The sequence below is a fragment of the Podarcis cretensis genome (genome assembly GCF_951804945.1).
Source record: "Podarcis cretensis genome assembly, chromosome: 7".
NCBI classification, from domain to species: Eukaryota; Metazoa; Chordata; class Lepidosauria; order Squamata; family Lacertidae; genus Podarcis; species Podarcis cretensis.
The window spans coordinates 60,200,016-60,344,194 of NC_137176.1; the positions used below are offsets into that span (position 1 = coordinate 60,200,016).

A 144,179-nucleotide genomic window follows, 5' to 3' on the forward strand; every position below is an offset into this window, starting at 1 on the left:
TATTCTTAACCTGAAGCACTGCTTTAGCTAATGGGGCCTCCTGCTGCCGCTGCGCCGCTGCTACACGATTTCTGTTCTCATCCTGAAGCAAAGTTCTTAACCCAAGGTAATATTTCTGGGTTAGTGGAGTCTGTAACCTGAAACGTATGTAACCTGAAGCGTATGTAACCCAAGGTACCACTGTGTAGGACTTGTATTTTGTACATACTGGACTTAGTGGTCAACCGAAAAGTTATATTTTTATTATATTATGTCACGAGTTTGGTTGTGACATTATGAGAAGTGGTATCTAATTTTTGAGAAGTAGTTCTAGTAAATAACTTTGTAATTAAAACAAACAAAAAAAAATTCCTTCCAGTAGCACCTTAAAGACCAACTAAGTTAGTTCTTGGTATGAGCTTTCGTGTGCATGCACACTTCTTCAGATACGAAAGCTCATACCAAGAACTAACTTAGTTGGTCTTTAAGGTGCTACTGGAAGGAATTTTTTTTTGTTTTTTTGTTTTGACTATGGCAGACCAACACGGCTACCTATCTGTAACTGTAACTTTGTAATTGTTACTATACGGCCTATTACGTTTACATGTGTTTTCAATTGGATTTGCGTAATATAGGCATTCTGGTGGGTTATGGCTTTGTAGCTATTGCCAACTGCAGCATAGCACCATGGTGCAATACTAAGTGAAAGGAAAACAGATATTGGGGACCTTAAGTGCTCCAGAGTGGAGGTGGCACATCTTGGCATTCATTGTAAAGGCATTTTGGTCAACATGGAAATAAAAACTATTATTATTAATATTATTATTTCTTAATCCCCCTTCCTCTAACCTTTGTTGAGTTGCATTCACTACTGGGTTTGCACCACATGTGCCTCTAACCTGTTTCATAGTTTGAACTCCTCAATGTACCAAGAACTTGCACCAGATCGGAGAGCGGGGGTAGATGAGCCCTCCTCATCTTGACATAACACAACAAGACTAAGGCATCAACAGGTGTGCCAGCCAAATCATTGGAAGCTCCCCAAGAGCAGTCAGGAATACCTCCTGAGCTGGACCATATTAATAGGTCCCCCATCCCACTGGCAGGGGGGAGAGAGGGATCAGCCACAGCCAATCCAAGCCTCACCAGGGAAATGTCCATGGCAATGGTATGATAACCATCTTCCCCAAAACTGGATGCTTCCCAACCCAATACGTTGTGAAGACCAGATCAATGACAGTGAAGTTCGTCCTCAATTTCAGGAGGTTGGTACCAGTGCGGGTTGATCCACTGGGGTTAATGAGGCACAGGCCTCATGCTGAAAACTTCAAGCAATTTAGTAATAATAGTAATAATAATTTTATTATTTATACCCCTCCCATCTGGTTGGTTTGTCAGATTTAAAAAATCCCCTCCTCAAAAAATTCCCTCCTCAAAATCTCAAAGCCACACACTCTTTCCTGTCCCCTACATATTTTATATTGGACCTCATGGAGGTATTTCTTCCATTTTCCTGTTCTCTACATCACTCAGCAACAAGGCCTCTCCCATGAGTTGCTATGGAGAAAAACCATATGACTTATTGGACTGGTTGAAATTCAGCCCTACTAGAAAGGCTCCCTCTCCATCTGTTGTTAGGAGGCCTATCCCATAGAGCCACTGTAGCATATATGGGAGGACTAATTGAAGAAGGTAGCCTTAGACTATGAGAATCCTACATTGCAATTTATTACCCTTTACTATTTTGGTCACAACCATTACCTATTACGCCTAAAACAGAAGAGATGGAGTATATAAGCATATCTGTCTCCTGTTCAATTTCCAAAAACTGTCATAAATGACCAAACCCTGGTTGTATGCATAAACCATTAATTTGATGTATGCATGCTTCTTATGAGAATGTTTTATTTGCCCACAGAGAATATAATGAAAATACAGGTGGTACATAACACCAGTCAAGCTTGCAAAAATCTATCATCTGCCCGATAATAAATGTTGGAAATGCAAAGAGACTGAAGGTACATTCTTTCACCTTTGGTGGACGTGCCCAAGGATTAAGACCTTCTGGGAGATGATCTATAATGAAATGAAAAAGGTATTTAAATATACCTTTCTCAAGAAACCAGAGGCCTTTCTCCTGGGCATGGTCGGCCAATTGGTGCCAAAGAAGGACAGAACTTTCTTTATGTATGCCACAACAGCAGCAACAATGCTCATTGCAAAGTATTGGAAGACACAAGATCTACCCACCCGGGAAGAATGGCAGATGAAGGTGATGGACTACATGGAACTGGCGGAAATGACTGGCAGAATCCGAGACCAGGGAGAAGAGTTGGTGGAGAAGACTGGAGGAAATTTAAAGACTATTTACAGAAACATTGTAAAATTAATATTTGTTAGAAGGATGTTGGAATAATATTATATGATTTTAGCAGGAAGGATATAAAGGATTTGGGAATAACTGACTGTTAATTGGTGAAAGGAGGAAAAGTAAAATTACATTATATTAAGACAATTTACAGGACAAAAATTTTAAAAGAGGAAATTTGCTGAAACAGACAATCGACCTAGAACACAAAAAAAGGGAGGTGTGAAGAGGTTAAGGAAATAAGCTAATGAAAGAGCAGAAAGTAGATTTGATGGTGTGTTTTTTCTAATTTTGTTTTTTGGTTAATGGGTTTTATTTAATTTTTTCCCTTTTTTATATATTGTGGTGTGTTGCTTTGTTTTTGTTTAACGTGGTATGTTCATTTTTTTCTTTTTGTAATTCTTGAAATTTTAATAAATATCATTTAAAAAAGAGAGAGAATGTTTTATTTGCTTCTTTGAATTTCATGGTGCTGTGTACTGAAAATATTTTATGGGCTAAAATAAAATATTTATCTCATTTTGAGACACCCGAGCCAAATCACATCACTTTTAATTTCCTGTTCTATACACACATACCTCTATCCTGGTCAAACTGCCCTGACATGAGCAAAGTATTTGCTCTGAATCAGTGTGACATTTATACTTAACGCTTGCAGCTAACAAAAATATACAGATGGTTGGAATATGCAGATCATGCCTGGACTGGATGCTAAAAAGTTGGGACCAGAGCTATGCAGAGCTGGCAGGATTTGGAAAGTAACAAAGAGGTAGTAATGTGTATACAAGGGAAGGGTCAAGAAAACAATGAGGGGATATTCAAGCTCAATGGTGAGGGGCATTAGAAAAATAGGTTAAAGATCATGCCTTTGGATCTTAAGGGAACTTCTTACACCTAGGCACTTTGTGTAAGCACAGATACGTTTTGTGTGGGTATATCTCATAGTATAGGCATCAGCTAAAAAAAACCCCCTGCAAACGTCCTGTGAGGTCACTAGTCAATTTTTGCAAGGACAGGGAATGGAAAATTCTAGCTTAAGGGGAGGAGGGTGATAAAAAAAGGGGGGGTGAGAAGGTAAGCGAATGTGAACACCTGACACACTTAGGTCCAGTTGTGTCAACTGAAGGTGCAGCTTCAAAGAAGAACCCGCTGGACAACAGAGAGCAGGATGATCTGCCTGTTCCACTGATGAAGTCTTGCCTTGGGCTGATGTCATGCTATCTCCTGTTGTGGTTGAAACCTTGTGGGCATTTGTTTTGAATTGGTGTATGTAGTCTTGTAGGCATTTGCATTGCTTTCTGATTTGTGGTCTGGGGTTCCGTTTCTGATTACTTGGTACGTATAACATCGGCTAAACTCTCAAACCAACCTGTCAGTGCTTACATTGTCATTTTGTTTCATATATTCCCAATACGGATCCAGCAATGATCTTTCTTCTTTTTAAACAAACAGAAGTGAAGCTAGCTTTTTAAAATGAGCAAAAAACAGTGTGTGTGTGTGTGTGTGTGTGTGTGTGTCCTTTCAAAATGAACTACTACCAACCCTCCTCCCCACAATTTGGGTTATATACTCTGCTATCAGGACAGAAAGTTATTACCTGCTTTGAGCATATGCACTGACTGTTTCCAGGCTCAGTTCAAAATGCCGTCTTTTTCATTTAAAGTCCTAAATGACTTGGGTCCTGATTATCTCAGGGAACACCTTCTCTCATGAGTCCTGCCATCCACCACAAAAGTTCTTTTGCTGAGGCCCTGATCAAATCTCCTACTCTAAGGAGACTAGCTTAGCCCTCAACAGGCCCTTTTCTATATGGATATTGTGCAACTCTGCCAAGAGACTCACAGCAAATGCTTGGGTTGGCCTTTGTAACTCCAAGGGAAGTTGAAATAAAACAATTTTGAAGCACATAATTCTTTTGGGGACTGAATTATGAGAACGTATTTTTTCTTTGTTAATATTGTAACCTAAATTTCAGCCAGGGAACTCAAGAGCAGCATATTTTTCCTTACAAGAAAAGCTTATGCCGATAGGGTGTAGCTTAACTTAAAAAATAAGTGGATGTTTGAACTTGAATTTTCTTTCCTACATCCAGGTGCAAATCTCTGGCAACTGTAAGCAGTAGTCTGAGCAAATATGTATTAAGGGATGGGAGAAATCAAATACATCCAAGATAAAACTCTTTAATATGTCACAAATCAATTTTATTAATTTAAACACAAAATGAAGGAAGAAAAATTTCTGTACACAGTTGTGGACACAACACACTTTTTGTACAATAAGGCCCAGACAAACTTTTTTTTAGTCAGCATGTTGACTACAAAAAATTGAAACAAAGGGGGGAAAGTTCATCTCTATTTTGCTTAAAGCAAAAAAAGGGGAAAAAACTAATTACAGCCCCTGTCATTAAAAGATTTGTGTATATGTGCTAAACTTTACAGACTGTGAGTAGTCCCTGAATTGGATTGCTCTTGGTACATAAAGTTATTGAAGGCTGGGGGGGGGATATTTAAAATCAAACAATTTGAAACAATCCATAACATAATTATAAAGTGTAGCAGCAGTATGCATCTTCCACAAAAATAGGGTGTTTACCTCACAGTTACTATGTTTGCTTGTAGCTGGCTTAAAAGCTGGTTTATGTTGCAAAAAACAACAGGAACTTTAAGAAAGGACTAAAATAACTGCTGCTGAAGTCTAACAAAGACACCAATGGAAAAAAGTACCAAGGTTTAGGCAAAAAAAGAACAAGGGGGGGGGGGGAGCCATATAAACCACATGCAGCTGTATCAAAGGCCTTCCCTTAACCACATTTACAAGATATGGGGCAGGTTGCAGGATCAGGTACTCCCTTCTCCCAACCCTCTGATCTGCAAATCTCACATTACCACCTTAATAGAATCCTGTGCATGTACTCAGAAATAAATCCCACTGGGTTCAGTTGGGCTTACTCCCTGGTAAGAGTGTAGGATTGCAGCCCAGTAAACCCAACTGAGGAAACTGGTTACCCCTAACCGTAATGACATTGATGCTAATGTATTACCTTACCCCAGTTACCAGCAGGAGGGAGGAATTCTCTCTGGGGAGGGAAGAGGATGTTAACCATGGTTAAGAGAATCACATTGATAATATTTAAAGAAAGTGACTAGATTGTTCATGATCTTCATATGTTACAGAAGATGGGAACAGTTCAAATGTAATAGAAGCTAGTTACAAACAGTCTTAACAAAATTGGCAATGACTATTTTTACTATGCCCATTGCCGGCAATGGACCAATAGAAAAATCTGGTTCCTGGTTAAAATTAAGGATGCACCAGACATTTGCCAGTTTCTAATTTCATATTGTGGGCCTAAAGGTAAAAGAATTGTGTGCCAAAATTCTCACACTCAAAGTTTGAAGGTTTTACAAAATCAGTGTTTGCTTATTTTTGAGCTGCATAATAATTTCAATACTTACTGTAAGCCACTTTTTTTTTGGGGGGGGTACTCTCACAATAAAGGTAGGGGAGGCTGGGGGCATGAACTGTTTCAACAGCTAATGCAAACCAACACTCACAGCCATGCTTTGCCCCATCCACCTGATATTTTACTAGGTTATCACAGTGTTACATCAGTTTGCTTGACAGCTGCTCATTGCGAAACTAGAACTGTCATTACATTCTGCCCGTTTTTCAACAGATCTGTGTGAGGTTTAAAGCATTTTAAATATTCAAGCAAAAAATTATTACTTTTTTGAGAAGAAAGGGACTGAGACAGCAATAAGTTTCTTATGAGCCATAGTTAATTTAGTATGTACTCACTAGATCTCAGAAAGACCTCTCCCTTTGCACTTGAAAATAAAGTGGTTGCATTCAGTTTTAATTTTTCAGTGCATGAACACTTTGTTCCGATTTTTCTATAAGTCAAGATATGTTACATGACATACTTTTAAAAAACCCAGTCCTCTACCTTTTTGGGGGGTGGGGAATCAACAGATAAATTATTTACTTCTCCCACATTCAGTGTTTAGCAGTAAAGCCAATTAAACAAAAGAGATCACTTCAAGACTATACCATTTGTACTCAGGTATAATACCTGAGCAAAAAATGACATCAGTTGAAATTACACATGTGTATTTAAATTGCTGCTTCTTTTGGCAAAACACACTGAAACAGAGCCAGATCAAGCCTTCATCAAACATAGGTATTTTGTCAAGAAAACTGGCAATTTAAACACGTAAACCATTCTAACCTGATGTGAGGCCCATATATTTTGCACTTATAGGCAAGTACAAAATGTAAACAAGAAGCCCATGATGGGCATGGTGCAAGTGGGGGAGGTATGTTTAGATATTATAGATTTGCCAATGAAAAAACCAGAAGAAAGAACAGAAAGAATAAAAAGTGATTCCTTATTGACACTTGACATCCATGCTTTTGGTCTTGACAAATTGATCTAAAAAAAAAATATCAATTATCTACATATTTATACACAATACTTTCATAAGGCACAGCACAATAGTTTGTGCATACACTGCCTCATATTTCACCAAAAAGCCATTACTACCTTTCAATAGTATTTGCCTAAACAATATGTAAAACGTCATCCATTCATTACAAATTTACACCAAAACATTCTTCCTGTACACGATTGTCTCAGTGATGTACCTATTTGCTTAAATTAGACATACTTTAAACTACTTTGCAATGTGCTAAAATTCAAAATCAATTTGTTATCAGAAGGCAAACACTCATTACAGCCTTTCATTTATCATACATTTCCACATTTAGGTGATGGTGCCAAAACAGAGTCTGTTCATAAATAAGTAAAGATTTACAGAGTACCCTGGGTCTGAGAAACTAAAAGAGGGAGAGAGAAAGAGAGGGGTGGGGGTGGGGGAAAGTAAACCTTTTCAAGAAATGTATGCATGGGATTCTTAAAAAGAAAAGAAAAAGCTCAGTCTTTTGTTGTGCAATCAAGTTTGTTGTATTTAAGAAGGTGTATGTGCGCCACAATGAAGAATCTAGAAACCACAAAGCACTTCCCAGTCTCTTCACAGGTATGAACGTTTCAGTATGGTGAATGTGATAAGGACACACTGTTAAACATTCTCATCATGGCTTGTTTTCATTAGATTCACAGTACTAGAATCAACAGCTGTTTCTGAAGACGAGAGACATGCTCCTCCATTTACTGCTAGGGCAAAGGTTGAGACCAGTTGCAGCTGTACATCAACATGATGAAATCACAAATTTCTGTAGCCCAGCAATGACACAAGTTGCAGGCACACTGTCCATGGGCGCAAGGGAAGTTCTGGGGTTACAAAGTGCTACTATAAGTACTCCAGTTCCAAGGCATGATGAAGGGCCATAAGGTCAGAGTGACTTGTGATCCTCCAGAATGGCATGGCATGCTGTGAAAAATAAAAACACAATGTAAGGACGCAAAGCTATATGTTATTTTGCGAGTATAGCTGTGCTTGGCCCATTTCGTATTGGAAAGCAGGCAGATGAAAATGCGAGAATGGCTGCAAAAATGTATCGATTCAACATTAAAAATACTTCATAAGATTCAGAAGCAAAACATTAGGATGTTTATAGAGGCAGGACATATTGAAACAGACCATATAAAGCGAATGCAAAAAACCACAGTGCTTAGCTACCCTTTCTTTTTTTCTACACAGTGTTTACTACAAATGCAGACCCAAATTCTCTATTAAGAATTCTAGCTGTTGAGCTACCAGTGTACAGCTGGAGCCAGGTGCCCCCTGTGGCCAGAAGGTAAAAGCTGTAGTACAAGACAAGACATAGGGCCAAAGTCGGCAGCATCAGCACCTCCACACAGATAGCCTCATTCTGCCAATACCCAAGGAAAGAATGGGATGACTTAACAGTGTGGTGAGAAATGTACTTATGAGATCATATTGGGAAGAAGTGTGATAAAATATTCCTCGGTTTCAAAGACATACTAAGCTGCATTATGTATTCTTGCTCCATACTAATGTTCTCTGAGACTAATTTGATAGCTGGCAGTGGCTTTGTGGTCAGACATGCTAGTTTTTTCTCTGAAAGAATGCAACAAACATTGGGTAGATTAAATCAGGGCTGTTGATGGTTACTTGGCAAAGGAAACTAAGTTTACTGGGTTGTATCCAATGGTGTCCCTCCACGAATGGAAGATTTTTTAATTCAGTAGAATGAGGAGGAAGTTATAGTGAAGGCAGTGAAGGTCCTGTGTGAGTGTCTGGAAGCGGTTGGAGGATGGATGGCGGCTAACAGATTGAGGTTGAATCCTGACAAGACAGAAGTACTGTTTTGGGGGGACAGGAGGCGGGCAGGTGTGGAGGATTCCCTGGTCCTGAATGGGGTAACTGTGCCCCTGAAGGACCAGGTGCGCAGCCTGGGAGTCATTTTGGACTCACAGCTGTCCATGGAGGCACAGGTCAAATCTGTATCCAGGGCAGCTGTTTACCAGCTCCATCTGGTACGTAGGCTGAGACCCTATCTGCCTGCAGACTGTCTCGCCAGAGTGGTACATGCTCTGGTTATCTCCCGCTTGGACTACTGCAATGCGCTCTACGTGGGGCTACCTTTGAAGGTGTCCCAGAAACAACAACTAATCCAGAATGCGGCAGCTAGACTGGTGACTGGGAGCGGCCGCCGAGACCATATAACACCGGTCTTGAAAGACCTACATTGGCTCCCAGTACGTTTCCGAGCACAATTCAAAGTGTTGGTGCTGACCTTTAAAGCCCTAAATGGCCTCGGTCCAGTATATCTGAAGGAGCGTCTCCTCCCCCATCGTTCTGCCCGGACACTGAGGTCCAGCTCCGAGGGCCTTCTGGCGGTTCCCTCACTGCGAGAGGTCAAGTTACAGGGAACCAGACAGAGGGCCTTCTCGGTAGTGGCGCCCACCCTGTGGAATGCCCTCCCATCAGATGTCAAAGCGATAAACAACTACCTGACATTCAGAAGACATCTGAAGGCAGCCCTGTTCAGGGAAGTTTTTAATATGTGACATTTTAGTGTATTTTTCATCCTTGTTGGAAGCCGCCCAGAGTGGCTGGGGAAACCCAGCCAGATGGGCGGGGTACAAATAATAAATTATTATTATTATTATTATTATTATTTTCACTGATTCACCCTCTCACTGCAGTCATTTGCATCACCTGCCAAATTGCCCATAAGGTCCTCCAAGGGAACCGATGGGGACCATGATGGGGCTACATGGGAGGAGGGAATGAATATGCAAAAGTCACCTTCCTTCTTTCCCTCCCTGTTCCACTCAGAAATTCTACACTGGATTAAAGAGGTTTTTGTCAACAGAGACACACAACCTAGTTTGTTTTGGTGCACCTACATATGATATGGTGTTTAAAGACCTACAGAAGGGTAGCTTCACAAAACACAACATATTAATAGCCAACATAGCGCCGTCCAGATGTTTTCAGACTCCAACTCCCATCATCCCTGACCATTGGCTTTGCTGGCTGGAGATGTTGGGATTTGGACCCCAGCAACTTCTGGTGGCTCCCATGTTGGCTACCCAACATAAAAAAGTAATAGCAGGAATCCAAACAGCACTGCAAAAGCATGAAGTGCTGCGATTCATGGGTGTGGTGCATTAGTAGCACAATGCCAGTTTTCATTTCAAATTGCACTCCTTTGCATTATGCTTGAATTCCATTTCAGAGGGTTCTCCTAACCACCAAGAACAGATTTTCAGAGGTTAAGATAGGTATGCAGTAGAAAGGTGGACTGGAAAGACCCCACTGTTCATATGAAAATCCATAAGCTGTCCTTGAAACCCAGGTTAAAGGCTGCATTCCTAACCATGTCTACTTGGAAGTAAGTCCTATGAAATTCAATAGTGCTTATCCCTGTTAAGTGTGGTTATGACTTCAGAGGTTTCCTAAATATATAATTCTTCCTGTTTCATAATTGATATTTCTTCAGCACAGCAATCCTTTAAAATCTGTACTAAAATACATAGCTGAACAGCCTCATTAAAGAAGCAAATCTGAACTGCTTTTTCTTAGAAGGAAAGAAAGAAAGCTAGTTTCTTAAACTGGAAACCTACGGAGATAGAGAAAATCTTTTCTTTGTCCACAAGACACATATCCCAAAATGATGCAGCATTTGGTGACAACACATTTAATAATCTATTGTTTGCTGCCAAAACATGCTTGTTTAAAACTTTCTGGCAGGTGAATTAAACAGGTTATTAAAGCAAAGAATCAAAATGTATCACTGTGTTGCCCAAATCATTTTCTGGCTAACCTTCTCCCAGTGATTCGTATTATACTAGCATTGTTCATGTTGACATTGTAACAAATTTCCCAAATGAAATATCTTAAAGATGAATGTTTACGTTTCATTCTACTAGTTAAATAAAAGGAAAATTTGAATCTGGACTTACAAGTGTGTTTGCAAGACACCTGAATAAACCAAAGATATGAACAACTGGGGTGGGGGAAGGGAAATACACAAATATCATTCACAAGGGGTGAAAATGTGATTAGGAAACCATACTACCCTAAAGCTATAAAAGCAGGACTTTTGATGTCAGTGAAATATTTTATACAAATAATAAGAAAAGATAGCCATAACCTTTCAGAGAGAAAACATTCAAGCTATCCCATGGGAAAATATTTGACATTTAAAATGTAAAGGAAGTGAAGTATGTTTTGGATTCTATTATTTTAGATGTGCACAGTTCATTTTAGAGTATGCAACAAATAGCTGAATCCTTTTTTTAAATCTTAAGCTGCTATAATATGAGAGCCTGGCTTGCATGCCACATTGCGGCAAACCATGACTTAAGTGCAAACGCGTGTGCTCCTGGAGAGAAAGCTGTGGCAACTTTGCTTCTCCGTGGTCATTTTGCTGCTGTGTTGCACCAAGCAAAACCCTGGCTTGGCTTAGGGTGTCATCCACACCTAAGTTTATGGGTTAGCTTTCTCCAGACTAGCCACAATCTGTAAACCAAGAATGAATCTTTATTACAGCATGTAGTTAGAGTTAAATCGCAAGCCTGTGTTTGGATGACACACTAAGCAAGGTTATGGCATGGCTCAGCAGGGTTTAGCAGCAAAGCAATTGGGGAGGGGTGAAGCAGGCTTAATCTTATTGCATGTTCATGCTAAGGCATGGTTTGGCTTGTGAGCAAGACCAGAGAAAGAGGCAATCCTGCAGCTCTTGTATTCCATTCCTGCAGCTCTTGTATTAATAGTAGGAAGTCGGAGTCTGTCTAAGAGAAATATGGAGATTTCTGGCAAAGAAAGGAATGGACTGGTTAGGGCTGTGTTTTCCTCCTCCCAACGCCTTTTTGCTGTCCTTTGGCTCACCCAGGGCTTGGGCTCAAGCTACTCCACTTAGGAACCTAGGTTGTGGTCAGAAAGGGAAAGATGAAGCAGCCCAGCATAAGCCCTGAGTGACAGCAGAAGGGGGGAAATTGCCCAAGTTAATCCACTTCATTCTCCAGCCATATTTGTCAGTACTCCAAGGCTGGCTCCTGTTTAAGAGTCTAAGGACAAAACAAGGCTTTGCTGGGTACATCTAGTCAACAACTGCAGCTAGCCAGATGCCTCTGGGAAGTTTGAAATCAGGGCATGAGGGTAACAGCTGTTGCAGTATCTTCTGTCCCACCTACCTGGCATTGAGAGACACAGCATGCTTGGACAGCATCCATTTAGCTATCATGTCAATCCACAGCTATGATTTTTGTCTAGCTGATTTAGAAGCTGCCTTATGGTCTAGCTACACATTGCACAGAAACACATGTAACAAAACTGTGATATCAAGAAGGGGTGATTTTTCAGCAGAGAAGCAGCAGTGGGGTGCATTTGAGTTTGGGTGCTTTACCCCTGTCTCTCATCTGCCACTTTGTTAATGCAACCTCTCTTGTAGAAAGCACATTCTGTGTTGATTTCAAACCAGCGCATGTTGGTACCTTGTGTAGGAACATTAGCTGAATTCATTACAGTGTTGCTTTCAGTAAACAAATGTAAAATCAACATATTCTAGTGTGGAAAAAGCACAAAAGTGGTATCAGCTGTGCCCCAACACATCTCTGTTTCAAGTCCTAAGCAAAAACTCGGAGCGAACGAACAGACAACAATGTAACAACAGCCACAGAACGTGGCATAAACTTACTGATTCACTGATTGTTAGTAGTTTACACAGTGATCCTCTTTTCTTACCGTTCTACATAGAACAAAGCTCAATACTTCTTGCACACTTTGCTATTTGAAAAGTAAACATGCTCCAAGTTGTCCCATATCCCCCCTGTGGCAATTACTAATTTTATATTACTGCAAACTCATAAAAAGAACCTGAGCCCAAATGTATTTGAATCTGTTTGCAAATGAAGAAGCTGAAGACTGCAATTTGGGAATGGTTTAGGTTAATGACCAAATATTCCAGTAAACATCTACTGCTAGGTTCTATATGTAATTTTAATAGCATTTATGTGTAGGGATTTCCTAGCACAACAATCCCTCTCCTAGGAGGCAAATACAAAGACAGTGAACTCTATGCATCGTATCCCGAACTCCTCATAATCCCACCTGCATCAGCTGTTCTATGAACTAGTCCAGATACGTTTTCCCCATTTTTTATTACTGCTTAGTCTGAATATTTTAATTGTCTTATAAAATGACTCTGCAGGAAATAACAGCTTATGGAAAGGTGACAATGCCATGACTTATTCACTACAAGTGAAATATAAGAGTGTGTTGCATCCTGAGTGAAACATATTTCTTTTAATCAATCAAAAGGGATGCCTTAAAAATGGTGCATTTGAAAGGATGCACATTCTCTTTTTCTGACAGGTTTGGTTTAAGATTGCAAAAAAAAACCGGGCTCTCTGTTATGTACATCTAGTTTTTTCAACACACTACAACATGTATAATAATTTTTGTTATACATGGTAATATATGAAAAAAAACATCAGTTCCTCAAGCAACTGATTTTATAGTTTTGCCCACCTAAAAGTTGCTTGGTCCAGCCCATATTTTACCAGCTTCCTTGCAAAAATACTTTGTCAAAAGCCTTACTGAAATCAAGACACACTACACCCACCGCATTCCCCCGATAGATGTACACATCCTTTACATATAATGCTCCTCCTCCACCCTTCCCATTTGTTCTATTCCTACGAACAGGTTATACCTCTCAATTTCTACATTCCAGTCATGAGCCTTATCCCACCCTGTTTCAGTAACACATATTAGTAATGACTATTATTTACTACCCTGTATTACCTCAAATTTGTATTGCTTGTTTCCCATGCTCTGTGCATTAGTACAGAGACAATTGAAACCACAAGTCATTCCCTCTAGCAGCTTCCTTCTTGTAGTTTTCTGCCTTTTAGCTTGTTTCTGTAGAACCACATCAGTTTCCAGTCCATCAATGCTGCTATTATCCCTAGTGCCAGTTGTTCCCCTTTTGTCTGTAATATCTGTAAGTTTTGAGATGGTAAACTGTTTTCTGACACCATCTTAATAAACTGCACAGACAAGCCACTGTCATCAGAAACAGATCTGGAATAGAGTATTTGATTGGTTGGCCATGCAGCAACTCACACAGGGAAAATGTGTTTTCTGGTGTTACACATTAAACTCTCTAAATATTTTTTTTTAAAAAATGTACAATGGCATTTGTCAGTCTTATATACTGACAATTTTGAATGCTTGAGAATAACTGTGTGTCATACCATCACCACTTTTCCAGTTCACTTACTCCCTCACGAAGGAATACCTAAAGGTGCACTGAGTGTTTTCAGCATCAAATCTGAGCTGGCATTAGGCAATGGATGATGAGACATAGCCAGCGAAGGAACTAGACATAGCCAGTGGAGGAGGAGCTGGCTTTTGGGAGATAGCTGCTTCGTTTACTTGACTGACAGCTGGTGGTTGGGATGGGAAACTGGTTTGACCACTTGAACCAAGGAACAACTGGGACTGTGTGAAATTAGTTTGCATCGTATGGAAAAGCAGCTCACTTCAAAAGTCAATTTCTCTTTTTTATTTTAGTTTCAGCTATTTAACTATTCAGACTGAAAGCTCGGTCTACGTTAGAAAGGAAGCATGAAGTTCTTTGGTTATATAACTGCAGTGGTGTGCCATAGATGTGTTAAAAAGGGTGCAGCACTGGCTCCAGCTTGCCTCTCCCTGCAACTCTGTGCCAGCTTAGGTCAACAAAACAGAGAAAGTGCATTTGCTGTGGTGGGCAGAGAGCCAGCACAGTTTGTTCTCTCCCCAAAAGAACAGGAAAAATTGGAGGAAAATCTCCCTGCTGGCAGATATGGGACTAACAGAACCACAGGGTGTCCTTTATTATTCTGGGCTTGGGGCAAAGCCACAATTGAGACCTTTAAGTTAAAGGCATATAAATATAGCCATGGGGAGCTTGAAAAGTAGTATTTTTGAGGTGAGATAAGAATCTGAATGGATGTAGACACAGGAAGATGTTTTTCTTAGGCACAAATACATATAGTTACAAAATTCCTTGTTAATATAATCCCATTGAATTCACTGTTGCTTTGCCAGGAGAAAATCTAGATGCTTCCTTCTGTCCTAAACTGGAAATTCCTTCCGGCAACAAAGAACACATGAAAGGAATGCCTCCGGAGGATGTTTTGTACTATCTGTCCATTCCACAAATGTAAAGGTTTTGTGAAGGAAACTTCCAGAAACTGCTTATTTAGATTAGGCACTGATATAAGTGCACAGTTATTTTGGCAAAGGACTTTTTAATCACCAGCACATGGAATCCAGTACTATTCATAAAAAATAAGAGTGGGGGACCTCTGGATGCTACTGAACTACAACTTCCATTGTCCCTAACAATTGGCCGTGCTGGCTTGCACTGGTGTGAGTCAGAGTCTACCAACATTTGGAAAACCAAAGCTTCCCCACTCCTGATACAGGATATAAAAATGAATCAAAATGTAGATATTTCTCTTACTTTTAGATATTAGTTTAAAAATGTAATTCATTTAGGCAAGAAGGCTTAATAAATGTAAGTCATTTATATGGCCCAAATGCACATGGTGTTCAGATAACACTCCCCTCCTTTCCCTGAAATTTTCTTATCTGTTAATCTTCAGGATTTATTTGATCTTTCACACAATGTAAAAGGCACTACTGAAAATCCAGAGGAATCTAAGCACTCATTTCCATGTTAATTGCTTCCAGGAAAAAAACAGATTGCAATCCTGCTAACCCAGAAAATCATGAGAGTTTTGTACAGTAATTTCCCCATGATTTTCATGGGGATCACAGCACCACTGCTCATGTGATGAAATTTAGGGCGGTATTCCAGAATACAGTTCTTACCCAGTTTCCATGGGTGAACTGAAGCTCACATGCTAAAAAAGGGTGGCAAAATGTCTATAACATCAGCTGTTGTGTCACATCATGCCCATTGGTATGAATGAAATTTGGGGTGACATGGGGGCATATCAACCTAAAAACCACAGTTCTGTATAACACAGGAAAACTAATAAAATCCATGAGCATGAAATCCAGAGCTACAGCCACCCCAACAGATGACTGCTCAGTCTCTACATGATTACCTCCAGCAGCAAAGATTGTGTATTAATGAGATGCTTAGAACCTGCAATTCAAAGGAACATTGCTGTAGAAATGTAAATCTTGACTTATTACCTTCTTTGATCCTTGTTCTTCTTCCACACCATCTCCTATAACAACATATACTACTTTTCTTCCAAATCTTTGAATTATGCGCTCAAAACAGCTTTCTTTTCCTAAAAACAAAAAAGCATAAACCACCAGAGGTGGTGTAACCGAAACCATGTTGCATTTTACTTTAAGAAACCAACTAGTGCAGCTAAAAACATTTTATATTACTGTATACCAATAACCCTATCCTGGCATTAGCTTTTTTTTTTTTTTTTTTTGCATGAATGGTCACTGAAAATATCACAAGGCTCTGATGTAGCCTACACTTCAACTTATTTCCTTTCCCTGGCTTCTTACTTTTCTGGTATTTTAAGCCAATGCTGGTCCCTATTTCTCACGTTGACAATTTCTTCCAGGGAAGGGACTCAGTGGCATGGCAAGTCTACTATTTCTGCATACGCTATCAAAGTTACTGGTGTGCACCCATGTAAATATTCGGAATTATTGAATTAAAAAAACCCAGAGTTCATGGTTTTGAGAAGAGAACTTGTGTATGTATGTGAATATGAAATGGCTACTATAGGTGCACCCAGGGGCAAAATGAAGTGAAATGAAACAGCAGAGCATGAGAATCTTATTCTGAGGGTCATGGGTTCGAGCCCCACTTTGGGCAAAAAGATCCTTACATTGCAGGGTGTTGAACTAGATGACTCTCATGGTCCCTTCCAACTCTTCAATTCTATGACTCTATGAATGGAATAAGGAAGGGTAATTGCACACATAGCTTTGAAGATAATTAGTTGGAACCAGAGTGCTCCTTCATCAAACAGAAAGGCTCCTTCTATTCACAGAAAGGACTGAGATCTAGTGAAGGCTATCTCTGAAGGAAGGGATGTGAAGGCAGTTTTTGCCAATTCCCACTGGACCCTCTGTGCCATCTCTCATGCTGATCTAGAGGAACTCCCAACCTTACAAAACAGTTTTTCAGGAGACACATGACACTACAGGGGAAGGAGAACTTGGTGATAAATCACCTCACCCCCTTCCTTCAGCAGGAGCATCCTGTGAGCAGAACTCATTCATAGGAACTCTGGATCCAAGCTTATGTTTCTAGGTAGAGACTGAGCAGTGACTGGATATAAGTGCATCTCTGTCAACCTAACTTTCTTCACAGGATTGTTGTAGAGAAAGTTCAGTGGCAGAGCATCTGCTTTGCATGCAGAAGGTTCCAGGTTCAATCCCTGGCACCTCCAAGAAGGGCTCATAATGTCCCCTGTCTGAAACCCCTGCCAGTGCCTGCCAGTCAGTGTAGACAATACTGAGCTCTTAGAGAGACCAATAGACTCAGCATAAGGCGGCTTCCTGCATTCCTAAAATCAGAACGGTGAAGAACTTTGTACACAAAAAAACACTATAAAAATGAATAATATTTTAAGGACATTGCCCAGAATGATGATATCTCTGTCTATACACAATGATTAGTATCAAAAGAACTACATGATATTTCAGAATTATGTTCCTTTAATAGTAGCTCCCAAAGCCACAGGGGAAAGTTCCATTTTTTAAAGGAGGATTCACAGGGCAGTTTCTGGTATGGCAAATCAGCTTTCAAAGGGGGGGGGGAATCAACAATCTCAGTGGTGTAAACAAGTTCTTGGGCACTCCTAAGGTAGCTCAGTGGCGTAGCGTGGGTTGTCAGCACCCGGGGCAAGGCAAGTAATTTGCGCCCCCTAACCCGTGGATTTGCGCCCCCTAACCCATGGATTTGCCCTAAGCCCAGATGTTGCGCCCGGTGCGGTCGGCCCCCCCTGCACCCCCCACGCTACGCCACTGAGGTAGCTCTTTGGATACTGGCCTATATATAAAAATAGCTCATGAGAAGTAGTTCCGGAGTCTCCTTTTGACTTAGTATTTTAGTGGAATAATGTACTGTACAGTTAAACAAACAAGTAGAATGTGGAATTGTTTATAAGGTTCTCCTTAAGCATTGAACTATGAGCAGAGATAGATTAGAAGAACACATCACAATATGAGTGGCAGATGGATTAATAGGGCAGACTAAATGAGATTTTCAAAATTAACTTAATCAATGTTTCTTGTTATTAAGACTTAGTTTAATAATCAGAGCCCCAGGAAATTCTGAAAGATGCACAAGTCTGTTGCATGTGTAAACAAAGCATGTGTTTCTGTATTAGTAAAGAGACACTTCTATCTCAATCATTGTGCCATCTCATTTGAAATTATAGCTTCAAGCAAATAGGCTTTGTTCGTAAAAATAACTCACCTATTTTAGTTGCACTGTAAATATTTTCTATTGGAAATACTACACCTAAGCCATATAGCAAGACTTTTGCAAGAGCTGGAATAAGCTGAGTAGTCGTCACTAGAATATTCACACAATTTGTCCTAGAAGAAAGGGAAAGTATCTTTCATAAACCAAACAAAGACTGCCATTTTACAAGCATATTACTAGCCTCGTTTAAAACCGGGAAAGGGAAAGGTAGGAGAGACAGACTGAACCATAGTTAGAAAACGTCCACAGGCAGAGGAACAGCATTTATATAGTACACCTGTTGTTGTTGAAGCTGTTGCTCTTCTGATGAAGCATGTCAGCGCTGGGACGCTGCACTGGCAGAGCAGCATAGACAGGTGCTGCTATATTAACAAGACTAAGGGCACAATCCTAGACTGAAAATCTGCTGGCTAAAGGATTCAGTGGAAGCCGTTCTATGCCAGCAGAAATCCAGACCCTCCTCCACCATATGTACCACCTCTACCTGCAGGGCATTTCCACTGGCAAAGATATGCCAAGGAATGGTTGGTGAAATCACACTTATATAGAGTCAGAGGTGCAATTTTGTTGTCTTCTTGCCTGGGGCAAGCAGTAATTGTTCCCAAGTTAGCAGCCAAATTACAAACTGCCCCTTTCACCCCTATCTGCCTGCCTGCTCTCTCCCTTGCTGCAGACACTCCTGCTATGCCACGAGTGGGGAAACTTTGGCCTAAATGTTGCTGAACTATGTCTTTCATCAGCTTCAACCTACACGGCCAATAGCAGGGGTCAGCAACCTTTCTCAGCCGTGGGCCAGTCCACCATCCCTCAGACCATGTGGTGGGACGGACTATATTTTGAAAAAAAAATATGAACGAATTCCTATGCCCCACAAATAACCCAGAGATGCATTTTAAATAAAAACACACATTCTATTCATGTAAAAATACGCCGATTCCTGGACTGTCCGCATTGGGCCGCATCCGGCCCATGGGTCTTAGGTTGCCTACCCCTGGCCAATAGTCAAGAGTGATGGGAGTTGTAGTCCAAACACTTCCAGAAAGCCAAAGGTTCCCCATCCCTCTGCTGCACTACAATCACATCCCTATTGCAGAACAAATACTATGTTGTTGAAAGGCAAAAGTGAAACTCTTAATATGCACTTTTAGGGCAACATCACTATACAAATATAGAAACCCACCAGATCATTCCAATTTAATTTTCATATTCCAGGGACCTACAATTGGGATTAAAAGATCAGCTTCCTGCTAATTACAAGCACAAGCTTTATGGGGGGGGGGATGTATATTAGTGGTAAAGATACATGGTGTCATTAGCGGAAATGCCCTAATTTATATTTCATGTTACTATGTGTTGCTGCCCCAGCTTGAACCCACTTACCTAGAGTGAATTAGTGTGAGTGCTTTTAGTGCAAGTGTTAACCAAGAATCTGTAAGAGCTTCAATTTCTGCTCTAAGCTGCAACCATGCTTCTCTCTTTGCTGGACCCAGAAGACCTGCAGGGAGGAAAGGAGCAAGCACTGTAGTGTTTGCATTTCAGCTAAGATCACTTACCACATCTTACAGATCTATAAAGTGTGCAGCTCTAAGTAGCTGAGTAAACACAGCCATGTTGAAAAAGATTCAGAAAGCAATGAGACTATTAAGCAGCATGCAGTATGACGGGCACTTGCCTCCAACATTATTTTTGTAGGTGTTGTAGATTTCTTTTACTCGTCTGTATCGAAAGGCCAGTTTTCTCATCCAGTCCACTCCTCCACGCACACCCGTTGCTAAGCATAAATTAGCGCTGGTAGCTGCTGCAGGGAAGCCATCTGTTCCGAAGTTATAGGTGCTGATTTAGTTGCAAGAAATTAAAAAAAATAACAATAATCAGACTATTCCAGACCAAGAACAACTGAACATTACATGGGCAATTTAGTTGAGTTGCAAAAAGATCCAAAGGAACAACTGTACAAAAATTATTATTATTTATTTCAGTATTTCATTTTTAGTCGCCTTCTTATATAAATCAGTATGGATTTACCTTAAGTCCTGGCCATTGTCATCTGATGAAACATCATCGATATGAACTTGGTCACATTCCTACAATGAAAGAAGGTTGCCACTATGTTTACTTTCATTTGACAATTACAATACAAAAAAATATTTGTGCCAGAGGATTTTTTTAAAAACAAGCAAACCTGCAAAACCAACAAATTAATTTACTTTTTATGTTGCTGTATTGTAACAAGCATGCTCTATTTTTAGATGTTATACTTCAGTGGAACTGGTGGAAAATATTTGCATATTTAAAAAGGAGTGTAGCTGAAACAATTACCATGTTTAGTTCTGTACATGTTCTTATAGCCTTTCAGGTACCTTCAGACTTCAATCTACTCAAAGCTGTTTCAGGCAATGTATGTGCATAACTAAAACCAGACATTTTGGTAAATGTAACATATTAGAAAAATTAAACCTGATGCTAACCACCAATGAAATTATGACCTCTGATTGCTGTTGAGCCACACACCAACACAGCCTGAGGCCAATGTTTCAGAATACTGCAGACCAAAAAAAAATCTGTTACTTGTTTTCCATTCACTTGAGAATTGTGAGCTTCTTTCTCCTGGCTACCCAATCTCTTCTTAAAACATGGAATTAGCAAATCCAGAGTGCTGCAGGAACACTTTTAAAATCTACAAAGTAACTCTTTCCTTCCTTGAAACCTCCGCACACAAATTAAGCCCCACACCTTTATATGTAGGTTTATCTGCCTGAAAATTGCCACATGAGTGCATTCCATTTGCTTCAACATTGGGCAGGAAAACATCAGTTGCTACATAACATTTGGCACTTGATGAGTAAATAAAACACCTTCCAAAATAGCACTTTCATTTGAACCTAAGCTCTGTTTCTCAGATATTTAAACAATTGTCTGTGACCTCTCTTAAAGAAGTGAAGGCCAATAGCAAAGATGGTCCTTTTTAAAAAAAGAACTAATACATTGGAGCCACATATTTTTGTGTTGCTGGTTCCCTCTGAACAAATTTCTCTCTTTCTCTCTCTCTCTCTGGACTTGGGAGGGAGGGAGGGGAGATAGAAGTGGAAAGAAATTCAAAACAGCTGTTCCCTAACAGAATTAAAATCATGACCCTTAACCCCTGTTCTAAAACATCTATTTTCCAGCCAACCCTCTCCCAGCAAGCAGTGAGCTCCAAGGAGGAAAAGACTTTGACCTCATAACCTTCTTCTCCTCTCCTGAGGTCAACAACCTCAGATAAGAAAAAAAAGGGGGGGCGTCTATGTGGCCTCACATGATGGCTATGAGTCTGAGTCTTTTGAACACAGATTGCCTTTTGAGAATATAGCACAGAACAGTGGAACACAGCACTGGCACCAATGTGTGTGTGTGTTAGGGGGAGCATGCAGAGAAGCTGGAAGCATTAAATATTACTGTTCAATGCAAGTTTGCTGGAAGTTTAAAATGCATACTGCCAGCAGCACAGAGTTAGGTTTACACTGCAGTAAAATAATGGTTGAAAAAAGATTAATTGAATGGCAAACATTTTTCATATATAAGTTGTTTTTACAACTCTCTGAATTTATCCTTACAGTGGTACCTCGGGTTACATATGCTTCAGGTTGCATACACTTCAGGTTACAGACTCCGCTAACCCAGAAATAGTACCTCGGGTTAAGAACTTTGCTTCAGGATAAGAACAGAAATCGGACTCCGGCGGCGTGGCAGCAGCAGGAGGCCCCATTAGCTAAAGTGGTGCTTCAGGTTAAGAACAGTTTCAGGTTAAGAACGGACCTCCAGAACGAATTAAGTACTTAACCCGAGGTACCACTGTATTAACATTAAAACTGTCTTACCAAATTTATTCTAAATATGAAAATCAGGAGCAATGCATAAAGGGAAGCACAGAAAATCCATTGCTAATGGCAAATTATAGAGATATATGCCATCAACACTGTGCTGAACCAAGATTTTATTTGAGGCAGGCATTTGCAGCAGCAATAAAATTAATGTGCACCAGTCTGAGTAGAACCAATTAACATATCTTGAATAACTTTACCTGTGTGCACACCTACATATATATGTGCATGCATGTACACACATACATGTATGGAGTTTGGTTACTCATTATTTTTACATACATGTTTGCAAGCAGAATAGTTCTTCACGGCATCAAAGCAAAATAACGGCAGGGAAACAGAAAGGACAATAATGCAATATGATTTATAAAAACTCTGGGTAAGCTGAAGGAAAGGCAAGAGTTAACAAGAGCAGAGCTGCTCCCATCTGTTTCACAGTTTTTAGCTGCCTGGTGAAAAGGAATAATAGTATACCTACAAAGGGGTTAAGAGAATCTGGAACATAAGCAAAATATCGGGTTAGAGCCAAAGCTGCTTCCCTTCACTTGGAACCAGCAGCTCTTCCAAGACCCAAAACTGGATGGAGCAGATTTTGGGGTGTGATGGGGTCTCCAGGGGGAGTCAGGATCTGAGTGTGACATGTTCCGTTAGTTGCCATTCTCTTCTCTACTCCACTAACCAACTGTCACATCTAGCTAAGAGGATTAAAAAATATATGACTACCTAGGGATAATAGGATTATTATTATTACAATTTTACCTTGGAAGTCGAACGGAATGTGTTCTGGAAGTCTGTTACTTCCAAAATGTTCAAAAACCAAAGCACGACTTTGGAAGCTGCAGAAGCCCTGTCAGATGTTCGGGTTCCAAAGAACGTTCGCAAATTGGAACACTGACTTCCGGGTTCATGGTGTTTGGGAGCCAAAACGTCCAAGTACCAAGGCATTCAGAATCCAATTATTCACTATTACTATTACTATTCAAACTCTGAAGTACAATCAGAATCCTTAAATTATATGGGCTTACAATCTGAAACAAGGTAGTCATAATGATTCCCTTTTCAATCACTGGAATGAATTACTACTGGCTTGCTTATGACAGCCTATGAATTATTATTATTTTTTGCTGGGACTGATCTTCTAGGTCCTCTTGCAACACTATAGCCTCTGAACAATCGCATAAAGATAAAATGCATTTTCTAAAGTGTGGCAATAATCCACACAACTAGGCAGTAACATCTCCCAACATTTGCCACTTTGGGAAAGTGACACTTTTTAAAATTAAAAATATATATATTTGATACTTTTTCAGGCGTTGAGTAGGAAAAAGACAAGTGGGACAGATTAGAAGTGGAGTGTTCTGGATAGGAGAGAGGGAAGAATATTGAGGAACTGTAGGAAAAGCAATTCAGAACAAAAACTGTCAGAAAAGATGGAGAGAGGTAACACCAAGAAAGGAATGAAAGAGAAGTGGAGAAAATGAAAAGAGGCACCATGACCAGCTCAGTGGATGAAGGGGGAGAAAGGTAAACAAAAGATAAAAGGCTGACAGGTTCTATTTTAAATGGCCCTGCAAAGATATAAAATCAAGAGGTAAATCCCAGGTTTTCGAAAGAGAAAAATTCTTTAACTGCTGGGAGAGATGGGAAAAAAATTAAACAGCAAATTCAGCTGATAGAATCCAATTACCCTCTAATTCTTAATGAATCTATTGTGTCTATTCTCTAAACATCCTGTGTTTGTTTTTGCCTTTTGGGGATTTTTGATCTAAGAAGGAAGCATTCAAAGCATTGTTCAGTGTAGGTTAGGTATAATTAAGTGTCAACAGGTTTACAAGACTTAACTTCTGAAAGCTTTAATTTGCTGAATTGGGACAATTGGGATTTGAGTCAAATGAACTTCAGTGGAATGACTGACAGCCTGTCAATCTCTTCTCTTCATTGCTACACTTCTGAAAATTCTGATGTACTAACAACTTCAAAGGCTCACAGAAAATAAACAAGGAAGAACTGCAATGGATAACAAATGAGGTTTTAAGATATGTATCCTGCATAGGTATATACAAATAATATATGTGCTTTATTTATAATTGTAACAGGTCACTGTAACAGGTTATTACATTGTAATAATGTAAAAAAAAAAGCATTTAGTTTTAAATACAAACATTTAAATCTCTATGAAATTTCCACAAGAAATACAATTGTCTCTGATTTGTATGTACAACTTACATGTCTTCCAATCCATGCAATTTTTTTGAAGATTCTTTATCTATGAACTGATTTTAAGTAGAATAGTTGAACAATGCTTACAGTAGTTTTTAATTTCTTATTAAGTATGCTGTTTTAAATGTACAGTTTATATTGAGTTCCCTTAGTAATGTTCTCTTCTGAAATGTTGAAGATTTTTTTGTTAACTTTGCTGCGTTAAATGTGCATTCTGTTGTTGACCCCCTTTGTAATGTTGTATTTTGAAATTTTTAAGGTAATTAACAGGAAGCTAAAATACTATGTTGCTTTGAATGTATACTTTATATCTTACTTCCTTCTGTGGTGTTTTATTCTGAATTGTTTTATTTGATGTTTTAATGTAAGTTGTAAATTACTTTGAGATTTTTTTCTTAAAAATATAAAGTGGTATCAAAATAAAATGAATAGTAACAACAATAACAACAACAACAACAATATATACCACAAATGATTTAGCTTTTTAACTAGAACAAGAAACTAAGACAACAGAAATTGTATTTTAAATCCATCAATTGTATCTATTTATGGATGTTGCCTTGAAAACGTTTTAGTTGAAATGGTAAATTATGTTTTACACACGTCTATCATCTATCTATATCTATATCTATATCTATATCTATATCTATATCTATAACTATAACTATATCTATATCTATATCTATCTATCTATCATCTATCTAACTATCTATCTATCTATGGACTCAGACCAGGATCTTAGGATGTAATAATGGAAAGAACAGTTGCCTCCAGTAATATGCAAAATATCTTTCCTCCATCACAGACTAAGCACAAGCCCTACCACATTAATAAACCACTTTTTCACATGCTCACATGATTCACACAACTCATTGAATAACTTTTCATTGGACAGATCAGACAATTACATTTCCCAACTCTTGCTTTCAACCAATTGAAATAAACACTTTCAGGCAGGTGGCAAGTTGGTAGCTGGACATGAGTCTGTACGCAAACATTAAACTGAGGCTATTTTTGCCTATAATTACATTATTTTGGTTCTTTTTGTCATTTTTCAAGGTGCACAAGTGACATGATAACATAAAATACATTTTATTCTTCAGTATACTGCAGTAAAATCAAAGGGAAGAAACCTGTAACAATGGCTCTTAACTTTGCCAAAAGCATGTCAGCTGCAATGATGTAATGGCTCACTTTTATACTTCAAAAATTAAAAAAAGTAAAATCAAGTCATTCGTAGCCTCAACGAGCAGTGTGTGTAAAGGCTTTGGACAAGTTTGCACATAATGAAAAGGGACAATATGAATAACTTTATAAATATATCCTCTGAGAATGTGAAAGCATTACAGGCCAGAGTTCCAAACCTGCTGATTACAGCTAAAATACACTTCCATGTTTGCTTAATCTTCCTAATTTACCGTGAGAAAACTAACACCATGCTGTCAACTAATTGTTTCAGTGATTTGCTTTACAAAGTAAAATGAGCTGAGAGAAAAAAACAAAACAAAACTCCTTCAGAGCTAGCTCTTTTCCTTTTGCCTTTACATCAGGGTGTCCTTTGAGACTGGCTGGATGTTGGCCAACTCACAGGAAATGATCAGTGGATTCTCTGTTCCCCTTGTATCTGTCATTATGCAATTATCCCCACTGCTTCACTTTTTCCCCTACTGAACGAACAGTAGAGAAAACTGGTCCAAATATGTGTGAGAACAAGCCGTTGAAGGTTCAAACCTATATTTGTATGTGCGTGCATTTATTTTGTTGAAAAGAAAAATACAGCATGTTTGTTCCAACAATATTCTTCCCTTTACTTGCCTCTTCATATGCTGCAATTCATTAGACCAAAGAAAGCACAAACTTCAAGAAACTTGTGCACCTTGACATTCCTAACTGAAACAACACTTAAGCATGTGCTTAAACATTTATCCCTTCTCCTCCTCTTCCTCTCTGGCCCTCTCTGTTTTTTATTTCACTACTGTCAACCTTTAGATGGTGAACCCGTCAGGACAGGTATACAAATATGGCCCCATAAATAATCATAATCACAAAACGCAAACAACTTTATTTTGGAACTGTTTGAACTGTCTACATGTTTCAGTGTAGCATTTGTCTTTGATGAAGCACTTAATTTTAAAACCCATTCATGGAATATCCAAGTATCAAAGCCCTGCACCTGCACGGAATTCCTACCCAAAACTATGAAGGAAAGGATCCCATCTGCACTTGGAGAATTTCAGAGTATGTGAAGAATATTCCCTGCTTGCCCAAGGAAAACAAGGGACTTATTGCACATGTTACAGAGCCCTATCAGAGTTGTTGGAGTTGGGCTTTCACTATGATCCATGAATGAATGTGCACTTATTACCTGTGTAGTGGACCCAATCCTGATACCTTCATTGTGTTTGTGCTTCCAAGCATGGAGATGTGAGGGGGTTGTTCCTCCTCCATTTCTTGTATCTGGCAATATAATATCTTTTCCTTAGGGCATCCATTGCCATTTTGTTCAGTGCCTACTTATCATTGGCTCACAATCTCCTTCTCTTCTTCCTCCTCTCATGTAATGAGTGAAACCACACCACCTCCATGCCCAAGGTAATTTGTTAATATATAGGTATTAATTTACATAAAGAAATGAATATCCTTGGAGGATGTGCCAATGAAGAGCCTTAAGGGTATTGCCTCCTTTTCCCATTCTGTCTGCCATAAAAAGTAACTGTTTGGAAAACCTGCTGGTTAATTTCCCTTCTGGTTCTGCACTTCCCTCCCCAGAGAAGCCAGTGCTAGAATGTTTATGACAACATTTTTAAATGCTGTAGACAGCAACATGGTTAGGACCTTGGAGCAACTCCTCATCAGTGCTCACTTGCCATCTGGCATGTGGGATAGGGCATTACATATAAAATGCAGTTGTTTTATGAGAGGGAGCTATATTGAACTAATTACTAACCTGTCATGTGTCCATTAATTTCAGTTGGTCTACTTTGAGTACGAGTTAGTTGGAAATTGTAGAGTGCATTTAGTGGTGTTGGATGTAGTGCCGTAACAAAAGATGTTATTTATTAGGAAGGATGGAAGTAGTGAACCAACTGAGGACTTATTTATTAGGCAATCGCTGCATTTTGTAAATGGTTATTTGATGGTGTATGTGTGATCACACCTGTTTTGTTATTGATAACTGGAATGTATAATTTTATTGAGTTTCACAGGTACTGTACTCCTCCTCAGGATTATTTTAATTTATAACCGGATAGCAAATTTCATTAATAAACAAACCTTTTTTGACATCTGTTTAGCAAAACCAATTAGAAAAAAGTAAAATAAGGTAGCTAAAATTGACTTATTTTGCATTTAAATCTCTAGTTTTTATTAGTGCTTATGCAGCATCTATTTGCAGAAATAGGCCTTTTTATGTGCAAAAGCCATTCCAAAATAACTGGAAAATTATTTTTAATTGTACCTCCTTCGTCTCTATTCTGGACCACTGCTGACTTCCTGTTAGTTACTGACAATAGAAGCTTAAGTGCTTCTGCCTAACCCGTCATCACAAAATTCCTGTTAACATACAACATAAATCCATGTGAAAAAGGAGAGACTACAGTTCGCAGGTTCTCAATACTAGCCCTCAATTGGCAGAACCTGTCATCCCTGTCTGGTCTGCACTTTGTGACCTGGACATTTCCTCAACTTTCCCACAATAATTATTCTGTGCAAAGGGTAGGAAGAAAGGTGCAGATTACCTGTGGGACAGGCACAAGATATAGAGAACAAAGAGAGCTCTTGAAATCCATTTCATTCTGTCTGACAATTTGTGGATTAACAGTCAAGGAATTAAAACTGACCTTGAAGAGTTTCAAAATACTTCCAGTTAAATTCAGTGTAATGAACCTACACAATTTACATTCATACTACAATGCCTGTTAATGAAAGGCTAAGACAAAAATTAAATTACATGAAAAGGCCTGACTTTTTATGTAGTAAAAGGCAGGATTTTCCTTTGCAAACTGAATACATGCAGAATTTAATTTAAATTTAGGTGAGGATGGGAGAGAGTGAACGAATAAAATTTAACATAAGCAACTGTAGAAAGCAGCTATTCTCCCTGTTTTACTCTCACTCCTTCCACGGGAGGAAGCACTCCTCGCATAATAATGACCAAAAGATCTGCTACTTTTCATTGTCTGAACTAACAGTATTCTTCATTGGACAACAAACACCATATCAATGTTCCTTTTTCTGAACAAACTGGTATGGCCATGGGCATTTTCCTGACAGATTTACAGATTACACTGTACAAAAAAAATTTCTTGTGCACTCTTTCACAGCAGAAAGAGCAATCAATAATTTCCCATTGGAAGAATTGAGCAGATTTATCAGTCAAAAAAAGAGATTATAGAGAAATGTTTTTCTCCCTCTCTCACAATACTAGAATCTGGGGATATCCAATGAAGCTGTATGTTAGAAGAATCAGGACAGCGCCTAGATAAACTACAAAAAAAAGAGGCACCAACTTGGATGGCTTTAATAGAGGATCAGACAAATTTGTGCAGGTTATCAGTGACACAGTGGCTATGTTATACTGCTGGAGGCAGATTGCCTTTGAATGCCAGTTTCTGGGAACAGCATATGGGGAGAGCCTTGTTGTGCTCAGGTTATGCTTGTGGAGTCTTCTGGGCATCTGGTTAGCCATAAAGAACGAGTGACCAACTGGTTGTTCTTATCAAGGCTTGTTTTCAGGACAATTTATTAATGGACAAGCTCATCTACCTACCCCTCTAGAAACTGTCACATAAAAGTTGTTAGGGGTCATGCAAAACTTGAAATATTATATTCAGTATGGAACCCATTTTATAGTATCATTTTGCTGAACTAGTAAGAGAAATTAATTACAGCTTAAAGAATATATTTGAATATGCTTACATTGCGTAATGTTATGTTATATATGTGAAAAACTTCTGAGTTATACTGTAACCAATTAACCCAGAAGCCTGTCTCTGCTACTTTAATTTGGGCACAAGACAGTTGTGGATACCTTAGTAACAGTTGCAAAGGTAAAGGATATTTCAAGGTAACAGTCTGAAAACAGCTAGTGTGAGAAGCCACTTGTTCATATATGGACCAGGTGGATGATAAAAAGCAACTGTATTGGCTGAAGGGGTCAGTAACTTTGATTGGTGTAAAAAGGTCTGTAAAGAATCAGTGGGCAAGAATGTGATTGCTCAGAGGAGGTTCTGATGGGACGGGAGGGGGACCAGGAGAACAAAAGGCAATACACAGTCAGTTGTTGACTGGGAGAATATAGAACTTGGATTTGAGAAAAACCTAAGGCTGGCAATCTGAGACCAGAGCTTGTGGCTGCAGAGAGCAGGAACCTGTGGTGTGAAGTTGTGGTGAAGCTTCAGGTAGGCAGCAGAGTCCATCACCAGATGGCTTCAAGCAGAGGTCTGACCAAAGGGTGAATTTCAGCAAGCAGTCCATGAAGCATCTGGACTACTGTAGAAGTCAAAAGCAGCAGGAAGAACTATTGTACAGCATCTGTTCCTAGTTGTAAGCAATTGACTAGAGTGAAAGTCAGAGAAATCTGGCCAGAGGGATAGACTACTGAGAGCTTATTTGGCTTGAGAAGACTTTTAAATACCAGGCACTGTAACTAAATGTATTGAACCCTGATTAATTCAGAACTGTACACTTAAGCAATCTTATTCTGCCATCTGAAAAGCAACACATTATTTCTTTATGTAAATAATTCCTTTAACATACCAGTGTGTGTGTGTGTGTGTGTAAAAACTTGTCTTTAGGAACCAAACCACTGGGTTTCTCTTACAGAAGGAGGGGTTGTTTAGTGGCAAAAGTTAAAGGTTTTATAGACGATGCAAAAACAACAAAGAGTCTTCCGACATCTTAAAGACTAACAAATGTATTATGGCATAAACTTTTGTGGAAGCTTATGCCATATTGAATGTCTTACTCTTTAAGGTGCTGCAAGACTGCTGTTTTTCTTTTTTTGGGAAATATTTCTCTGGAAATAGTTAATGCAGCATTCCTTAACAGTGACATCTATCTGAGAACTTCATTATACACTATGGTAGGAAGTTCCATAGAGTCAGGTCTCAAAGGCATTTCAAAGGGAAAATAGGAAATCTATGATTTTCATCACATTTTGTGATTGTGCACTCTACATAATCTAATTAAATTGGCTGTATTTGTTTGTTTTATTAATTTTTTTTCCAGGCTATGTTTAGAAGTATTCACTTTACTGAAAAATTCCATATAAAAATAAGACAAAGGAAAGTATGATAAACCAAATATTTTAGGATTTCAATAAGTTTCTAACTCATTTTACATCTCACCTACTGATTATATTTATTAATTAAAAAATCTTAACACCACTTTTACATTTAAAAATGGTCTAGGTAATTGACAATATAATAAAACAACTACAATAACAATATTATCTGATTTAAAAAAGAGAAAGGAAAACAGAAGTGATTAGATCAAGTCAAATGCCTGCCAAAAAAAGGGGAGAGGAACCAGTTTGCACAGAAGTGGAAGATGATCAAAGAGTGGGTGACATGGGTATTCCTTGGTAGGAAATGCCAGAATTTAGGACAAGTCACAGAAAGGCCCTCTTCAACATTCCAACGGAACACAGTTCAGATGCTGGTTGGAGGTGAAAGAAAACCTCTGCAGAAGGTCTTAATCTGAATGGGCAAGCAGTCTTGTATAGGGGAGGATGATCCTTCAGTTATCTCAGTTCCAAAGCTGTTAAAAGGTTGAAAGGTCACACTCAGCCTTGTGGATTGGGCTTAAAAATGAATTAAAACCAAGTAAAGCTGTTGTAAAAAGGAAGTTGTATGTTCTTGATAACCAGTTCCAATCAGCAGGCTGGGTGCAGCACTGCATACCTAAAGAGGTTTCTAGACACCTTTCAAAGGCAGTTCCATGTACAACACTTTGTGGTAGTCTAATTGTGATGTGAAGAAATCGTCTGACACCATGCCAGATTTGTTTCCTCTAGTGTGCATACTAACCTAAGCTCAACAAAGGTCATCTAGGTTCAGAGTTGGATCCAGAGGCACTACCAGACAGCAAGCATGTGCACTGAGAAGAAGTGTACTCATATCACTAGATCAGCTGTTCAATTAACCACCTTTGTCTTGTCTGCATTAAGCTTTAATTTATTTGCTCCCATCCCATCTATTACCAGCATCCAACACCAGTTCAGCACCTCTACATCTTCCCTGAAATAACAATAGAAAGGATAGCGTGGGATGCCACATTACAAATTCTTGGATTATTTCCTCCAGTAGTTTCATGTATATGTTAATCATCATAGAGAAACAAGATAAAACTCTCTGGGTGTCAATAGGTGACAACATGCTTATCTCACCTCATGACCTTCTGAAATTATCCTTCCAGGAATTATCAGAACCAGCACTAAAATATGTATGTATTAGAACAGCAGATTTTGGTTAGTAACCCTTTTCTTAATTAAAAAAACCCCAAGCGGTATTCAGCTAACACATTCTGTCAAGGCCATAGCGTACATAGACTTGCTGTCTTAATTGGTTTTAAATTATTTTAGCCCATACTTATAGACTACAGCAAGTAAGCCTGATTGATAAGACATGGGATGAATTCTCTTTCTTGTCATTCTCTTTCTAGGTTTTCTGACTGAACAAAATAATCACTGAACTAAATGAAACTCACATAGAGGTTTTATTGTAGTACTCCTGAAACAGAAGAAGACTCTGGGGGCCCTGGATCTAAAGCTCATTCTGGAAGTCTGAATTATACCACTCCTCTTTATTGTTTTCAGACAACTTTGCAAATAACTCTCTCCCACTTAAATACCTAATAGCCCAACATTTCCCATTCTTTCATAAACATATATAGAAATGGAAGGTTGCCCAGAGAGTCCAATATGGTCATATTAAATTTCAAAGAGTACACTTGTCAAAAATGAGAGGTAAAGTTAAAAAGGAGAGTGAGGGGAGACACATTTATTTAACAAACTTGTCAAACTGAATCTGAACTAAGAAATGGTATAAACCTTTATTTTTTCCTGCAGACTGAACCAGCTAGTTCCTGCAGGCCTGCCAGTTACTGAATCACAACTAAACCAGAATAGTGTTATTTACAGATGAAACTAGAATTGAACAACAACAACACAAAGTAATGATCCGACTCCCTGTTTAAAATTCAGCTAGAATGTATACCACAGTTTAGAAAAGTGCAAATAAGTTTAAGATGATTTGTTTAACAAGCAAGGTTACAAGATAGAAACAGGATAATGTAGCAGGTAGACCTTTTGGCCCAATCCAGAACAGTTTTCAGTCTAAGCATGGAATGTTGCAGTAGATAGCCACACTCCAGGGTTTACTACTCTACTTCTCTAGTAGTAGGTCACAACTACTCTGTAATGCAGAACACTTCAGCCTCCAGAACTTCTTCCTCTTACAGTCACTGCAAAACACATGTAATGACTGTTCCACCCCCTCACTTGCTTCCTTCCCACAAACACACACCTATCTCATGTTTGCTTTTAATCCTCTTGAATTCTTGCTGCTCCTCATTTAGCTTCCAATTCCAAGTATGAAGACTATAAAATTCAGCAGCTGTAGCTGCTGAACAGTTCATCTGCTTGAACTGTGCACTTTTCACTCTGTTTTTGTTTTAATAACAGCTCTTCCCTTTTGTTGGGTTCTGGTCTTAAGTTAGGATATGTCTGTGGACACAGTTTTGTTTTCTCTCCACCCCCTGCTCAATGCACTTCAGGTAGTGATACTTGCAGTGCAATCCCAATCTCTTATCTGAGCTGCCACAAAGGACTAGGATTAAGGTAGGAGCAACCCTCTTTCAGGCTCCATTAGCCTCTGCCACTGCAAAAGTCCCCACTGCATCCATGGGATAAGGAAGCCGCTGCCAATGGTTCTCCCACCAGTGACAGCCTGTGGAAAATCCACAAAACAGGACCTTTCAGAGCAGGATGATGGTACAGCAAAAGAGACAAAATTATCTCCTTCTTTCTTGGAATTTAGCGATTGCTCCACGGCTCTATGGCCAGGGTTTAAAATTTTTCTGTGGGCAAGAATGGGGAATAAAGTTTTCATGCTTCTTTCTACAACCACAATGACTGAAAATACACTATCAAATGAACTCTGGTATTTTAGTCATTTAAGCTAATACAGTGGTATCTCGGGTTACATACGCTTCAGGTTACATACACTTCAGGTTACAGACTCCGCTAACCCAGAAATAGTACCTCAGGTTAAGAACTTTGCTTCAGGATGAGAACAGAAATCGTGCTCTGGCGGCGCGGCAGCAGCAGGAGGCCACATTAGCTAAAGCGGTGCTTCAGGTTAAGAACAGTTTCAGATTATGAACAGACCTCCGGAACGAATTAAGTACTTAACCCGAGGTATCACTGTAAATCTCTTCATTGCTAGTACCATTTGGCAACTTGGGCTGCCTGTTTGCAGCAAAAAATAAAATAAAAACAAATCTCAAAAACAAGTCATGCCAGATGAATCTCATTTTTTATTTTTTATTTTTTGATAGAGCTAGAAGCTTGGTGGATGAGGGGAATGCTGTGGACATAATGTATCTTGATTTCAGTAAGACCTTTGACAAAGTACTCTATGATATTCTTGCAGAGAAACTAGTAAAATGTGGGCTAGACGAGGTAATTGTTAGGTGGATTTGTTGCTGGTTGACTGGTCAAACCCAAAGAGTGCTCACAATTGGTTCCTTATCATCCTAGAAAAAAGTGGCAAGTGGGGTGCCACAGGGTTCTGTTCTGGGCCTGCTGTTGTTCAATGACTTGGATGAAAGAATTGAGAGGATGTTTGTGCAGTTTGCAGATGCAGATGCCACAGAAGACAGAATTGGGATTAAAGATGACCCGAATACCTGGCTTGCCAGTAGTACACATGAAAAGGAGAAAGAAAGAAGCTAATGCTAGTCTAGGCTGCATCAACGGAAGTACAGCATACTGATAAAATGAAGTAAGAGTTATGCTCTGTTCTGCCTTGGCCAGACTATAGCTGGCGATTCCAACTAACAATCAGTAAGAACTTTCTAATGGTAAGAGTTGTTTGACTGTGGAACAGACTTCTTTTTTTCTTTTCCTTTTCCTTCTCTTCCTGCGATGAGGCTACATTTTAATATTTTAATGTTCCATTATTTTAATATTGTATTTTATTTTTGTTTTTAAGTTGTAATCATTCATCTTGTTTTTATTATTGCTTGTAAGCCTTGGCTGGGGAGGGCGGGGTATAAATAAAAAAATATTATTATTATTATTTAAAAGATGATGAACTCTCTTTCCTTGGAGATTTTTAAAACAGAGGTTGGATGGTCATTTGTCATGGATGCATTAGCAGGGATTTCTGCATTGCAGGTGGTTGGACTAGATGACCCTCGTTGTCCTTTCCAACTCTACAATTATTTGATACATAGAAAAACAACAAGCACAGTCTTCATTGATTCTAGAATAAAATGTCATGTGTAAGAAGCCTTGAAATTTGTACTATTTTTGTTCCTTTCAGTGTCTGTTTTCACAAATTTTTAATAAGTAACTGAGGTACAGAGCTAAAAAAAAAAATTTATTTTCAAATTAAATGATCAAAACATATCTGTAAATAAAAAGCCTAAATTTCTAGCATTTGTTATGTGGACATCATGCGGAACTCCAAGCAACTATTTTACACAGACTGACAAACTACTTTGAAAATATTTTGTTAAAAAGCAGTATATCAATAACATAAAAAATAAATATCTAGTATGTATCCTACAGACTGAGCCTAGCTAAGTTGTTTCATAAGTTGTAATGATTTAAATAGGATTTACTTCCAATAAGGTTTGCTTGGAATAAGAAACTTATAGTGTCATATGCATGTTTTCTCTAAAGCAAGCTTGACTTTGTCTAATGGGGCTTACTTTCATGTAAGTGAATTTAGGATTGCAGCTTTTTTTCTTTTCTTTTTTGCTTTGTATATCTCTGCCACATCTAAATCACCTAGCTCAATTACCCCATCAAAAATGTGCACAGTATAGGTATGTTAGCAGGCATGAGTAAGTATAAATTCAGTGTGGATGTAGGTGTTTATGTGTGTAGAAATGAACAAAATATAGTTATATTGTTATGTCTATATCATTTATTTATTTATTTGATTAATTTCATAAAATGTGCACAATGAAATAGTAAATTTTATTCCTTTATAGGAAAAAAACAACTCCTCAAACTTATCTACTGGTTATAGCATTACCAAGACAAAATGTTTACAAAGTAACAGTGTAAACCACTACTGAGCAATCAGATTTGTCAAATGGCTGAAGACCGCTGTTCTCAGAAAACTTAAAGGTAAAGGTAAAGGGAACCCTGACCATTAGGGTCCAGTCGTGACCGACTCTGGGGTTGCGGCGCTCATCTCTTCTTTATTGGCCGAGGGAGCCGGCGTACAGCTTCCGGGTCATGTAGCCAGCATGACTAAGCCGCTTCTGGCAAACCAGAGCAGCACACGGAAACGCCATTTACCTTCTCGCTGGAGCGGTACCTATTTATCTACTTGCTAGGTTGGCAGGAGCAGGGACAATGGAGCAATGGGAGCTCACCCAGTTGCAGGGATTCGAACCGCAGACCTTCTGATCGGCAAGTCCTAGGCTCTGTGGTTTAACCCACAGTGCCACTTGGAAGCAAATCCCACTGAAAACAATGGGGCTTACTTTCAAGTACACTTGGTGTTAAATGGTTTGTAAATGACACCTTATCTGGTTAATTAGAAACTCAGCTAAACAGGAACATGGAATAGCACTGGTGTTTACAACAGAATGCTCAGCGTGTTGGGAAATGAGTATCATGGAAAATGTATAATATGGGTATGAAGACAGGTGGGTTAGTAAGTTGTTTTGAGAGGTAGAGTCATATTATGCAAAAGGAAAACTATACACGAGAAAGTATTTGAATTTGGTGGACGTAATCTGTGCTTCTCAGCAGCTGCACTAGAAAATGCCTCGCTGCTGCCAAGAGATTGTACAGAATTGTCTGCTCCATCATACTCCAAAATGCAAAGCTCAGTACTCAGTGTTATTTTTTCTGATGGCGGAAAGCCTAAGATATAACAAACATACCAATTGTATTCCTACTAATGCACCATGGCCACACTGTTTAGGATATTATTCCAGAAGTGTAGACATTCCAAGAGAGAAAATTAAGAAATTAAGAAAACATCTATTCATATACATTCATTGTCACTGACTGAGAGTGTTGGTGTTTATGCCCAAGAGGTTTACTTTTATCCTAAATGCTATCTCCGCAAACCCCCAGGCCACATAACAAGCCATCTGTGAAGCTCCCTCAAGTTAAAAACAGAGTTTACAACATACCAGGTGAGAGGGAAGGCAGGCAGGAAGGGTGGGTTGGGGGAAAACGAAAAACATTGCAGGGTGGGAAGAATTAGTTGCAAGGAAGCATTTCAGGTCATGCCAGACCAGTGAGAAATGACCAGTGCAGGCAACAAATTCTCCTAGCTGAAGCCAACTTGTATGTATATGGATGCTGCTCTTACACAATACAGTTGACAAACCAAAAGGTCAGATATATTGTATTGCTAGCCCATACATAATTCAGTGCTTTCAGGCAGCCTAATAAGCTGATGCTGAAAACACCCCAGCAGCCAGGGTGTTTATTCATTGTTGCTCAGTGTCTACTTTGATCTATAAAGAAAGAAACTTATATGACCTTACAACTAGTCTGTCTCCACAGTAGAACAGTGGGTGGCAGGGGGCAGGGAGGACACACAGTTAAATCCATCACTAAACTGAACTAAAGGAAGGTTCATCCAGTGGAGATTAAATCAAAAGTGACGCAAAGCTTTCCCTAGAACTCAATGCAGAGTGGAAACAAACCTGTTTAAGGGGTTTGAAAGGCTCAGATAACTTCCCTGCCATTGTTTTTCATTTTTTTTTCATGCCTCTACACTTCCTGGTTCTGCCTGAGACCAGATGTGCCAAAATACTCTAATAAAGAGTGTTGTCATAACCCAGCAAGAAGCCGGAAACACAGGTAATCTTGTAAGCAGAAAAAATGTTTTCATGTTCAAAACATCTGCACATATTTTTCATAAGGACCAAATACTTCTCAAACCCGGTCACATTGTCTATTCAACTATTTATAATGATCACATGAGGTGTAACTATTAGTATTCCTTTTCTAGAAACTCCCCCCTCCTGAAACCTATTGTGAGGTTTTGCAGTGCAGTGCACATTAAAATTTTCCACATTTTCTGAAAGAATGTTGTTTTCTGTCCTTTAGAGAGTTAAAATAAAATGTATAGTTCAAAGAATTACTGTGCAGTTGGTCTTTTTAAAGTTTCTATTCCAAAACTATTATCTAGAATATAAATGTCGACTCTACCACAATACTGCAGGGCCACAACTAACATAAAAGAATTACAGTATTAGTGGAATAATTTACTAAAGGCACAGCCACATATTATGAAAACAAGGGGTTGCCACTGAAAACAGCATCATCACCACCACTGCCATAATCATTCTTAATCACCACCATTGATTTCTTAATCAGCTTTTATACTACGTCTCAAGGTGATTTACACATAAGACAATTCAAAACAGTTAAAAACACATAAAAAGCAAATGCATGTAAAACAAGACTAAAACCCTAACAAGTCAAAACTTGTGCTAAAGACCCATTTATCCAGCCAGAAAAGCCTGTCAGAACAAAAGTTCCCACTTGTTTCTGGAAAGTGCAGATAATGGAAAGCTGTTGTATCTCAACAGGAATGCTATTCCACAGAACAAGGGAAGCACACTAAAAGTCCTGCTCTGAAAAGCATGGGTGATCCTTGGAACTTGCAGGAGGAACTTTCCTGCACTCCACATCAATATACTGGGTTCAACATCCTTTTTGATGTGCGGCAATAGAACTGCACATATTTTTTGGAATGTACAACGTGATCACAAATTCACATGCTGAAATGGACTGACTGAAACTTCTTTTGAAATGTCACCATGTTTCAAAAGCAGCTTACAGTGTGAGTTAAGAAGATGCTGCTCAGGAAACTCAACTCACAAGCCCTGTGTGGCATACAAAGTAAATTCCAAAATTCTACGTTAACGTTGCCAGCATTTTGTCATAACCACTAAACTTATAATTTCTATTGACATCAGTTGTAGTTGCAAGAAGTTACAAGGCCTTACATATGTATACATGTAGATTTATGGTTGGGTAAAACAAAAGAAAACACTATAAACTACTGGATGTAGGCTTAGGATATGATACTATTTTTTAATAGCTTGCATAAAATTGAATGCAACCAAAAATACATATACTTCCTTGGAAAGTAAGGACCCTTGTTATTTTCTTTTTTGGAAGAATAACAATCCAATACATGTCATTCAATACCAAAACAATAAATGTCTTTAACATTAAATTGCATTATTGAAAACACTTGCAAATGCATGAATTCTTGCATTTTAAATGTGAAGAAATAAATACTTCACTAAGGAATGAAAGAAAAAACAAAGCACATTTAAATAATTTTATTACATTCTTAAGTTGCTAATTCATCTGTGAGTAGTTTCTTTGCAGATGAAAAGAAATCAAAATATAGGACAGATGTTTGAGAAACCACATTTAAGGTTCCTCACACACTAGCATTTTTCAAATGATATTGGCTCATCTATTAAATAAGGTGTATTTTGCTTGATTTTTTAGAAAAGGAAACATCAGGAAATATTTAAAGGCCAATTGCTGCCAATTAACTTTGATCAGCAAAAGTTGTATTTTAATCTTTTGGATTCTTTTGCCTGTCTGGAATAACATACATTTATAAATTCTAACAAAACAACAACGTGATGATTAATGCCTGTTGGCAGCCCTGCCACAAGCTTGTTTAATGGCTGGATTTTAAATAAACAGCTGTCTTTATTATGATGGGAGCAAAACTTGACTGTTTTAATATATTCTTTTCTTTTTATGATAATAACAACAGAAATTGCCTTTCCCATTGTAAGATTAAACAGACAAGCACTTTACTGGAAGTCTATGCAGAAAGTTCCAAAAAGATGGATACAAAAGTAACAGCATCGATGACTGAAATGGCTTCCCATTTTTCTTTTTCTTTTTCCAATTCATGTAATAGTTCTACTGCTGAGATCCTTCTGATCACAGAGGTCCCTGCTAGTTCTCTGGTCACATTTCATTACTCGCATGGAAAGGTCTACTGACAAGCTGAAAACAACCACCACAATCAACTACAAATGTCTATGAATTGGTCTTCACACAAGACTTGCATGACTAATGAAAAGAAGTGGAACAAGCTCTGTGTACTATGTATGCCTGGGCAATATATCAATATATCGCCCAGGACTGGTACATGGGGCAGACTGCAATGACAGCTTCATTCAGCGGTATATCACTGGTGAAACCGTCACTGCTCTTGAATTCCTCTGCCTCCAGTACCCAGCGGGGCAGAGGGAGAAACTAACTAGCTGGGAGATGGAGGCAGAGGGACTCAAGCAGCAGCAGTTTCACTAGCAATATACGGCAATGTTGAAGACCCAACATCACCCAGCCCTAGTCCTATGCAGAAACACTGTTTTAATAAGCAGCTGAGTCTACCAATCATTCAACATTAATGATTTTCCTTGGGTTAAAAGACAGACTTCCTCCCAGTGGGTTGCAGTTGAGAAAGAGACATACACCTAGTGATCATTAAGAAGGCAGCAAGGTTTAATATTCAATTGTCTGCATAAACAATTATGTTCTGATGTTTGAACTTGCGTACTTTGATCAAAATTATAATTACTGAATAAGATATAGCCATCAACACTCCAAACAACGTTTTCAGCTACTAAATGTGGAAGTGTAACATATTACAACTGATATTTTGTGTGAGCAAATATATTCATGCAGCCCTTGTGCAGCATATTTCCAGATTATGCAACATACTGTTTTTAAGATGTTGCAGGCCTACAGCTCCTATCATCCCTGACCACTGGCTACGCTGGTTCGAGTTGATGTGAATTTGAGTACCCCTGCCATATTCAAGCAAATAAGCATTTCTGAGAGGTCAAAACAACCCTCACTCCTATGTTGATGGCTGGTGTGTGTAGGGCTAGGATGGCACATAGGTGTCACCAAGGGTAGGGCTCTGCTGCATTGGGGAGGCTCCAGCTGCATCCAAGTGAGTGGAAAGCTACAGCCAATAATTCTACTGCCATCACTAGCAAGTGGAAAGCCCAGAAATTGGATTTTTCCTGGGTAGTAAACCACCAGGTCAGGAGCAGACCTCAAACTGTCCAGATCCCCTGATCTTTGGTCCTGTCAGCTACACCAGCTTGGAGTGAAAAGTGAGGAGGAACCCTCCTCATTTTCTGCCAAGGCTGGTATGAAGCAGAAGTGACATTGTGGATCCAGTGTTATTTTCCTCCCTTGCGCCAGCTATGATTTCCCTCTACAAGCCTATAAAAAGAAACTAATAGTAAATTTTGTCTTGATAGAACTATAATTACTTACTTCTAAATCATTAAAGAATAGATGTGTGTCTGCCAAGTTGAAAATCATCTCCTCCATCCTCAGTCCCAAGGAAACAGAAGTAGGGGGGTCCTCAAAGAAAAAAATAACAATTATAGTCGGTAATGTATAGAAAGGAAGCCTAGAATTCTACAGTTCTCTGCCACCCAAACTGTTATGAGCCCAGATTCTGCATTTATTTATTTAGGTTATTTATACATTGAAGCCAGATGTGTTCAGAGGGAGGGAAGGGCTTCTTTGATCCAGCTTCCTACTCCCATTCCCCCTCCTCCTGTTCCTCCAGAGTCTGCCATCCTAGGTCTGAGCCCAAAGGTGCTCCATTGAAGAACTGTTGTCGCTGCAGTAGTTAGGATGAGGGATATTGTGGACTAGAGCAGTTTAGGCCACATGGTGTGGAGGGGTATGAAGTGATTTGCTAAAAAGGTGGGCCAGGAAAGATCCTATGCATGAGGGGTTTTTTAGGGGGGTGGAGGTCACTGTAGTCTAATTGAATAGAAATACGAAGCTTCCTTATACTTTGGCAAACCTTTGTTTCATAGGTCCTCAGGAGAGTTTCCTCAGCTCTGCTACATGAGCTCAATTCTGGAAAAATACTAGGAACTGAACCAGAACCTTCCACATATATTCTGAAATAGATCTATGGGCTCCTCCCAAAATACTACACAATAGATTTAAGGACTCTAATAAAATACTAATCATTCAGCTATAGCCCACCCATATGGAGAAGAAATCTATAGGGGTTTTTTTTTATTCATGTACAACACACTTTAATTGCTCTACAGACATTACCATAACAAGTTACTTCTTACTGATCTAATAAAATCAGAATGTGCTCAGCATTGTGGTTTGCAAATACAATACAGATGTGTGTGTTTAATATACATTATTAATCTATGAATTGCAACAGGGCCCTAGTATATACATAGGGCATGCAATTTAACAAAATTATTTTTCAAGGTCATGAACATGAAAACATAATTTTGAAAGAATGGGTTATAAATTTAAAAAAGCTAATAAATAAACTAGATTGGGATAGATATCTCCCACATTAATCAATCATTCGTCTGGCAATAACTTCCCAGAGTGCTTCAACATAAATGCTTTAAATTCATTAAAACAACAAAATACAACTATTTTGTACTTAATGTTCTGATGTGTTTAGGTAATTTTGCTACTCTGAATATATTCATAAAGAAAAATGAGGTTTGAAATCTCTAAACCTAACACGGCTGACCATCCAAGTGGGGGCAAAGAACAATGCTAAGAGCAGGACAAAATTTATAAACATAATTTATTTATAATATATGTATGTGTATGTGTATGTGTCTATATCTATTCTATATCTCAAAGGAAAGGGTAATAGATCAGAGCTAGAGCATATGCTTTGAATGAAAAAGCTTCAGGGTCTGAAAAGACTTGAGTATGAATTCCTGGAGACCTACTGCTAGCCAGTGTAGACAATGTGGAGGAAGATGGATCAATGAACTGACTCAGTATTAAGCATGTTTCTATATTATATAATATAAATTCCAGTCTGGTTTCTCATTCCAATTTTAACTACTATTTCGAGGACTACATTTCTTTGATTAGCTTATACCCTTTTCTCCTGCATCAAAGAGCAGAATCCTATGATTATGAATAACCTCACTTTCCTACCTAGAGTCTCTGGAACAGCAATATTGCAAAATCCTTTTTTTTTTTTTTTTGACACTACCAAGAATCTATAGAAATAAATTTCTCACTGCTCTCCTAGATTCTCTCTGTTCCCAAACCAAACTGCACTGACTCAAGCAATCTACAGGATAAATATTTTTTAAAAAAGAAAAAGTCTTGTGCTTGAAATCCCTGTGTACACTGAACACAAGTACAATGGTGTATAGCGTTGGTGTAATCAAATACTACAACCCAAGTCCTCTTTTGCTATTCAGAACCATTAATTTCCAAATAATTACTGGGAACTGAAAGTTAAGGAAAATTACCATCCATTGTAAGTTTATTAGGATTTGTAGTTCAATGTGAATGTCTAATAAGGTATAAAGGTGCAAATCTCAGGTGAATGTTCAGTTTAAAAGGGGAAATACCAGTGTGATAGACCACATATTCTTTTCTTGAACATGGAAGTCAGGGTACAAAAACTATCAGTATGTGATTTTAAAATGTTCACTCCCTTTGTTCTGTGGGTAAGAAGTAGTTGAAAAACAGGAAAGTTCACTTATTGTACGTGCCTTGGCTTATTTTCCAGTTAAGCTGGAAAGCCACAATTGAAGACTTCTGTGAAAGAGGGTTTTTGTTTTCCCTCCCCTCTTCACAGAACATTAAAGCACACATAAGGATCTCTTAGAATTAAATCAGGTAGGCTTCCCCGCCCCCTAGAGAAAATAACTTTTCTGATCAGGATTGCAAAAATTCAAATACCATTAAGGTGGTTCAGACATAATGTTAAACCATTATTTGGAGGTACATGAATGAGTTGTCAAGGAGCCTTGGGTTAGCACTCTTCCTCCTTTTCTACCCGTGCACATGGCAATTCCCTACCTCCTTTCATCTGAACTAGCTAACTATGGTTTTTGTTGTCCTGCAAATCAGGATTTAACACTAGGATCTGGCAGTGAAATGGGAAAAGTGGAGAGTGGACAAACCAAAATTGCTCATTCATATAGTATCAAACCATGGTTTGATGTTACACCTGAACCATTTAATTTTACAACTTTTCTTAGCGTCTTTCGTGTTATGCAGCAATTGATTTTTTAAAATAGTTTCAAATAATCATTCATGAAGCACTTGGCATTGACCACTTTGTGGTGCATGCCAGCTGTTAACGCTGCAAGAGGTGATTTGATTAGAGACACAAATCTGCAGAAGGCATCTCTCTTTGTAAACATTTGAAGAATATAGCCAGCACTTTCACACTTTCTTTTTTAGCACAGCTGTTGGTCATTTTTTTGAATGAAATCTAAACATCTTTATTTAAGATAGTACTTATATTGCAGAGAATTTGCTTTTGCCCTGCGCTCAAATGACAGTATTTTGTTAATGAGAAAATGCACACACATCCCCTCTAGCCATATCTATTGCCATTATGATTGGTGTGAGAAATGTGAAATGTGAATCTCATGAGCACCCCATGGCTAGCATCCACAACATCAGTGTAATTTTTTTTGTTACGAAACACATCAGTTTGTCAGATATATTTGTTATAACGCTATCTTTTTTTTTTTTTTTAAGTGAGCTATTTAGATCCATCTTAAAAGGTCTAAAAATATAATGCATCAAACCTGGACTTCTTCACTTCCACCCACTACTATGGCAGAATTACTGAAGAAGATAAAATGGTAATTTTGATTAGTGCCAAAATTACTATCTCTCCCCCCTTGACTTGTCACTGTAACTTCGTTGCTTTGCTTCTTTTCTTCCTCTCATTGAAACAGAGCTGTAACAGCCATATAGGGACCCCTGACCATTAGGGTCCAGTCATGGCCGACTCTGGGGTTGCGGCGCTCATCTCGCTTTATTGGCCGAGGGAGCCGGCATACAGCTTCCGGGTCATGTGGCCAGCATGACTAAGCTGCTTCTGGCGAACCAGAGCAGCACATGGAAACGCTGTTTACCTTCCTGCCGGAGCGGTACCTATTTATCTACTTGCACTTTGACGTGTTTTCGAACTGCTAGGTTGGCAGGAGCAGGGACCGAGCAACGGGAGCTCACCCCGTCGCAGGGATCGCACCTGATTTAAATGTGATGCTGGGTATATAAATGCAAATCACTCATGCAAGGTTACATGTGGCCAGCCTCTTATTTAAATCAAATGCCACTTTGTACATGTGCAGTATTAATACACTTGCACAGTGTACACCTGGGGAGCCCTGTTCACTAATGCTGCATTCACTGGTGTCTGTAATCCTAGAATTACTTTTAAAATGTACACCCGATTTTGGGCAAACTGTACAATGCACATTCATGACACTTCTGAGCAAAAAGTTGTTGTCCTGAATTGGCCAATTCCTTTTTGCTCTGAGCTGCATTCTAATGAGCACATGAGGTTTTGTTTGCTGTTGCTTCTTTCATTTGGGGATGAATCAAATTTCACTCTAACACACTAAAGTTGCTTATAGTATGAGAAACTCATGCAGCACAGCAATCTTAACCCTGGCCAGGGAGCAACAAGGTGGAGTAGAGGACTGACTGCCAAATCCCAAAACTTGCCGCATCGAACCAGCCAGGGCATTGAAGTGCCCCCCGGCTCCTGCCCCCAGTTTTTCATTATATAACTGGAATAGCAGAGAAGATCTAGGATCAAGCCCTTTCGGGGATCCCAAGCTGCCAGCATCCCACCTTATTTTGGAGAGTTCCACTGATAGGAAAACCACCAAATATGGCAGCTACAGTAGAGCCTCTCCAACTGGTGGCAAATAGAGGCCACCAAAGAGAAGACTGCACAATATCCTAATCACCAGCACCCCAGACATCAACATCAAGGAAGAGCAGGATTGCACTGTCGGCAATACAATATACAAAAAACATACACCACCCTTTTGATGAGAAAGAAAAAACTCCTCCAGCAAACACTGAAAAGTTTGATTGTGCTCTTAAACATTAATCTAGCCTTTGTAAAAACAGCACTTCATACTAAGAACAAGAGAAGCAGAGATTACATTGACTAATATTTTAAGGGTAGCGTGCAGTGCTTTATCACATCATCATTCTGAAGCATGTCAGAGATATACACATGAGCCCATTTATTTAAAAGCAGGATAGCTTTGACATACCCACATCAAAAGTTATTTATTCAATTCTCTATAGATTAAAGTGCTTGATCTATCTGAAAGTATTGGAGGCAATTTCAGTGCCTTTTTTTTCAATTAAAATATTTTTTTACACTGAGTCATACAGTGCAAGCACTCTTTTTTTTGGACATCTGCCATAGCAAACTCCCTTTCATAATCTTATACATAGTTCTTTGCTTTCACTCAACGTAAGTAATAGGGACAACACATTCATTTCTTTACTAGTATAGTATATATATTATCAATTTAATTGGGGTGGGAAAGACTTCCTCACATCCCAAAGTCCATAGCATTGTGGGAGCAGCTGCAGCACTACTCGTTCCGGTGCATTGGGATACTGTGAAAAGTCCTAGACTGTGTGGGAGGAAGCCATGCTGCAGCTGTTCCCATACCAGTATCAATCCTTGGAGAACAGGAGAAGCACTATAGCTCAGTGCTAGAGGCTCTGTTTCCATGCAGAAGGTCTCAGGTTCAGTCCATGGCATCTCCATGTAGGAATGAGTCCTGCCTGAAACCCCAGAGAGCCACATCCAGTCAGTTTGGATGATACTGAGCTAGGCAGACCACTGGTTTGACTCAGTATAAGGCAGCTTCATAGGTTGAAAATTGGACTAATGTAATGGGAAGAGCCATAGAATATGATCTTCCTGCATGATATGAGACTTCTTATGTCATAGGGCCCTTGCAATCAGGTCATTTATGTGGTTAATCCAAATAAATGTGGTTAACCCACACTTTCTAGTGCAAATAGCCCATCATTTTTCCAACTGCAGAAAGGCCAATTAAAAAGGTGATGGGAAATTAAACTGGAAATTGCAGGATAGCAACCAAGTGCTGATGATGTCTTATAACCTCTGTGTGAACGTAATAGCATGAATGTTCAGCTGGGAAACTCCCAGAGACAGTAATAAGAATCTTAAGGGTAACTCTGCAAATTAAGGCCAAAAGCCTAACTAGTCCAGCATGGTGTTTCTGACAGTGACCAAACAGATACCTATGGGAAGCAATCAAGAAGGATATGAGTGCAATAGCCATCTTCTGCTGTTGTTTCCCAGTGGCTGATACTAAAATCATGCAAATATTGGTTGGTTTGTTCGTTAATAGAATGTAATTATTTAATTCCTCACTTCTAATTTATAAACATGGTCAAATAACTCTATAGGATAAAACCTTAACCACACTGGTTGGGAAATAAGTAGTGGGACTTACTCCTGAGGAAACAAGCATGGGATTACACTGATAATTAGATCAAAGCAATGTATGATCTGACAATCTTGTATACTACTAATTTTGTTTTTGTGCCACCAGCACTGAAAACCTGGATGGGTACCATTAGACAGTTCTCCTACTTTACTTTTTACTTCACTACCACACCATACTATAGATTCTTTCTGCACAAAGACATATAGACATTGACTGTCATGGTACTTACTCTCCCATATCTGTTAGCATAGGATCCTGTAAGCAAGGAATGGAAAATGATGATTGTCTCATCCAAATCCCAAATGAATACTCTCTGTAAAAAGATAACCAAATCAATGGGTCCCTCTGTAAAGTTGATAATTAAAATAGGAAAAAAAGCTTTGATCAATGGATGTACACGTGAACAAACTATTCTGAATGTTGTACCATAACAAAGCTATTTTAGAGAAACCCATACATTTCAGAACAACAATCAATAAGTAATATAACATCTCCACATTAACACATACTTTTCTACTAAGAATTAACATTTGGAGGTGACTGGTTTCCTATTCCTGCATTAGATTTAGGTAGGTGCCCTTCCAGCAGGAAGCAGTAGAAGTGTTGCAGTAATGCCCTGGGTAGCTATTACCTCTCAGCAAGCAGAGGACACAATCTAGGGGCGAGTAATTTTGAAGGGGATGGAAACTCCCTTGTGAGAAAGGTCAAAATATAAGACTAAGTAGGAGTGGAATGGTTTATAGCTGGAGTTTATAATTTTGCTTTGCTTTTGAGGATTTTCATGTGCTGGAATTTGGTTTTATACATCTAATAGCCTAGTATGCTGTAACTCGCCCCAATGCTTCTGAAGAGTATGAGAGATAAATAAATAAAATAGCTACTTCATATACAATACCTCTAGGTCGGAGTCAGGCGGTGGTGAAGGATTATTATTCCTTCTGCCTCGACCACGTGATTTGCCATCTGAGCTGCGACGCAACCTTTCTGCATCAGAATCTTTGATGGGTGTTGCTGGGCTGTGGATTGTACTGTACTCTGCTTCAGAAGAAAAAAATGCTTATATTTTAGTTTAGTTGTAGTTCTTTGATTTTGTTTCTCTTTAAGTATGATGCACTGAAATGGCCACACAAAGTTTTGGTGTACTTTTGTAATAGATTACCATATGTATTTATGTTACCAGTGGTACACTAATTCCTGGAAGTCAGAATTCTTCCTAACCCAAATATATACAACAATGAAGTCAACTGAAAACTCTCCTTTCCAATACTTGGAGGGGTTATTTCTTAAAAAACAAAACATCCTCCAGCTTCCAAAAATTCATAGAACATAAGCCAACCAAAGTTAACCTAAAAGCTCACTGATTCCTGTAAACTTTGTTCTTTGCTCTCTCACATTCTTTGCTCTTGAATTCAGTTTGAAAATAGTTTAGAATTAGTTTAAAACTATGTCTTCTGTGGAGAACTTTCAGCTTAAATTTTGGAGTGTGGAGGAAGTAGGGCACCAACATCTCTGATAAATATTATGGGGCAAAGAGGGTCAAATGGGGTGGGATAAAACTCACTGCTGGAGCTTCTCCCATTGACTATCATCCAATGGCCACCATCCTCCCTAAGCCCTCTGGATTGATGCTTAGTAATGACTGGAACATCTGGGTATTATTATAGCTAAATATGGACTTGCAACTTGCAGTCAAGCTCTTCAGTGCAATCCAACTCAGAAGTCCCACTGCGTTCAGTGGCGTCTACTCTAAGTAAATGTACGCAGGGTTGCAGCTGGACTAAGCAAGCCTAGTGAAGTTCTTACACATCCTTTTTTTGGCTGTGCCTGTTGCAGGCTGGTCCAATTAAGATGCCCTAAAACCAGAAGTTCTTTGGGGGATCTGCAGAGCTGCCCACCAGCTACCATGGATGGTAGTTTCAGACCCACCTGGGCAACACTTCGGGTTCTTGCTGCAGTGGAGCCACTACCACCAGCAGTGCCACCAGAGAAGCTATGGTGTGCCATGCTTACCCCACCTACCAGTCATGAACACTGGGATAGTCATGATAGCAAATATTAGCTAAAGTTTGAGTAATGAGCTCAACATCTGAAAAGACTATAACACATCTTGTAATCTGTGTTTTTACTTTTTAATGCTGGTGTTTATAAATTATTTGAGGTGGTAACTATAGGAAAACCTGTATTTAAAAACTCACTGCTGTCCACTTTTCCCTTGCTGAGCCAGTTCTTTCTTAATAAGTGCCACCATACATTTAGAACTCTTCTAAAAATACATTTCAAGTACCAAATTGTGGCCTATAGGTACAATCAAATCTATGCATTTACCTGCTGTAGGATCTGCAACTGCTTGACTTGTGATGCCAGATGGTGGTTCTTGAAGCTGGTATGTCGCATTGGAAGAAGGGGTTGTTGGACTGGTGTTGCTACTTGTCATATAATGCGAAGGATATGGAGAACTGTTATAATACTGTGCGTATTGACCTTGGCCAAAGCTGGGGTAAGAAGGATACTCCTACCAGAGTTGAGAAAAAAGCTGTATTAGAGATTTTCCCATCAACATGCTGCTTACTTTTTGGTGTGCGTTCTAAAGTGGAAGTGGAAACAGATGCCTCAATTTCTCTGCCATCTTGGATTTTGCAGAGTAGGAAATCACAAACATTATTTATTTTGCATAAATAGGAAATTGAATTTTAGAAAAACTATATCAGAATTGGGTCTAAATATCATCCTGATATTTTTTTTAAGGCAATAAAGAGGGGCTGTTACAAGTAACATTAAGGTAATACTCAAAATTCTAAAGAACTTCAAGGTTTTATGTAGAATTACAGATATGAGTTGTATTATCCTTCTCAAAACACACTTTTGGCACCCTGTCATTTAATAATTTTCATATAGTTACCTGTTGCGAACTGTTAAATCCCGTAGAATTTGTAAGTGAATTGTTTCCAGCATATATTCCAGATGATGTAGTGAAACTGCTTCCTGAAACAGAACGAAAAAAGGAAGAAAGTTTATATGAATAGTCAATACAATGTCTCTAAAAAGAACAACACAACAAATCAACAGTGACAAAACAGAAATTTTCATATGCTGGTACAATAAGTAATCTACTGTGTCATAGGCAAGACTATACTGTGAATGAATGAATGATAAATCATTGCTTCCAGGGTTCTAGATTGAAAGCTAAAAAGTTATTCAAATGGAATGTATTAAGAGTAGAATCGTAAGTCAAAATCACTTTGCTCTTATGTTATACCTAACATAACAGAATGAAGCAAAGCTTGATCAGTAGAATCAGTGGCACAGTTTTTACTATGTGTCACTTTCAGTGAAGTGCCACTTCAAATTACAGGTGGAAGGTTCCTATGCTAAGAATGCTTCCTCATATAAAAGACTCCTTCCACTATTGAAAATAGTGAAAACTAACATGCTGATTTTCTATGTGAAGAGAAAAAGCAACAAGAGTGTCTGGTGGCACTTGAAAACTAACATTTATTATGGCATAAGCTTTCATAGACTAGAGTCTACTTCACAAGAAGGCTAAGGTGTTACGGATACACATACACGTGTGTGTGTGTGTGTGTGTGTGTGTGTGTGTGTGTGTGTAATTCATTTCACATTGTGGTCTCTGTTTGAAGTTACCTGTATTTTGTTCAAGGGAGGTGACCATCTATTTTTCCTGGCTTATCAATTTCCAGGGTGTTTGTTATCATGTTTTGTGACTGGCCCTTATTAATGACATAATTATCATCTCCTGTACATTCTATATTTCACCCCCCCCACACACACACCTGTTTACTACACCCCCTCCCAAACTATGTGTATCCGGATAACACGTCAAGCACTGATTAAGTAAACTCTAGTCCATGTCATAATAAATAGGTTAATATTATCTGATTTTACTGAAACAGACGAACACAGCTACTCCTTGGAAATATGTGGAGGAAGCTTTTTATTTGGATAAGCATTCAAATATGAGATCTCCCCCTACTGTCTTAAATAGTAATCCAGAGCAATATCTGCTTATGTAGTTATTCTGCTTATGTACCCTTGTAAGTTTCAAATCAGTACAAAACTACATAGATATTGTGGTCCTAAAAAAATTACTTGGAAACTCCACTGATTTATTTGTTTATAAATAAATATTATTAAAATATGTCTCAATGTCACATTGTTGTTGTTCTTTTTGGGGGGGAATGACACATATCCTGGAAGATACTGGGAACTCCAAACTTCTATTGCTGTTAACAAGACTTATACTTTGTAGTCCTTAAAAATGAAACTTTTTATTATTGCTATAATGTTTTCTTCCATGCTATAGAAACACAAAAGAAGTTTTCACCACAATCTATTAACCTTATGGGCTTCTCAATAATGGCACAGATAATTATAGTTCATTAAATGTTCTTTATATAGCCTTGGGCAGCAGTTTTCTCTTTCCTTCAGAAGTTATGGTTGCCCCTGACACTACGAGAATTATTATATGACATTTCAAGTAGAAAGGCCATAGCCTAAATGTGCCTGGACACTGCAATACTCTCTCAACCTTAGCTGTCCAAAATGGACAGATGGGCACTCTTGCTTTAATGCCTTTATCTACAAAGCTGAATTTCTAAAAGGGCAGCAACCTCCTTTTAGGCCCAAAAGCAAATGTGAACATATGGACACTTAATAGTGAAAGTGTATGGAGGAGGGGAGAGGGAATGGGGAATACAAAAAGCTGCAATTTCCAGGAGGCACTGAAGTAGCAAAGCACCCTCATAATCTGCCTTTTTCATTTATCATGATTTCAGAATAGCTAAGAACTAAGGTACCAAAAGGAGAACCAATGAGAGGAATAATGGTCCAAAGATATCTGAGAGAATGACGTTAGGATATGCTTGCAACTGTATCTAAGACACACACACACACACACACACAAGCTGGAGAGTGGTAGAGGGATCCTTCAGATTCCAGCCACTTCCTAGGACAGAGATATCTTTTGGTAGGACTTTTTTGTAGCTGGCACCTCTCAGGTGGGCACCATTGCCATTATAATAGAACAGGGGAGGCGTTTATGGTGAGTTTTGGCACCTCTTTTTCTAGAAAAATAGCACTGCCTTTTGACTCTTCCATAGGATTGCAATTAAAAGGATTTTGTAAAAAGTGACCCTCACTTTTAAAAGTCTAAAAAGGAAATCTAAACTACACAGTATATTAGAAATGTTCCTTCTTTAATTTTGTAAACCCCATATAATGGGATCCATATTTCTGGAGGTGCCTTAGATGAAGTATGAGATTTAGCGCATAAATAACTTACATGGTAATCCTTTAGATAAACTAGTCTACATTAACTAGTGTTCTCTCTAAATGCCTTAGAGAAAACAATAAAAAGTTATTTATACTCATGCTCATGAGCCATCCAGTTATACAAACACTTACTATGGATACCTCAAGACATCAGGTTGGATCCTGACAACCATAAGCAGAAACAAACTTGCAGAAGGGGACTTTACAAACTTCCTCCCAGTGGCCCCCTCCACCCTGCCCGAAAAAGCTGGTCCTTGTGGTTGGGGACCCTCCAGAACAGAACAGGATGAGCAAATGAAAATTAACAGAAAGAGAGAATTAATGAATAGTGGGCTCACAGAAGGTGTCAATTCACCCCTTCCACAGCAGTCCTCTCATGTTCAATCTCACCCTGTTCTGAATGATCCTGCAACCCTCAGGACAGATTGCTTTTGAGCGGGGAGTGCAGAAGACTGCAGTGGGGGAAATCCCCTTCTGTGAGCTTTCTTCTGCTTGCAGTTCTCAGGATCCAACCCACTGCCTTTGGAGAAATCAGGACTAGTTGTATATGAAAAAACAGACACACATTAACATTTTAGTAGAACAAAGAGATATTTCAGTAGCAGGAATAAGGGGTTTCAACTCCCAATTTTTCAAATACTTGCTTTTAGTAAAAGCATTCACCTTTGTATTAATACGGAAAATAAAAATAAATATCAGTGCCTAAGCATTTAGGACATTATTTCGGGACAGTGATTAAAATAATTGTCGAATGTTGCTCAGCAAAGATTCTTGTTGGCTACTGTTTCCCCTGGAACTATGAAGAGGTCTAATAGATATCCATATCCCTACTCCGAAGTAAACATGAGTGGGATCATGCTGACCAAGTAACCACTTTATGCAACATTTCTTAAGAATAAACATTTTATTGTTTGTGATTAATTGGATATGTACATAGAAGTACTCCTATATAGAATCAATTAATGTATAAATTTCACAGAAATGCAAGAAAAATATCTAACATCTAAAATAACACTTAAGCGGCAATCCTGTGTCTACTTACTTGGGGGTAAGCCCAACTGAACTTATTGGGACTTATGGCTGAGTAAACATGCTTAGGATTGTAAACTTGCCTTTCTTGCATATTGGCAGAAAGTTCACAAGAGCCAATGAAAACTGTTATTGCACCTAGGCCAGCATATTACAACAAACATCTCTTTCATCTATGCCATTACTGACTCCTATGGAGAGCAAGTAGGGTCTCACAGACCATAACAAATGTGAAACAGGTTTCTGAAAACTGCTACGTAGACCACCCAAGGACATCAGCTTAGGAGTACTTAAAACATTCTTTAAAGTTTGCCACATTTTAATAAGGTATGTCATGCCACAAAAGCACAGTGCTATTGTATCAGATGATATGCAGATCAACAAAAAAGAGTGAGTGCCACCATCTAACCCAATGAACTATAAAATTATACAAAAATCATTTTGCACCTTTACAAATTACAAGTACATTTTATAAATAGGTAATTGTGCTGAAACAATTGGCTCATGAGTAATGCTAGGACCACAACACTGTGTATGTAAGAATTTCAGAACACTTTTGACAAAATACCCCACCAAAGACTCCTGAGTAAGCTTAGCAGTCATGGGATAAGAACAGAAGTCTTTTTGTTTGTTAAAAACAGCAACTGGTTAAAAACAGGAAGCAGAGAGTAAGAATAAATGGGAAGTTCTTTCAGTGTTTTTGTTGGCATGTCTTGAGACAAAATGGAGGGCACCTCTGGGGGTGAAGTCAAACTGCTGTGTTATAAGCACCAAAGTGACCTCCCCAGGATGCAAACCTGAGCAGTGTGTATTGATATCCTGAATAAACCTCTCTCTTGGCCTTGCTGATGAGGTCCAAAGGAAAGCAGAGCAATACATTTGGCACAAGCATGGCTGCAGGAGCTGCCAGAAAGAGGTGTACAAGGCGCCATCCAACTGTCTCGGGGACTCCTGTTAGGGTTTACTCCTTGGCCTTTTCTTCTCCCGAAGGTATCCCGCAAGGCAGTGGAGGTTTTGGTACAGAGTTCTCCTTCTCCTAGATGGGCTACGTTCCCAGGTTGGTGAACCCCATCTGCCCCTCACTTCCTTCTACAGCACATGCAGAAACCACCTTCATAACTTTTGGACTCACTATTGGTCTTTTCTGCTCAACCCATTGGAGCCACATGCAGGGGAAGTCCCTAACTTACTGAGGGTTTGACACCCATTAATTTTTTTAGGACAACAAAATTGTAACATTAAAAAACAAATTAGAAACAGAATATACATTACAGGATCCAGAGCTAGCTTTCCATACTTAAGACCAAGGCTGCATGCCAGCAGCAGGCGGTGCTAAAACCAAGGATGGGCAAAGCCAGAGCGAAAGTGTTTTGCATTAACTTACCCACAATAAAGAAAGCTATTTAAGTTTTCACCATCACAACCTCAGTTTAGAATTATCAATCCTATACAGAAGTGAAACCCACTGTAACATTTCAGATTGTACGGATTGTACAGATAAGAAAGAAGAAAATGCCATTTTCAAACTATTTTACTATAGCTACCAACATATGCAACTTCCCTATAGTCCTCAACTTATACTAATTAGGAGACGATAAGGCACATCTTTGAACCCTTTGAACCTCTGTGAAAATCGCTCTTTGGTGATTTGTGAAAACTCAGCAGGATGCAAAAGTGCTTGTGCACTTAGAATACGAAAAATGTAGGATGCAAGAATCACAGCCCTGACTCTGCTGCTTTTGCTCTCAGCAATGTTGCTGCTAACCATATTTGAATTGTTATATGATAAGGCCACTATTCCAAAAGAAGAAGAAGACGAAATTAAGCAATATTTAAAAATGAGGCTGAAGCAGCTGCCAGATCCTACAAACGAAGATATGACAGACATAATTCCAATTTAAAAATAATTATCATAATAATCAGTTGAAAGAAATCTTATTCTTTCTGTTGAAAACTTGGTGGTAATGTGTCTTAATCCAGACCTTATGTCAGATCATCACCTCTGCCATTCTAAGTTTGCTGTCAGTTCTAAAGGTAAATGTTTCCTTTGCTTACTGGCTAAGGACTAGATCAATGCATCCTAAAAGCTATTCTGCATCAACGAAGTCTGATACAGTTAAGACATTAAGGCTTCTCTGCTTCATAACATCTGTTCTAAGGTTTCCAAGGGATTCAACATGCATAGCTCCCACTGACCCAGTCTAAAATTAGAGATCATGTTTCTGGTTAGTTTTGAATCCTTTTCTCTATTCCTAAGGAGAACTGGATTCCATAAGTACCAACACAAAGAAATATACAATATATTAGGCATTATGTATAATATCAAGCAAACATTCAAATTACTTTGGGGAAGAAACCACAACTGATAGCATCTAATACTTATAGAACTTCCAAATTATACTGCCAACATTACCTAAATAATTCTGACAAGTTAACTTGTAGGGAATGTCATCTTAAATTTACAGACAAAGAAAACACACCTAAGGGATGAAATTATGTCAGTTTATATTTGTATTCTTGACACAAATTTTCACACTGCTCTGTTTTCTATCACAGTAGAGAACTATGCTGCAAGAAATGGAATTTTACAATAAAGGTCATTGTAATGTTGGAATCACATAATAAAATAGCCATGTTTAAAATGTTTATGTTGATGAGACCTTTAAAACTTAGGTTTGAATTAAAAACGCTAATTTATCATCAACAATGCAAAATTGCATTTAAAATCTATCTAGTTTTGCACATAATATACACTGCTATCATCTTCATTTGGCTACCTGCATTTTCAATTATTATTTAGAAAAACCCCACAAAACCAAAACAACATGTGAAAAGCAAACAAATTCTAATTACTTTATACAGACCTTGCATCTGGTAACTGTATGGAGCCTGTCCTGGCTGGGGAGTGCTAAAACTTGCACCATAGCTCAGAAAGCCTGTCTGTCCAGGTGACTGTGTTTGAGATAATCCGCCTTCTGTCTTGATGCCTGCCCACAATGCACCTAAATCAGTTAGTGATAGCAAAGCTAGTTGTTCATATTTTAACAGAGGGCATTAAATAAAATCACACAAGTATTCATGTAAGTATGCAAAAGGACACCAACCCATAATCTAATTAAGCTGCACTATCTGAACTGATGCAACCTTTCTAATTTAAATTCTTGTTTAATTTAAATCTTGCATGAGCATACTGTAGATTCACCTATTTAGCAATCGTTACATTATCAGTATGAAGGAACAGTGACAGTTTTAGCTTAAAATTGTGAAATTATAGATGTTTAAAGCACATTTGATACTATTATACATTTTTAGTTTTCTGCTCATTCAGAAAGACATTAGACAACTCGTTTTATTAATATAAGTACTTCTTTCTTCTATAACTTTTCACATGCAAGAGCTTAATAATTAAAGAGGGTCTGAATATCAATAGGGAATTTCATATTTATGAAGTCCAGGATGTGAGTTAAAACTTTCTTAGCTACCAAAGTTGACAAGTTTTACAGTGCAATCCTGTACATGAATTCAAGGTAACTGGGCAACTGCATATACAGAATTTCCACCACCTGGGTCCCAACGCTTTAGTTGGTTTAGTTACCAGGGGCCAACACATACAGTAAGCACCTTTTACAACTCAATAGTTTTAAGATTTTTCCTAGACATTTTCAAACAGGGGTGAAAGTGGGAAAATTATCTCTTTTTAAATTATTGCTTGGGCCTATAGGCACATATCCATTATTAACTGCAAAAGGGATATAGCCTTTTTGCCATGTAAACAATACAGATCCCACACCTTTGACATGTCTCTTCAGATTGTAGTAACATTATATAGTCTTTTTTATTTCTTTTCTTATTGAATTTCATCAAAATTCAAACATCTACAACCCTGCAAATGTTTTCATTAAATAAATGCAATCCAGAAAATTAGAATGTATTTAGCCTGATAAACAGATAGAGACAAAAATAACATTTTGCAGCCTGCCATATGCATTGGCACCTCACTGTCTGGTTTGCATCCACACCATAATAGGCCATTATTTTATGTTGTGTTGGAAAAGGGTATTGCCTGCAGCCCAGTTGTACAGGTAAGCTTTAACTGCTGCAGAGAATCAGTGACATTTGGCAATGCAACCAAAGCTCAGCCCTGGGTTTCTGAAGTGAGGCAAGATGCATGCAGGTGGTGTCAGGAACACCAACAAATCTGTTGGAGCTAATCTGGTCATTTGGCATACAAAATAAAATCACCATGTGGATTATGCACTGGCAATTTTAGATATGACAAAGCTGCATGTAGACCATGTATTGGTGTGTAAGCTGCTTCTCATTTATAAAAACCCTCAATTATTTTTCCACTGCAAATCATCCACTCTCAAGGGTGCATTGAAAAGGAGAAGCAAGTGTCATGATAACATTGCAAGCAGCTGGGGAGTAAAATTTCATTCCCCACGTGGCAGCTATATTGTGAAAAAGCAATCCTAACTCTTTTAAACCTCTTCTCTGCATTAAGAGGGAAAACTCATGAATGGTATGATGGTAGTGATGGGAATTATGCTGATGCATGAATATATGTATGTTAATATGTGTATTTAACCTAATTCAAATAAATAATAAACTTCCAAGAGTATGTCTGATAAAGAAGCAGTAACCGAAAACCATCCTGCAATGGGGAAAATCCGCATTTTAAAGTTTTTTTAACAGTTTTTCTGCAGCATTAGAGCCAAGAAAGTCTTAGCAACCAGCTGTCGGTGGCAATCATCTCCACCAGCCAAGCTCACTCTGTTACAAACATTATTTCTCCATTCTCTCATTGTACAATATAATAAAAAGCCTTTGCCAGAGTGTTCCATAAAATGTTTAGTTACTACAGAGTAAATTAATCAGTGTTCAATCAAAAATTCAGTTCTGATTTGTTATTACAGCTATCTTTGTGATGTATCACACCATATTGAATCGTTATCAAGTATATATAAATATATCAAAAGGAGTTTTTAAAATTTTGCTGTTCAGAAAAAGGGGGGAAAGAAACACAAAAACAGACCAACTGGCAATATTACAAAAAAAAAAGGATATAAACCCTAAAACAAGAATGTAAACTGTATTAACATAAGAAAGTAGCAACAAATAACCAAACTGCATTGTGATCAATTTTCCTATTCTAACAGTTTAAGAATAAATTTCAATTATTTTTTTAAAAAATGTATTTTTAAAAAATCAGTTCTAACACCACAGGAATAAACCACAAGTGGCCAAAGTTTTAATTTTTACTTTCATTTAAAAATAAACTTGAAAGTATAATCCTGATAGTCACTCTACTAAGATGAAGTTTAAAACAGGTCACAAGATTATATTTGCTAGATTTAAGCAAATACAAAAGAAACGGATTTGTAAATGCCAGTTAAAGAAAACATAACCCATTATTTCCCGAGTTTCAGTCAATTTAATTTGTTGGTTAAGATGGAAATCCTGGTCACACTTTATTAGACAATATACCCCAGTGGACTTATTTTCCATTATATAGGGAGATAGTATAGTTCAGAAGTCCTCAAAGGTGAGCTCAACAGTGGGGATCACCAAAACTTTTAGGGCAACGTGCTTCCAGTTGAGATGAGCCAGTGCCCTTCTCAGTCAACATCTAGGGAAAGAAAGTGTAAAGCCTTTTTATATGAGGCAGTACTTTTGGATATACTATTATGTAGTTCTTTGGCTTCTATTTCAATTGTTGAGTACTTCTTGGTTTATTAACTGTTGTTTTAAATAAAATTGTGGGTTGCTTTTACTGGGTATGTTTAATAGCTGCCTTGGAAATCTAGTAGTAGTAGTAGTAATAGTAGTATACCGCCCTTCATCTGTGGATCCCAGGGCGGTTCACAACACAAAAATACAAGATAAAAAACACAAAATATATAATAAAACCAGAACAAAAACAAACCAATACCACCCCGCATCCCACAACACATTTAAAAGGGCACCTGATGTTAATGTGACTTAAGTTTGGTTGAATTATTCTTTCTATATTTCATAAGAAATACTTTAATAAGTCAAATGCAGCAAGGGCATCTACATGCACCATGCATGCTGGGAGCGTCTTTAACACTCTTAATGCTCCATAAAGAAAATGTGCACTGATCTTTCTGTTTTTTACACAAACCATACATATAGCTTGGTTCTTGTCACAGGACATTCAAGTACCTAATATAGCAACATATACCCACAGACTAGGAACCAAATGACCTTCCTTGCTCTGCTACTCCATTGGAGGCATCTGACAACAGAGGGGGAGGGGGAAATTTTCAGGAGCGTCCTGAAAATCCGTTCTACTGGGTTTGCATATCCTCCAGAACAGATTTTTGTGGGACACTGGGGACTGCCGATGGGACAAGGATTTTTTTAAAAATAACCTCCCCTCTTCTACTAGCAGATACTTCCCTCTGGATCAAAAACTCTTGTGTTTCTGCAAGGACATCAGGTGGAAATAGCCCATAGCAAGAAAGTGGGGATGTGAAAGTTAAGATGCTGCTAAATACTGAGGAGTGCGATTCCAAAATCATGGAACAATGCTCTACTTCTTTTCAGGCCTCAGTGGTTTTGCAACATACTTATGCTTAAGCTACTAAAATGCAGTATTCTGTCACTAAGTAATGCTGCACTCATCAGCAAAGCGATTTCACAGCCCAATACACAACTGTTTGTCACCATCTCCCCAAAAACTTTACTCACCATATGATGGGATTCCATAGGGCTGACCAGGCTGTGGGTACGTTGAATAACCTGTGGCTTGTTGCATCCCTGTGGTAAACTGCGTCTGCCCATATGCTGCCATCGTTTGTGAAGGAGTAGGAAGAATATGCGGGTATGGTCTGCTGTTCATTGCAAAATGACAGAAAACAGGAAAGCCTTTGTATTAGATAGAAACATGCAAACGTTTTGGTTAAGCTGCATGACAGAATGTAAATTCCTTGGCCACTGTGCAAAACAAATTAATTAATTAAACAATTTTCTACGTCTAAAGATACATTTGTAGTTATTCTAAAGTACAACCTCTCTCAAGGGTAAACTGATTTCAATTATGATTTAGCAGATGGATTCAATTATAATTATAAATGAGGTTTAACTCCACTTTTTTTCTTTTTCTTTTTCTTAAACGTAACAGACATCTTACTTGGACGGGTATATCTGTGGTGGGGAAAACTGGTGAGTTTGTCTTGGGCTGAAGCCACTGCTTCCAATTGCTGTACGGAGGAGAAAAGAAAGCACATGGAAGTGTAAACACACACATCTAACCTAAATATTATTTCTGTTAAAGGAACTTTAGAAATTTAATGAAGTTTAATAAAATTAAAACAGCGCCAAGTAATACTTTACTAGATCCAGGCTAGCACAACAATTCTCAACATCTTTATTACAAATTAGGCTTTTGCAATTGCTCTTAAGGGACCGTTTTAAAAATATGTCACACTTTAAGGCCTTTTTAACACACCCTGTCATATTTCTAGCCATTTAATTAACTCTCCACTTTTCTCACAATTTTGCACTTGAATTAAATGAATTACTCCATGCATGGTTCTTAAATTTAAATGCTGTAAAATGTCAGCATTTTTATACAAGGGTGACATTTTAGTGGGTCAGATATTCTTCAAACCCACAATCATACTTCCATTTTTTCCTTCCCAAGAACTATAGCCACTACTGAAAACAGCTATTTGGCACATGGTAGTGAGGAATGAAACAAATGCCAATAAGAGAGCAATTCCTCTTCAGCTTTTTATTTATTCCTTCCAATGACTGTGTGTGACTTAGGAAGCTGCTTCACACAGAGTCAGACCACTAGTCCATCCAACTTAGTATTATCTGCACTGACTAGCCGTAGCTTTACAGACAAGAGACTTCCCCATTCAATCTAGATATGCCACCGATTGGACTCAAAACCTTTTCATCGCAAAGCATGTTTTCAAGAACAGTGATGGCTGAAGACATTCACACTGCTATGGAACCAAAAAGGAAGCATTCCTTGTTGGATTTTATCAGCTAGAATCTTTTAAAAAAAAATGACAGTGTACCAATACTGAGATTGTAAAACTGACATATCAAACTTGAAACCTTGCATAATATTTTGCGACATTTTGGTTGGCCTTTAAAAAGTAATGCAGGCAGACATAGTGGGCAGCATCCAGCTAAGTGCTCCTCAGAACAGACTCACTAAAATTAAGGGCCTAATTTACTCGTGTCCATTAATTTAATAGATATACTCTGAGTAGGACTAACAGAATACAACCCATTTTTTTCAGCAGTAAAACTGCTGAAGCACCTTCGCTGTTGAAATGTACATTTCTTTTTCTTTGTCATGATTAGGGGCGGTGGGAGGATCTTTAAGTTTGCAACAGTAGCTGGCTATGAACAGTGCAGATTGGCTGTTACCTCCTGCTGCAATAACCGGGACAGTTTGGCACTTAAAAAAATAGGTTCTCACCACAGCTGATAAACTTTTGTCTTCACACAAGTCTAGATCCTTTGAGGCAAAGCTATCTGCTTTACACGTGCCAAATAAAATGTGGGCTTGGAGTACACCGAGACTAAAGGGTGCCCAGTAAATGTCACCAGTAACAGCTCTGTATTTCAGCTAAGAAGAAAATATTGCTAGACCAAACTGAGGCTGCTAGACTCACCTGGAACTGGAGCCCCATTGGACTCAGCAGAACTTACTTCTGAGTAGACGTGTATAGAATTTCACTATTAATTTCAAAATAGACTTGGCAGCTAATAGTGGCAACCGCTGCCAATAAGGGGAATACACACATGAAAATCCACAGAATGTATGGTTGTCTTTACTCAGAAACAGTTTCCTAATTAAATATCTGAAACATATATGGGTATCATATTTACACATGGCAAATGCTTCCTTACCTGATCCTGAAAAACTGTCTAAAGACCCGTCTGCTGTTGTAGTAACAATCTCACTGCTGCTCATTGGCTCTGTTTTAACTAAAATATAAATAAAGTGTGTTTTATGTTCAATATGACTGCAATCCAGACAAATTTCCCTGACAGTCAGTAAAACTGAACTCAGTGGGGCTTACTTCTGAGTAGACATGCACAGAATTTCATACTTGTGCACAAACACTCATGCATACGTGCAACACACTCGTACACTAATTGCTTATGTTCATATATACTAATGCAGCACTAATTCTAAGAAACACAAAGCTTATTTTGTACATTTATTTTCTATAAACATATTATACACAAAAATATGTACATCTGTCTGAAATGAGTAAAACCATTACAACAGAATTGTTTATTGCCTTTCTAGCAAGTCTCTGAGGTGATCTACATAACTGCCAAAAAGTTACTGTCAGATCAGTACAATATTAGGATTCTGCTGTTACTAAACCAATTATATAATTTAGGGTACAGGCGGCAACCATTTTGCACAGGGGTTCTGTTCCTGGTGTAGGCGGAGCATGCATAACCCCAATTCACCCCCATTCTGCCCTGCCCCCCATTCTGTCCTCTTCTGGTACCAAAAGGACCTGCATGTAATAATAATAATAATAATAATAATAATAATAATAATATATTATTTATACCCTGCCCATCTGGCTGAGTTTCCCCAGCCACTCTGGGTGGCTCCCAATCAAGTGTTAAAAACAGTACAGCGTTACATATTAAAAACTTCCCTGAACCAGGGCTGCCTTAAGATGTCTTCTGAATTTCAGGTAATTGTAGGTAGTGCAAAATGGCCGCCACCTGTACTTTATTCTAACTTTTTACACCTAATCTTTACAACTTTCAGGACATTTCATGATACAGTAACAAACACACAGACAATGCAGTACTCTTAGTTATTTTACATTCTGCTAAACTATACATTTACAGGTATCTTTAATATTCCAAGTTTTGTACATTTCAAAGGAAGCTGCCTTGCACTGAGCAAGACTATTGTACACATTATCAGGAGCTCTCCTAGTTTCAGACAGGAGTTTTCCCCAGTCCTACCTGGAGATCACAGGTATTAAATCTGTATCATTTTACATGCAAAACATGTGAACTACCACAGTGCCCCTTGCAACTGTAGTCTACCTTGTTTCTTAACTAGGATAGTGGCAGATGCGTAGTTGGTCTTGCAACAGGAGTGGAAGATTGGGTTTAATTAGCTGTTGCAGGGATTCCCCCAACTCTCTGGAGCAAATCTGGGAAGGATGTGGGGCATGAGCCTGTAACTAGAGAGGATTCCCATAATTTGACTAGCAGAAGCTGAGTGTGGGTTAGTATGGCTCATGAGTAAACTAAAGCCCTTATAATAAAGTAAAACATGAATTTATTTATGGAATCAGAAATTTACAGGCACTTGATAAATTAGAATGATCATTATTAATACTGATTTATTAATAATCTTCTAGACATTATAAAACCATTTACACTTGAGATACTAATTAAAAACACAAAAACAGCAAAAGCATTTAAAACAAGACTAAAATACAACAAAACAGACACTTGTAGTAAAATTTATCCAGCTGTGAAAGCCTATGGGAGCAAACATGTCTTCAATTGTTTTGGAAAGTGCAGATAGTGGGTGGTGCCTGTCATATTTTGTAAGGAATGCTATTCCACAGAACAGGGGCAGTGACACTGAAAGCCTTGCTTTCAGTTACCGTGGAACAGGCTTCTCAGATCTTTGGAACTTGCAGGAGGAAATTTCCCACAGACTGCAGCGACATACAGGGTTTATAAGCAATAAGGAAGTTTCTCAAGTAACCTGGTCCTGAGCTGTATTGAGCCTTATGTTAGCAATCAACACCTTGAAGTTGGCCAAGTAGTAGATTGGCTGCCAGTGTAAATCCTGAAAGCAGCTTCCAGACTAACCTCAAGGGTTGCACCAGCAGAGATCATTGCAGTAATCAAACTGTAAGGTTCCCAATACATGCACAACCGTGGTCAAGCCAATCTTGATTCAAGAATGTCCATAGCTGTCTTACCAATTAAAATTGGTAAAAGGCATTCCTAGCCATTGAGGACACCTGCACCCCCAGTGACAGAGCTGGATCCAGGAACATCCTGAAACTATATAGGCGCCTGCTTCTTCAGTGAGAGCACAACCTCATCTAGGACAGGCAATGTATCAACTTCTCTGACCTGGGAGTCACTCACCCACCAAGGTTCCATCTTCCCAGGATTCATGACAGTCCAGGAGGAACAGCAACAACATCACACTCCTCCTGTCCCTCTCCTGAGAAAGGTCATCCAGTAGGGTGACCAAGGAATGCCCAGTTCTGAACCTGGGTCTGAAGACAGATTGTAATGGGTCAACCCTCTCAAGTTTCTTGTCCAAACAGGGTATTAACAACTGGGTAGTAGTTGTAAAATACCACTGGGTGGTCCCCCCCCATGTATGGCCACACAATCACCTCCACAGTGGCTAGCACCACCCTATCATGAAGCTGCATACATCACACACTGAACCCACCCAACCATGTTTCCCTAGTTTGCTTCAATCAGGCTGCAAAAACTGAAACTGCTCCCACTAAACATGGCTTGATGGAGTATTGGCATCTCACATGCTATGGAGACAAATGGCATTGTCCTCAGGCAGGTCACAAAGGGTCTCTGAGGTACCCTGGACTCCATCCACCAATATGGGTGTCAATAGCCTATGAACCACATATTCACTAGTTCCGCTTGCTGACTTTTAGAGAACCCAGTGGAATTAATGATGTAGGTCTTCTTTGTTGTTTTCACCCCCATGCAGTAAGCACAATAGGGTGCTCTCACATGTTTGGTCATCTTTGCAGTGGGACTTACACCACCTGCACTCTAGCCATCGCCTGGTCTTTTTCGTCACATGCAGCTCCCCAGTATACCAGGGAGCTGAATATGCTCCACAGTGTTGGAGAGAATGCTCAAGATCTATCATATCTACAACCTTCTGCATCTTGTCATTCCATAACAAAATAACAGAACTGCAGGATTGCCAGTTCTATTCACCAGAAAATTTCACAGGAATCCTTTGTGGTCCACAAGTCTCTGGGGACAGACCATAATAATGGGTCCCACACCCCTACAGGGGCAGTTGGTACTATTAGCCCAAACTGCACCAGGTTGGAAGGACGAGCAGTTCAAAAAGCAACCATGACAAAGTTCATACCTAGCCAGGTATTATAGCTGGCAGACTATTTTATTTCATTTGGTTACAAATAGTACAAAAATCCCAAAGCCAACTTGAAAACACTTTTAATTATCACTATACCACACTAGCACCTCTCCTCAACCAATATCCAAAGAGGTTTTCCTAATTTAAAGCTTCCCTTGTGGGTAAAAGTTTGTGTTTCTATTGGCTGAGTGTGTTATGCAATGCTAGTGAGAACTGAGAAAACCAGGCCAATGAGGATAATAATTTAAACCTTCAACTTTATGCCACACATTATATGATCCCAGCCCTTTAGACCTGAAGCATCTGTGATACATTAACCCACTCACATCACCTGTTAACTGGATATTTCTGACACGGTGGAGTGGGAAAGGTCTGAGACTTCAAATCATGCATTTTCAGTGTTTCCCAAGCTTGGATCTCCAGCTGTTTTTGGACTTCAGTTCCCATCATCCTTGATCCCTGGTCCTGATAGTTTGGGATGATAGGAGTTGTAGTCCAAAAACAGCTGGAGACCCACGTTTGGGAAACACTGCACGACTACTGGGAATGACACTAGAAGTTTGCACACTAGAGTCTGCAAAGATGAAATTGGGTTTTCATACGGTCAGTTCGTCCTAATTTTTTCATAAGGCCTGATGAGCAAAAGACCACCAAGGCCATCAGGAAGAAAATAGCACTCAGCAGGGCATACACAGCAGCTATGCTGTAAGGGCTTCACCTTCTCAGATTGCTCCATACTCACACATTATATTAAAACATTGCCAAAGTGCAGATAAGCAATTCTGCATTGTAACCTATTGCAGGTGTAAGAGTTTTGGAGGATCCCCAAAATCTGGCAGTAAAATACACTCCCGAAGGAGCTCCAAGCTTAAAAACAAATAGATATTTTAAGTGTGGAAAAGAAGAGTTTTGACATACACCCTCTTTTCTGAAACAAATGCCTCAGAATGCAGTGAATGTGCTTAAAGCCACTTCTACCACATTTTAGAAACCACACTGTCCAAGTAAGCTGAAACTCTACTCAAGCAATGCTGGAATTCGGTCCAGCCTTGAATACATTTTTCCTGTACTGCCAATTGTTTCTTCTTCCAAAACCATATTTATATTCTGATACTTCTCTGAAGAATTTCCCCCTGCTCTTGGCCCTATGAGTTCCATCCCGTCCTTCCTACAGCAGTTAGTATATCACTCATATTTTGTGTGCTGTTGACACACTACTATAGGTCAAAGCTTTGGGAAGAAAAGTACAAATTCAAACTTCAAAATGCATTAGCCATATAGCTGATCTTTACAATAAACCCCAAAATTGATTACTGAAAGACTACTACGACAAAATTGACCTAATTTTAAATGACAGGTAAATAACATTTAACATATGTTTCTTTTCTAGGTAACAATTGTTGTTGTTTAGTTGTTTAGTCGTGCCCGACTCTTCATGACCCCATGGACCAGAGCATGCTCCTATTATATTCCTATAATCTTAATCACCCATTAGATTCACTCATAAAATGCAGAACTATTACAGCTTCTGATAACAAAGTGTGTCCTCTATTTTCCACTGGAATACAATTTGCAGAACTGCGGGAAAAGCATGGCCATGATGAGACTGAGATGTGCAGATGTCTTTAGAGTTCCAATGCTCAGGTAAATTACTATACTGAGCATCTCATTATTTATTTATTTTTATTTCGCTATACTGCTTAATCGCAGTTGTCACAAAGGTTGAAAATTCCCTACCCTGATCCATGGAAAGTGCAGGTAGGAAAGACTTCGGGTGGGATGAGGAGGTTCCTCTAAATTTATGGAGCATGAAAAGAAGCCTAGCAGGTGGAGATTATCTATTTTACTTTCACTAATATAGCCAATCAAGAAGTCCCTGGAGCACGTATGGGTGTAGGCGTACCCATTTAAAGCATATTCTGCCTGCCTGGCACTCAACTCCTAATTCCTGAAAGAAGGCAAAGCTGGGATGCGTTGTTGGGCTACAGCGACCATCATCCTTGACCCTTAACTTTTCTGGGTGGGGCTTACGGAATTGGAATTCATCTTGTGAAAGGTCAGAGGTTCTACATCCATAACATGAAGAATCAAAGGATACTATTACTTAAGTAATACTGTTATCTAAGAGAGTAATTCCCCATAATCTTTAAGTGAACATTACTTTCTTAATAATAATTAAATATTCATACTACAGAAGGCTGGAAAATACAAAGTTAAAGTCACATTACATTTGGTTCTTCAATAGGGATGGCAATGAAATGCTCAATACCTGGTTTCATAAACTGACTTGCTCAGCCTGTAATGCTTGACTGTGTTACAAATTGTATATCATATCCCTGAAAAGTTAACTCAGAATGTTAAACTATATTGTGCATGCTCAGTTAGCATTCAACAGACCAGGTACCCCAACCCAGCTGTGCTTTGTGGGTGAATTTGTATAGGTTATTTTTAGAGCTGTGAAATTACATGACTGCATACTCTGCTACTTGGTAACTGCATCTGCAGAAGTCCCCCCCCCCTTCAGTTAGCCATTGACATCTGATGAATCTCACAGGTTGCTGTGAAACACATGGTCAGATTAACCCTTTGATGCACATCTTCTCTACCAATTCAACCAATTATCCTTATTGTTTAATGGAAATATTTTATGCTTGTTTGTTGTGCCCCATCCAGATTCAAAACACTTTTTGCTCTCAAATGTGTTCGCTTACAGGAGGATCTCTCTGCCATGGATGGTGCTGTGGGGTTGAGTCACGCCAGGTTTAACCAAACTATAGTTCTCAGGGGTTGATACAATATTCCACATGTATACAGTGTCCTAGTGTTCATGCCCATTAGCATGAAAAAGGAGTTCTCCAGCCACCGTATGCTCTGAAGTTAAGCATTTAGGAACACTGAAGACAACAAGGTGCTTCAGTTTCAAAAGAATGACATGCAAGTTCTGCTACATACAATGACACTTCAAGGAAAACACATTGGACCACCCCAAATCATTTGCCCATGTATGTGAACAGAAAATAGTAGATTTAGCTGAAAGGCATGACATGGAGCACATCAGCATTGATCGTTGCAGTGTAACCATCTGAGCAAGCAGACTTGTTTTAAATGGAAAATAGCTTGCCAATTCTTTTTAGTGATCTAGCTGCAGTAAAAACCTTCAAAGCAGCTCAAGCTGTGCACATGCTTTCTCTCCATTCATGAATATGGCCCATGTGCATACATCCATAATTAGGTTTTCAGAAATAACATCTGAACTTGGTTCTTAGCAGATATTAGGACCAAATTAGATGACTAAAGGCTATACACATCATTAGCACACATCCTTAAGGAAAAAAACCAACAACCTTAAACAGCGGGTGTGTATATTATTTTCATCACAGCAGCTGTGCATGGGGAGATAAGGGTTAACCTTTTCTTCCTGCTGTGAAACCAATGAAAATTTCCCCTTGACAATGGGAACTTTCCTTCCTAAGAGCAGCTTAGATAGCATTTTTGGCCAAATTGCACTCCACCACACACTGTGGTCCCAATGAAAACTGGGCCCACATGTACCTATTAACTTAAACACACAAGCACACACATAATTGCTAATGACACATCTAGTACCATGTCTCATTTGGCCCTCGGTTATCCAAAAGCACTACGAATTAAAATAGATTCTCATGGTTCATGTTGACAAAGAAGCCTGATTATACTTCCTTTTGAAAGAAGGGTAGAGGCTAGTGAGTGGAGCTGGGGCAGTGGGGAAGAGAGAAGTGAAAATATGGGAATATAGGACGAGAAATACACACATCCTTCTTCCTGCTGTGTACCATTGCATCTGAGGAAAGTGCGCAGAAAAGGAGACCAAGGCTATGGTACACCAGCCATGAGAAAGGGTTGCAAGTGTGTCAAATTCTAGATACCTCTTCCAATCCACCTTCCATGAGAAAAACAACCACCCAGGACCCCTCCAGATGTCCTTTTTATCACGCATCATGATAAGCCATGCTCATGATGCTATTGGGGCAGTTACACCCAAGCCTGATTCCAGTACTAACTTCCTACTGGAATCCTTTAACTTTATGCTCATGATGCTATTGGGGCAGTTACACCCAAGCCTGATTCCAGTACTAACTTCCTACTGGAATCCTTTAACTTTATGTACCACAAATGTTTTTCGTTATTTCTGTCCCACTTTTTTGTGCTATAGCCACTCCGAAGAGCAATAATATGATAGCATTGTGAAAGCACCTCAAAAGAAACTAAAGTGGAATAAATTCACCACTATTATTGTGCCAAGAACACATTGAAGAATGCTGCACACCCACAATAAAACAGGAACACCCATGAGATAGCCATTTCAAATGATATTGAGACCAATACCTTCAGCTGACTTATACAGTATATACCGGTAAGTTGCTGCTTTTTACAAAGTCAGGCCATTGACTTTGTACGGTCTACAATGACTGGCATAACCTCTCTGGGGGCGTTGACAAGAGTCTTTTCCAGCCCTATCTGGAGATGCCAGTCCTACAATGGTTCTGCATACAAAGTCTGTGCTGTATCACATAATTATATTTCCATCCCCCCAAACCTTTAAAAAATAAACCTTCCCCACCAGCTCAGCAGATAGGTCCCCTTGTAAGAATAGTTTCATTGTTTCTATTCTATCAATTTTTCTATTTTGTATATCTACAAAGTATAAATAAACATGATGCAAATGTTCATAGAGAAAGGAGGAAGAGAACATCTGAAAAGGCAAGCTTTTTGGCAGAAATAATATGTCCCCCCATCATTTCAGAGAGCATTGTACAACAATAGTTATAACATGTACTTGTGAAATGTGTATTGCAGTATTGTTGTATTGCCCTTAACAGCCTACACTTTTTTTTGCTGTTCAATGATAAATTAAATTATATGCAATTTCTTTTCACCGGACAATCACCATGACTGATAAGTGGGGTTGAAGAGAGGGAGAGAATGAATTTATCCGATCAGAGGATGGGAGGGAGAAAGAATCCATGAGAGAGAGGAGAGTTTCAGGGAGGGAGGCCGGCTTATTTCTGAAATCAGATTAGATCAGACATAAGCTATTTCCTAATTTTTCACCTATTTTTGAGCCAACCTGACATGATCTGGTGGTGGGGGAAGAAGTCATTCATCTCTATTCAGACACAGCCTTATAAATGCTGTAAGTCGCTTGCAGATATCCAGGGAACAAGCAACGAACAACAAAAATAATAACGTGTTCTTGCTCAGTATCCTTGTATTTTACTGCAAATGGAAGTGTCATGACTAGCAGTTTTAGATGTTCCTAGTAAAATGGGAGTGCCTGATCACCTCATCTGTCTCCTGAGAAATCTCTATGTGGGACAAGAAGCTACAGATAGAACTGGATAAAGAACAACTGTTTGGTTCAAAATTGGGAAAGGAGTACGGCAAGACTGTATATTGTCTCCCTGCTTATTTAACTTATATGCAGAATTCATCATCCGAAAGGCTGGAATGGATGAATCCCAAGCCAGAATTAAAACTGCAGGAAGAAGTATCAACAACCTCAGACATGCTGATGGCACAACTTTGATGGCAGAAAGTGAGGAGGAATTAAAAAACCTTTTAATGAGGGTGAAAGAGGAGAGCACACAATAGGGCCTGAAGCTCAACATCAAAAAAACTAAGATTATGGCTACTGGTCCCATCACCTCCTGGCAAATAGAAGGGAAAAAATGGAGGCAGTGAGAGATTTTACTTTCTTCGGCTCCATGATCACTGCAGATGGTAACAGCAGTCACGAAATTAAAAGATGCCTGCTTCTTGGGAGAAAAGCAATGACAAACCTAGACAGCATCTTAAAAAGCAGAGACATCACCTTGCCGGCAAAGGTCCATAAAGTTAAAGCTATGGTTTTCCCAGTAGTGATGTATGGAAGTGAGAGCTGGACTATAAAAAAGGCTGATCACTGAAGAATTGATGCTTTTGAATTATGGTATTGGAGGAGGCTCTTGAGAGTCCCATGGACTGCAAGAAAATCAAATTATTATTATTTATTTGATGCTATATTGTTTTTAATATTCAGTTGGAAGCCGCCCAGAGTGGCTGGGGAAAACCAGCCAGATGGGTGGGGTATAAATAATAAATTATTATTATTATTATTATTTTATCATCCATTCTGAAGGAAATCAGCCCTGAGTGCTCACTGGAAGGACAGATCCTGAAGCTGAGGCTCCAATACTTTGGCCACCTCATGAGAAGAGAAGACTCCCTGGAAAAGACCCTGATGTTGGGAGAGATTGAGGGCACAAGGAGAAGGGGACTACAGAGGACGAGATGGTTGGACAGTGTTCTCGAAGCTACCAACATGAGTTTGACCAAACTGTGGCAGGCAGTGGAAGACAGGTGTGCCTGGCGTACTCTGGTCCATGGGGTCATGAAGAGTCAGACATGACTAAACGACTAAACAACAACAACAGTAGTAAGATAAAACACACAGTAACCCATAGGCTGCAAGCAGCTCTTGGCTGTTCTCTGTACAGCCTGCCAAGTTCCCGGGGAGCCCCATTAACTCCCTCCAGCTCATTGAGCACGAACTGGATGGCAAAGAAAAACAATCACTCTCCATACTGCTAATAAGCATTAGTATGGTGATTTAAGCTTCTTGATTGTAATAAAACCTCGAAGCAGTTTACAAAACAAATCATTTAAAATATCAACAAAAAGACAGTTAAAAAAGGTATTAAAAAATTCAAACACTGATTATAATCAACAATCAGCTAAAAACAGATTAAAACATAAGTACCTTCTGCGTGTCTAGATTAGCTTGCCTAAACAAAACGGTTTTAAGCAGGCACCTGCCATATGTCTACAGGCGGGGAGTTCCTCTATACAGACAGGGAACCACACTAAAAGATTGATTTCCTACAAAGATAATTATATAATTCCCGTCTATATTCAACCTCTTTTCTCTATTCCTCTGAAGAATCCTATTTCTCATTTCTTTATCCTTAAATGTAATCAGGCAATCGCCTGTAAGCTTTCTTACTTTTGTTGTGTTAACGCGCATTCTAAATGCGTTCTGTATGTTATTGGCCATTTCCTCCGGTGGAATACCCAGCCATTCCGCAAGCTCCTTTATCAATTTCTCTTTAATGTTTTCATTTTGTGTCTCTGGCACAGCTCTAAACCTCAGATTAATCTCCCTCTGCCTCAGTTCATTCATCGCTATAACATCCTTATCTTTAAAGATGTCCCAATCAGATTACTTAAACGAAGAGACTCTTACAAATCTCTGGTGCAGGCATTGAAGAAAAATAAGATCGAGTTTAGATGGGAATTCCCGGAAGGGGTTTCATTTATGTATAGAGGTAAGAGACATAGGTTATTAAGCCAGGAAGAAACCGGGAAGTTCCTTAGGAAATATAAGGAACTGAGAACGGAAGCAAATGGAACCGGGGATGCAGAGGGAGGACTACCAGGAGAATCAGGAGTGGGGGAGGAAGAGGAGGGGGGAGAAAGCGGATCAGACGAAGAGGCAGAGGAGGAAAAAGAGGATTCAGGGCACCTATAAAGGAAAGGATAACGTAAAGAAAAGTTAAGTGAAAGCTCAGCACTATGGGATTAAAAATTTGGAATTGGAATATTAACGGGATGAACGATAAAAAATGGAGAAATAAAATTGAGCAATATCTGAAAAGGAAGAATCTGGACATTATTTGTCTTCAGGAAACGCATGTAGCCAGAAGGCATAGAAAAGTGCTAATTAACAAAAAATTGGGAAATGAATTTGAATCCTCAGATAAAGAAAAGAAAAGAGGGGTGGTATTGTATATTAAAAACAAGATGGAAGCTAGAACACTATTCAAAGATGAAGAGGGGAGGGTGATAGGGGTTAGCATTAACTGGCAAGGAGAAAAACTGGTGGTAGTAGGGGTATATGCCCCAAATGGTAGTAAAACTGAATTCTTTAAAAAATTAGAAGAGAAGCTATGGGAATATATGGACCAAAAAATAATTCTAATGGGTGACATGAATGGCGTCGTCTCGCTAGAAGCGGATAGACTTAGGGATGGAGTAAACAAAGAAGGAAAATTACCAAAATCCTTCTTTTCAATGGTAGAGAACTGCAACTTGACGGACATCTGGCGCCTCAGGCATCCATTGGATAAACAATTTACTTATCATTCTGAGCCTAACCAATCGCTGTCACGTATAGATCAGATATGGCTTTCAAGTGAATTATGCCCAAGAACTAAATTAATAGAAATAAGACCGAAAGTAATTTCGGACCACAGTCCGATAGAGTTGGAATTGGAAAGCTTAGAGACAAGAACTTTTAGATGGAGACTCAAAGACTATCTTTTAGATGACCAGAAAATTGTCGAAAATGCAAGGAAAAAACTGTCAGATTACTTTGCGGACAACTGTGATAAAGGAACAAAGATTAATGTAGTATGGGACGCAAGTAAGGCGGTAATAAGAGGATACTTTATCCAACAGAACGCAATTAAAAACAGGAATAGAGAGAAAAATAAAGAGGAAATTCTAAAACAAATAATGGTAAACGAACAAAAACTATCTCAAAAACCTAACTGTCAAAAGGCAAAAGAAAGAATAAAAATGCTACAAGCTCAGTTTGCTACTATAATAAACAGAGAGGTGGAGTGGAACATCAAAAAACTGAGACAAAAAAATTTTGAATTTTTAAACAAACCAGGTAAATGGCTTGCCTGGCAAATCAAAAAAAGGAAGGAACAAGGTACAATAAACAAAATAATAGTGGGGGGGGGGGGAGAAAGAACAGATCCCACAGATCCCAAAGAAATTAGGAGTGAGTTTGTCAACTATTATAGAAGTCTGTATAAGGATAAAGAGAGAGTTGGCCTAAGGAGAATAGAAAGATTTCTGAAGGATAAAAAGGTGCAGAAAATTTCAACAGAGGATAAGCAAAGATTGAATATACCAATTGGAAATGAGGAGATAGAAGAAACAATCAAAGATTTAAAGAGGGGCAAAGCACCAGGTCCTGACAGATTTACTGCTGGTTATTATAAAGAGATGAATTCTATCTTAGTGGGACCACTGAAGGAGACTATGAATAACATCTTAAAGAAAGGAGAAATCCCTGGGACATGGAAAGAAGCATATATTGCGTTTATCCCTAAACAAGATGCAGATCCAACTCAAGTCAAAAATTATAGACCAATTTCATTGCTAAATACAGACTACAAAATATTTGCAGGAATCCTAGCAAGAAGGTTGAAAAAGTTGTTATCAGAAATCATTCATAAAGATCAGGCGGGATTTCTGCCAGGGCGGCAGATGAGAGACAACACAAGAATCATAATTAATATGTTAGAATATTTATCTGTTAGGATTGACAAACAAGTTATTATGATGTTCGTGGATGCCGAGAAGGCATTCGATAATGTGATATGGGACTTTATGCTGAAAATTTTAGAACATATGGATGTGGGCAATGATTTCTTTAATGGGGTAAAAGCAACATATACAGAACAGAAGGCCAAACTGATTATAAATAGCATGGTGACAGAAGAGATAAAGATACAGAAGGGTACAAGACAGGGCTGCCCACTCTCCCCGCTACTATTTATAATAGTTTTAGAAGTACTCTTGAATTCAATAAGACAAAATGGAAAAATAAATGGAGTATCACTAGGACAGAATGTGTACAAGACTAAAGCTTTTGCTGATGACGTAGTAATAATGACAGAAGAACCAACAACTGCAATAGAAGAAATATTAAAGGAAATAGAAGAATTTGGAGAAATAGCAGGCTTTAAATTAAACAAGACAAAAACGAAAATGATAGGTAAAAATGTGGACCTAAAAACAATAGAAATCATCCAACAGCATTCACAGATAGAGATAGTCAAAAAAGTCAAATACCTTGGTATTTGGTTAACATCTAAAAATATAGACTTATTCAAAAACAACTACGAGCCGATGTGGAAGGACATAAGGAAAGATCTGGAAAAATGGGGAGGGCTGAAACTGTCATTCTGGGGAAGGATTAATACAATCAAGATGAATGTCTTATCAAGACTTATGTTCCTATTCCAAACCATCCCTATAATTAAGGGGAGCCGAATCTTTAAAGACTGGCAAAGAATACTCTCAAGATACATATGGCAGGGCAAAAAACCTAGAATTCAGTTCAAATTATTGACAGATATAAAGGAAAGGGGGGGCTTTGCCCTGCCAGATTTAAAGCTGTACTACGAGGCTTCATGCCTTTGCTGGATAAAGGATTGGGTAAAGTTGGTGAACACGAAGCTACTCGATTTAGAGGGCTTCGACAATAGATTCGGCTGGCATGCCTATTTATGGAAGAACAAAAGGAAAGTACATAAGGGATTTGAAAATCATACTTTTAGAGGCCCGTTAATTGAAATATGGGAAAAATACAAAAATCTGTTAGAGCCGAAAACACCACATTGGCTATCACCTCTTGAAGTAATGAGCATAAAGGCTATTAATATGAGAAGCAACTGGGCAACATATAGCCAGTTGCTAACCAAGGTTGATGGGAAATGGAAGCTAAAACCGTATGAACAAATAAAGGAGTATGTCTATGACTGGCTACACCATATCCAGGTAAATCAGATGTATAGTAAGGATATTAAAGAAAGAGGCTATGCAGAAAAAGATTCCAAATTCCAAACAGAGATAATAAATAATGAAGTGAAAATTATATCTAAGATGTATAGGATGCTGCTAGACTGGAACTTAGGCGATGAGGAAGTCAAATCAGTGATGATCCGCTGGGCAAGGGATGTAGGTCATAGCATACAATTTGAAGACTGGGAAGAGCTTTGGAAGGAGGGGCTAAACTTTACAGCGTGTATAACGATAAAGGAAAATGTCATGAAGATGTTTTATAGGTGGTATTTAACACCGATGAAATTATCAAAAATGTACAAGATGGATAAAAAGTGTTGGAAATGTAAAGATGAGGAGGGCTCCTTCTACCACATGTGGTGGGAGTGTGGAAGAGTGAAGCAGTTCTGGGAGAAAATATATATTGAATTAAAGAAGATTTTAAAATATACGTTCAGAAAGAAATCAGAAATTTTCCTGCTAGGGATATTAGGGCAAGAGATAAAAAAAGAAGACCGTAGAATAGTATATTATGCAGTGACAGCAGCAAGGGTAGTATTAGCCCAAAAGTGGAAACAGCAGGAAATACCAACGGTGGAGGAGTGGAGACCTAAGCTGTTGGACTACGCGGAGTTGGATAAATTAACAGGAAAAATTAGGTATGCAAGAGACCAAGTGTTCATCAAGGATTGGGGAAAGTACGTGGATTATCTGGAATGTATTAGTGAGGGACAAACAACGCTAAAGGGATTCAGAGACGCACTGTGAAAGACTATGAGTTATTGTTTAAAGCAAATAGGAGACAGAGATAGGCACAATGACAATATAAGCAGAGAAACGCGTGACTCTGATTATTGCTTCGAATGATTTATGGATAAGCTGAAGGAAGTCTTGAAAGGGATGGCTATGTAATAATGTCAATGAAAAAATTATAAGTTTGTGTATTTTTCACTTATCTTTTTTCTGTAACTCTTCTTTTTCTCTATTCTCTGTATTCTGATTTTTTTTTATATATGTGTTAGTTTTTTATTTTCTTTTATGGAATCAATCAATAAAAAGAATGATGAAAAAAAAAAAGATTGATTTCCTACAATTGAAGAACAAGCATTATATGGCACCTGTAACAATGCTAGTCCCACAGACTGGAGTGGGTGAGTGGGAATATATAAAGGAGATCCCAGTGATCAAAAGATTACTGTCCCCATGCTACTAATGCAAAATTGCAGGGTAGTGTACCTCCCTCCAGAAATCCCAGAACAGTCCATGCCACTGTTTTCATTTTGCTTTTGCCATTGCAGACAGTTATCTTGGCTGCATCAGGATCATTAAAGGTAAAGGTAAAGGTAAAGGTACCCCTGCCCGTACGGGCCAGTCTTGACAGACTCTGGGGTTGTGCGCCCATCTCACTTAAGAGGCCAGGGGCCAGCGCTGTCCGGAGACACTTCCGGGTCACGTGGCCAGCGTGACATCGCTGCTCTGGCGAGCCAGAGCCGCACACGGAAACGCCGTTTACCTTCCCGCTGGTAAGCGGTCCCTATTTATCTACTTGCACCCGGAGGTGCTTTCGAACTGCTAGGTTGGCAGGCGCTGGGACCGAGCAGCGGGAGCGCACCCCGCCGCAGGGATTCGAACCGCCGACCTTTCGATCGGCAAGTCCTAGGCACTGAGGCTTTAACCCACAGCGCCACCTGCGTCCCACAATCATTAGAAGGCCTTAAAGCCTCCACTCCCCAGTGATCCAACTAAATATGCCAACTAAATGTGTTTTGTTTCATCAGCCATTTACTATAAGCTCTTGTTCAGAAAATACAAGAGTAACTTACTGAACAACTTGATTTAAGTAAATTATTAAATAATTTATTTTGTTTATTTAAAGATGTCATTCTATACCTGCTTACCCGGGAGTAATCCATATTGGATTCAATAGGACTTACTTCTGAGTGGCATGTATAGGATTTCATAGTAATCCCTCTTGTTTTAAATCAGTGCAACTTGAAGGCTAGTGAGTACTGATGAGATGTTCCTAATGCTAGCTCTCAGTTGGAAATAATTTAAGATAAAGCAAGACCTCTGCCTTCACTATATATAACAGCTCCACATAGATTGCTGGTGAAAATGCTTAGGTGTCTGATGGAGGCTGCATGCATCATCCATTAGTATGACATGACAAGGTTACTCAAAATAAATGAGTTAAGGTTTCTAAATGCATATCAACCCAAACACTTATTATGTAGTACTATGTCTAACCACAACGGGACCACTCAGCATGAAAGGCTTGTGGATTACAAACATAGCCTATGATGATCCCATTCTTCCTACAGCTTTATACAGGCACAAGTGGGGTTTTTTTCTGCTTCAGAATACATTGCTGCATTACTCCCTTATTATTCTCATTACAGTAATGCTGAACTAACAGTGGCTGATGCAGCAGTAAATTGGCTGCATGTACGACCACACAAATCTGAGGAGACCCACAGACCATTGAAGTACTACAATATCTGACAGCACAAATGCATTGTAGTCCTATGCACAATGAACAGTTTATGCAGATAGATCTTTGCATTCATGGAGATTACTACTAAAAGAAATACAATTGCAGACCTAAATCTCATATTTATTGTCTTTATTCAATTTTCCAAATAGATTTACTATTGATGATATTCACTGAAAATAAACTTCAGGAACAGCTATGTTAGTTGTCTGTATCAAAAATAGCAAGAACTTTTGTGGTACTATTAAGCCTAATGAATTCAGATACAATGAAAAGGATTCTGACCCGCAAACATTTAGCCACAATAAAATTGTTGGGCTGGTATCCAACATTAGTCATACTCAGTGGGCCAGTTATTGATTTACTGAGTCTACTCTGAGTATGACTAACACTGGACACAACCCTTAGTCTTTTGCTGTTGTTTTACTAAAAATAAATACATTAATTGTTAAATCTGTTTGACTTATTGAAGTTTAAGCAAAAAATATATTGAAAAATTGGAATATGTTTTTGTCACCAATCACAATTAAGCATCTTCCTTTTGCATGCCCTGTTGCATTCTCCCCGTTGCATGCAGTGACAGTACGTCAGAGCAGGCTCAGCCTCCGAACAGCACTAAGTATCCCTAAATTTCATCTGAAATTTCTTCCTGTCCATGAATACTCCATAATTTCCCATTCCTTCTTATACTGTAAGGTTTGATAATGGACAACTTTGCACTAGAATATCTTAAAATAATAATAATACTGAGCCAGAATGTGTGTATATGTGATATTCAGTGAACATATTATTTTTCTTGGACATTCATAGCACTCTTAATTTATTTATTAGAATTTTCAATTACCTCATTCAATTGCCCCATGTTAGATAACACTTTAAAAGTCCACATAAAACCATTGCAATAAGCATATATTAAAGTATGTGGGTGGAATTCAACAGAGCAATGAAGAAATTGTTCTGTCATTTCTGCTTGCTTGATGAAATGACTTCCCCTCTGTCCCTTGTACCTTGGTAGAGGTGGGGAAGTCTTCTGACCTCTTAGAGTGGATTTTTTGGGGGGGTGAGAGTCATAGGGGGGAAGAACAGAAAGCCCCTTTACACTAGCAGGGGCCCTCGAGCTGGCTTCTACTAATGGAACAGGGTAGCTGAATCCAGCCTTATATTTTATTATTATTCTATTTTCAATATTTATAGCCCACTCAGATGTGAGAATGGACCAAGTTATAGGGACAGATAGGACCTTTAGTAGGCGCTGCCTTTCTTCCTCTCTAGGACCTGGCAAGGACCCTTATTGATCAACACTGGATTTGTGAGGTGACAGCACCTTCCTCACGATCCCATTGTGATTTGAAAATGAGGGTTCTGATATTTGAACATACAGCATCTCCTGTTAAATTGCTGCACATGTTACTAGGAGTGGAACAAGAGGTACAAAATCTCATTCTAGCCTTTCCATAATGACAGTGCTGTGACTGCATGCAAAGGTGTCTGTATGCTCATCTGCATAAAATATTATTTATGTAGAGTGCGGGCTCCAAAAGAAGAGTAAGTTTTGAAGTCAGAGCCCAAGCTGAAAATGCTTGAGTAACTTTGCCATAAAGGTTTGTATGCACATTGTTTATATATGCACACGCTCTGAGAAAGCAGAAATTAATTCCACAAATTAAGAATTTAAGGGTTCTTAAACTATTTGTCTAACCAATTTTCAAGGGGTATGGTATCAAGAACTTTGGTATCAATGAACAGTGGCAACACATATAACTTTTCCTTGATCCATTCTGAGAAAAAAATGTATCTCTTCCTAAAATGCCTTAGGTTTTAAAGGAGGTAACAATTCTGATCCCCCCATTTATATCTCTGTATCTTTTCCAGATATTATATAGCAACAGGTATTCTTTTTTATGAATTCCTGTATAAAATGTCATGACAGTGTAAAAATACAATAAAATAGATGCACCTTCACAAGTAATGCTTTCAAAGAACAAGATATTGCTATATGATTTAACTGTGGACAGTTTGTGCAAACACTGCACTGGATTGCTCTTTCAATTAGAAAAAGGGGAAAGAAAGATGTATCATACACATGTTTAATAAGCTGTTTTATTGTTTTTAAAACAATATTACAAAAAGTCTAATTCCTGCAATAAAAACAAATGCTATCCTTCCTCTTTCCGTAAGATACACAGTAGAATCTAACACCTTGCACCTTCAGTCCAATAAATGAAACATAAAACTTGAGATATGTCTTGCCTATAAAATGACTCATTCAGAAAATGCAAACCATATTCCTTTCAGATCTAAAGAACAACTTTCCCACATGTATTGCCAGAATTTGTTGCAAAAATGGCTTTTAGGTCAGCTGTCCCAATGTGGGATGTGAAAAGATATAAAAATCAAATTCTTCTTGTCTCCTCTTCCAAGCACATATTGCATCAGAGGCCACCCCAAAAAGTCCCTGACTTCCGTAAAAAGTGTTTTCGGTATCATAAACTGATTCAATAGGCAGGTAAACTCAGAAGCTGCAACTTAGAATGCATAGAAACTGCCCCCATAGCTCTTGGGTTTCACCCACTGCATTTATTGCCAGGGTGTTAGTATTCTACCACCTAAAATACATTAATTCTTATAAAGCACCCACCTACACACAGCCACTCCCCAAAAGATCTGCTGGCATCAGAATAATATATTGTGTGCGTTAGGTTCTAAAGTTCAGTGGGTTATCAAGTCCAAGCTGCCTGCCCTACAGCAGGATCCCTTTCACAAAATGGATTCATCTTGCGAGCTGTACCTATTGCTCAAGGAGATATTGGGCTAAGGAGTACAGTGTACCTTTCCTGTAAAAGGTATCTATGTCCAATACAACATTGCACAATATTTCTCACAATAACACTACATAAGCAGGCATACAATAAAAGAAGTAATTGCAATGAAGCAGTACACATGTAAATATAAATCACATACTCAACACATTCCATAACAGCACATACAACAGCCACATACAGTTATCCATTTTCTATTAAAACAAGCCAAACAGTACTTTTAATATCAGCTAGTCTACCACAGTATTAAAACCAACTGACAACTTTAGCACAGTATATATATGCAAAAGAATATATATATTCTGTAGCAGGTGTAGCAGACCAGGTGCACTGCAGACATTATGGACTACAACACCCATCATTCAGTGAGGTTGTTCTTCCTAATTGTGTTTCATAGAATTATAGAATAGCAGAGTTGGAAGGGACCACGAAGGTCGTCTAGCGCAACCCCCTGCAATGACGGAATCTCAGCTAAAGCATCCATAACAGATGGCCATCCAACCTCTGCTTAAACATCATATTTGCTTAAGTCACATTTCAAATTTCAAGTCACACTTGCACATTGCTGTACACACCAGAGAGGAGGCCCGGATATTTTCAACCAATGTGCATTACCTGCTTTGTTTCCATGCATCTCCACCCTCCTAAATCCTATTCATGAAACTCTCGTCTATGCATATGCAACTCCTGTCTTAAATGTACACACCTCAGCTTAACTGCGAAGTGAATGTAGCATACATTTTTTTGATCAGATAGAAGCTGGTAAGGGCTGATGGGCATTGTAGTCCAACATGTATTGAGTGTACTATGTTTGCTAGCCGTGGTCTAGAAAGCAATTGAGGAAATGGTTCTCCTTTCTTATTCTGAGAATCATGGCTACTTACATCCTAAAATGGCACTTCATGCCATTAGCAGTTTGATTTAGACTCAAATTTGCTTATTCCCTTCAGTATTCACATCTTGCACTAGGTAGTTCTATATTGATAGACTGTTGCCGGAATGCCCACTATCTGGTTGAACAATCAAGGCTTTTTGTGCCAATCATGACATCCCATCTTGTATTGGTAAATTCTGTTCACATTCATTATCCACAAAAGTTATTTCTTGGGAAGCACTTATGCAGTTCCACCAACTACCAATTATTATTTCCCCCCGTATCAGGTATAAGCTACTGTTTTCCAACTTGGCTCAGAGCAAGGCTTGAGAGAGATGAAAACTAAAATTTCGTATATTCCTAACATGAATTTATGGCCCATTAGATGTGGCATACAACTATTTCTATAACTGATGTATTGCAAGAATGGCTAAGTCTCTGTTAAACAACTAAATGAATAAACTTCAGTCGCAACTATGCTTAATGCTGATGTAAATACTTTCACATCCTGATGCCCTTCTGCAGAAATATGTTGAGGATCATGTTAAGAAAGTAACATTTTCCACATACTGCAACAAGGAGTTTCTATAATTTAGTTCATTCTTGAACTAATGCTGCAGGAATCAGCACTAAACTTTGATTATACCAGACCACTGGCACCCATCTACATCCCAATTTCTTGCCGTAAAAGGTTAACCACTAAGTGTGAAGTGAAAAATATTAGCTACTAACAGATAGATATCTATCAACCACATCCTCCTGCAGCACATTTGAAAGAAATTAAAGAATATGGGGTTTGGACAGAGCTGTTTTATTTAGTACATTTAAAAAAAAAAATCAGTGAAAGCAGCTTGACCTGTCTATAATGACATAAACCTTAACTTTACTTCAGAATTAATTTAAAACACATACTGTAACAGGATTAAGATTGCCATAGGAGTGACATCAGAGTTCACATTAGAATCTGATCCATTCTACCATCAGACGTTGACCACCTGACTATTCAGTGACATCTTTCTATCTCACATGCAGCAAACAAGCAGATTACACATTATGTACATTAATTTCAAGAGAAGCACATGGAAACCAAACACTAACAGTATCTCCATCAATCCTATGATTTTTCAAAATACTTTTATTTAAAGTAAGATTTCCTTTTAATAGTTTATACTCTCTTGCCCGCCTCCAAGTTACTATTACTATCCAAATGTCTGTCCTAGACCATTATTATCCTCTACCCCCAACAGATAAACAAAAGGAAAACAAATAGGGACAAGGGTAAGTAATACACCCCAACACACAAAACATCAAATTCATTTTAAGGAGATAAAACAGTTCTCGGTGTATTCCTTAGTTACTATATAAGTAATTGTGAAGCAAAGTCCTATCCCGCCTCACAGCAACCGATTTAAAAATTGGCTTTTGTGCTAACATTTTGCTTGAAAACTATATTTATACCCTAACCCTATGCATGCCAAATTGGAAGCTGCAGTGTTCAAGGGAGTTTACCTATGGAAATCATATAAAGGGTTATGACTTTGCTTATTTATCAATGAGGGCAAACCACAGCATTTCCAGTTTTAATTAGATACAATCAGTCAGAACCTTTTAATATTTTTGCAAACCTTAAAACGCATGCTAATAACTGTGCATTCACCGTTACTACACAAACCTGCAGTGGTCTGTGTATTAGTATTTAACAACCAGTCTGCAGTGCTGAGCAGAGTCATGTCACCTAAAGGAAAATTGCAAAGAAAATGAAAAAGCTAGTACCTTTTCCACACATGTCCCAAAAGAATACGTACAAAAATGTACAGAAGTTTTCCATTTCTTTTTAAAATTGTTAACTAATTAATTAAAGGGCAGTGCTTCAGACTGTGTTCCTGCAGTCTACAATCTCTAAAATATAACCTTGATTCAACATCCAGACTAATTTTTGTACTCCTTTTTATTTTTCCTCATTTCCTCATGCACCCACTATCCCTTGCTCTGGGGGATACCTTGCCTGATAAAGACTTCTGGGGAAATCACAATTTCATAACATATTGGTTGGTCCTATTAAAGGAGTTCTTTTTCTCCTTACCAGTGCACCATTTTTCTCTTTACTTGGAGCCATCACATTAAAACTTAACTTCGATGTAAGTGTGTTTATCAACAGGAAAAGTTTTCTGGATTTTGTTAAGATAAAACAGTATGCTTACATTCCAATTTTAAAATCAGAAGTCAGTAGTGTATGCACACACAAAAAAAGATAAACAGCACAGTCCTCTGCATGTCTAGAATCAAGTCTCTGTGTTTAAAGATCTTTATTCACAGGTAAGTATGCTATGACTACATCCTAAATCAGATGTCTTTATCCAAAAGGCAGTGGTCAGTCATTAGTATTGACTAAGGTTGCAATCCTAAAGATACAAATTTGCATTATTTTAATTTAGAGAAAAGGGACAAAAATGGTCTATCTGACAAAATACAATGCAGCTCCATTAGATTTAGAGGGAATGGAGGCTAAAAGTATAATCTGATAACCCAAATAGTCTTCAGTTAGAACTCAGACCAAAAAAATGTTTTGGGTAAAGGGCATGGGAATGGTGGGTAAATGGATAACTCATTTGATAGATGTTTCATATCACTGTCATTGCTATAGTCAAACTTCAGTAAGTGCCCATGAATAACCATTGGAATCTTATCTAGTTATACAGTATTTCATATCTAATAGAAAGGCAAGGCCTGGCAATCTGAGGTAGTAAACTAGTGTGTAAAGGCTCTACCATTTCAGTTTCCAGATGGGAGCTCCTCCATCCAAAATAATAGTAAAATCCACCAGATAGAAAGCTAGCTGACAGGAAGCAGAAGGATACTTTCCCTGACATGCTGCTTTGTCTATGTGCAGAAGACTGTTGTTGTATGAAGGAGTATTCTGTCATGAAAGCCCCCACCTTTAGTCCGAAGTGGCATAATCCAGACACACATTTACCATCTCAGTGAAAACTGAGGTCTAAAGTAATCCCATCATATCACAAAAAAACCCACCAACTCACCTTCTGTGCCATTGGGTGTCATGGAATTATTATTTATGTGAGAATTATCAAGTTTTGGACCATTGGGAGATTCACTACTACCACTTAGTCGACTATGAGGGCTGGCTAGATCCTGCATTTCCATAGACCTAAAAAAAAAAAAGTGAGTAGAAAAATTGACTACTGCTTTCAGATCTGACTGTGGAAGTACAACCCATGTCCTACCATTGATTTTACTATTTCATATACTTTATTACTTCCTTAGTTTGCCTTACATTTTTGAGTCGTTTCATACACTCATTTCATATTGGCTCTGTATAATACACAATCCTTAACAGATTTAAAATACATTTATACCTGCTTGTCTACACATTTTTATAAAGCACAAAATTAGAGACAAAAATTAAAATGCATTGAAAAGCACATCCCAAGTGCAATACAGTCACACTGTTCGCTTGCATATAATTTACCACCCAATTACGATTTAATGGGCCTCCAAACCAAATAAAACACTTGAAGCAATAGTTGAACCTACGCTCAACTGACAAGGAATGAGATATTCCTGATGTATGTGTTTACTCTGGCAAACTACTTAATTGTTCTTCTGTTTCCGTTGAAACAAATGCAGCATTAAAACATTATTATGTCTGCTCTCTTGTTTGCTTTGTGGATTACATAAAGCGTGCCCAATTGAAAAGGGATAGGGCCAATATACAGTGAATCCATACAGGCATTAGTATGCCTTAGCACTTTGCAGTACTTGAACTGTCACTTAAAGTGAAACAAGAACAGAATCAGTGCAAATTGTCAATATTTTATAGAATATATTGCCTCTGTGCTTACGATTCCTGATCATAATAGCTTTTATAATACTCAACTTCCATTAGATTTATACTGAATAGAAGATCTGCATAATATAGTTAAGGGGCAATGTTCAAATCATGTACTCTAGAATAAGGGCCCTTCGGCATGAAGAAAGTTTTGGAACACTTGATACATTTCTATGTAATGAAGTATCAGTTTGCATTAAGCCCAAAGTTTACAATATGCTAACAAATTTTGCTTTTGTAATATTTTTGGATTAAATATTATCAGGAAAAGTTTGCACAATATACTTGAAGTCCACCAAATCAGTTTAACTTTGGTTGCAAAGCTGTGAACCTCCTTAAGAGTAAACCCCACTCAACTCAGTGGAATTTACTACCATGGAAGCATAAACAGAATTCCATTGCACATTTTCTAACATAAATATGTATTTTACTTTTCACAGTTATATTGCTTTCACACTACAAATTTTCTCACTAATAATGCTCCATTTAAAAATTACCAGTTGGAGTCCTTTTAAATGCTAGACTACTGGTGTTACTTTCATGACCAAATCCAAACAATTTTAAAATACACAGAAGTGTATACACGAATTATAAAACATTTTAGTGCTGAGCAGAACCTTTATTTAAAAGTGCATATTTAAATTACTTCTCAAAGCAGTGAAACAATATTCTCCAGTTTAAAATGAACAACAATCAAATATCATTCATATGTCTTTCACATGGAGTAAAATAATTTCATTCTAAGTAGTTTCCCCCCCCCCCTACAGATAGGCCACTTTGATCTTATCCTTACCTGCAAATGGATGAAACAGCAACATCTGAACTGGTTTGGGATTTTTGCACCTGCAAACCAGGGACACAAATAGAAGCCTCTGTTATTCTACGTTCATGTCAGGTCTTAATCTAACTAAACAAAGAAATCTTCCTGGGGATGGTAATGCTCTCTTTTAACCAAAAGAGAAGGAGGGGGTTACTGCTGCAGTGAAAGACATATTGTCTTTAAATTGAAGCCTCAACTGTTGTTTCCTCCAGCAGGTCTATCCCCCCCCCCCCCCGCCCCTGCCCATGTCATGGGGAAGGCAGCCAAATGACGGGATAGTGATTCATCACTGGCCTATGACAGCTGCACACTGGATTTCCCCTCCCCCAATCAACATGCAAAGCAGTCTTGCTAAGGTAGTTTAGGAAGAGGTGCCTGGGTAAGGTAGCTATTAACAGAGAAAATATATCTAGCAAAGGGAAGAAGCTCCCTAATGCTCTCCCCCAGCATCCTCTGAAGATCTTTCAGTTTTTGTTATCACTGGCTGAAACACATCACCCTCCCACTCCTTTAACTCTTGACAGTCTCTTATCCTTATCATGTTAGTTTTCATCCCTCCCTCCTCCTTCCACTCTGTCATTTAAGTTTGCAAGTCCAGTTTCCAGCCAACTTTGAAGACTGCAAACCAACACTGAAGGATTTAAAGTCAAATGCAATGCTAGGCTCCTATAATTTGACTGAAAGTTCCTGAATGTTTATGTTTATCTAGGCCAGAAATTCCCCTTCCTCTTATCTGCACCTCTCCCCACAATCAAGTTAAACTAAAAAAGAAGAGCATACACTTCAGAATGAATGAATACGAGCAGTACGCAAAAATATATTTCTAAAATGAACTCTGTGGTCATGAATTGCTCTTTTGCATTCTCTGTGAATGTACACTCTTTGGACTAGGGTGGGTGAGAGATTCAATAATGTTTGAAATCTAGACCCTCACTGGTTTAGTGCAGTGCTGCTGCATCTTATTAAAAAATGTGTAAGGTTGTGTTTAAATGAATAGCCTTTGATACCAGTTTCCACACTCACACACACCCACACACCAGCCAAAAAAGCCACTAACAACTGCCAGCAGGTGATAAAGCCCAGGTGAAGACTGGCTGCTGGCTTGAAAGCACAAAACTTCCCCAGCAAGGACATACATTGTCTAAATGTCTGAATTCAGAATTCCACCCAACCTGAACTGACATCTCTTACATGATCACAGAACAAAGACAAGCAAGATGAGGCATTTTAAGTGCCATAAAAGTCATCCAGGAAAATCTCACTTGTGTGCCTCTAGTTTTTGTTATTTTTAATCACAGACAGAATTACTACTTCAGCAGGAGTACACCACTCGTATAAGCAGCCAGACAACATATAATGTTACACACAATAGCAAAAAGCATGTACTAACACAGATAGGAAAACTGTAACTCTCCCCCCACCAAAGGTATTTAAAATGCTGCATAGTGTGCTTTTTAATAGACCATAGCAAACCAAACCAAACTGGAGTATGAAATGTGTATTTGCAACAGCTAAGACATTTTTTAAAAAGGAAAATACAAAGGACCCAAGTGTAAGATGGAAACTTTTTACTCTTAACCCTAGACACTGCGGTGGAATGGCTTTAGGATATGTTCTCTCCTTGTACTTCTGTACACCTTTAATAAATTATAGGAGGGAACGATGCATACTTAACAGTTATCTCTTATTAACAATATGGAGGGCCATTTAAATATAATAATTTTAATTGAACTTCTAGTGATATGTATTAATGTTTTGTATATTATTTTACTGATGTTATAGAATATAATTTGTCAATTACAGACAATGAACAAAAATTGTTCTGAAAATAGATAGTGAAATATTCTATTACCTCTGTCTTTAAATAACTACTAGTGTGTATATATCTCATATGCTGCAGATATTAGCATATCTTTTTAAGATTCTATAAGCTGTGAGAGTTCATATCCAAGACCTTCATTTTCATTCGTCATACTTCAGTTACAGTCCTTTTCCTATTAAGGATTATTTAAACCATGTGTTGTGTGTTATGGTATTTAAAAATGATTCTTTAATCAAAATAACTTTAAAACTACTAATCCTTACTTAGATTGGTCAAGTGAATCCACATAGTGGTACAGGAAAAATAAATCTACTCTCAAGAATGCAAATGCAGACAACAATTAGACACAGATGTTGGTGAAATTAGTTACAATTTACAAAATGCTACACTTTACATGCTTTCAGTTTTTTATGCAGGATGCGAAATTACAGTGCAGTGAGTAACTGCACTTAGGATGCCCAGTTTTTGGAAAGCAACATACGGTATGTATGAATAGCGTTTCACCGTTACTGCTACATTAATATGTCTGCATCTACTGTCATCTAATACAGCCTTAACCAACAAAGTATATGGTCTTCTATGGCTCATTAATTATTACACAAGTAGGAAGATTACAGCAATAATTAAAATTTACTCAAGAAAGAATACTTTAAAAATGGGAGGGAGAATTGCTACAATGAGCAAATGCCATGCACAGGGAAATCAGGCCAACAATATTTTAAATAAAACTTACTGCTCCTTATGAATAATCACATTATTACTACTTAGGAAGTGGCTTTAAAAGGCTAAAAAATGTTTGACTAACATTGCCTCTTAGTATTTCTAAAATGAAAAAGAAAGGATTGTGATAGCAAAGCTACTAGCATCTTAAATAACACCAAAATTACATTTAAGTATCTTAAAGCAGTAACGTCTAATTCTGATTAGTTAATGAGATCTTTTAATTTTGGGTTTTTTCTAATTAAATTTATAATTCTTCACAGATGTAGGTTTTGTTGATGTTCAATTTGTCGCTCTCATTTTGTTAAACCTCACATAGTACTCCACCAATCCACTGAATAGCCACATTAAATCTGTTAATACCATGCTCTTCAACCCCAGAAATTATTTCCAGAAGGCAAACTTGCTTTGAGAGATCATCAAACAAGACTTAAGGTACACATTTTATCACATTTTCCCTACCACAGAGCTCAAGATGCAGGAGAAAATTCATGACTTTTGCACTGTTTATTATACTTTGGTAAATTACAAATCAAAAGCATCTGACAGAAAATCATGTATGAAGCCAAAAAGTTAATAATGTTCTGTGAAAAGTAAACTGTAAATGGGAAGGGATTCTAAATCTCAGCACCATAGAACAAATAAAATGTAGGTACTTGTCTAAATTATTGGTTTTCCAGACTTTTTTTCACTTGCTAGAAGCAATTCTTATAAAATGACTATAATTTAGAACATTTCTTCCAGCTGAAAGAAAAAAATCAAAGTAAAAAATGCTATGCTTATTCAAACAAATATAGCTCACATGTGAGTTAGTAACTTACTTTCAACCACAGTTGTGATCTAAACCAGAAATCGTAAAGACAATGGGAACTTTCTAATCATATTTTTTTATATCTGAAACTGCATTTTTTTCTGCAAAGTTAACATCTTCAACATAAAACATTGACAGAAATGGAAATTAAAAAAATGAAGAAAACCACAATTCTTAACTTCAGTATTTTACAAAACCCTGCCAATCTTCAATAAGGGCTACCTCCAAATGCTAAAGTATTTAAATGCACTTTTTTAAATCATGCGCTTTAAAAATGTAACCATATTATTAAAACTAGATTAAATTAGTGCATCAATCCCCCAAACAGAATATTATGATAATCTCCCTAAATACATCTGAAATTTTGACATATCACTGAAATTTAAAAACAGAAGACATATGTCACTGTGACAATGCTTCTGAAACAACATAAATGTAACTTTGAAGTTGCAATCTTAAAGTCTCTTATTTTGTACACAATGGTACTTACTTCCAAGTAAACATGCCCAGCATTGCATTGTATGTTGCACTTTGTGTAACAACTTTTTAGTTACTATTAAACATTCAACAAAACCCCACTCATTTGTTCCCTCTCATTTGGATCTGTGTTAACCCCTACTGAGACCACCACAACTGAAACAATGGCTTATTTTTTAAAAAAAAAATCTGTCACTGTGCTGGGTTTTCAGCTTCCTAAAGCTAAAGATAGGTCATTAAGCAACAAAGCTGAACCTCAGGTAATGCCAAAATTCCATTAATATGTATTTTATACACACGCAGCATCATGCATTTATGAAATCCATAATTCTCTTGAGGCTAGTAGAAAGAAACCTCCAAGAAACCTTAAAATGCAGATTCCAGAAAGTATGCATGAAGGGGAGGGGGAAGAGAGACAAAAAACAAAACAAAACAGTCACACACACACACACACCATTCTGATGATCTAAAAAAAATATCCTAAAGCTGACCATCTGGACTTTCCTTTCATTAAAAGATAAACTTACATTTATTATCGGCTTTAAAAGTGACTTCTGCACTCCCCCTCCCCATTAAAGTGCACCTAAAATTTGGGCTCGAGGGTAATTTTATATAATTTGATGGCTGGTGGTTGTTGTTTTTGGGTTTTTTAAAGAATATTTTGACGTTCATAAAACAGCTTCAAGAAAAACATTCTTATAAATTTCGTGAGTAAGGAGATTCATAAACATGATGTAAAGTATGCCTGGGCTTTAAAGAGGTCGTTTCCTAATTCGAAGTGTTGAGTTTCCAGCAGTACCTAACGTCATATATAATATTGTCAGGGAACTGTTTATTTTGCCATTTTGATAAAACCCTCCTTTAAGGTTCAGCAGAGCTTTGCCAGCATTTAAACATATTAAGCAGGATTTCCTGCTTCGGCAAGAGCTGTCAGTCTCTGCCATATGTCCCCCTTTCTCTGTCCTTCTGAATTCTTGTGCCTTTTAACCAGGTCTATAAAAATTCATTATATATAGAAAACCAAACACAAGACACAAAATCCAAGTTGAACACAAATAAAGAGCTGAGAGCCATGTAGCATCTGATTTGTGGGGAGGCTACGGAGCCAGCCCGGAAACACAATTAACTGCAAAAAGTGACGTATATTAGATATTAATTGGAGGTGGGAGTTGGGGGAGAGAGAGAGAGAGAGAGAGAGAGAGAGAGAGAGAGAGAGAGAGAAAGAAAAAGAAAGAAACGTGCAGAAGATCCAGGCGTGGAAGATTACTGAGATTCTTGGAAAAGTACAAACTTGTTTTGCAAACAGGCCACGGACGAGGCTGCTTTTCGTCTGAAAGCAAAAACAAAAACAAAAAAGTGTCCTCTCTCCCTGTTTTGCAAGATGGGGCAGCTGTTGTCAAATCCATGCACTTTTTGAAACAGCCGGGTTCGTACTTACAGTGAACGGCTTTGCTGCATCCACCAAGTATTATGGGCTGCCTTCACGCTGGCGCTTAACTTAAAGCCCAACCAACCGTTGCTCACATAGTTTTGTTTTGGTTGGGGCTTTTTTTTAAAAAAAATTCCTGGGTGAATCCTCTCTCTCTCTCTATAGCCTGCACTGGTTTGGCTTAAAAAAAAAAAGTAGTTTTTACTTTTTATTTTATTTTTTTAAGTTCCCCCTCGACCAGAAGCGCAGCTCAGTCTGGAGGGAAAAATCCGAGTTGAGAGCAGAGGGTGGCTGAGGAGCGAGCGAGAGACTGACTGGACTGACTGACTTCTGTTGCTGTTGCTGCTGCAGCCGCCGCCGCCGCGGGCTGTGCCTGCCAAGCGAGTGTGTGTGTGTGTGTGTGTGTGTGTGAGGGAGAGAGAGAGAGAGGTGGGGTGGCTGTGGGGAGCGGAGCTGAGGGAGGGCGCTGTGTCTTCGGCGAAGAAATTGAAAACAGCCACCGAGGGCTTTCCCAGGAAGGCTTAAAGTCGGAAGTGGCACCGAGGGGCCCGTCTCCGGCAGCGGCAGCACCCAGCTCTGAGGAAGACGCCGCCGCCGCCGCCGCTCCGAAATTCCCGCTCAAACGCCGCTTCGGGAAGAAGCCGCGGCGCGCGCGCTCTCTCTCTCCCGCTCGGCTCCTCAGCGAAGGCGGCCGAAGATATTATCTGTGGGGAGGCTGAGCAGACAAAGGAGCGGCAGCCCAATCTTCATCTCTTCCCCCTCTCCATATAGGTGGTTTTATATTTTATTTTTTTGCCCAGTCTTGTAGGTCTGCCTCGAGGCTTCTCTCTCTCTCTCTCTCTCTCTCTCTCCTTCTCCCCCTTTTGTTTATTTGTAATGCAAACCACAGCTATTCTCTTGTCCTTAAAAAATAAATAAATGCTAACACAATCGAACCGAGAGAGCCCTGGGCTGGCTTGCCTCAGAGGCAAACCTTTGCTGGCGAGCAGTTTGGGTATGCAAATAAAGGATCCCGCGGTATGCGAATAAACAGCTGTGGGGGAAGAATGCGGCCCGAGCGCGCCCTGTCAAGAAGCGCGCGGGATTTCTCTCTCTCACTCTCGCTCTCTGCTGCTTCTGAGGCACCATCACCACCAAACCATTTATAGCTTCGGAGAGGAGGCACGGGAAAAGCCAGATCGGCACCTTCCGAGCGAGAGAGAGCATAATTAGCTTTCCTCAGCCGAGAGCCTTGGGGGATATGGGGGGGGGGGGCGGGAGCGGATTTAAGCCCCTCTGAACGGGGCAGTTTCTTTTAAGTGAGGTTTCTTACGAGAAGCCCGAAGCGGACGACAAAACGCGGGATCCAGCCGGGAGAAGCTCCACAAGGAAGGGGACGATCGAGTCCACTCTTTACAATAATAATAATAATAATAATAATAATATCACGCAACATTCACGTCTGAACTTGACTTGGGCGCGCGTAGCAGATTCGTCCTCTGCTGCGTAAGGAAAGGGGCAAAAATATCCACATAAAAAGTCAGTTCAGAAATATTTAACCTACACTAAACCCTGCCCTGTGCCAACATCAAGCAATCTGACACGATAACCACAAACCTTTCAACAGTTCATAATGTGCAGATACAAATGATGGTGGGCAAAATGAATCATTTAAACACACTTCGACTTGGATTTCATTTTTAGAGCAATTGCACCTCATCCTTATTCATACTTGGTGGTGCACAGTGTCTTTTTACATTAATTGTGTTTTTATCTGTCCTTTGTGTACATAAAAACTCAAGCTAGGAAAGAATCTAGTGGGAATATTTTTGGTAATTGATGTCTTTTTAAAAGAATGATATTTTAATACAATTAGCGTTCTTCAAAAAATCGAACTACACATCACCAGAGAAGCAGTGCCCCCCACCCACAATAACAGAGTTATCCTGAGCTATTTAAACCAATCTCACCATAAGATATACATTTATAAATAAGCACAGCCTCCTCCACAATACAAATAATTTTCTCACAAGGAGATAAACACTGTGAATTGTACACATAACTTACTTATACAAGTTCAAATGCCCTAGCTGGTTTCCGACTCACATTCATAATTTTGTTTCAGACTCTGTTATCATATATTGAGTATAGCCTTACCTTCCATTAACAAACTTTGTGATTGAAAACAACTCTCATAAATAGAAAATACCTTCTGGCTGCAATATCCAGCTGATACACATTCTGAAGAAAATCTATCAATAAAACTTTCCACCAAGCAAAAAAGTTGTGCCTAACAGTCTTAAGCTGATACACCAAGGGTCTCTATTTGCTTAGCACTGGCAAAAAAATAAAAAATCATGGGATAGACACCTACCATATATGGAAGGTTAAGGTCAAAATCCACATATTTCTATTGGATCTGTTAATGGAGCCAGTATAAACAGAGATGCTTGCCTTCTTTATATCGCTTAAACGTCATACTCAAAGTGTTCTTTATAATGGTTCATTAAACTGCACTAGAAATAAATTTATTTGCAATATTTTAATTTTATTAGGCAAGATTTTACTAAAATGAAATCCTTGTACTTACTATGACACAAGGAATAGCCATTGCTTTGGGCTTTATTTTCATTCTAAGCAATCTGTTAAAAGAATATGTTATTGATGTTTATCAGCATAAATTTGTTTCTCCAGCACACTGTTAAAATGAAAACATTAGAAAAGTTGGTACACATTGTATGTAGATACCTATTAAACCTTGCTTTCTTCCCCAGAAACACACAACTGCTGGAAATAATTTTGCAAATATGCAAAGAATAAAAAAGTGAGGCAATGTACCAAGCCTGATATATTTCTACTATACAAATACAATACTAACCCAGTCTCTCCCCCCCGCCCCCGCCAAAGATACAGTTTTATTAACTACATTAAGGCTGCAAGCCTACATACACTTACATGGGAGTAAGTTTTACTGAACTCAGTGGGGCTTACTTCTGAGTAGTCATGTATCAAATTGCTCTTTCATAAGTTTTACAATAGACACTAAAGCAATTGCTTTCCATGCTTAAATTTTGTGTTGAAATCATTTGAAGGTTACACGATGAATTCAGTCTGAATGTATCCAATGTCAAAATCATTTATACTCAAATATGTATTTACAGTGGTTGACAGACAAGTAGCTAATTTTATGTACAAGATAGATATATTCAAGTCTGGAAAGACTAATCTACCTTGGATTTGCAAGAGATTCATTGGTGAACATTTTAATAATCCTTTAGTAAAGCATTCATTCATACTTCATACAGTGAGTAGAGATATAAAGGATCATAGCTTTGTAGGTCTGTGTTAAACTCCTGATCGGACTATTTGTATATAATTATTTGACAAAATGCCAGTAGAATCTGAAAAAATACCTGTTTCAGCATAAGCATTCCTTTTTAAATGTAATTTACAAACCACAGATTTGCTATTGGAGGCCAATTTTTCAGCAAGGGTAAAATAAGCTCTGTTTGATTTCACTATGAGCCTTATTTATATTATCTGAAGCACCCTTCTTGACTTTATATGAGCAGATTCCTGGGTTCTGCATAGGGAAGTGTGTTGATTTTCATACATTGTTTCTGCTTTTAATGTCACCAAGGTCCAATCAACCCTCTCCAATTCACAGTTCTTGCATGCAACTTATCTGGCACTAAATTATATTAATATCAGTAGGACTTAATCCAACACATGCATTTAAGATCAAGGTGTTGGACAATGATCCTGAAACTTTATAGCCTGTGATCCCAAGCAAGGACATGCTCTTCTACTAATATCAATGGAAATTATTTCTTTATATGCCTTTTAAGCTTGAGAAGTCTGAAAAAAGCATTCTAAAATCCCACTGATATGCTTATTATTTATTTGTCTAATAAATTTTCAGACATGTTACTGGAGAAGACTCCTCCTGAGGAGACATAGCTGGGGTTTTGTTTTGTTTTGTTAAAAAAATACAAAATACAATAAAGCAATAAAAAAGTCAAATGGTGTCAATTTTTTTTAAACCACCCTCCAATTCAGAAATTTCCAAAGCAGTTCACAATAACTCATAAGACATAGTAAAATAACATTAATCAATAAATATAGCAGAGAAAAAGGTTTTTTTTAATACAAATCACATGCCAACTGCTGGTTTGAACTAGAAGTTTTCACCTGACTCTTAAAAATCTACAGGGAAGAACTCTAGCAGGCTCCTCTAGGAAAGGAAAGCATAGAGCAGGCCCCACAACCAAGAAGGCCCTGTTGTATGTCCTTCCCAACAGACACAGAAGTTGGTCCTGTCCTGCAAATCTCAGCAAACGAATTTCGAAAGCCGAAGAGTTTGATATTTAGCAGCATTTTGCATCACTTGCAAAAGGTGAAACGAAGGCAATACATTTGCTTAAGGCATCTTCAAATTATATCCTGCCATCTCTGAAATCCTTAAAGAGCAATTTACTTCATAAATAGTCCTTGTTTAACAGAATCTGGTAACTATGTACTGGAATGCAAATCTTGCAGTATGCAAATGTTACAAATTACTTCCCTCCCACTCATCTTAAGGAGCTGATTTAAACATCTTCAAAAGATTGCACATTCCCAGTGTGATATTCTATTTTTTTTTTATCTTTGAACAGAAGCCCTCAAAGCTGTATCAAAAAACTGCTTTTGAAACTCTACTGTGCATAATGGATCTTGACTCTCCTAGTCAGAAATACATGTCAGAATGTGTGTGTGTGAATCATACTCAGAGTAGACCCACTGAAATTAATAGACATGAGTAATCTCATTCTGAATATGAATAATGTTGGCTACAACTATGATTCTATGAACCCATAGTTTTGATGTTTGAATCTTTACTCTCTGTTCCTAAATTACATATCTTGATCCACCAAGGCAGATCATGTGTATGGAACCATAATTGCACATATGCCAATGCAGTTAACAAAAGGAAGCAAAAGCAATAGCTCTGCATCAGATTTTGGATGCACCTTGATTGGTCAAGAAAGTGGTTCTCATCTTCATTTGCAACTTCTCACCCTATCCTAATCAGTGTAATACAGGAGACTGTGTGCTTCACCAAAAAACATTGGTTTTTGGTGTTAGAAGCCAAGGAAGAAATTCTTTATATCATGGTTAGTGAACCTGTGGACTGTAACTCCTATCAGCTTCAGCCAGCATGGCAAATGGTCAAGGATGGTGGCAGCTTTAATCCAACAACACCTAGAGAGCCACAGATGCCCAGTCCTAGCTTTATATTAATTAATTAATTTAGAATTCTTGACAACCTACTTTTTAGTCAAAAGACTTTCAGAGTGGGTTGCATCCATTAAAACCTCTAAAAATGAGGCTTTGCGTCAGATGAATCTTCTTGGGAAACAATTCTATAACCTGGGCATCACAAAATACAAGTTTCACCACCCATATTTCCTTTAATGATAGTGAGACCTGAAGAAGAGCCTCCAAGGAAAATTATAATAGGAAGGTTCATGTGGGGAAAGATGGCCTTTCATGTAGTTTAGGCAGCAGTTTGTGGCTTTCCTTGGGTCTTTCTCTGGGAATCTTAAAATACACCAACACTCCATGTAGTAGATCTATTGTTTCCTTCTTTTTAGATCCGTCTACCTGGCTCTATGCTTGTAATAATAGCAAGATCTCTGGCAACTGACAGCTCTTTACTTACACTTGAGGAGAAGGGGGACAAGGAACTCTAGTTATTGGAAAAGGCTCACTGGGATTTAGTGATAAAATGTGCAAGCCACTCACTGTCTGCAGTAGAGTTTTGAGGTTGAGAAGGCATGGCTATGTCATTGTATGTTCACTATAATGTGACCCGATATCAAAACAATGCTCTTGGAGTCTGTAGGTATTGTCTGTGTCACGCCATTGTAATTCCATCAAGTAAAACATCTTTTATTAGCTTTAAAAGCACTAGTTCTCTCAAACACAATGTTTGTGTCACCGTAGAAGTCACTTAATAATGAACAATAAAATCCAGTTCAGAGCACACAGATTCAGTTAAGTAACTTTATTCTTTTGCATAGTTCCACTAGGGTCTAAAGCTCCTGAACCAAGCATTGTACACTACTTAAATGACTGTAAGACCAAGATGAAAACAGATCAGGAACATTATAGGCTCCATACAAAACACTGTTGATAATGATTTATATTAACATTTTAATGCATTCTCAATATGAGAGGGAAAAAACATAATATAATAATCATTTGCTACATGAGTTGACGGTAATTTGGTTATTCATTTTAATAAAGCACTCAACACAGATAATAAGCACGCTTTGTGACTAGATCATAATTATTATGGGTATATGCTTCCAAATACATTTAATTGTGTGAAAAACAACAGATTGAATTATACTTCCTAGAATAATCAGATCTATTCCAATACTTTATTGGCTCCTTGGCCTTCACCAAAACTATAAAAACAGAAGTTTTGCATGCATGTGGTTATGAAATGTTAGCTAGCCTCATAAAAATTACTTTGAAATCAACAATAAAACAGATTATTTTTCTTTGTAAAATTGAATAAAAATTAGCAATGTGTGTAGTGCAGCCAAGGCTAAGTACTTTTAAAGCTGCAATCCTATATACACTTACCTGGAAGTAAGTCCCATTTAACTTAATGAGGCTTCCTTCTGAGTAAACCCGCACAAAATTATATTGTAATACAGGCTTTTCTAGAATTCAGTCATTAATTTCAGAGAGTGTTAAGCAAATGCTTAACTGTCATTAAAGTCAATTGTATTTTTAAGTGTCTAACATGGACTGAATTGTACTTGGTGGCCTAAAGTATTTTCTTTTTTCACCAAGGAAAGAGTTAGGCAGCTATTTCAGAAAAGTACATTGTCGCCCATGACATCCATTTCATTAATTATTATTTCCAAGAGTGTTGCTTACAATACTCTTCCCTGGAGGCAATTCAAGGCTGTGCAACCAATTTGTCCAAATACAAACTGAACCAGCCAATTTGTACAGATTTGTGCCAAATTTGGATCAGATTGACACAGCTACAAAACACCACAGAGTGGGTTGCATGTGCCCAAATAAATTTGTAACAATTTGTGCCAATCTGAAACTAAATATTAGTATCTCTAAAGCTAGACGGTCTCCACTGCTGTAATTATTAAGCACGCCATATAAGAAGAATGCTGGGTGGGGAGAGGAAGGAGAGCTGGACAGCTCTAGCTTCCAATCCAGGGCTAGAATCTCACCAAATACTCTCCAATCACAGTGCTTGGACAGAGGGATGGTGGTGTCAAAATGCAGCAAGCTCACCTCTCTTTTAATAAGTTCTGTCTCTTAGGGGTCAATCAGCCAAAGGCCTGGTTAAAGAGGGACATTTTCTCCTGGCACCTAAAAGGGAAAGGATTGCACAAATGGGGGGCCACTGCAGAAAAGGCCCATTCTCTTGTTTCCACCCTCATTCTCTTGTTTCCACCCTCCCGTTTATTAGTACTTTTGTGTGTGTAAGTCTTGTGAGTACATTGGTTATTGTTTGTTTTGGGGTGGATGAACAACACCATCTTGTAGAAGTGTCAACTGTAAATGACAAAGGAGGATGTCTGAATTAAAAGTATAGTTAGATGGATCACTTGCTGTATACTTCCCCCCACCTATTAATTGGTTAACTCCAATTAACCGTAGTGACTCACTTCAATACTTCATATAATATACGTAATATTATTTTAATTGTATTTACCAGAGATCCATTAGTTTGCCATTGAATACAATGTCAAAATTCCAACCAAAGTCAATGCAAGCAGGATTTAATCTCAGAGTTAAAGTGTAATGATTGCACAGTGGCTGAAATTTCTCCTTTAATTTTTTTAATAATAATGAAAATCTAACGAGTTATAATTGGAGAACAATGGTGGGGGTGGAGGAATCCAGCAGCTTCAAAGTTTTACCCCTCCTCCTTCGTTCCAGCAGCATTAGCTCTTTTTCTTCAGTCTCACAAATCGGAAAAAGAGTAACCTCTAAAGCTGTTTTAGACTGAAGGTCAGAATTCAAAGGGTTGGTAACTTAATCCACAGAACACTACAATCACATTGCTATTGGAAACACACTGAGGAGTATTTGCATTCTTGAGGCTTATATTAAGCAATGTCAGTAAGTATACAACCTGTACACAGTACATTTATACATATACATACATATTACACACACACAAACATTTATATTAAAAAAATAGAGAGACAGAGAGAGGGGGGGAACCTTTCCTTAACTTACGGTTGCAAGAGATCAAGTAGCCTAAAGCTGCTGAATTTTACTTTAGTTCTCTGGGAGGTGAGGAAACTGGACCGTGTGTTATTTGGTAATAAAAGCAACAGCTTTGGTTTGTTTTATCAAATACTTAAAAGAGGTACCTTTTCCAGCTCAAATGTAAACAAAGGTTAAGATCTTATTTAGTACCATACTTTCATGGTACTAAAAATTAGACAAAATAATAAATAAGCACTCGAGAGACAGTTCTATTAATATAGCCTTCTATTAACCCCCAGCCATTTCAGATTATATAGAATTAAATAAAGATTTAACCCTGTTATGAGAAACTGCTTTTTCAGGCACAACAAACAGAACAAAATTTACCTGGAAATTAATTTTGCAAGGTGACATAACTTTCGGGGGGGGGGGGTTATTTGTATATTTATACTGACCTTCAATTATATTCCCACTTCTTTACTTCTTTTGCTTCAGTCATATCCCCAGCCATTTTGCCAACACAATAATTTTATATGACAGAATAATCAATAAATTATATGGAAATATTATTATTTTGCCAAATATGAGTGTCTTCATTTTGTTTGCAAATGGGTCCATTTAAGAATTCTAAATGGCCTTTCTTATAATCAATGTGAATTTTTATGTTTCTATAAAACCAGTTTCAGGAAGTATCATATAAAAATCTGCGATTCTGCCTTGAAGAATGGAGTTTTATTCTCTTGCAGAGTATTAGTTTAGATGAACAAGACTAAATAAAATGACAAACTACAACTGGAAATGAGATTTCCTCCAGCATTTGTAAAATAAAAGCTGTTAACCGTGCTGATAGAGACTGTCTAGGATTCAAGTTACCTCAGGAAAACAAATCACTGAGAAGCAAGGAGAAGGAGAATAGCAGTGCTGCTATCATGTCATCCCCTGCTGGCTGATCTATTGAGCTCCAATTAGCTGAGGCCTAATCGGAAGGCTGTTCACTTTCTTTTCTTGGCCAGTGAGATATGAATTCATTCCCAAACAGAAACTCCTAGGCGGGGGAAAACTAAACAGAACTTAAAGTTACGGATTAAAACGTGAAACTTCTGATAACTTTGCTTCATACAGCACAATACTCATTTGGCAATATTAAGGAGGTAATTTAGCCCAGTTTCTAATACAGTATTTACTCACTTTGTTTAAAGCCCATGTTTTTCTAGTTTACAGTAGCATGGGGCCCTATGCCAAAATGCAGGCTAGTACTAGTGAAAATGTCTGAAGAACCACAGTTTCGTGTAGTGTGCTAAATCCAGGGAGACCTGCTTTCAAATCTCCATTTGATTATGCAACGCAATGGCTGACTTTAGACCAGCCAGCATCTCTCAGCGTGGACTACAGGGGAGAGGAGCTGTGTGTCAGTGGTAGAGCTCTGTATGCAAAATGTTGCAGGTTCAATCCCTGTCATCTCCAGGTAGGATTGGGCATGTCTCCACCTGAAATCCTGGAGACCCACAGCAAGTCAGTTTAGGCCAGGCACTCCCAAACTTGGCCCTCCAGCTGTTTTTGGACTACAGTTCCCATCATCCCTGATCACTGGTCCTGTTAGCTAGGGATGATGGGAGTTGTAGTCCCAAAACAGCAGGAGGGCCAAGTTTGGGGGTGCCTGGTTTAGGCAATACTGAATTAGAGGGACCAATGATCTGATTTGCTATCCAGTGTTCTTGTGTAAAGGTAAAGGGACCCCTGACCATTAGGTCCAGTCATGGCCAACTGGGGTTGCGGCGCTCATCTCACTTTATTGGCTGAGGGATCCGGCATACAGCTTCCAGGTCATGTGGCCAGCTTCTGGTGAACCAGAGCAGCGCATGGAAACGCCGTTTACCTTCCCACCGGAGCGGTACCTAATTATCTACTTGCCCTTTGACGTGCTTTCGAACTGCTAGGTTGGCAGGAGCAGGGACCGAGCAATGGGAGCTCACCTTGTTGCGGGGATTCGAACTGCCAGCCTTCTGATTGGCAAGTCCTAGGCTCTGTGGTTTAACCCACAGCACCACCCACGGCCCTGTTCTTGTGTACTCTGCAGTAATAATTGTTCTACTCACGCCTACCCCACTTAGCACTGCAATGAATTCCACCCACAAGTTTAATGAGGCTACTATATGTGTGTGTACACACATACTTCTTTGGACTGAGAGGATTAGGTAAATCTAACTAGTACTACATTAACATGCACACACAAGAAGCAAACAAATACACAAGGCATAGGAGAAAGATGGGTGAGTAACAAGTGGTCTGTGTAAGGCAATGGTGTGTTTTTTAAAAGAATGGGCTGCTCAGAGAGCAGTCACCAATGCTGATGTGTGGAGTGCTGGTGATCAGCTCTTTGTCAGGCTGATGGTGAGCCCGAACTCCATGCAGGCTTGGGCACGAGTCTCTGTAGAGCTTCCTTGGAGTGCGCTGTCAAGGCTGTGTCATCTGCAAACATCATCTCTCAGATAAGAACCCACCACACTTTTGTCTCTGAGTGGGGATGTGCCAGGTTGAACAGACCCCTGTTGCTCTTTGAATGGAAGCATATACCATATTCAGTCAAGCTGAGGGCATAGGACAGCAACAGGGAGAAGGGAGAAGAATAAGCCAAAGAGAGTTGACACCGCTCTTTATAAGAAAGGTGTGGGACATCAACATTCTACATATCTGGATAGACTTGGCAAAACAAAATCGTTTTTAGTAGGTGCAAAAAGGAACTACAGTGATGCCTGATAACAAGGAGCAAAGATTTCTGCTTCAGCAAGCCAGGATCCAGAGATGCAGCAACTGAGAAGGAGTCCTTAAAAGGACTCTTGACCACCAACAAGGACTACCAACAAGTAGGGATCCAGGCAGGCAGAAAACTGGAGGTAGTTGAGGAAAAGCTGCGGAAGAGAATGGAATCAGTCCCCTAGTTCCATGCTGAAATAAAGTGATTTCAGTATGAGTGGTTTCAAGCAGCAAACTGAAGAATTTGGCTGTGAAGCCTGGTGTTTATATACTGCCCTAAACAAAATCTCTGAAGCAAATTCCCAACTTGATTTGCTATAGGGAGGTGTAATTCCTGGGCAGCCTTTCTTGCAGCACGGTGTAACTATGCACTTTTTGGCAGGATGGGGTCCCCACCCTGCAGAGTTTTCTTTTGTGGAGGCCAATAGTGTTATGCACTCTTTAGTTAGCATGATTAAATTAAATTTAGACCGGCCTCCTCTCTGGAGCAATGCCTTATTGTAATACTGGCTTGACAGGGTTTCATTGCCTGAGGTCCTATGCATGTGAATTGCAACATCATCTCAGTCGAGGTGACCAATTTCCACCAGGCAGGCATCCAGCAGCCTCCTTGCTTTTATTGCAAAATAAACCATAGTCAATACTGGAGCGAAATGCCTCCCAGGCTCTTGCAGCTAGCAGCCTGCCAACACTTCCCTTTTACCTTTAAAGAAAGACAAAAACAGTTTCTGCAATGATTTCTTTAATGGTGAAAAGACTCCACTCCCAACAACAGCACTAACAGAGGGCCATCTGAAACACAGGTAGACAGGCTCCCTGGCTTCCCATGCTTACAGGAAAGCCCAGCAGTGGACGTCATGAGGTTTTCAGGAAGCATAGGCTACTGGGAAGGCTGCAGAATGAAAACCTCACCTCTTCGCTATTTTCAAATACAGTATTTTTGGATACAGATAGGTAGCCGTGTTGGTCTGCCATAGTCAAAACAAAAAAATTCCTTCCAGTAGCACCTTAAAGACCAACTAAGTCAGTTCTTGGTATGAGCTTTCGTGTGCATGCACACTTCTTCAGATACACTTCTTCAGTATTTTTGGAGATAGGTTAAAAAAAAATGCAACCTATCAATTCAACATGGTTAACTTTTGTATTTGATTTTATGTATGTATGAGTGTATGTGTGTAAAAAAACCAAAACAATAAGAATTTTTGAATTATTGGGGAAATGTCACTGGGCTCTTAATGAAATCCATGAGTCTGACCATCTGATATCCCCAGCTTTAGCCAAATCACCTCCCACTTTGTCCCTGTTAAAAGCAGCTGCTAGGACAGGTATCACAAAATAAAATTGGGGCCTTCCTTCCTTCACCCCCCTTCCCATAATTCAACAGCAGCAGTTACACCCCACTTACTTAAATAAGAAGCCAGTGCAGGGCTTCCACCCAATGCAAATAGCAGCAGCAGTGAAGAAGCACTTGTTGTCAGGACTGCAGTACCTGCTATAATGCTGATAATTATCACCCCACAGCAATTTATATTTGCATTTTTAAAATAAACATGTGCACATTAAATCATAGAATTGTAGAGTTGGGTCATCTAGTCCAACCCCCCTGTGCAAAGACATATTTAACACCAACCTAGTTTGGTCCTCAGTAATAGAGCTCGCAGAAGGTCACATGCTGAATAACCGGCAACTGCAGGAAGGGTAAGACAGCTGTGAGTCGAGGACTCTTCACCCACATAGGGTTATAATAAGGCACACAGACATGTTATTTTAGGTTAATGGGCAAAATTAGGCCACAGCTTTTATTGGTTACAGCATGTGAGTAGTATTGGCTTAGGCATTGGATGAAACAGCAATACAAGACTCCACCCCACACAGTCGGAGGTCATATCAGGGTTAACAACCAATAGGAGGAGCTTGTTGATGCAAATACAACTGGAAGCAACCCCATGACATCACCGGGGGTCGTGCCATGGCCCTAGCTGCTAGCAGGGCATCGGACAGGATCCACGACCGCTGGATTCCTTTAACAGAATACCCATAAGAGGAGGGCCCACTCACAACCCCTCCCCTCTGGGAGGAGGAGAGGCTCTGTCTGAAACCCTGGAGATTGTGTGTCAGTCAGGGTAAACAATACTGAGCAAGATGGACCACTGTTCCAACACTATTTGGCAGCTTCCAACATACTTACATTCCTGTTCGGCTGCACTGGTTTTCCACTTTGCCATTAAATGACCTGAACAAGCAAACCTTGAATGTCTTCTGCCGTGTGAGCACTTGAGGTGCTGGCAATCTGCTGGGCAAGACCTTTTTAAGATCAAGCAAAAAGCAAGATTTCTTCCATGATGCTACTGTTGCTTTGAAACTGTCCCTCCCAGGAGGCCTGCCTAGCCAGCTCACTTATAGCTTTTGGCATGCAATGAACATTTTTATTCCACCACCCTTTTCATATTTTGACTGTGACAGGTATGGGTTTCTTGGCAGGTGCTGCGTTATCGTTTTGGTCATTTGAGAGTGATGCTTTATATTGTGGTCATATGTCTTGATTTTTATTGTTATTGATTTCACGTTATTGTAAACTACCTTGCATAATTTCGGTCAGAATGGTGGTCTAGACATCTTGAAAATAAAGAAATTAAGTAAATAATCCTGAATGTTTGGGATCATTGAGTCATCTGCTACATGCCTCTATGCATTAACAGTCAGCATTTTCTGAAAATTATTTCTCCCCATGGACCGATGGGCTCTGATGCAGAGCAAGTGGCAATCAGTAGATGAAATCCAATGGTTTTAGATCAGCCGAGTCATCAATTGTTTCATTTTTGGAGCTGAGTTCTAATTTAGTCACACTGAAGACAAACAAAACTCAGCTGGTTTGATATCAGCATTTCACTTTAACAGAGATTCTCTCGGAAAAACAGTTAAAAGTGATTAAAAGTGGGAACTGGTTAATTATCCAACAAAAACTATCTTTTAATAATTGTAGCTAACACAAACATTTTCCTTTTCAACTAGCATATACTCTAAACTTAGAAAGTGTCCAGTGCTACTCTGAGAAAAAAGTTGCAAGAGGTATACCCTATATACAAACTGTACACTGGTACTCAGTCAAAAGCACAAATGCTTAAATTATCCTGAATTTCTTCAGTCCGTAAAACAAGCAAAATTAAGATTATATTTTCACTTATATTGGGCAATTGAGTAATTATTATAATATGCTACTGAAAGAAACCAAGCATAAACAATAGATACTTATGCTTCTACTGTATTATTTAGAGATATTTTGAGCAGATCATAAAGCAACAGGATTCATAATTGCGAGCAATACAGAGGTGCTTACATTGATTGTAACTAATGAGGTATTGTTATAAAGCCTCGGGCATCTTGCCACTTGTTTTGCATAAATAATGTAAGGAATAAAATTGCATCCTGTTAACGTGGCGCTTTTTTTAACTCATCTGCTGAAAACAGAGTGAAGGTGTGGGTGTGTGACAATAGACCCATCACGCATGCACAGAATGCTATACAGATGCTTGTAAAAATTAATCGGTGAAGTATTCATGTGTAGCTGCTCGCCATAATGGCTTGGCCGTCATCGTCCATTTTGAGTCAAGCAGACAAGCTAAGGGTTGGATCCTGAATTGCCCTTCCATCCACAGCAGGGAATGCAATCCAGCACAGACTCCAGCTGAATGAACACAGGAAGGAGCCTATTTCTGCTAATTCCCCTACAGCTAGGGATGGGAGATCCCATTTTCAGCAGACACAGCAACCCTAACTGATTTGAAATGTTTCTTTTTCACAGCAACAAGACAATATTTCCTCCCTGTCTTCTTAACTTGTCTATCTATTTTTTTAACTGACCAGGCAGAGAGCCTGTGAGACCCTGGTGTGATTCAGCACCAGGCATCAAGAAACAGACTGGAAGTTAGATTAAGGCTTCCATACATCCTCCACCCCAAATCTTGGAAACCAATTTGTAAAGGATGCTGGGAGTTGTAGCTCTGTGACGGATGAACTACAGTTGCCAGGATTCTTGGGTGTATGTGTGCTTTAAATATAATAATAATAATAATAATAATAATAATAATAATTTATTATTTGTACCCCGCCCATCTGGCTGGGTTTCCCCAGCCACTCTGGGCGGCTTCCATAGAAACCAAAAATACAGTAAAATATCACAGATTAAAAACTTCCCTGAACAGGGCTGCCTTAAGATTTTAAATGTATGGTGTGCATAAGATAGTAGCATAGACGGAACTCTCTAGGACCTAGGAGAGCTCCCAGGCTGAAAGGGATGCTGCTGCTGCCACCACTGGGGGTTATGACTCAATACTGGAGAAGTCCTGCGGACAGCTCAGACCTCTCACCTTAACTGTGACTTAGCAAAACTTTATAAAGGGGATTCCATCCTGACTTGGAGCATCATACTTCAGCATCTCCAGATAGCCTCCGGATGCACCTTCATTGTTCTTTGCAAGACTTTTGCTCATTCCCTTCCCTATGGTGCTCCAAATGCTGCAAAATCAACATTTTTCAGGGACTCTGGGAAATGTCCTGAGCATCAGAGTCCTTAACATCAAAAATCTGGAGAACAACACATCCCAGGGCTCCTTGTGTCTGGGATCTAACATTTGCCGTATTTACCCATTTGTTCTACTTGTCATTTATTTAAGAATGACTAGAAATGGGTCCTATTCGCTTGAGTTTTCCACTAGTCCTGAAATGTTTGCACATCTCAAATGCCCAAACTTCATAGGATCAGTGTTATTTTCAAAAAGAGAGAGGAGACAGAGAAGCAGACTATGAATCTTTTTCAGGCCGGTCTTCCTGATGCTGAAGAACACATACAGTGTGCTGGCATTGAGTCAAATCCCAGAGAAGATATGGCTGATGCAATCTTGCACTTTGTAAAATGGCTTCAACAAGGGCATTGTAACTGGGTATGCGCAGCTAGACCCTTCATATTAGCACGGGGTGGGGTGGGGGAGAGGAATTAGATCCATGTTATTTATTTTTGTGTGTTGAATCCCAACCAATATGATCTCCTAGTAATAAGTATATTTGGAATAAATGTAATAATATCCACATGGATATAACCCTCAACACCTATCTATGCTTAAATATACTAGTGCATGTTATTGATAAATTGATATTTTACATGGTATATAAAACCGAGGTACCCTCAAATTTCCCAATCATTTTTAGAACACCTATTTGGGATCATAGCACCTGATAGCTACCTTTTTCTGTGACCAGGAAGCAGTGAGTGGAGAAAAGCCAAAGGAGGGTAATAAAGTTCCCTCACTGGAAATTATGCACAGAAAAGCTGTTTTCTTTTTAAAGTAAACAATTTAATTTTAAAAAGCAAAGGGATTAGATACACACAGCATCCAGATGAATAAATGCAAAATGTAAGGCAAAGAATTGCGTTTTGCAGAGACATATCACCTTACTGGTAAGTAGCTCTCTGAATAGATTTCTAAATGATTGATGCTGTTTTAGCTAATTCTGACACTGTCTTGCTTTTTTTGACCTTGGAATGAAAATTCGGTCAAAATTCTCAAGAGTAAGTTTGAACCTTTGGCTCCACACCACTCTATCCTGCCATATGAGTCCGTGCCCATTATGTGTGCATACATCTGTGCATATTGCTTCTTAATATGCACATTTGAAAGGCTACAGGAAGATACCCTTTGGCCAATGTCAGGGTCAAGCTGCACATTAAGCGCACTTCTTTCTTTTTTTAAAGGATGCTTAACATTACCACTTTTCACTTGGAGGAAAAGCAGCCGATCAGCAGCTGTTGCTAGTGAGAAGAGGCAATCAGACAGAAAACAGTAAATAGCCATCCTTTCTCCATTCCCTTGCCTTACAATGGGGATAGTAAAAAGGGGCTCTCGAACTTTCTACCCACATGGCTCACTTAGCTGAAAATTACATAGGCCCACCAGTCACAAAATGGTGGCAGATGGAGGCACAGTTTCCAGGCACCAACAGTAATCTATTTGTTTTGAAAATGCTACATTATTTTCCACAGCATTTCCTTGTGACAAGCAGTTCCTATATTCTCTTCCTCTCATAATCTTCCCTTTCTATTTCTGTTATTAATAAATAAAAATTAAATGCTAATCTTTGGATTTGATTTCCCCCCAACATTGCCTCTTTTTACTTCAGAAAGGGGCAGCCTTCCTTCCCCTACCCTGCCCAACTGCTATGTTTCTCAGACACTTTTACTCAGCATGCAAAGAGTTGCTGGTGCTGGCATTGTCCCAACCAAACGACTATGGCACAGCTAGTAGGTAAGGCAGCCAAAGGAGGAGACACTGTGCAGGCTGTGGCACTTGAGACTCACCTGAAAGTGGCCCATTGGCGGGTCCCAGCTGAGAGTTTGAGGCTGCATGCACACCATACATTTAATGCACATGCCCTCCCCCCCCCAAAAAGAATACTGGGAACTGTAGCTTGTTGAGGGTGCTAGGAATTATAGCTCTGTGAAGAGTAAAGTACAGTTCTCAGGAGGATGTTCCTTAAATGTCTGTGGTGTGTACACAGCCTGAAAAACACAGTTGTAAAGGATCCGGGGGGGGGGGACAGTGGGCAAGGGCACTGACAAACAGAAATTCTCCTGGAAGTTCCCCTGTAATTCCTGCTGCAAGTCTTGCCATTTCTGGTAGTTGATGAGAGATGTGAGGAAGCAAGAGAAGGTAGCAACAGCTCCTACCTTCACCCACTCTGGGTATCGCACAGTACCACCTTCAGAGAAAATGGGCACAGGAGCCTCTGTCCAATTGCTTGCCCTATCTTTCTCTGGGTGCTACAGCTTAGAGGACTGGACATGGACAAATTAGCTCTAGTAGCAACACTGGATGGGGCCGCACATTTTACCTTTATATAAGAGAGGCATCCAGCCACTTCAGTGGGACTCAGGATGAGCACTGGAATGCAGGTGCAAAGGCACATTCAGACACCAAACACAACAACATGAACTCTGCATACATAAGTCTGCTTCCACATGTTCTCTGAAGAAAGCAAGATATCCTTACTGACAAACCAAGACATTTTCAGAGTTGGAAAAACTGTGCATTGTTTAGCATATTCAAATTCGTTTCTCTAAGACTTCTGTTTGCTATGCCTTTGACTGAGTTTATTTGCAGCATGTATTTTGTTCATTAATTTTGTTTGCATATGTTGATTTAGAGCGGGTTAAACATAGTGTGGACTTGATGCAACTAACCCTCTCACCCAAGTATTTAAGTAACAAGCTTTTTTTACTTATGTTTTGTAGCAACATGCATATTGCAACTTTCATTTATACTGTAACTTTCCCTTGTCACGCGCTACTGTTCTCCTGTGCAGAAACCACTGGCAGAAGCGAAAAAGCAGGTCACCTAATGATGACAATGTATTTTAAGCATTACAAGCTCTCTTGAAATCCTACCTTCAGCAACACAGAACGGCAGCTAAATAATTCATTGGGTATTGACAAGGTCCGATAAAAGGGAAGTCTGGATTGCACTGGGACCAATGACTTCTTTTCCGTGTCCACAAGGAAGATGCATTTCTGCTTCCTTCCCCTTTTGGAAGATTTACATACTTCTCTCTTCACATTATGTTGGGCTCTTAGTGCTAGAGTTCTAGCTGGACAGTGTGAGAACTAACTATATCTGCTTTGTCCTGCACATTCATTGAGTGTGACATCATATGCAGCTGATTCCATAGTCATGTAAGACATATTCTCAAATCATAAGGCTTTTCCAACACACTGAATAAATGCTTCTTCGTTGCAGTTTCTTTTGCAATGTCTAGATTTCCCTTCCCCCTACCATAGACATCTAAACTTAGACTGCAGCCTGTTACAAAGGAGCTTCGATTGTAATCAACATGGCTGCAATGTACAAAAGTGTGGCCCAAATGGAGTTTTAATTTGCTTGTTGGCCCATTGACGTTGCAGTATATGAAAGGCTAAAGTTTATTATACAACCCTTTTTTTTAAAAAAAGAGCCCTGCTGCTCTATGATATCATTCATACATGCGTCAGAAAACATTGTAAATATGGGAGAAAATTAATCCCCCCCCTCCTATGTAATTTGCTCTAAATTGTACTGCAATGACCTGCATCCTTTTGCTGTATATCTATTGTCATGGTACTTCAAATGCACTTAATAAATTGCACCTTCTATGAAAAGAAAAGGTGATGGATTGAAAAATGTTTAGCACAACCATGCATAATTGATAGGCTCCCTAGTGCAAATAAGTGTCTAATAAATAATTAAATTTAATCTCATTATAAGAGTTTTCATAATGGGATAATTTAATTAAATGAAAGCCAAAGGGTTTCTAGGGGTTGAAAGATGCTGGTGTTGCTATATTTGGCTAATGGTCTAGGGATGCTAGAGTGAAGAAGGGTAATTCACAGGGGTGCATGCATTATTTAATGAATCCCTCTGAGATAGAAGAAAGGACAGATCAATGATAAAATGACAAGTTATCATTGCTTACAAAGCACATTTAAACAAACTGAGTAATGTTCAAAGGGGGGGGGGGAGAGACTTTTCAGCTCTCTTGTAAGATAGCCATATTCTTACTGTCACATGTTCATCCTTCCTTTTTTCAGAGGCATACTTTTGCTACATTATCACATTATTAAATTTTGTCTCCATGTCAGAGTGAAAATAAAAGCAAAACCTTGCAAGCTACTGGACAGTTAGGTCTAACTGAAAGTTATAATGGATACAGCATGTATATACGATACTAAAAAATTGATAGCTCTGTCATGTGGGACCCATTAACAAGCTTTTTCGGCGGGCAGAGTTTGGGGCTTCGTCTCCAGGAGCACTTAGCTACCCTAGGATGCTCAAGCCATGCAGACTAAGTAGTTATTTTATTTACAGGTGATCAGTTATGAATTAATATGAACGGCAAATTGTGCGTCTGAAGTTGGGGCTAAATGTTCTTCTACGAACAACAGTGATCAAGATACAAGACGTTAATAAAAGGAAAAGGAAGTTATTTGGGATAAATTAATTTCTAAGTAGCATGACAGCAGATGCAACCATAAAGTTTCTAATGAAAACAGTGGTTTATATCTGAAGAATATATAACAAAAATATTATGCTACAGTTAGGGTGTGTTTCAAATAAAGGTTCAAGAGAAGAGACCACAGGCTAAAGGAACAAATAAAAATAAGTTAATGGCTTTTGCACGAAAACAGCAGTTATAAATAGAGTTTTTGGAAATGTATCTCTTTAATACCCGACAATGAACTATAACTGCTGCTCCTTAGCTTTCCTGGAAGATGTTTAGAATTTATGCATCTCTATACATTCTCCTTTATAATACAGAAGGAGCTATCACACATTGGCTTGGCCATTGTGACCATGTGAGCATGATGCAGGCTCCTGGAGAGGATCTTACAGCTGGTTTGGGACTTGTAGTATAAACCTTGGTTCCACCTCATGGTCAATGAGGAGTGAGCTCACTAGGAGCCCTAGTTCAGATGACATGCCAAGACAAAGCTTGGCTTACCTTAGCGTGGTACAGCAGCAAAAAGGACCAGTGAAAAGCAAGGGGCCTGTGCACTTGTCTGGAAGACCTCACGCTCTCTAGGTCAAGGTTTGGCTTAGCCTATTGAACCAGGCTGGTATGTCATTCTTTTTGCACTCTATTTAGACAAATTATGCCAGTTTACTATGAAACTGTTTTAGCAATGTGATCCAAATCTCTGACTGGCTTCATATTTTTCCATTTCCATGCATCTAATTTGCCAAAGGACACATTTTCTCTGATCCAATGGCAGCTTCAAAATGGACAAAGATCTCATTCATACTCAGGGATATTCTGTCCACTTTAATGCATAGATGGGGTGGCTTCATAGATAACAAAATATACACATGCAGAACTCTCTATAAAAATTTCCTAATCTGGGAATAATCCCAGTCTCCTCCTTTTGCTCTGTGTAAAATCTGGACCACTCCCTTCCTCTGAAGTACTTTAAAGCAGGATCATTTAGAAAGCCTCCTTCTGCATGATAAAATTTGGGATGAAGCTTTATTTCATTCACAAGACTCTTCAAGAAGGTATACCATACTCCATTCTGGCTCCTGGTCTCAGGGGTCCTCAGAACCCCACGTGATCCCCTGTACTCAGAGCATCCCCTGGTGGAGAATTTACTTGAAGGGTTTCATTGCCCCCTCTCATTACAGGACTCCACTCATTTCGTTTTATATAAACTGTGGTCTCTCCTGTTTTCTCTTACATAGTTCTTCTGACTCTACTTGTACATTTACCTCTCCTGCTAGCTTTTCCAGCTCCCTCTCCTGCTCCCTCTTTCTGGCTCACCACTATAGAGATAACCCTAGACCCCTTCTGTTCTATTACTCTTCCTCATATGCTCAGGAAGAAATGTGGAAATCTAAGGTGTGTGTGTGTGTGTGTGTGTGTGTACACACATATATGAGAGAGAGAGAGAGAGAGAGAGAGAGAGAGAGAGAGATATTTTACTGAAAAGGTGGCAATGCTCAGAACCCTTCCAAAAAGAGGCAAAACACTTACACACTCCCATAGACAAATTAAATGCAGACCATAAAAGAAGCTACTCAGCAGAAACAAACAACCCCCAAACCTCTATTTCTTAAGGGAGCTCAGGAAGCCTGACTGGGGCACTGTGGTGTCCATGGGTGCCATATTGGGGACCTTCCGGTTCACTCAACATTGGGGTCTGCCAATCAGAAAAGTGTTTAAATATTTCTAGGTACACCATATCCTCTGCAGGTGATCTGAGAGCTGATAAAGATGTAATGAAATCCCTAATCTTAGTAATGGTAACTAAGCAAGCATGCAACATGTGTGGGCCAGGCGCTGGTAGATATCCATGCATTATAATTAGGGATCTAACTATTTAAAGCAGATGAAACAAGATCCCAAAACTTCTATATAAAATTGTTTGAAATGGCCAATATAATCTTTGGCTTTTACATTCTCCATTCAACTTTAATGCCCCCGGCTCTTTAGGAACATTGTTGGACCTGATGTAATATCAAACTACCTCTGAAAAAGTATTCCCTATGATAACTTGCAGTTTTGCAAGCCATTGTATGTACACAGTTGTACCTCGGGTTACATAAGCTTCAGGTTACAGACTCCGCTAACCCAGAAATAGTACCTCAGGTTAAGAACTTTGCTTCAGGATAAGAACAGAAATTGTGCTCTGGCGGCGCGGCGGCAGCGGGAGGCCCCATTAGCTAAAGTGGTACTTCAGGTTAAGAACAGTTTCAGGTTAAGAACGGACCTCCGGAATGAATTAAGTACTTAACCCAAGGTACCACTGTATGTATAATCAGAAGTAAATCACATGAGATCAGTGGGGCCTATTCCCATGTAAACAGCATAGGATTTTAAGCTAAATTCCAGGACTAACAGTACAATCCTAACCACATCTAATCAGAAGTAGGTCCCATAGAAATAAATGGTGCTTGTTCCCAGGTAAGTGGTGATTTAGGATTCTGGCCTAAATCAGTGCTAAAGGAATTTGGCATTTGTTTTTAAATGAGCACCTTTCATTTCACTCCACTACTTTCATCTCCAGAGGTTTCTTGACTGTGGGGAATCCCTCTCCTAAACTACCATGTGAAAGAACAAACGGCATTGTGGACAAGCATATCTGGAACAAGGTATGGCCAATAAAATGGATCATAATTACAACTGGTAACTTTTGTTTTATAACCCACAGTTGCACACATGAAGAGCTAAAAGAAGGAGAATAAAAGATGTATGAGATAAAAGGAATTGTGGTGTGGGAGGTAAGCACAGAACAAAGAACCTTTCCTGGCAAAATTACCTCTCCTCATGTTTGTATTCACTTTCCTTTGCATTAATTCCTGCCAGGTCCTTTAAACATTCAGGTTTGGCAGCCAATTAGGCATTTGATCACCTTGATATTTATGCTGCCAGATGGCTGAATGGTGGTTTGCACATATCTATATAAAAATTACCCCTTTTACCACATCAAATACACATGGCAACTCCTACACCTTACTTTGATTGGTTTCTTTTTATTTCAAAATTATAGATTCTCTCCCCCCCCCCGCCCGCTTTATTTTATTATTTTGGTATCTGACTCTTTTGTAAGTGTCATGTAACTAGAATTAATATAGGAATGAAGACAAAGTAAACCTGGAAGAGTGTGTTGTTGTTGTTTTTACTGCAACAGTTTTTAGGAACCACATATAAAGTCAGTGAATGGGGGGCAATTGGTGTTGTTTTTGTTTCATTTGCCTGACAAGAGCCAGCTTTTAAAATCACTATTGAGATGAAAATATTAAGATAAGTTACTTAAATAATTTAATTTTAAACCTTAGCATATATCATGCTGAGGAAAATATAAATGATTTTAATCCTGAATGTATGGTTTTTATTCTATTTTTTAAGCTGCAATTTTTATAGATTTTAACATTCTGGTTGTATTTTCATTACTTTATCTGACCATATATCTGCTTTATTTATCTGATACACACACACACACACACACAGTGGTACCTCGGGTTACATACACTTCAGGTTATATACGCTTCAGGTTACAGACTCCGCTAACCCAGAAATAGTACCTCTGGTTAAGAACTTTGCTTCAGGATGAGAACAGAAATCGTGCTCTGGCGGCATGACAGCAGCAGGAGGCCCCATTAGCTAAAGTGGTGCTTCAGGTTAAGAACAGTTTCACGTTAAGAACGGACCTCCGGAACGAATTAAGTACTTAACCCGAGGTACCACTGTGTGTGTGTGTGTGTGTGTGTGTGTGTGTGTGTAATTTGCATTTTAGCTTTTTACCTTGTAAATTGCTTAATGGTGTTTTTTTAAAAATATAAAGTGGTCTATACATGGATTAAATAAATAAAGGGCAGTAACCCACTAAACAGATATGTTAGAGCAACTACTTTTTGCTGCACAATGTAACTTCTATACTCTATCTTCTCACCACAGGCTTCTCCATGGACCTCCTAAATTTGCTCAGAAAGGTTGAGGGGAGCCTCCAGAGCAGATTTATGGGGCATGTGGGGAGAGAGGAGGGTATGGAAGTTACACTGCACACAAAATTTGTTGCTTTAGTGTAACAATTTAGTTGGAGACTGCCATAATAATAATAATAATAATAGTAATAATAATAATAATAATAATAATAATAGCTACCCATCTCTCTTGCCACTCCATGTATCAACTGTCCTGAAATCCCAAGACTGGCTTCTTTTCCATTTCTGGATCATGCACAAATATCAGATATCCCCCAAACCTCTCATTGCCTTACCCGATCTCTTTGCTCTTATCAACACACCCATATCTGACTTTCTCCCATCCAGGTCCATCATCCTCAGGCCTCCTCCTCTCCGAAATGACTCCACTGCTCTCTCTCTCTCTTGCTGCTCCTAATGCCTAGAAAAGACTTCCATCATGCTTCTGTGTGACCAATTCCCCTATTTTCTTCCAGCCCATCCAGTGTTGACACTCTCCTTGTCACCAAACTTTACTGTAATATAAGTACACATAATTAAAATGACCCCATACTATTGTTCTTTCCCCACTTTCTCCTTCCTCTGTTGTTTCTTTTGGGTCTGCTTTTGGATCGTATGCTCCTTGGGGATAGGAGCCTAACCAGTCTGCATAGTAGTACCATGCGCAAAGATGACAAAATATAAATTATTAGTAGCAAAATTAGTGCCAATTGTATTTTACTTGAAAATGCGAATGCTACAAAAATAAGTAAAGCTGCAGTGTTTCGTTTAATGGTGTTTTCAGATCCAATGGAATAGAAGTGCAATCAGTCAACCTTTTTCTCCAGTGAGCTCAAGGTAGAAGACATGGTTCTTCTTCCCCTCATTTAATCCCCACAACAGCCCTGTGAGTAGGTTAGGCTGAGAAGCAGTGACTGCCCCAAGGTCACCCAGTATGTTTCAGGACTGAAGAGAGATTTGAACCCTGGTGTCCCAAGACATGTTTCCCCACTCTAACCAGTACACTACATGGATCATGGGCAATCAATACCTGACATTTCTGGTTCTGAGCAAACACAGGGTGTGTCAGAAGGAAAATGAACTGGTATTTATTCATATAGAGTATATTAGTAAATTTGTATTACTGTAACATTTCTATATGTATTTTTGTAGTATGTTTAAGTTGTCTGTTGTTGCTTCAGTTTTCTGTACACTGCTTAGAGATATTTTAACTATATTAAGCAGTATAGAAATTAAATAATCCACCATCCATCCACTTCAAATACAAACACAGCTTTCTTACATGCCAAAACCTTGGCCTATATCGAGGATGAAGACATGGTGTGATGAAGTCATTTGTTTACATGGCTGCAAACTGGAAAGATCCCATTTAAAACCAATCCAAAATAGAAGCTTTCTTGTGCACAAGTTCCTCTTGCACAACCACCTATATTGCTCTTATTCTGTATCCTAATAAAAATTACCTTAATCTGAGGGAAAGACTAGCCATTAAACTTAACAAAGACCATATGCTTTCCATTTTAGATGCATTCAACTGGTCATGAAAGTTTCCTATGAGTTGCAGGTATGGCTCTTTTTCACAAGAGTCTCTGCCCTTCTAACATTTTAGCAACATGAGCACATGAATTTAAAACATCTCAGACACCATGATGCATTTTCCCTAGCAGAAACTATAAAGAAAATTCTCATCAGATTTCCTAACAAATTTTAGAGCCGTTTCCTCTGTACATCTTTTTGTACTTCCTAGGGGTGTTTATTTTCTTCAATTATTCATGTAGGTTTCAGTGAAGCTGAATACTAATAAATTTAAGAGGTGAAACCAGAGGCCTTCACGGCTGCCTGCAGGAGGGCGAACAAAACTCTAAGCTTGCTCCAGAGTTATTAGTATTACAGAGCAATACCATACTCACATTACACAGGAACCCAACATGCACTGCTGCTATGCTGGTGGAATGACTGCCAATTCCAATGTGAGTGCAGCCCAGGAACGGAAGGGGAAAACACACAAGTAGAAAATACAAACATGGACTGAGACCATGAGAGGCGCCCACAACAACCTTGGAAATGTCATCAAGGACAACCAATCAGGGCTGTGCTGCTGCCCCACACTCAGAGAGCCCCTCACCCAAGCACACAACCCCACATCTGACATAAATGACAATGCTTGGTCGTTCCTGCTCCAGCAGCCCTTGTTGTTGTTTTTTAATTATTATTATTATTATTCAATTTTCCCAATACAAAATTTATACAATTCATACATCTTTTTTATATCCGTTCTCTTTTTGACTTCCCTCAACTTGACTGATACTCCTTCCCTTCTTAATTTCTTACACATTTCTAAAACCTTACTTCCATTATTTTTATAGATTAAGTCTTATTTTGCTCACATTCTAACATTTCTTCTTACAGAGCTTCATTAAAGCTTACAAGCGTTATTTGATTATCACTTAATTTATGCATATACTCTGTAAACTTTTCCCAATCTTCTATAAATCTCTGATCTTGTCGGTTTCGGATCCTTCCCATCAGTCTATCAAGTTCTGCATAGTCTGTCATCTTCATTCTCCATTCGTCTAGTGTAGGTGGCTCCTCTTGCTTCCATTTCTGTGCCATCAATATTCTTGCTGCAGTCACTGCATATAAAAATAACTTCCTTTCTTTCTTATTTATCTCGTTCCCTGTAATACCAAGTAAGAACGCTGCTGGTTTCTTAACAAAAGTGTATTTAAACATTTTCTTCAATTCATTATATATCATTTCCCAAAAGCTTCTTACTTTCTTACATTCCCACCACATATGATAGAATGTACCCTCTTTTTCTTTGCATTTCCAACATTTGTTACATCCTTTGTACATCCTTGCTAACTTCACTGGTGTTACATACCATCGATACATCATTTTCATCACATTTTCTTTTATTGTTGTGCATGCAGTGAATCTTAAACCTTCTTTCCATAATTTCTCCCAATCCTCCATCTGTATATTATATTCAAAATCTTTGGCCCAGTCAATCATAACCAATTTTACCTCTTCATCCTTTGTATGCCATTCTAATAATATCTTATACATTTTAGCCAAAACTTTAAAATCACTATTTATTATTTCTTTCTGAAATTTCGACTCTTTCTCCTCAAAGCCTCTTAATATCAGATCTTTTTTAAACATTTCATTGATTTGAAAATAATGCGCTCCAGCAGCCCTTGTGGCACAGCCTGCAAAACCCCAAGTATTCCTTCCTGCCATCCAAATTGGTGGCCATCACTGTATCTACTTGTAGAGAACTCCAAAACTTAACTATGCCCTTTGTGAAGAAATCTTTCCAATTTCTGTCAATTAGCAATAATCACGCCTTTCAGCTTCATGTGTAGTTGTTTGGCCAGCTAGAGATACACATCTGACTTCAGCGAATATCTTTCGGCTATGTTCCTGTACCCACTCACCAGGGAGCAATCTCTCTTAAGCTCAGCGGGTCTTCTTTTGAGTAGGATTGCACTGTGAATCTGTTGGCTTTAAATATGGTTTAAGAAGCAATTGAAAAAGAGAATTGCTAATCGGCCAAGGCCAGTACGAACTTATAAAATGTAGTCCATAGAAATAGCTGCTGCTGGATTCATTGAGGGCTTCATATATAAACAAGCACATAGAAAAGCTATCATTTTCTCCCCAACCCTTTAAATACTAATCAATCCACATAAAGATCATGCAGATTAATCCACTTATCAAAGGAAGCTGCATTTACTAGTACAGTATGTACTTTATGAATAGAAAAAGTGAAAACAAAAATCAGAATAATTTCATGGGCCCCTGTCAGAAAAGTTATATTCAGCACTTGATTTATGTGATCCATTTATAATATGGCACCCTACTGACTAAACATTGCCATTTACAACAAACGGAGAAATAATTTGTTTAGCTGTATAATCAGAGCAGAGGCCACACACAATAAAAGAAAGCATTCTGGTTCTAAAATGAATAAAAATTGATTGTGTCCCTATAAAAAGTAAATTGGCAGAGTGTTAATTGCATTTCACATAAACATCTGTAGCAGTCTGACTCGTTACTGTGCTGTAATGCAATACAGGACACTCAGGAATAAATGCATCCTTCCAGATGAGTTCATAGATATATTCTAAAAGCGCCTGATGAGATTGTAAAAATCTGATTAGTCAGAACTGCTAATGACACTTAAAACAAAGGGAAATCTTTAAATAAAGTTATTTTGCTTTCCTTCCCTCCTGACAAATTACATGCAAATCAGCATTGATTGAAAAATGTTGCCTTCAAGGTAATTCATACTAATGAAGAAAAAGGCCATCCAACTTCAGTAAAAAATATAATTGGCAAGTTATTCAACAATTAGTAAAGTCTACTCAGCTTTTCCCTTTGTGGTTTAATGGAATAACTATATGAATGCCTGTTTTCTCTTTGTCCCTAGGTTAAAAGCACATTCTTTTATTTATATGAATATGTATTATGTGCCACAAACACATACAGAATGATGCAGAATGGGTTCTAGGGTTCAGAAACAAACAATAAGATACAACAACAACCACAAAATAGTTTCTCCACACCAGATTTTAGGTGCCTCAGTATCACTTTGCAGAAGAACTACATTACACAGAGCTTCCATGGATTGGAGAAGTGGATTCCAAAGCTCTACTAGAGTCACCACAGAGAAGGCCCTGCAATGTGTCCCACATGTTCTTTCTTCACAGAACAGTGGCATGACTTGTCACTGAATTGTGGGGGGTCAATAGATTGTGACTATTCCAAGTTAAATTACTACCTTCAGGCAGCCTTACAAATAATTCTGCAAAGGTTTTCGTCCACAAACATTTGTACTAGCTGCATTGCCCCTTCATACCTATATTAGGCTACAATCGAAACCCTGGTTATCACTGAGGAGCTTGCTTGTAATTCCAAGTTTCCAGAAGCTAAACTGTGCTACCTATAGCATGCAGTCTGCAAATTTACAGATAACAGGCGAGAAATAGTAATATGTAATTATCAAGCAAGCGTTGTAAAAGTCAATGCCTGTCTTTGCACATGACATTACTACTACTGCAGCAACTACTATATTTCTTACCTGCATATGGATTATTATTATTATTATTAGGGGGACGGGACAACCAAGGACAACTGTTGGTAGAAGAAATGCAGAAATGCTTGTTGTTAAAAAAACTTTTAAAAACCTCCCAAATGCCACCCATTCCTCCCAAATGCCCAAAAAAGTATTGCGAGACCAGCCCTATTCTACAGTGTGGGGTCATCCAGTGAAACTAAATGGGAAGAAGTTCAAAACAGACAAAAGGAAGTACCTATTCCCACAGCATACAGTTAAATTATGGATTTTGCTACCACAAGATGTAATGATAGCTGTCAACTTGAATACTTTTAAAAGTATGTTGAACAATTCTATAGAAGATAATGCTATCAATGGCTATTAGAAATTATACTGATTTAATTTATGAATCGCCTTCTTCATGTGCCTCAATGCAATTTACAAACATAGCACAAAAAAGAACTAAAGATAGTTTTCAAAACAATACAAAATGAACACCTAAGGCAGAGACCTTTTAATCCATGTGGGAAAACATGTTGACACCAAAATGTCTTCTTCTTCGCCTGTAGAATCTCAATAGGAATGCTGTTCCACCAACACACAGAGACTATATATTTTTTTCAGTATCAGATGTGGTATGCCTCTGAATACCAGTTGCTGGGAACATGAGCAGGAGACTAATATTGTGCTCATGTCATACTCATATGGCAGCCTCATATGGCAGGGCTGACCATGGAAAGAACACCAAAGAAAAAGATCTGTGTTGAATTTTGAGAGTGACATCATTGTAACCTTGAACTGAGTTTGAACTTGTATTTTAATTGCATTTTATTTTTTTAACTAATTGGTTTTGCTTTAATTCATTTGTTATGCTGTTCAGCTGACTCACCAGGAGGCATTCGTGGGGGCAGATGATCCAGGGGCCAGGGAATCTGATGATCAGCAGGTTGAGACAAGCAGGAAGCAGCAAGGAAGAACCAGGAACCACAAACGTTGTTACCAGCATCTGATTGCTGCTGGAAGCTCTGCTTAAGAAGGCTGAAGCCAGCTGGTTGTCATCAGCGCCTTTTCCTCTGTGTCCTTGAAGACTGGTCAGCTGCAGGTGGGGTCACTCCGCCTTCTCCCCCTTCAGGCTGCTGTTCAGCAGTCAAAGCTGACTCCTGGCCTATGACTCAAGCTTCTGCGGAACAGGACATAAATAAGTAAATCAGTTTTATCCTCATAACAAATAGTACAAATTGAGAGTTAAGTGGAGAGATAGGGGTTAGTGTGGGACTATCCAGTGAGCACTTGGAGGGGTCAAAATATCAAACTGCCATTTCACCAATGTATGTGACAAAAATTAAATAGGATGACGAGTATGACATGCTCGTTTTGCAGTCATTTCATATGCAACTCACTATAATGAGATCCAACTGCTCTCAAGAGTAATATCTTATTTATATTGATTTTTTTTTAAAAGTATGAACACAGAACATTAAGCATAGTTTGGTCGTAGATGAAGAACACACACTCCAAAAAACCTTGGGTGGAATTTAACACTGCATTATTACAATTTTTCCGTCAAGGCAAGCTTTTGCTTTCCAGATGGAACTCTCTTTTCTCTACTTAACCAGCTTGCTGTTCTGGGGGTTCTCTCCACCTTCCAGGGCAAATGTGCAGGGAGCCATGGTGGCAAGTCCCATTGTGCTAATGGGGTCCTTGTGCTAGCTTCTGCCAGTGCACTGGGTTTGTTGAATTGAGCCCTTTATTTAGATTTATCCCCCCCCCCCCAAAAAAAATGTTAAAGTAGTGTAGAAAACAAAATATGGAATATGAGCAGTGCTCTTTTTTTGATAAAAAATGAAGTGCTGGAACCTTTGTATTGATAAAAGTGCCATGTGTGCCTGAACAGAATGAATGTCATGGGCAGCAAAAGAGAGAGAGGGGGAGAGAGAGGTGCCAGTCACAAAAAGCAGCGAGTATAAGGATGTAATTTTATCTTCCTAAGTGTGTGTGTGTGTGTGTGATAGATGTATAGCATTGTTTGTGCAAATGGAAGGCAGCTTCTGCAACACTCTGGAGCTTGTTGTATCACCCCCCCCCCAAAAAAACCCCCACAACCCTGCAAAAAAATAGGGGTCCCTACTGAGCACTCTGGAACTGCACAAGAATTGGGAAACAACCCAAAACTGGACAAAGTAACCTTGCATACAGTGGAGCTCCACTGGCAGACAATATTTCCACCAAATTTTGGGTGTTTCTCATATCTCACTACACTTCTGTGTGATAAAACCAACGCTGTCCAGATGGGCACCTGAAGAGACTTTTTTTTGGGGGGGGGGCAGGGGGCTTTAAGTGGAGAGGAGGAGCAGGAAAAGATTGTTTGCACAACTATTGATCACAACCCACAGATTATATCAGTTCATTTCTATATCCATCTATCTATCCACCTTTTCATCTATCTGCCAATATCCAGTATAGAGAAAGTAGTCATTTTCCATCTACATGTTAGAAATTGTCTGTAAGAACTGACACAGCACTTTGCCAGGGCAATAAAAGAAAGCCTGACAGCTGCAATTTCCTACAGATATGTAGAAGTCTTGTGTGATCCTCTGGGGAATGTTTCCCTTCTATAGCCTGTGTCAGGAAAGCTCATTCACTTCTAGAAATATTGGCCTCCATTCCAGCTGCATCCACTATTTAGTATATCTACAAAACAGGCTACAGATATTAATAAGCACCAAAATAAAAATGGTATATAAATGCACTGAGTGCTTCCCCCACCTTTCCCTAGTGGTTTAGATAGATTTTCATATTTAGGTTTGTTCATTTTGTCCATTACATTCAAATTGCTTTGGAGTACAGTGCAGCATAGCGTAAAAGTTGCACGGCTGCTCTTTTACAAACCTGCCTTAAATAACAAATTATATTAAGCCAAGCTAAGCATTGCAGTTAAAGTAGCCAGCCACTCCTCTGGGAGCGAGACCCACTGGTGCCTTGTGCTGTCTGCTGATGAGGACTAAATATATTATCCGCATTCTCCTCAACATTCCAGTTTGAAACTTGCATGCCAGTCATTGCGCTACAAGTGAATAAACAGCTGCGGTGAGGCAGGCAGTTTGAAATCTTGAAACATCCATCAGTTCACAAACCTGACCGAAGAAGCAATTATGTATTATATGAGTCTGGTAAAAGAAAAGGAGCTCCTGTCTGCCTGTCCAATTGGAGGGACTGAGTTGGGGAAGGAGGACACATACAGCAAATAGGAGCACCCACTCTTATTTCTGAAATTATGACACAACTCTGCTAATTGAGGGGTTTTTTATGGTTTCTTGCATTTGTTTGGCAGTTGATGCAAAGAAATCTCAGAGAGACAATGGGCAAAACTCAACTATGGTAGTGCAGCAGCCATCTTGCTAGCGGGAGTCCTGTTCCTAGTGTAGTGCAATGGCAAAATCAGGTCTAGGACTTTCCCAGCGCTACCTGAAAATACCAAGAATTGAACGTGGCTGCATGCAATGCATGTGCTGTACCACTAAGCTACAGCCCTTCTGCTGTTTCCCAGATAACAGATGTCCTAGAAATAAAATACCTAGTGAATGTACAAATCTATGTAAATTGCAAGTCATCAAAAAAATTATTATGCAAAAGTTCCTGTTACTAAAAAAAAAGGGAACTCATCTCGGTCAGACTTGGAGGCACAAATGAAACAAAGAGGTAAGAGAAATAGAACTTTTAAAAATGGGAGTTTGAAAATTAAGGTAAAGGTAAAGGTACCCCTGCCCATACGGGCCAGTCTTGACAGACTCTGGGGTTGTGCGCCCATCTCACTTAAGAGGCCAGGGGCCAGCGCTGTCCGGAGACACTTCCGGGTCACGTGGCCAGCGTGACATCGCTGCTCTGGCGAGCCAGAGCCGCACACGGAAACGCCGTTTACCTTCCCGCTGGTAAGCGGTCCCTATTTATCTACTTGCACCCGGAGGTGCTTTCGAACTGCTAGGTTGGCAGGCGCTGGGACCGAGCAGCGGGAGCGCACCCCGCCGCAGGGATTCGAACCGCCGACCTTTCGATCGGCAAGTCCTAGGCGCTGAGGCTTTAACCCACAGCGCCACCTGCGTCCCATGTTTGAAAATTAGTGGCAGTCATTTGTGCGCACACCCCTACAGCTATTGGGAGTCACAGTGTGAGAAAAGTCAAGGAAGGAATGCTTTTATGTTGTGGATAGCAAAAAAAAAAAAAAAAAGGTTCTGAGAAGAATGAGGCAGGAAGACCCCATCCCTGCAGAAATTACAACTGCCCCAGCAACTGGTTTGCAGCTGTATTCTTTTCAGTCCCTGGGATTGCAGAAAAACCTTGGATGTGTGTAGCCCAGTTCACATGCAAGTCCACCCATGGGAGGGATCATGTGGACACAAGTAGTTAGTAGAACTACTGGTGCAGGTGCATTCCAAGTGCAGCAACAGATACATAGTACTGCACCCTAATGTTGTGAACATAAATGAATGGAGGGATATGGAACAGAACCAAGCAACTGGGGAGCAGCGAGAAATGCCGCTGTGCAGTAGACAGCTAGTTAAATTCATTTAGGTTGGGTGAAATCCTGTATCTTATCTCATTGTGCTCTCTTGCTGGACAGCTCCCCTCTTGTCCAGATCATCTTGATCTATCTTCCCCCCTGGACAGCTCCTTGGTGTCCTTGGTAAGGGTGGTAGGAGTAAGAGAAAGTATTGTATTCAACATTTTATCTCCTGGATCATATGCAGGCATAGCTCGTTGATTGTATTGTGCTTCACAGATATTCCTCCTTATGAGGACATGGGTGCAGCTGTAGACAGCCCAGCAACTTTCATGGGAAGGAAGCCCCCCCACCGCCGCCCCTATTTCTGGCCACAGAAGTGGAGCTGCTAGAGCTGGAGCTGAGTTTTTCCCCTCCTGCCCATGCAGCCTGGCTTAATAGATTACATTATAGTGTAAAAATAACTTTTATATGCACTGGGTAACGAAAAAAAATGTGTGACTTGCTTTATTGCGATATTTGCTTTTTTTTAGGTGACCTGGAACCAAACCTGTGATATCTCTAAGGTATGCCTGTACATTTTTGTTAGCAGAATTTCTCTTTCCCTTTTGGAAACAGTAAACATTTCCACATTCCAGTTCAAGTTATGCATAAGAACCAGTGCCACTGGATGGAGATATTTGTCCCCATCTGTTTCAAAAATTTTAATTTGGAATATTTATAGACTGCTAAACATTATGAAATACCATAGCAGTGTACAACAATAAAAATGCAATTTTAAAAAGCTATCTGAAATCAAACTGAATATTGCCTGGTTTTATGTTGAGCTTTAGAGTTTGTGGATCAACATCTGCCTTCCATGGGAGCTCTCCCAGGTCCTGAAGATTAAGATTGTGTTGTTCACATATTCTTGTTGATGAGGGTTTTTCTTAAAGATGTGCCTCAGAGTTTAGGACAAAAAATGCCAAAGTTATAGATATCAATGCAACTAAAAAGGGCTCACGCACCAAATTCTTGAAATGTATTTAATTTCCATCAGTTGCATGCATAGCAGTCACTAAGCTTCTTCTCACAGTTCATTTTCAGATTCATCTAACAACTATAAAAAGTTTAAAAATAATTTTGAAGTTAATTTTTAGTCGTACAGATTTATGTGGTCTAGACCAGCTGGATCTCACTAGTATTTGTCATCAGTGTTCAGAAGGCCACAACTGGGAGATATTTGGCAAAGATCCATATTTTTGTGTATTCTGCTCTGCCTTAACAATGAATAGCAGCCATCATAATTTCACAAGTACAACAGGCACAAACAACAAATTAGACGGGTTATCAGCCACATGCTTCACGTTTAGTTCAAAGCAAGAAACACATGAAGTTTCCTTTCATTTCTTGCAGGGGGTATACAAATCAGAAATAATTATGCCGCCTGACTTTATATATGTTGTTTTAACAAATAATACTTGTTCTCATGGAAGACAGCCCATGTTGTTGTTTAGTCGTTTAGTCGTGTCCGACTCTTCGTGACCCCATGGACCAGAGCACGCCAGGCACTCCTGTCTTCCACGGCCTCCCGCAGTTTGGTCAAACTCATGCTGGTAGCTTCGAGAACACTGTCCAACCATCTCGTCCTCTGCTGCCCCCTTCTCCTTGTGCCCTCAGTCTTTCCCAACATTAGGGTCTTTTCCAGGGAGTCTTCTCTTCTCATGAGATGGCCAAAGTGAGGAGCCTCAGCTTCAGGATCTGTCCTTCCAGTGAGCACTCAGGGCTGATTTCCTTCAGAATGCATAGGTTTGATCTTCTTGCAGTCTATGGGACTCTCAAGAGTCTCCTCCAGCACCATAATTCAAAAGCATCTATTCTTCGGCGATCAGCCTTCTTTATGGTCCAGCTCTCACTTCCATACATCAGACAGCCCATAAACAGCCTTAATTCCAGCCATTTCACAGGAAGGAGTTTTCAACACTGATCCTACACTTGTAAATATTCAGTTCTAACTTTTCAAACGACTTCTACCAACCACACATATGTTCTCTGCAGCTTAAACCTTTTTCTCATAAATCCCTGCCCACCACCATTGCTCCTACCTTTCTATCATTCATATACTTGACACATTCTCCTCTTTCTTTTCCTTCAAATCCCAGCTCACATCTGCCATATTTGACCTGTGGTTCAATATATAACAGGGATCTCATCAAACACCCTAGAATCTAGATGCACCATATAAGCAGAAAGGGCCCAAGCCGGTGGGGGGCATTGGCATCAAGGGCTGGTCTGGTGCACAGTGGGCTTTGTTCACCCTCCATGCCCTGCTCCCCCACCAGCATGCACACACGTGTGCCCCGGGCACCACAGACACACGGTCTGACGCTGGCACAGCAGGATATAAAACAGCCCAGTTGTTAAGCATAGAATATAACAGAACCTAGTTGTACTCACCTCTGAATGGACATGTATAGGATTGCTTTGATAGGCTGCATTCCCATACCCACTTATCTAGAAGTAAACCTCAGTGTAGTGATGTATGGAAGTGAGAGCTGGACCATAAAGAGGGCTGATCGCCGAAGAATTGATGCTTTTGAATTATGGTGCTGGAGGAGACTCTTGAGAGTCCCATGGACTGCAAGAAGATCAAACCTATCCATTCTGAATGAAATCAGCCCTGAGTGCTCACCGAAAGGACAGGTTCTGAAGCTGAGGCTCCAATACTTTGGCCACCTCATGAGAAGAGAAGACTCCCTGGAAAAGACCCTGATGTTGGGAAAGATGGAGGGCACAAGGAGAAGGGGGCAGCAGAGGACGAGATGGTTGGACAGTGTTCTTGAAGCTACCAGCATGAGTCTGACCAAACTGTGGGGTGGCAGTGGAAGACAGAAGTGCCTGGCGTGCTCTGGTCCATGGGGTCACGAAGAGTCGGACACAACTAAACAACAACAATATCTCAGTGAAATCCATGGGATTTACTGCTGAGTAGACATGTACAGGACTGTGCTCTAATTAACATTTCTGTACTAGGCTCTTCAGCCCATAGAACACTCTGAATGGCTTTGCAATGTAACAAATATATAATAGGAAATATATATCAAGAAGCAAAAACAAACAAACAAATCACCATGTCAATAATGCTACCATCAGTAAACTTGAAAAACCAGCAACAGTAGCCATAATGGAAGCCTGGAAACAAAACCAGAACAGAGTTAACCAGGGACTAATTTTGCTGAAAATAGATTGAAAACTAATGTTTGTTTAAATCAAACACTGTATCTCATAGCCAATGCTATTTATCACCTGCAAATTCACAAAAGTTAACTGATGTTTTTTTTTAAAGTGGGAATGTCTTTTATATAAAAAATAAAAGCAGTGCATGGTATAAACATCTCATATATATGAACACTTTGTTTCTAGCCTGGTTATCTTCAGGACTGCTAAGTCTTTCTAAATTAGTCCAAGCATTTTCTCTTTGTTTTACCTAATATTTGAAAATGGCAAAAAAAAAAAAAAAAAAAAAAAAAAATCCCCATGGGTCATTGAAAATTATCCTTTCATTCCAGCCGCCTGTTTCAAGTCAGTCAAAACATTCCAGACTTCAAAAGGGAGCTTTGCCTGCTTAGGCCATTTTGGTGTCTTTCTATGGTTGGCCTATGAGGGATTGGTTATTTGGATAAATTAATTTGTGGAGCCTGCTGGCCTTCTAGAAGACCTCAGTGTCTGACTGCAAATTAGTTCTACTGAACATGCAGAAATCCCTGGGCAGACTAAAAGAAATAAATGGTGATAAAATCTAATACTACGATGTTTGTAATGTGATTTTATTCTGCCGTAGACTCTGCAAGCAAAGCTAATGTTGAATTAAAAAATTAAATATTATATATATGAAAGCATAAAAATCAGATCAGTATCCTAGTCACAGCAGAGTAGGCAGAGTTCCAGCTTTAAAGTGAAGCTTCCAGCAGGAATCTTTTGCAAGAACAAACAAAAAATGTCCCAGTTTCCACAAAATCAACGAGGTATTTACATTACGGATGCACCCTGCTTAAGCCAGGAAGTCACACAGTTGAATTCTGCTTGAGTTCAGGGCTGTGAATAAACTGCTATGCAGTCATTTAATGCATAGTTGTACAAGTGCCTAAGGATAGTTTATCCTTAAGGAAGAGGAGAGATTTGTGAGCCAAAACTAACAAACATGGCTCCTCAAGCGGAACAATGGGCCAGAAACTCAGTAAAAAAGAAAATAAACTTTCCTGGCAGTTTGTTTTTTACTATTAAGAACTAAGCTACAACTTTATCAAGACTTTCCTGAAGAGGTAAAAGATTTCACATACATCCTCATGTTCTCAAGGCTGCCTGAAAGTTTATGGAGGACGGTGTAATCCCATTTTACTATGCTTAATCCACTTTCAAAACAGACACTTGTATATTTGCTACCTAAAGTGCAGCCACACCTGGAAGCAAAGATTTCCATCTAAAGGTATGCATTACATACCACATTCCCAATTTTATATTGTTCTCTTCACAGAAAGTGCCATATAATTTGGGCAACAGAGCTTGATACTTCTCCAAACAAAAATTCATATTGAATCACTTACTTTGTTTAATCTGAAGGAGCAAAAATTATATTTCAGTATCAGACCTTAAGGGTACTTCAGCAGAACTGCCAACAATACAAAGAAACACAATAGTCCATTTCATAGGACCAGGTGGCATAGGAAGGAAGAATGGGCAGGCCCTACCCTCCAACAAATGCATGTACACTTGATGTGGTGTGATCCACTATGATGCCAGGATCACAGTACTGGACAGCCACCACCACTTCAGACTCAAACTTTCTCAGGCTACAAACTCAAACACACTTACTAGTGAGAAATCCCCACTGAGTACAGTGGTTGTTCTGGAAAAAGTGCACAGGACTGTGCTGTAAATGTTTTGACACTCCCTTCCCCCTCCCCCCTTTATGGGACGCGGGTGGCGCTGTGGGTTAAACCACAGAGCCTAGGACTTGCCGATCAGAAGGTCGGCGGTTCAAATGCCCACGATGGGGTGAGCTCCCATTGCTTGGTCCCTGCTCCTGCCAACCTAGCAGTTCAAAAGCACGTCAAACTGCAAGTAGATAAATAGGAAGGTAAACGGCATTTCCGTGCGCTGCTCTGGTTCGCCAGAGGCAGCTTAGTCATGCTGGCCACATGACCCAGAAGCTGTACGCCGGCTCCCTCGGCCAATAAAGCGAGATGAGCGCCGCAACCCCAGAGTCGGCCATGACTGGACCTAATGGTCAGCGGTCCCTTTACCTTTACCTCCCCCCTTTTAAAGAACAGGTTTATGCTGGTTTCATTCTCATTTTCTAAGTATTTTACAGAATTCAAAAATAATAACAAACAAAAGGAGAGGTGACTGAGTCCAAATAATACATCACTTGTAGAATGTTCACAGTTATTGTTGCAGAGTAGCCTTTGTCTCACAATACTGAAGACAGACATGGCTGTAATGTTTCACTTAATATGAACAGGCATTTCTGAATACAACAGAAGCAAGCAAGCAAGTGAAAGATAAACTAAAACAGATAACTCAGGAAGACCTCTTAGATTTCTGTTCCTAGATATATTAACTATTTAGCAGCTGGTTTTCCCACAGTAAAGTGGGTATTAACTAAAGGCTATTGCTTATTCCAGCAATAGTATCCAAGGGCTGTTTATCCTAGACAGCCTTTCCCAAATAATATTTGAGGTTGTGGTGGTCTGAGAAACAGGGATCACTATTCCCATGGGAGATTTTTTAATGAAAAAAGACCAGTTTTAAGAGCTAAATCTGCAACTAAAGGTTCCCTCTATACTCTGTTGCACAGTATAGCTTTTGATTTAGATTGACAAGACTGTAGAGCATTTTGTGGAGGGAAATTAGATCTTTTTACAAAATAATTCCTACAAATTTTGTCTTTGTGGATTTTTGTAGAAATTCAGTCCAGTATTTCATATTTGGCAATTAATTCCTTCCCCTCCCTTCATTTTGCATGATATTGTGATTATTGCATAAAGAGTCAATTAGTCTACAGACAATATGCAGTTTTTAAGAACAAATTACTGATTTTTCTTTCAGTTATCTTTTCTTAAATTCCACCAAATGTAGAAAATTCTACTTTCTGATGTTTACACTGAAAGCACTCTGTTTTGGGGTTTCTTATTTTTCTAATTTGATCCTTTTAATCCGCCTTAAGAGTACCATTCCATGCATCTGATGAAGAGATCTCTGGCCCACGAAAGCTTATGAATAAATTCGTTTATCTTTAAGGTGTCGGAAGATTTTGTTGTATTGCTGCAATAAAACAACACCTCTGCTCTTCAAAAGTTTGTCCCTTGTTCAGCACAGGGCCTAACACTGCTTCAAATACACTTAAAGCAAAAAAGGGTTGTTGAAAAACTGTAAAATAAGGATGCAAAAAGGGTGAGGTATGGGGAAGTCCGAGAAAGGAGGCTTATGAAAATGAGGTTAAGAAATGATATCTTTGTATGTGTTTGTATTTGTTGATGTTTGTGTGTTGTTGTTGTTTTGTGTTAAAAATTGGAAAATTAATAAAAATTATTATAAAAAACAAACAAACAAATACACTTAAAGCAAAGAGCGCGAAAGTCTCAGAAAAGCTTATTAACAAAACAAATTAAACTGTTTTAAGGTTAAAATATTGGCTGACTCATTGGCAGTAGCACCGTGATTTTTCCTGTGACATTTACACTAAGCATAAAGCAATAACTTTAAAATTAAATACATTTGCAGTTCAGCTTTGATGTAGCCTTTAACCTCTCATGGTATAATAAATCCATAGCTCCAGATCATTAAGAGTGGGACAGTGCTTTAAGGAGTTTCCAAGCACTCAGTTATAACAAAAATAATTACCGCTTTAATGGCAATAATTCTTTCCTCAGGGGTGACATGCTGTTTACTTACAGTCTATCCATTTATCCCCGGAGGGTCTTCCATTGAAGATATCTTCTTCCAAATTATATGTTGGCTGTAAAGCTACAGTGTGCTTCAAACTAGCACCTGTAGAAGAGAGTAGTGCATAGCTGTATTCATTTGTTGGCGTGAAATTAAGAGCAGATTGTCGTATGTGCAGCTTTCCGTGGAACAACATGTACACACACGTCAGGAGCATTCATCTTCAATGAATTAGACTGATCTTTAAAATAAATATTCTTGGTGGGTTGGCCATGACAACCAGCATGAGCCCCAACACAGGAAATTATAGCTCTCTTGTTAGTTAGCAGCTGAAGTGAAGAGAGGCAGCCATGAATGGTTTTTGGTAGCCAATATTTCTGTGCCACTGGGACAAGAGATGAGGGGCTTTTCTTATTTGGTGCCATGCTTGTTCTTACATTTGCTTCCCACCAGCATCAGTGATCATGCCATGTTCAGAAGCCAACAAAAATGGACGACCAGAAATGTAGATTGAGCTCAGGTTTTAAACATAGGAAAAGTCACACCTTTGAGAACATAGCTTCAAGCAAAGGAAACTGTTGTACTAATTTGCTAAAGGTTCATATTAGGTCACACTTTTACACATTCAGAAGCTGCCATCTTTGTTAGCCATCATGCAACAGAACATGGTGTTTGGTGCTATTAGGTATTATTTCAAGTAGTGAGGCAATTATCAAAATGTACTTTTTTTAAGGATTTCAATAAAGAACAGTGTTTGAATGCTGTCGTTAGACATCCCATTGCCTTTTGAAGATATTTGGTAGAGTGTGGATACTCTGCACTTTAGTAGTTCTGAAGCTTGTATGGGAAATAAAGTTATTGGGTTTAGGAGTAGAAGAAGTCAACAAGCTTACTTTCTTCTGTTTGCATCGGTCAGAATCTTTGGCACAAATAAATGACTCCCTCTAGTAATGCAAGGGTATGTGCACTTCATTATTCATTTCAGAAACTACTTGGAAGGATTAACTGAAATCCTGATTTATCAGTTTTCCCACTGCCATGCCTTGGTTGGCTGGTGGCTTGTTTGGATAATAATAATAATAATAATAATAATAATAATAATAATAATAATAACAACAACAACAACAACAACTCACAGAGCAAGTCTAATTCTGGTTAAGAATAATAGAATTCTGTGACCACCTAGGGACTCCTAAGGTTGTCTCGTCCAACCCCTTGCAATGCAGGAATCTCAATTAAAACATCCATGAAAGAGGACCATCCAATCTCCGTTTAAAAACCTCCAAGGAAGGAGAGGCCACAGCCTCCTAAGGGAGTGTACTGTTTAGGACATATTTTGTAAGAAAATGTATTCAGAATATTGTTGCTAAATCATAGAATCATAGAGTTGGAAGAGACCACAAGGGCCATCGAGTCCAACCCCCTGCCAAGCAGGAAACACCATCAGAGCACTCCTGACATATGGTTGTCAAGCCTCTGCTTAAAGACCTCCAAAGAAGGAGACTCCACCACACTCCTTGGCAGCAAATTCCACTGTCGAACAGCTCTTACTGTCAGGAATTTCTTCCTAATGTTTAGGTGGAATCTTTTTTCTTGTAGTTTGGAACCATTGCTCCGTGTCCGCTTCTCTGGAGCAGCAGAAAACAACCTTTCTCCCTCCTCTATGTGACATCCTTTTATATATTTGAACATGGCTATCATATCACCCCTTAACCTCCTCTTCTCCAGGCTAAACATGCCCAGCTCCCTTAGCCGTTCCTCATAAGGCATCGTTTCCAGGCCTTTGACCATTTTGGACAAATATGTCAAAGATTTTGCACAAATATCTTAATATTTTTTTATGAAGATCAACATAGAAAGGAGAAATAATGTACTTATGAATGAACACATTTGAATGTAACATAGTCCCAAAATGAACTGACCATCCCTACTGTTAAGGTTGTGGTCTCTGCCTTATATGCATTAGCAAATATCCCTAGTAATAGTTGGATATCGAATAGAAAAGGGGACAGAAGTCAGTGGGAGATGAAATATGTAAAAGGAAACATAAACCTCTTAGAATAGCTCAATGTAATGTCTTTTTACATCTTCTCTGCAATGGGATATGGTCACTATTTTGAGCACTGATATGGCTGGCTCCACTGAGTACAAAAATAAAAACACAGGATAAAAAACAAAACGATTTATATTCTATCAAGGGACAGGAAGAAAATGCAACCATATTTGGGAAGAAATTAACATTATTTCCGGCTTGTTATGCTTTCCCATCAATGAGCCACTGCAGACAGGAAGTGGCAATGACTCAAGTAACTAAAGGTGCTACTTAGTTATTTTCAGTGCATGGAAAGCCATGCTAGACTGGTAGCAGCTGAGAAAGTAGCACAGGCAAACTTGTCCAATCCAGGGTTTATCTCCTCTCTGAATGCATGCCAAGTATCCAGGGCCCCAGGTGCGCTATACAGTGATACCTCTAGTTACAACATAATTCGTTCTGGAGGTCCGTTCTTAACCTGAAACTGTTCTTAACCTGAAGCACCACTTCAGCTAATGGGGCCTCCCGCTGCCGCTGCGCCACCGGAGCACAATTTCTGTTCTTATCCTGAAGCAAAGTTCTTAACCCGAGGTACTATTTCTGGGTTAGCGGAGTCTGTAACCTGAAGCGTCTGTAACCCGAGGTACCACTGTAATTCAATTTCATACCACAGTTTCATAAAGGATTCTGGGCACTGTAGTTTGTTTGTTAAGGGTGCTGAGAGTTGTTAGGAGACCCAATTACCATTCCCAGAGTGGTTTAGCAGTCAATCCCTCTCTCCATGAAACTCTAGTTCCCATGATTCTTTGAGGGAAGCCATGGCTATTTAAAGTGGTGTGATACTGCTTTGCATGTTTAGAGCAGATGGGACCTAAGTGGATAGCCCTTAGACCTCTGCCATCCCTTTCCCACTGTAAAGAGAAAGCACTTTCCACACAAAACATGAGAGGCTCTTTGCACAGCTTTTAGGCTATGTGGTAATGTTGTTAATGCAGGATATATGCAGAAGAATAATCAAATGTACCTTGTATCCCATCCAGGTTTTACATTCTCCTTACAGATAATTTATTTAAACCAAATCCCTAAGGCCCCTTTTAGAGTTTCTACATTTCTTGACACTGTAATACAAATGCAAATCCTATACTTGAATGTACAATGGATTTGAAAATGCTCTCTCTCCTACTATCCCCCATGAATAATATTCATAACTGATGAAGTCTGACTAAAAGGCAATCTTAGGGCCAAACTGCACATTATATTACTCACCTTTACAAAAGCATGCTTACATTTGCCACTCTTATTCTGGGGGAAATAACCTGATCCATAATATATTCCCAATCTGTATTTGGGGCCCTTTGTTGGTTTCGCACTAAGCAACATCTCTCCCATCTTCTATTTGCCCCTTTTTTATTTAGCTATCCAAAAAAGCTGTATACTGCAATGTTGTAAAATTATTAAAACAGTCTGTAACAATTACATACATACAATCAAAACTACATAAAACAATAGCCCCTCCAGGGGTAAATAAATAGAAATGGGAAATGATATTTGGTGGGGAATCAACACAGGGCCCAAACCAGATTGGGAGCACATTCTGGATTAGAGCTCAGAGTGGCTCCCTTATCCTTCATGTTAAGCATGCTTTTCAAAAAGTCTGAAAAAATTAACATGCAATTACCAAAACTGTGTTCAAGCAGCTTAATTATTCCTTTGCACCCTTCCAGTGTATGTTTTGCAAGTCAAATAGGAGTTCTCATATGTCTTGGCAGCTGTGAATATTTTACAGAATACTGTTAACTTTCTATACTTATTGGAAAACATTTGGCCTTCTTGTGCAGCTAAGAAGAGCGGCTGATGCTGAAGTGAAATCCTAACCATGTCTATTCAGAGGTCCTACAGAATTCAACAGTGCTTACTTATTTCCAGGGAAAGAGGCTTAGAACTGCAGCCTTAATCACTAATTGTTCACTAATTTTCTTACCTTACCCCATGTTTATCAGTCTTCTCCCTGTATGTAATACATGCCCCTCTCTTCTCCCTGTTTCCTCCAACGTGGCCAAATTTACTTGACAATCTTCTTGGGACAGGAGTACATCTTCTTTGTTTATCATTCAGTTATTTTTATCAAAACACTGATATCCCAACTTTTCATCAGATGACTGTTTTGACCTATAAAGTCTTAAACGGCTCAGGACAGCAGTACCTCAATGACAGCCTCTTTCCATATGAACCTACCTGGACCCTGAGATCATCTTCTGAGGCCCTTCTTCGTGCGCCTCCTCCTCGAGAGGTCCGGAGGGTGGGCAACACGAGAATGGGCCTTCTCTGCAGTGGCTCCCCATCTGTGGAATTCTCTCCCCAGAGAAGTTCACCTGTCACCTTCATTACACACCTTTAGGCGCCAGGCAAAAACATTCCTTTTTAACCAGGCCTTTGGTTGATCTGTTTGACATCCTATACCTTTTTAAAATGTGGCTTTTTTCTGGGAGGGCATTATTGAGTTGTTGTTTTTATTCTGATTATATATGTTGTGATCTTTTCTGTGAACTGCCCTGAGACCTCTGGGTATATAGGGTGATATATAAACTCTAATAATAATAATAATAATAATAATAATAATAATAATGTGAATTAAACCATAATAAAATTATATTAGATGATCGACTGGCATCCACCTGGCTCATGAGACAATGGAGGAGTGCACCTTTGGGGGTGAAGTCAACTGTTTATAGGTTACAGCACCTGCTGTGGCTGTAGAGACCAGTTCAGGAGAAACATGTTTTGCTGAAGGCATCCAGTTGTGCTGCTGCAGTTGCACAATGGTATTTCTTCTCTCTGCTGTTGAATGGACCACACAACAGGTTTGTATGGGAGGCTTTGTAAATGTGTTCAGTGACAATCCACATGACATTCTGGAAGACAAGTGGAGGAAAAGCTGCATTGTCTTCCTAACAACCCATCCCAGATGAAACTGATTGAAACTCAGAGTGTATTGTCATTCTTCCTCATCTGCATTACAAGATCTGAGACAACGCCATGCAATTGTTGCTCTAATAGCGTATCATCCTCCAGAAGCAGCTTTTCTGACATCTGGTATAAGTGGCAGACCCTCCCTATTAAAAGTGTGGTTGGCTTAAAGTATTCAGATTTAGTGGACTGAACAAGTCCTCATCTCAACTGGGAATATAGGGAGCCTTGACCCTAATTTATTCCAGATGTTAGCTGGAATGAACAGTGATCTCTAGCATCCACAGATACCTAAGCCTTGGGAAGGCATAAGTCTTTACACATCTTCCTACTCAATGACAGATCCAGATTCAAAATGCAGCAATAAAGAATTTAGTTTAATCTGATGAAAACATCATTTTATGAAGGTGCCATGCGATCTGGTGGAAGAGAATCTTGAAGCACTTACAATTAGGTAGCAAAAATATGAGGTAATAATAGAGGTGTTGAAATTTCTCAGAAAGAGTTTTTCTGATAAATTTCCTGATAACTTTCTTTTTCAGGCTCCCTCTGTGCTGTTAGAGAATTTTGTCAGTCACCTTGGAGAATATTCAGCAAAATGTCCCCTCCCCATTTCCATTACTCAAAAACAAGAGAGGGACTTTTGGGTGCAATCATAGATCCATCCTGTCAAAGGAAGCAATAGGTTTTGCCGTAGGGATGGCCAAATCAGTTACGTATATCCAGCCCATGAATTAGCAAGATACTTTCAGCATTAACTAGGCAGAAATTTATCAGAAGAGATTTTTCTTTGAGATTTGATGGGAATTTTCTTCCCACCCAAACTGTTTTTAGAATTTCATGCCCTCCCTCCAAGATTATTCAGTGAAATGTATACACACACACACAGACACACACACACATTACACCACCCACATATAGAGTGAATAATCATGGGGGATATTTTCATTTAGCCCTAAAACAGTATTTAAAATGCAAAGAAGTGTAAGCAACACCTAATCATGAGAAGGAGGCGACAACCCTGATAAGATTTTTGGAGGTAGATAGACTGGATTAGGCCTGGAAAACATACTGAAATGTTTTCACAGCAGCATTTGGGGTCCAGAAATCTGCTGATCTGGAGGATGTTGTGCAGTTGGTCCTGGATGGTGTTGAACACCCCTTCAAGGACCAGGTATGCTGCTTGAGAATAGTCCTAGACTTGGCACATTTCAAAGAGGCATAAGAAAGCATGCTGCCAGTATACTGAACAGTAGTACACACTGGTCAGTGTAGCAAAGGATTTCTTGCTTAACAAAAACAAAACAAAAACAGCCCTTCAAGCCAGGTACCCAGATCCTTTTGTGGGGTTCCTTATTTATGTGGTGTGGTACATAAACACAACAGGCTGGGATGGCTTAGAGGCAGCTCCAGCGAAGGCCATGACAACCACAGCAGAAAAATCTTGTGGAAAGGGAATCTAATGCTCACAAAACTCATGGCTTATTTCAGAGAATGTTCCATGGTGATTCTGTTTCCAGCGTCATCCATTAGCATTAGCATATTAGGGAACTGCAGCTCCACGTTGTTCCTGCTAAAGTTAACAGCGGATAGAATTCTCCCTGGCTCAGCCAGAAGCAGGATGTGGTTCTTTCATTCCACTTTTATTCCTTACATCACTGTCATCATTATCACCAGGGCAGTGATTTTCTGGATTCGCAGGTGTCCAGATCTGTAGCCTGCAAATCAGGTATCAAATATCTGCAGCCGTGTCAGTTTATGGTCTATGCCCAGGTGCTTGCCATCTCCCCTTCTTAAACACACCGCCAAAAAAAACTGAGAGGGGCTTCGGACTGGACACTGCACAGCCCTCTTGTTGCAACATCCAAAAAGCTGTTCATTCTGCTGTTTTGGAGAAGGGCCATTGCTCAGTGGCAGAATTATTGTTTTGCATGTAGAAGATCCCAGGTTCAATCCCTGGCATCTCTAGGTAGGGCTGGAAGAGGCTCCTATCCGAAATCCTGGAGAGCTGCTGCCAATCAGAGTAGGCAGTACTGAGCAAGATGGACCAATGGCTTGACTCAGTCTAAGGCACCTTCTTTTATTCCTATGTTTACAGGTGAAGAAACCCTCTGCACAATTTTCTTTTCAGGCAACACATGGAGGCACATCAAAAGGACTTGCCTATATTCTCCCACTCTCAGCAAACCTCCTGAGAGCACCCTGCAAAGATCCACAAGACAAGACTGGGTGCTCCAAGGACTAAGATAATTTCAAGTGTACGCTGTACCCTCTATTATCATCTTAATTGCACCACACTACACATTCCACATTGGGCTCTCTCTGGCTCTTTGAAACAAAGCACACTTGGCAAGGCTCAGATTGTGCTACACAAAATCAGACCTTATGTTGTTTTGGCAGCAGATAAACTGAGAACAAGCCCTATGTAGCAGCAGCAGCAGCAGCAACCACAGCAGTTGTTCCTGCTGCCACCACTTTTCAGTTGCTACGCTTGTGAGCACTAGAAGCTAAATCTTCAGTTAAAGGGACCCAGCTCACCCCAACAGTCTCCTAGTACAATGGAGCAGGGGAGCCTCTGGTCTCGGGGAGGTTTCTGCAATGGAGTACTCCAAGCCAGAGGACAGTAGTGCCACAGCCTCAGGCCAGAGGGACCCTGGCTGCACAGGTTCATCTGTGGAAGGACTCCTGAGGCTGCCCTGCATGCCCTTCCCCTTCTGTTACTGAGTCCTTGACCTCAATTTCCCCGAAGAAGGGAAATCCGACTCCGAGTCCCTGACACCTTAATCCACAGAAACTTTGATTCCTGTGAGATTCCTCAAGCCATAATTAGATCCTACGTGGCTGAGAAATGTATGAAGCTGGGGTCTTCTGGCCCGGTGGGTCTCACCTGTTTCTGTGCTGGGTGTGGGTGAGTTGATAAGGTGACCAGAAACTAAGAAGGATATGAGTCACATCTCAGGATGGGGGAGACACATTTTAACATGAATCCACCCAATTTGCACTTCTCAAAACAACAAACAAACTGAAAGACTTGAATCCTCTGAAATTCACATCTTTCTGAATTTTGCAACAATTTATTCCAAGCCAGAAATTGGTATAAAATGCATACATTAGAGGAAGGTATGCATACAAATTCAGAGTTAATTAAGATAGTGTACAAAATGCATTATATTTGAGAAATTGCAGGCAGAAATGAGTATATTAGAGGAAAAGTGCACTAAAATGCTGGTGAACAATGTGGCAAACTAATGTAGAAATGTGGCAGACTGAATTCAAGATTAGAAAAATGAGAAAACTAGTGCTGAAGACGAGGGAAATATTGCATCCTTATTTGGTCATGTAAATCTGAGCAGCTCCAAATGTTCTCCCTTATACCTGGAAATGACTCCCAGAACACCTCTGTGATGCCACATTCCTTCAAATCCCTCCTCAAAACCTACTCATTCAGCGAAGTCTTCACTATACCATGCTTCTTTATCTGTGTATTTCACTCAATTTATGACTTGTCTAAAAATAAAAATATCCATATACTACAGTTTTACAACCTAAGTGCATGTCAATGGAAATAAATGCGTATTCTTCTACGCTGTAGTGTATCTTGATTTTAGTAAGGCTTTCAGCAAAGTTCCTTATGATATTCTTGCAGGGAAGCTGGCAAGATGTGGAATTGACAATGTTACTGTTTAAGTGGATTTGCAGTTGTGCGCCAGTGGTTCCTCATCATCCTGGGGGAAAGTGACAGGTGGAGGGCCGCAGGGTTCTGTCCTGGATCCCGTGCTGTTCAACATCTTTATAAATGACTTGGAAAGAAGAATAGAGGGGGTGCAAATTTGCAGATGACAACAATCTTGGGGGGGGGGTAGCTAATACCTCAGAAGATAGAATCAAGAATCAAGATGTCCTTAACAGATTGAAGAACTGGGCCAAAACTGACAAAATGAATTTCAGTGGGGAAGAATGTATGGTTCTGTACCTAGGCAGGAATAACCAGATACACAAATATAGGATGAGTGATGCATGGCTTGACAGCACTACATGTGAAAAAGTTTGGACAGATTTCTTTCTATAATCTGTAAAGGTAAAGGTAAAGGGACCTCTGACCATTAGGTCCAGTCGTGGCCGACTCTGGGGTTGCAGCACTCATCACGTTCTACAGGCCGAGGGAGCTGGCGTACAGCTTCCAGGTCATGTGGCCAGCATGACTAAGCCGCTTCTGGCGAACCAGAGCAGCGTGCGGAAACGCTGTTTACCTTCCCACCGGAGCGGTACCTATTTATCTACTTGCAATTTGACATGCTTTCGAACTGCTAGGTTGGCAGGAGCAGGGACCGAGAAACGGGAGCTCACCCTGTCGCGGGGATTCAAACTGCCAAGCTTCTGATCAGCAAGTCCTTGGCTCTGTGGTTTAACCCACAGCGCCACCTACGTCCTTTCTGAGCACTGCCTTATTCCACTCTTCTCATTCTGGTGAGAAGTCAATGACTGAATCAAGGGATGAGTTGGTCTAGGGGAGCAGGCAAGGTAATTCCCTCCAGATGTCATTGGACTCCAGCTTCTATCAGCCCCAGTCAGCATGGCCAAAGATCAGGGATGGTGGGATTTGGAGTAAAGCCACATCTAGACACTATGTTGGCTTCCATGTTGGAATTATTTTGGCCATTTGCTTCTGCCAATAGGAAGAAGAATGGGCAAGTGGTGAGACAGGAGTTAAAGGGTCTGAGGACCACCCACATCTCTTTGTAAATACAGCCTTGGAGTGAACATAACATCTGAGGAGCATAATGATCTTCTGTTGCTTTATTAGCAAGGAGAAAGAAAGGACCAGCACAAAAAGCAGGGGAGAGAAGCAGGCCTCAGGCGAGTACTTGGAAGTAGCAATTTATTATATTAAGATTGCATTCTTCATATAATTAATTGCTACTTTCAAGCACCAGTTTTATGACCCCATTCGTTTTTTTGCATTGCTGAATATTAGCACTACATTCTACATCTTCACAAGGATCTGTTGCACAACATATCAAACACTGGTATAATTTCAATAAAGTCAGGGAGTTATACTGTGAAGTAGTAAGCCAGTGAATTCATCTCTTTCAATTACAGAGCATATCAAAAACCATTCAGGGTTTAGCAGTAAATATTATTTATTTTGATGTACGATAAGTCAAAAGAGTTGATGATGATCCATATATCATACATAATTTGTTAGAGCTTCTGAACTTATTAGCAGCCTTGCTATTCCCTCTGACTCTGAACCAATGTATGAACATAACCATAAATCAGGCAAGGTTTATTCACAAGAAAAAGACCTATGAAGATCAAATTGTGCAAACTGCCTGCTCAGCTGAAGAATGAGTCACTCTTTTTCTTAATACATATCAAGCACGAATAGAAAACATTTATCTGATCCCTCTGGCTATTGCACTCACTTGTATACAACCCTTGCCAACAGTAACAGCAACCTAGAGCTTTGAAGTTATGTAAATTGTCTTTGCAGGCACTAGCCAGTATTTTAATAGAATCACTCTTTGGCAATGCTATAAATGGCAACATGCTGTAAGATTCGATGGAGCCAGCAAATGCAGCAACCTTCCCAGTTTCCTACAACTTCGGGTCTCTTCTACTGCAGACATTGTTTCAACTGGAGGCAAAGTCGAGAAAGGCTAATGAATGCATATGTTCAACATTATGGTCCAGGCAGTCCACGGGTGTTTAAATGGGGTTTTCAGCATTCAGGAAGCATCAGAGGGAAACCTGGAATGCCACAGTAAAGATCAAATGTGGATGGCAGATTTTAAGTGAAAAGTGAGCTGGGCTCTTGAGGGGAGGGAAGCGAGAGGCATTTGGGGCCCCAGCTAATTCCTGCCTCACAAAAAAAAAAACACACAAAAATCCTCAGAGAGCTATGCAAAATTTCAGCATGCTAGGAGCATGGATCTGCTGACTTAGCCTTAAAGTTGGTGGTGACTTAGCTTCTTTTGATAAGCTTCTCACAAACGCTTGGCTTATCAGAGGTGGTGCAACCCAAGAGTCACACCTCTGGACTCCTGCCAGGCAAAAGCACCCCACCTTCTTCTGCTCCTTCGTTGCTTGGGCAGCCAGCAGAGCATAGGCATGGAAGTTATTATTACAATTTATCAATTCATGAATTGTCTTGTACATATGTCTCTAGGCGATTGACAGACATGCCATAGAAAGAGTACGAAAACAACTGAAAGCAGGTTTCACAACAGTACAAAATGAACACCTGAGGCAAGGACCTTTCCTTCCAGCTGGAAAAGCTTATCAAAACAAAAATGTAATCAGTTGTTTCTGGAAAGTACAGATAGTGAGTGCCTGTTGTATCTCTGCAGGAATGTTGTTCCTCAGCCACGCTGAAAACCCTTCTCTGAGGTCCTGTGGAGAAGGCTTCTGATCTTCTGGGGGATTCAAAGAGAAATTCTCTGGCAGAATGTAGCGATCTGCCACAGGGTAGACCAACATAATGGGCTGGCCTAGGCATCATCCTTCAAAACAAGTTGATGGGGCTGTGTGCTCATTTTAATGTGAATACCCAGCCTAGGGACCCTACAGGACTTTAAAGCACATGTTGTCCAATATTGACAGCTATGCAAGACTAATTTGCCATACAGATATATTTGTGGGAGTAGGGCATCAGTTGGAGGTTGGCAAGCTTG

General features: G+C 39.2%; 1 protein-coding gene and 1 long non-coding RNA gene across 12 annotated transcripts; one reads left to right on the forward strand and one right to left on the reverse strand.

Moving 5' to 3' along the window:
- Nucleotides 1–4,934: 4,934 nt before the first annotated feature.
- Nucleotides 4,935–94,205, reverse strand: EYA1 (EYA transcriptional coactivator and phosphatase 1). 11 transcript variants are annotated; one of them, XM_079983094.1, is made up of 20 exons: nucleotides 92,060–92,187; nucleotides 91,913–91,951; nucleotides 86,765–86,814; nucleotides 85,163–85,290; nucleotides 83,797–83,859; nucleotides 62,101–62,178; nucleotides 60,359–60,428; nucleotides 59,917–60,059; nucleotides 56,067–56,204; nucleotides 49,784–49,866; nucleotides 49,210–49,396; nucleotides 47,780–47,922; nucleotides 47,114–47,197; nucleotides 40,880–40,969; nucleotides 20,288–20,346; nucleotides 19,935–20,095; nucleotides 19,643–19,757; nucleotides 18,254–18,375; nucleotides 15,994–16,094; nucleotides 4,935–7,737 (listed from the first exon to the last, which is right to left on the reverse strand). In XM_079983094.1, the coding sequence occupies exons 4-20, from the start codon at nucleotides 85,284–85,286 to the stop codon at nucleotides 7,657–7,659; spliced, it is 1,842 nt and encodes a 613-aa protein (XP_079839220.1). In that variant the 5' UTR covers nucleotides 85,287–85,290; nucleotides 86,765–86,814; nucleotides 91,913–91,951; nucleotides 92,060–92,187; the 3' UTR covers nucleotides 4,935–7,656. The 11 variants fall into 11 exon arrangements, with proteins under 11 accessions (XP_079839220.1, XP_079839222.1, XP_079839215.1 ...); XM_079983096.1 differs by lacking the exons at nucleotides 91,913–91,951; nucleotides 92,060–92,187 and adding an exon at nucleotides 94,187–94,205; XM_079983089.1 differs by lacking the exons at nucleotides 91,913–91,951; nucleotides 92,060–92,187 and adding an exon at nucleotides 93,363–94,119 and having other exon boundaries at nucleotides 47,780–47,919.
- Nucleotides 92,686–96,029, forward strand: LOC307219788. The gene is made up of 3 exons (XR_013840558.1): nucleotides 92,686–92,821; nucleotides 94,804–94,858; nucleotides 95,952–96,029. It is a non-coding gene; the product is annotated as an uncharacterized lncRNA (long non-coding RNA).
- Nucleotides 96,030–144,179: the final 48,150 nt, after the last annotated feature.

Excerpts from the sequence above, each read along its gene's own strand:
- EYA1 (XM_079983086.1), bottom strand. The coding sequence starts at position 93,485 with ATGTTGCGTGATATTATTATTATTATTATTATTATTATTGTAAAGAGT. Across the intron at positions 40,970-47,113 it reads ATGCTAACAGATATGGGAGA|GACCCCCCTACTTCTGTTTC; the intron begins GTAAGTACCATG and ends TTTTTCTTTGAG. Across the intron at positions 20,347-40,879 it reads TATTCTTTAATGATTTAGAA|GAATGTGACCAAGTTCATAT; the intron begins GTAAGTAATTAT and ends CTTTCATTGTAG.